At 39.9% G+C, this 144179-nt stretch overlaps 2 protein-coding genes across 2 annotated transcripts; one reads left to right on the forward strand and one right to left on the reverse strand.

Moving 5' to 3' along the window:
* The first annotated feature begins 52267 nt into the window (after positions 1-52267).
* On the forward strand, positions 52268-79075 carry ghdc (GH3 domain containing). The gene is made up of 11 exons (XM_051666961.1): positions 52268-52542; positions 52979-53242; positions 63249-63445; positions 69419-69613; positions 69861-69980; positions 71282-71579; positions 75205-75394; positions 75921-75992; positions 76105-76238; positions 78201-78289; positions 78380-79075. The coding sequence occupies exons 1-11, from the start codon at positions 52464-52466 to the stop codon at positions 78599-78601; spliced, it is 1860 nt and encodes a 619-aa protein (XP_051522921.1). The 5' UTR covers positions 52268-52463; the 3' UTR covers positions 78602-79075.
* Positions 79076-95978: 16903 nt separating this feature from the next.
* sult1st6 (sulfotransferase family 1, cytosolic sulfotransferase 6) lies at positions 95979-109029 on the reverse strand. The gene is made up of 7 exons (XM_051666985.1): positions 108384-109029; positions 105765-105893; positions 100937-101034; positions 100629-100755; positions 100054-100148; positions 99454-99634; positions 95979-96540 (listed from the first exon to the last, which is right to left on the reverse strand). Exons 1-7 carry the CDS (start codon positions 108565-108567, stop codon positions 96428-96430), a joined length of 927 nt encoding a protein of 308 aa, XP_051522945.1. The 5' UTR covers positions 108568-109029; the 3' UTR covers positions 95979-96427.
* Between the last annotated feature and the right edge of the window lie 35150 nt (positions 109030-144179).

Below are 144179 nucleotides of genomic sequence, written 5' to 3' on the forward strand. Positions count from 1 at the left end.
CTCAGACTGGGCGGGCACACCCGAAGGTGGCAGCCCAGTCGAGTCCTCGGCATCCAACATCGCCAGCGCGCTCTCCGATGCAGCGATCGAGGACTCATCCTGCTCACAAGCCCCGAAGGAGACGTTAAGCTGGCCGTGAGGTGAGCTGGTCTCACCTCGGAAATTGACGGGGGCAAATGAGCGTGCTGGGGAACGGGAGGTCCGCGGGGATTCACCTGGCGAGGCCGCGCCCATTGGAGTCCTCATATCACCTCCAGCACCAGCCAGGCCGGCCTCATACCTGTAGGTAAAAGGCCCAGTGTGGGGGTGGCTGGAGTGGCTTTCCCTCCGAGGAAGGAAAGCTGCAACCGCAATGTTGCCATGGTCATGTTCTCACAATGAGAACATGAACCATCCACAAACACCGTCAGAGGCAGAGAGATAACGACTGCATCCAGGAATTACACAAAGATGGAACGGCATTTTTAAAAAGACATGTCTTTAAAAAGACATTCACGTCAATGTGCTGCTCTAATAGAGGAAAATATACTCTTTGCAGAGATATATACTCTCTTAGTAGTGCAGTCGAAGCACCCAGGGGCATAGTCTACACTAAGCGTGCAGAAGGAGAGAAAGCTGCTGGAATGCGCCGTATATCCAAGAGCATACGCTTCTATCTGAGGTGAATGGACCGGCAGTGGAATTCAGCTCGCTGACACACAACTGCTCAGCTCCGAAGAAAAAATCTGAACGAGTGGTTGCAAGCCAGCTCCTTTTATACCCGTATGTCCAGGGGAGTGGCATGCAAATTCCACTCGCCAATTCTCATTAGCCTTTTCTCAAAGATTAGAGGTGTTTGGGGCCCCTAAGGGCGACCCCTATTGTCACTACATCGACACAACGTCGAGTGAGTGACAGAAGGGGAACAGTTATATCTTACCTAAGCTTAAACATCCCAAGTGTTTTACTAAAACGTATTTTTTTTGGCATGTCTAATGTCTGCGAAATGAACGCCTGTGAATGGGGGGGCCTTGCTTGCGATAAGTCTGTGAAACAGACTGGCCACGAAATGGGTGGCATTGCTTCGATGTGTCTGTGAAACAGACTGCCCATGAGATGGGTGCAATGCTTGCTATGCATCTGTGAAACAGACTGCATGTGAAATGGGTTTCATGTTTGATGCGTCCGTGAAACGGACTGCCCATGAAATAGTTAGCATTGCTTGCGATGCGTCTGTGAAACAGATTGCCCATTGTATGACTGCAATGCTTGAAGTGTCTGTGTGAACATGAAATGGACGGCAATGCTTGCAATGTGATAGTGAATGACTGCCTGGAAGTGCAGTGTTAATGGGATAATTATGTGTGATGGGTTATGTTTGAGACAGAGATGTGCTTAAGATGTGAACTCGCTAGAATGGTATGGATGAACGAACGATAGCGAGACAAGCTATTATGTGATGTGAATGAATATATGAGTAGCATAATTATGAAGAATGGTATGATAATAACCACCACCAGCTATTTGTAGAGAAAAAACTTGTTATTACGGCTGAGTGTGAGATGAGCTTGACTGATGAATTTGGAATTAGGAAGAATATATTTCATGAAAGATGAAGACCATTTGCCAAGCGTCTTAGTAGTTTCAGACAGACCTTGATGTGCGGCTGCTGTGGCTGCACCAATCCTGATGAAATGAGCCGAGTAATCTCTTGGAGACAGTTCGGGAGGACGGAAGAGAGGTGGGCTCCAAACCAGTTACTGGTCATAGGCTCACCAAGCAGTGTGATAAATAAAGGGGAGCTGGCTGAGGCACGTGATCACATTTTTAGGTATTTGATCATGGAATTGCAAGGACAAAAAGGGGTGTGGATTTTTTATATGATTATAGAGTGACCCCGACCCGTAAAGTCAAACAGTGGAGACAAGCACGGGGAGTAAAGGAGTGCAGTGAGATTTCTTTCCTCATCAGCACTTTATCTGAGACTAATAGAGGAAGGACCGAAGGATTTAATCCAGCAGAAGGACCGCTAAATGGGGGCACAGGACGGGATGCTGGTTGGCATTGAGGCAGAGATGACGAAACTCTTGCAAACGAAAATGAGAGAGAGCATAAGCAGTGCAATTAGAAAATCTGGTTAATTGTTCCACTATCAAAATGAAGTTACAAGTGATGCCTTGCTATGTCAGTCTTCTCAGTAGGGTCATTATCAAACTGATGGATAAACTATGACCATGAGAGGAGGGGAAATCGATTAGCAGGGGCCATGCAGGGGGTAAATAGGTATGGTTTTAAAGGCATCCGTTATGTTGGCTTTAGCTAGGAGAACCCCGTTACCAGCCACCTTAATGAGATGGATTTATTGAAGCGTAATGCAGGGAGAATGGCTCGAGGGGGGATCATTTTGTTAATGCTGGCAAAAGGCCCTGAACAAGGCGTGGACATATAAAAAAATCAGCTTTTTCTTGCAGGAGTATTTACGAGTAGCGACGCAAATTGATTTGATCCTGAAAGGATAAAGAGAAGGAAAAGCGACTGGGCTGATTAGGTAACATTTGCTTTATTCTTTACTCATAAGTTCTAAAACTACAGATGGTTTGACAACAGCAGACTGCAAATTTCTATAGATACGAGTGCTAGGACGGCCCTGTTTGTCCAAATGTCTTACTGTGTCTCCAAATGGGGCTGTGCTGGGGACAGATGCCCCAAACACGGTCTTTGGGCACATCTCAGAAGAATGTCCGTGAGAGCTGCAAATAGAGATTGGCCGATAATTGGATTTTCCGATTTTTTTCCGATATTCAAGTGTTTTTCTTTTATCGGATATAGTTTTTGTAATATCGGATCCACCGATAACTGCTGCCATCTAGCGGGAGTTTCTGAAATTGCATGCAAGATGGCCATTGCAGCAGTGTGTGAGAGGAAACAATGCTGGGGGTTGTCCACAGGTAAAGTAACTTGCTTTTGCAATGTATTGCTTGAATTAATATGCTTGATGTGCAGTTTAAGCGCTAAGAAAAGGAGACAAATTCACATAAAGACAAATCCTAAAAGACATAACATTACTTCACATTAATCAACTCGAAGAGCCTTGGATGAGTGCATGTTAGAAATATGACGGTTTAATTTCAGGTAGATGCTTATGTTCCAATGGAATGACTGGCCATATGCCACACTGGGGGATGGAGTGGTCTGTTTACCAGCTCTGTAGAAGAGGGTCTCCTCATCCCTGGGTCGCCCATCTCAGGGGTGCTTCAAAGCCTTCCTAGGGTTCTTGGTGGCCGGCCGTGAGATGGGTGGCGTCTGCTTCCTGTGGTGGGCTCCACGCCGGGGCCGGACCGCGGGGGCGGGTTGCGGCAGAGCCGGTGCTGTTGCTGCAGGAGGACGCCCTTGGCGACGAGCAGATGGGGTGCGGGGTCTTGAGCCGCGCCGGGGCAGGATGTGTTGAATGGCCTCTCTCATGTCGACCAGGTTGAGCCAAAGGTGGCGTTCCTGGACCACCAAGGTGGACATCGCCTGCCCGAGAGACCGCGCCGTAACCTTCGTCGCCTGGAGAGCGAGGTCGGTCGCCTAGCGCAGTTCCTGCATCAATTCCGGGTCAGAACTACCCTCGTGCAACTCTTTTAGCGCCTTGGCTTGGTGTACCTGCAGGAGAGACATGGCGTGCAGGGCGGAGGCGGCTTGTCCAGCTGCACCATAGGCCATAGCCATCAGAGATGACGTAAACCTACAGGCCCTGGACGGGAGCTTCGGGGGCCCGCGCCAGGTGGTGGCGCTCTGTGGGCACAAGTGCACCATGAGCGACTTATCCACCTGGGGGATCAGCGAATACCCCCCACGGCCGCACCACCATCGAGGGTAGTGAGAGCGGGGGAGCTGAAAGATCAGGACCGGGTAGTAAAAGGTGCCCCCATGATCTTGTCAGCTCCTCATGCACTTCCGGGAAGAAAGGAACCAAGGCGGGGCGTGGCCGTGAGCTGTGCTCTGGGCCCAGGAACCAATCATCGAGTCGTGAGGGTTCAGGGGAGAGTGGAGGGTTCCATCATCTCCGCGTCGGCCTGAGACTGGGTGACCACGCCCAAAGGGGGGAGCCCAGCCGAAGCCTCCGCGTCAGAGTGGATGAGCCCGCTCTCCGTTGCAGCAGATGAGGTGAATGTACTCGGCGGGTGAATTCAGCTCAATGAATAGAACTGCTCGGCTCCGAAGAGAAAATCTGAATGAGTGGTTGCATACCAGCTCCTTTTATACCCGTATGTCCGGGGGAGTGGCATGCAAATTCCACTCGCCAATTCCCATTGGCCTTTTTTCAAAAAGCAGAGGTGTTTGGGGTTCCCAAGAGTGACCCCTAGTGTCACTACATCGACACAACGCTGAGTGAGTGACAGATAGGGAACCTTTAATGCTTACAGTAAATATTTGAGTTTCCCAGCAAACAGTTTTGTTTAAATTTATTGGTTGGTGTGACCCAATATTTTAAGTTATTTTTACCAATACATTTAAGTTATTTCTACCATAAAAGTCTTGTTTACCCCATTATAAAATTTAAGCTTGTATAGATTAATAATTTTAAGTTCTTGAAACTTAAATTACCTAGGTACTGCTCATTTACTTCAAATTAGTTATACATTAAAATGAGTGGAAGAAATAACAGACAACTGGTGAATGTTAAAGGATTTCTTTATTTTTTGACAAATGCAACTTATTAAAACATCTCTTAAAACATTTTCAGCTGTTCAACAATTTACAACTTTAATAGAAACATGTCTATGATTTGTGCTAATATTGTTTTGTTGTATGTTAGTAAGTTTGAAATAGTGTGCAAATCTACTGTGCAGTGGTGTGTGTGTTGTGTAATGGTGTATGCTGTGTTCTGCCGTTAAACAGGCATTTGTCTAAAAAATGACTGAAAATAAACATTAATGAACAACAGTAAACATTCTGTCACAAATAACAACAGTAAGCATCAACGTGCTTTTTAATCTTTGTGGCATTGTATGCTTGTGTGCGTGTGCGTTTTAGTGTGTGTAGAGTTGAGTATGTTGTTTATATAATCTTTGTGGCGTTGTATGCTTGTGTGTGTTTGAGTGTGGTGCAGAGTTGAGTATGTTGTTTATATAATTTTTGTGGCGTCGTATGCTTGTGTGTGTGTGCGTGTTTTAGTGCGGTGTACAGTTGAGTATGTTGTTTATATAATCTTTGTGGCGTTGTATGCTTGTGTGTGTTTGAGTGTGGTGCAGAGTTGAGTATGTTGTTTATATAATTTTTGTGGCGTCGTATGCTTGTGTGTGTGTGCGTGTTTTAGTGCGGTGTACAGTTGAGTATGTTGTTTATATAATCTTTGTGGCGTTGTATGCTTGTGTGTGTTTGAGTGTGGTGCAGAGTTGAGTATGTTGTTTATATAATTTTTGTGCCGTTGTATGCTTGTGTTCGTGTGCCTGTGCTTTGAGTGTGGTGCAGAGTTGAGTATGTTGTTTATATAATCTTTGTGGCTTTGTATGCTTGTGTGCGTGTGCATTTGAGTGCGGTGTAGAGTCGAGTATGTTGTTTATATAATCTTTGTGGCGTTGTATGCTTGTGTGCGTGTGCATTTGAGTGCGGTGTAGAGTCGAGTATGTTGTTTATATAATCTTTGTGGCTTTGTATGCTTGTGTGCGTGTGCATTTGAGTGCGGTGTAGAGTCGAGTATGTTGTTTATATAATCTTTGTGACGTTGTATGCTTGTGTGCGTGTGTGTTTTAGTGTGGTGTAGTGTTGAGTATGTTGTTTATATAATCTTTGTGGCTTTGTATGCTTGTGTGCGTGTGCATTTGAGTGCGGTGTAGAGTCGAGTATGTTGTTTATATAATCTTTGTGGCGTTGTATGCTTGTGTGCGTGTGCATTTGAGTGCGGTGTAAAGTTGAGTATGTTGTTTATATAATATTTGTGGTGTTGTATTCTTTTGTTGACTTTTGCATGTGTGAGTTGTGCAGTGCTCTATGGCATTTAAAATGCATTTGCAATGTCAACAAGACAACATGGCTTCATAAATTTAACTCAACATCTTGTTCTTTAAAGTTAGTATCTTTGGAGATAGTTTCGCACTGTCTAGCTCAAGCAGCATTTTCTGAAAAATTCAGATGTTTACCTCAGTGGCTTGGGGTAACTTAGGTTTACAGAATAAATCAGGCCAAGTAGGACAACACATGCATTTGCAAAGCTGGACATCATGCCAGAACTTGAACACCTTCCAAGACTATTCCTGCCTCTAAAGGACTGCCATCTGGAGACCCCCCTCTGGTGGCAATCTTCAGTGTGTGCTCTGCAAGGTCATCTTGGTCTATTTCCCCATTAGTGTCCTGAAACAAAACAATTGGATGTTTAATGTATAGTCCTACTTGATCACCATCATGTAGTAACAATTCACAAAACATTGAACATAAATAAATAAATAAAATGTATATTGTGATTTTTGTTGTTTGTTCATAAAGGGTCACTTCTGCATTCACACACAAAACAAATTGTGAGGTAAAATTTATGAAGACACAAAACAAATTTGAAAACACAACGGCAAAACCACAAACAAAATATATCAGGCTCAACTAATTTTAAAACACAACAACAAATGTACAAAAACAAAAGAAAAAGTCGGAAAGTAGAATAGCAATTCAGCCAAAAAGGAAAGGCTAGGTATCATAGCTTCTTAGATGAATGGCTCTGTGGACAAGTGAAGATATTTTAATAAAGTTGTCAGCCGTTTGTGTCCATACAATGAAGGTGAATGTTGACAAACACTTTGACACTCCAGAAAGCACTTAAAGGCATCATCAACATAATCCATGTTACTTGTGTGGTTTAATCCAAGTCTTCTTAGGTTATTTGATTCTTCTGTGTGCAATAAATAACAAAAATTAAGTTGTTATTTGCACACTGTCAAAAGAAATCGAATCACTTCAGAAGACTTGGATTAAACCACATGAATCACACAGATTACGTTGATGATGCCTTTATATACTTGCATCAAAGTGCTGGTCACCATTCACCCTCATTGTATGGACACAAACAGCTGACAACTTTCTTCAAATATCTTCATTTGAAGTTCTGAAAATGAACAAAAGTCATATGGGTTTGGAACAACAAGGGATTTACATGTTTTGGGTGGACTATACCTTTAAGTAACGATGGCTTTGGGGACGGAGGGCAAAACTAACATGACTCGTAAAATGGATTCTATAATCTATTTAGGCTTACGATGCTTTGGGGAAACGCCGGCCTGGCTAGATCACTCAAGAGTCTTGATTCACACTCTATTCAATATATGCTCACACAGGTCTGCTACATCATCTTGAAAAATCACTGTAAAAGTTCTTACCTTGACTCTATCAGAGTCAGATGTCCCAAGATTTTCTTTAATTTTCATTCAAGAAATGCCTTTGATAAAATACAAATGAGAGAAAGAGATTAAAGTTGCATGAAATCAAAACTGATCCTATTTATTTTCTTATTGCATGTTATTGTGATTGATCAATTCATCCATATATGTGATAAACTGAAATATATATATTATTTAGGGTGACCATACATCCTCTTTTTCCTGGACATGTCCTCTTTTTCTGACCTTAAAAAAGCGTCCGGCCGGGATTTCTAAATTTGCGAAAATGTCCGGGATTCGGCTTTAGTTGCATTATGATGTGCATCTGGTCTAATACTTTATTGTGCATGCACGCATATTTGCATTGCTTTAACCCCTCTTTGTAAGTCCCGCCTTCTCGCACAACAATTGGTCGATTATAAGAGGCTTGCAGCAACTATTGGCCAAATTCCTGCCTGTAAATCTCTCCGCGATCGTGTGAAGCGCTTGACAGTAGCAACAAATGACAGCTGAGTGGAAACAATGCCCAAACGAAAGTGCAAATTTACAGAAGATTTGCACAAAAAATTCCCATGCTTTCGTCCAGGTCGAGATCCGTGGGAAGCAGAATGTATGACATGTAAAGCTGGCACTTATGTGTCAGTTGCTAATAAAGGTGCAAGTGCTTTAGAAGCACACATTAGCTCTCATTAGGGTCAGCAAAATGTGAAAGTTCATCAGGTAAATTAACGGACTACTTTTTGTGACCAGGTAAAATTGTTATCACATTGCTTCATTTTCCATGGCCATTCAAAATAATCGTAATAGTAAATGAAGGTACACTCATGGCATCAAATATTTTATTTTAGTACATGGACATTCAAAAGAATGTTTATATGGGTGGGTATCCCCACCACGTTTTGAAACAGATCGCAGCAGAGATGCATATATATTTGTTCAGTGTGTTCATGAGGGGCAATGTTTGTAATCAGAGAAAAAAGCGATGGCAGCTCTGCTCTCTCGAGCACACTTAACTCCGTCAATGCGGCGTGTTGTGTCATGTATTGGAGCTTACACACCCGCGGAGTCAGACATTAAAATATAACTACTGTGGACCCCCATCCTGTTTTCTCACCGACAAAAAAAGTTGCCAATCACCATTATTTAACATTCATCTTATGAAAGCAATGTTACAAAATAAATTTTCTTCTCACAAAAGTTGGAGACCTCGGCCTGCATGCACATGTTTAACAGTGTACATTCGAAATGTAGTAAATTGCCAACTAAACTTATTTAAAAGAACAGGAACGCTCTACTTATTTCACATAACATATATATATATAATTACCTTCACCATGGATCAACAGAAGAGGTCTGGCCGTCGAAAATGGCCGCATTTCAAAGTCAATCAAGTTCTGCATTTGTGCATCACGTGGTAATCTGCTTGGATCCTAAAAAAATTTGTTAAATTGACTAAACTCCAGATTAATGTTGACTTTACTCAAAATCACTTGTGTTTCATCATTAATAAAAGTAAACCGTAAACTCAATACATTTTGTAACAATTGTAGCTTTAAATTAGAGGTGCAATATGTAACAATTTTCATGTAATAATCTCCTTTTTTTTTGCCAATGTGTAAACGGCTTGTAATGCAACTTAAAAATTGAGCCCTTCCCAGACTTCCTAGGTTGCCTATTAAAGCCTGTAGACTGATTTTCATGCGAAGGGAGCAGGTCACTTCTGCCAGGAAAATCCAAAGGATGTGATGTTTATGCACGCTCCCGAGAGCCTTGCCTCAGACAGTAATAGCTTCTCTTCCGCTATTCAACAGCAACAACAAACTGCAACGATAGATAACATTATCTTAGAGATGGAATCCAGCAAACGTCTGGCTCCCAGCACAACACTGACTCCTAAAAAAAAAAAAAAAAACATTTATCTACTGAATCCAGTCTGGTTAAGCGGGAACGTGATCGTGGTCAAGCAAAAACTAGAGTGAACATCAGCAGGGCATTTGATTCCTGGAGGGACCTTCGTTCAGTTTTGGGGATCAAAACCGACCCTGAATTTGCATTCTTCTTATTGGACAGGTAAGCTTACATAACTGCAAAGCATGTGAAATATAGTGCCATAAGGACTGATCTGTGTAATTTTAGCTAACTTGATCTTGCCTGCTAACGCTGAAGAATTGCAGGCTACCTTGCTTCGTAACTTTCAAATAATTTCAACGATCTTCTCTTTATAGTAAAAGTCAGGTATACAGGATAAATTTAAGCAAATATGCTGGTTTCTTGATCGTTGAACAACATATGACATAAAAAACGTACAATAGTGCAACATAACTGCAGTACAGCAGTAAAGTGTCTGGTATAGTTCGGTAGTGTGTAGCTGTATGTGTACAGTTGTGCTCAAAAGTTTGCATACCCTTGGAGAATTGGTAATATATGTACCATTTTTAAGGAAAACATGAGTGAGCAGGCAAAACACATTTCTTTTATTTCTTATGGGATTCATATTCAGCTGTAGGTTATAACAGAATGGCTCAATCATAAATCAAAACATGGCAACAAAGAAAAAAATGAAATGACCCCAGTTCTGCATACCTTAGTCCTTAATACTGTGTATTGCCCCCTTTAGCATCAATGACAGCATGCAGTCTTTTGTAATAGTTGTCTATGAGGTCCCAAATTCTTGCAGGTGGTATAGCTGCCCATTCGTCTTGGCAAAATGCCTCCAGGTCATGCAAAGTCTTTGGTCGTCTTGCATGAACCGCACGTTTGAGATCTCCCCAGAGTGGCTCGATGATATTAAGGTCAGGAGACTGTGATGGCCACTCCAGATCCTTCAACTTTTTCTGCTGTAACCACTGGAGGGTCAACTTGGCCTTGTGCTTAGGGTCATTGTCATGCTGGAAAGTCCAAGAGCATCCCATGCGCAGCTTTCGTGCAGAAGAATGCAAATTGTCTGCCAATATTTTCTGATAACACACTGCATTCATCTTGCCATCAATTTTCACAAGATTCCTTGTGCCTGTAGAGCTCACACACCCCCAAAACATCAGTGAGCCACCACCATGCTTCACAGTGGGAATGGTATTCTTTTCATTATAGGCCTTGTTGACCCCTCTCCAAACATATGGTTGTGACCATAAAGCTCTATTTTGGTCTCGTCACTCCAAATAACAGTGTGCCAGAAGCTGTGAGGCATGTCAAGGTGTTGTCGGGCATATTGTAACCGGGCTTTTATGTGGCATTGGTGCACAGCTCATTTTTGATCAAGTATCATGCTCCTTGAAACAACCACACTGTCTTTTTCCAGAGCAGCCTGTATTTCTCCTGAGGTTACCTGTGGGTTTTTCTTTGTATCCTGAACAATTCTTCTGAAATCTTTCTTGGTCTAATTTAATTAAATTTATTTATCACACATTATACATATATACAGTGAAATCCTTTTTTTTTCACATATCCCAGCTAAGCTGGGGTCAGAGTGCAGGGTCAGCCATAATACAGCACCCCTGGAGCAGATTGGGTCAAGGGCCTTGCTCAAGGGTCCAACAGTGGCATCTTGGCAGTACTGGGGCTTGAACCCCTGACCTTCTGATCAGTAACCCAGAGCCTTAACTGCTGAGCCACCACTGCCGCAATCCACCACTGCATTGAACAGTACTGACTGGCATTTTCAAGGCTTTGGATATCATTTTATATCCTTTTCCACCTTTATAAAGTTCCATTACCTTGTTACGCAGATCTTTTGACAGTTCTTTTCTGCTCCCCATGGCTCAGTATCTAGCCTGCTCATTGCATCCACGTGAGAGCTAACAAACTCATTGACTATTTATACACAGACACTAATTGCAATTTAAAAAGCCACAGGTGTGGGAAATTAACCTTTAATTGCCATTTAAACCAGTGTGTGTCACCTTGTGTGTCTGTAACAAGGCCAAACATTCAAGGGTATGTAAACTTTTGATCAGGGCCATTTGGGTGATTTCTGTTATCATTATGATTTAAAAAGGAGCTAAACAACTATGTGATAATAAATGGCTTCATATGATCCTTAAATAAAAGACAAATATATATTTTCAACATATTTTCAAAATCAATGCCAAAATTTCACAATTTCTGCCAGGGTATGCAAACTTTTGAGCACAACTATATATCAGTATGCTATGTTAGCTGATAAGTAGTTTTAGTTTAGTCTCAAAGTTTGTAGTAATACAATCATAACTGTGTAATTTTAATCATGCTACCTCATCTGTCAGCATGATGCCGGTGAATCATGTTCAGCTTCTTTGTACATTACGTCATTGTTTTGGATGCTTGCTTGCTCGCGTCCCTATGGAGTGTGTGCACAAGCATGAGCACGAACAACAGGTAGCTGGCTGCAGTTCACTTAACAGCCACAGGTGTTATTAATAACAAGGGTTTCTGAATCTTACATACTGCACCTTTAAGTAATGTGCAAAACTTAATTTGATAAGTAAAATCTTTTTGTTTTAATGAGCCATATTTGCTGAGGACAGGAATCATTTTTTACACTGTGTTGGTTAATGGAGAAAAATAACCTTGGGGGAACCAGGTGTCACGGATCATTCTGACCTTACTGCCACAAACATTCAACCTTCCCACTCTCCCGAAAACTGATCACCCGCACCTGCCTCTAATCCCCATGTCAATCAGCTCCTCTACATAAATCCCCACTCTCCCTTCATTCATCGTCTGGTATCAACACAGTATAAAGACTCACTTACAGTACCTACGACTTACCTGACTCTTCTAAATGCCATTCCAGTGAACTCCCTCTTTGATTCCTCTCCATCGCTACTCCGAAGATCACTCCAAGTCTCCACTCCAAGTCTCCTTCCCTTTTTGTGTTTCATCACCCCAAGTAATACTTCAACCTGCATATACAATAACCTTCATAAAGTTACAATTATTTGCTCCTGAACCGATCAGTTCATTCACCACTCACCTGATATTTATTGTCTGTGTTTGTGTTTACTCCAATAAATACCTGCCTTTGGGTTCACTGCCATCTTCGAGTCTGGGTTACTGTAACAGGATACCAGACCACCAGAAACCATAAACCCAGCAGGTCCGGACCCCATCCAGGAGCTGGTTGACACACTCCGTTGAGCACTAACCACATCAACTAACCCCACTGCTCCACCGATCTCGACCAGCACTTCCACAATTTCTTTACCGGTCTATTCTGCCAGTCCCCTAGTCAATCCAGCACCATACTCCGGATCGTCAGAGAACTGCGGCAACTTTTAGCTCCAATGTTCGCTCGCCCCAGAGATGCAGCCGCATCTATATCCCACAGAGCGGGCAAAAATTGCTTACATCATCAACTTGCTCACTGGACGAGCACTGCAGTGGGCCCAACCACTTTGGGAGCAAAACAGTCCCATTACTCAAACACTTGAGAGCTTCACTCTACACTTCAGAGATGTTTTCGGATGCCCTGCGGGTGATACTTCCGCCAGTGAACTCTATAATCTTTGTCAAGATAAAAGCTCCATCCACGATTACGCTCTCAAATTCTGCATCCTGGCAGCCTTCAGCGGATGGAATGAGGCCGCTCTACTCACCACTTACCTTTGACGACACCATGGTGCTCGAGCGCTTCATTCAACTTTCCATCCGAGTCACCAACCGAATTAAGCCCTGCCTCGATGAGTTGCCTGCCTTGCAGTCCCTGCCTGTTCCTCCACGGTAACCCTCAGTCCAGTCTCCAGAACCAGGCAGTGAGCCCATGCAGATGGATGTTTTTCAGCTATCCTCGGCAGCGTGCCAACGTTGGTTGACCCAGCGGTTGTGCCTGTACTGTGGTGGTAAGGGACACATCATCCGGTGTGTCCCATTCGTCCCCCACACCCTCTGGTGAGTCATGTTACCTACTCAAAAGTTAGTTCCTCTCCTTTGTCTACCAGTGTCTACAACTTTTACCTTACAGTACCCGCACTCCTCGACTCTGGGTCAGCTGGCAACTTCATCTCAGACGTGCTCTGCCACCAGCTCCAGCTCTATTGATGGCTATGTAAGCCCAACCTAAGAATACACTCCATAATTGGCAAGCCCCTCAACAGGGGTGTTATCCATCACTGTGTGGGTGCCGTGAAACTGCAAGTCGGGTGTTTACACCTCGAAGTCATCACCCTCCTGGTTTTGGAGAACTCCACTGCTGACATCGTGTTGGGACGTCCATGGCTCGAACAACATTCCACATCACTTCCTGGTCTACCAGTGGCATTCTGAGGTGGGACCCCAGTGCTTTCCTTCCTGTTTCCCCAATCGTCCCATTCCAAGGCCTTCGGTTATCATCAAGAAATCTCCTCTGCTCTGTCTCAACATCACCACCATCGAGAGCCCTGTTAGCTCCACCTCTGTGAAAATCCTATCCTGTTACTCCCACTTTCAGGATGTCTTCTGCCCTCTCCGCACCTCACAACTTCCACCTCATCGACCATTGGACTGTGCAATAGACCTTCTCCCCAGTGAGCCAGTGCCCCATGGCAAGATATATCCTCTCTCCATCAAAGAACATAAGGCCATGGAGGAGTATATCGAGGAGGCTCTCAACCAGGGCTACATCTGTTCTTCCACATCCCCTGCTGCTTCGGGCTTTTTCTTCATGCCGAAGAAGGACGGAGGTCTCTGGCCCTGTATTGATTACCGTTCCCTCAACAAAATCACCGTCAATTTCTGATATCCACTTCCCCTCATCCCAGCTGCCTTGGAACTGTTGAGAGGAGCTATCATCTTCACCAAGCTGGACCTTCGCAGCATGCACAACCTCATTCGAATTCGAAATCAATAATTCTGTTGCACCAAACTTTAAACCTTGTTTAAAAATAATCAGGGTTGCATTTTATCCATTGATTAAATACTGATTTAAATTTCACAGAATTTTACTCTGAATTAATTTTAATCCTGTTGCTCCAATATGTTAAATTCTCTGATTTAAAACTCAGTTAGAGATTTGCAGCTGAGGTGATTTAAATAAAAAACAGACCTACAATTAAACATGAATGAATAGGTAAACCTCAACCTCAGTATATTTATCCTGAGGTTAAGAAAGGGGAAAAAATAGAATTATTATATTATATTATATATATTCCATAGTTTAGGAGCCAAATAGGAAAAGGATCTCCCTCCTTTTGTGGATTTTGATATTCTATAGTAGGTATTAGTAACAGGCCAGAAGTTTGCGATCGTAGTGAATGTGTTGGAATATAGCATGATAGAAGGTCACTTAAGTACTGTGGAGCTAGACCATTCAAAGCTTTGTAAGTAATTAACAGAATTTTAAAATAAATACAACATTATACAGTTAGCCAATGTAGTGGTAATAAAATGGGGCTGATATGATCATATTTCTTGGTTCTAGTCAGCACACTAGCTGCTCCATTTTAAACCAATTATTGAACCTGCAGGACATCCTCCCAGTAATGCATTAAAATAATCTAGTCTTGAGGTCATGAATGCATTAATTCATTTTTCAGCATCAGAAAATGTGCCGTAACTTACCAATATTTCTGAGGTGGAAATATTTTGACATTTCTAGCCATCCAAACTTTGATACCATTGATACACTCTGCGAACTTAGAGATTTGTGAAAATGCATCGGGATTCCAAAAAATATAAAGTTGGGTATTGTCGGCATAACAATGAAGACGAATTCCATGGTTCCTGATAATGTCTCTCAGGGGAAGCATATATAAGGAGAGAAGCAAAGGCCCTAAAACTGATCCCTGTGGCACTCCATACTTTAGTTTGATATGACAATTCCTTGTCTACACAAAGTAGTAGCGGTCAGATATATAGGACCTAAACCAAGCTAATGGCTGTCCACAAATATTAATTCTCAAGCCTATCCAAGATAATGTTTTGATCTATGGTGTCAAAGGCAGCACTAAGATGTAACAGCACTAGAAAAGAAATAAAGTCTCGATCAGATGACAAGAGCAAAACATTTGTAACTCTGATAAGTGTAGTCTCTGTACTATGATGGGGCTTAAATCCTGACTGAAATTCTTCATATATACCATTTCTCTGTAAAAATGAACATAGTTGTGAGGACACTAACTTTTCTAGTATTTTTGACATAATTGGGAGATTTAAGATCGGTCTATAAGTAGCCAAATCTTCAGGACCAGGCTGTGGTTTCTTGATAAGCAGTTTGATAACTGCCAGCTTAAAGTTTATTGGGATGTTCCCTAAGGTTAATGAGAAGTTAATAATATTAAGAAGAGGTTCTGAGATTACAGGAAATATCTCTCTTAGGAGCTAAGTCGGTATTGGATCTAACATACATGTTGTTTATTTTGATGTTTTGGTAAGCTTTATTAGCTGTTCCTGACCTATGACAGCAAAGAACTGAAGTTGCTCGTGGAGAATAATATCAGACATTGTCTTCTTTGGTGCTATGGCAGCTGGTTGCTGGTTGTCCTAATCAATTTTGCCACAGTACTGAATAAACACCTAGGATAGTTGTGGTTATGTTCTATGAGTTTGCTAAAATATGCAGACCTGGCAGCTTTTAGAGCCTGTCTGTAGCTAGAGACACAATATTTCCATACACCGCGAAACAACTCTAATTTTGTACTCTCCCACTTGTGCTACATTTTCTGAGCTGCTCTCTTGAGAATATGAGTGTGATCATTGTACCATGGTGAGGGGCTTTTCTCTTTAACTTTATTTAATCGAAGGGGGCCAACACTATCTAGAGTGCTAAAGAAGACTGTATCTATATTTTCTATTACTACATTAAGTTCTTCTGAACTTTTTGGCTTACTGAGTATTTGAGAAAAATCTGGAAGATTATTAGTGAAGCTATCTTTAATGGTCGAAAGAACAGTTCTACCTGATCGATAACATGGCATAGATTGAGTGACCTTAGCTAAACGCAGGTAATGATCTGAGATGTAATCGCTCTGCAGCAGAATTGCTATATTATTGTCACAGTGTGTCTCCATTATGTTCTCAAGGACTCTTATCTTGATATAGTTTTTTGTCTTATGTCATCAGTTTCCCCCGAACTACATTTCCCATGTTGCACTGCCCTCATCAGCCATCTGTTCCCCATCTTCCTCACCAGTTCTCCATTCCCTCATCAGCACCTCTTTGTATAAATACCCTCTAGTTTTGTTCCCTCTTTGTCAGTTCTTGTTCGTTGTTACGTGTTCACGTTTATTTGTATCACTATCATCATCTTCATTAAAAGCCTGCGATTAGATCCATCGCCTCCCATCTCATCTCAGCTACAAAACGTGACAGAAAAACTGACCACATATGGATCTAGTGGCTGTCAGGATTATCCTCCTTACACAAGGGGACCATCCAATAGGATCATGTCCGCGAGTTTCTAGAACTGGCTAACTTGGTGCACTATGATGACCACTCTCTGGTGGCTTTCTTCAGGGGTGGTCTTCATAGTGCACTAAGGGCACGGATGCCTCCTGCGGTTCCTCACTGGCCATTGTGTGACTACGTGGAGGTGGCTCTGAAACTTTGTGGCTCCCATTTCACTGTGGGTAAGGAGGATGAGGACAGTGAATCACCTCCCACTGTAAACACCCCTCAGCCTTCCACGGCTCCTTCCTCCAAGCCTTCCACAGCTCCTCCTCTAAGCCTTCCACGGCCCCTTCCTCCAAGACTTCCACGGCTCTTTCCTCCAAGCCTTCCAAGGCCAACGAGCCAATGCCCATGCCTGCCATGGTTAACGAGCCAGCACCCATGCCTGCCATGGTTAACGAGCCAGCGCCCATACCTGTAGCCTCGACCTTCCCAGAGCCGATGCCTATAGCCTCGACTATCCCAGAGCCGATGCCTGAAGCCTCATCCGTCCCAGAGCCAGCTTTCGCTGAGCTAATAGACATGGAGTTGATTTCTGCCTGTGTGCCCACCCTGTGTACCCTTCCTCCTCCACTGGTTCTGTCCAGCATCATAGACTCGCTGGTTCCGTCCAGCATCCTAGCCCTTCCTCCTCTGCTGGTTCTGTCCAGCATCATAGTCTCACTGGTTCCATCCAGCACCCTAGCCCTTCCTCCTCCTCTGGTTCCGTCCAGCACCCTAGCCCTTCCTCCACAGCTGGTTCCATCCAGCACGATGGCCCCTTCTCCTCCGTTGCCTCCACACAGGACATTAGCTCCTTCTCCTCCTTGTGATCAGCCGGTTCCCCCAAAGTCACCAGCTCGACCATCGCCCCGGTGACTTCCCAGACAAGGGGATCTGTCGACCCTCTGACTCCGCCTTGGCTCTCCGAGCCCTGGACTCTGCCTTGGCCCTCTGATCCCTCATCATCACCTCAGATCTACGTCCACTTCATCTCCACTGTGGTCCTCCAGCCTATCGGCGTCACCGGGGTCCCTCGTCCCCCCAGCTCCACCTTGGTCCATCGGTCACCTGACTCTGCCTTGGCTCTCCGATCCTCCGGCTACACCTCGGCTCTACGAGCCTTCGGCTCCACCAGAGACCTCCATCCCTACAGCTCCACCTTGGTCCTCAGTCCCACCGGATCTGCCTCAGTCTTCCGATCCCCCAGCTCTGCCTCAGTCCTCCGAGCCTCTGGCTCCACCCTGGTTCTTCGAGCCTTCAGCTGCTCTCCGGGCACTAATTTCTCCAGTTCCGCCCCTCGAGCCTCTCATGGCTCCACCTTCCATGGATCCGCCTGCCTTCTTTGAGCCTCCCTCGGCTCCACCTGCCTTCGTCGAGCCTCTCTCGGCTCCGCCTGCCTTCATCGAGCCTTCCACGGCTCCGTCCTCTGAGTCTACCATGGCTCCACCCTCTAAGTTTCCACCTCCTACGGCCAGGCCTCCTGACCCTGTCCCTACTCTCTGGCCACCTCCCAGGCCTCCCAAACCTATCCCTGATCTGTGGCCACCTCCCAGGCCTCCTGGTCATCCACATACTCCCCGCTGGCCACCGGATCATCCGCCAATTCCTCCTGGATCCCATAATCATCTCCTGGATCATTCCTCATCATTTGTGTCTTCCTGTCCTCCTCTTCCATTTGTGGGCACCAGGAGTCGCCCTATGGGGGTGGGGGGGGGTGTTCTGTCACACTGTGTCAACATTATGTTCTCAAGGACTCTTATTTTGATATCGTTTTTTGTCTTATGTCATCAGTTTCCTCTGAACTACATTTCTCATGATGCATTACCCTCATCAGCCATCTGTTCCCCATCTTCCTCACCTGTTCTCCATTCCCCCATCAGCACCTGTTTGTATAAATACCCTCTAGTTTTGTTCCCTCCTTGTCAGTCCTTGTTCGTTGTTACATGTGTTCACGTTTATTTGTATCACTATCATCATCTTCATTAAAAGCCTGCAATTAGATCCATCACCTCCCATCTCATCTCAGCTACAGAATGTGACAATTATCAACTCCATATGACAGAATTAAATCTAGCGTATGATTTTGGTGATGAGTTGGTCCTGTCACATTTTATCTGACCCCAACAGAGTTGAGAATATCTATAATTGCTAATCCCAGTGTATAAATTTCGTTATCTATGTGAATGTTGAAGTTACTGACAATTAAAACTCTATCCACAGTAACTACTAGATCTGACAGAAAATCAGAAAATTCTCAAGACAACAGAGACTTTTTATTTATATCTGACAATGTCACATTAAGTATTATCACTTCAAAAGAATTAAACATATTTCCTGACCTCTGAGTAACACCAAGAAGATTAGTGTAAATTGTAGCAACACCTCCTTGACCTTTCAAATGAGGCTTATGTTTATTACAATAACCTTGGGGAGTAGTCTCATTTTAACTAATATATTCATCCTGTTTAAGCCATGTTTCAGTCAAACAGAGCAAATCTAAACTTTGATCTGTAATAATTTCATTTACAATTAGTACATTGGATGAGAGCAATCTAATGTTTAGTAGCCCTACCTTTATTTGATGTTTATGTTCATTTCTTTTTTTTATTTTTTTTTTTATTTTTTTTTTTATATATATATATATATATATATTTAAGTTTGACATCAATTAATTTTTTTCTAAATGACTTAATGAGGGTTTTGTGTTTGGTAGTTCGGGGAACAGACACAATCTCTATATGATATTTTGGTGTTATAGTCTCTATTTGTTGTAGTTTATGTGACCTCGACTTGATCATTATAAAAAGTAATGCTATATTATCCAAACATGGACCAAAGCACAGTTGAATATGCAGCCTGAGTCTGAATAAAATTGAAAATCTGTGGCTGGTAAATAAAATTGAGGCACTCTAAAGAAATAAACTAGATACAGCAAAAGTCCAGTTAATTATCTCCAATAAAATAAGGCATCTCTGGCTCTGGATTATAGAGGGGAAGCATGTAAAAAAGATGCTCGCAGAGAGCGGCAGCAGCGCGGTGCTCTTAACTGATGCTCTTATTCCAGATCAACACAATCGACCCTTTAAATATACAGTATAAATATACATGCTGCTTCGCCAGAAATACTTAGCGTATTCATGATGCATAATGCCGTAGGTCATGTATAACCAGGGTTGGGGAGTAACGGAATATACAGTATGTAACGGAATTATGTATTTAAGATACGAAATATTAGAACTCTATTCCACTAAAGTTACAATTTAAATCATTGGTAATCAGAATACAGTTACAATAAAGATGTATTTTCATAACTGAAGAGATTAATTTGCATTTTATAGTCATTTGTTTAATTTAATTGAAATCTGCTTAGTTGGAAAACATCCATAAAATGTATGTGATCCGGGGGCCTGGATAGCTCAGTGAGTAAAGACGCTGACTATCACCCCTGGAGTCGCGAGTTCGAATATAGGGCGTGCTGAGTGACTCCATCCAGGACTCCTAAGCAACCAAATTGGCCCAGTTGCTAGGGAGGGTAGAGTCATATGGGTTAACCTCCTTGTGGTTGCTATAATATGGTTCTCACTCTCGGTGGGGCGTGTAGTGAGTTGTGCATGGATGCCGCGGAGAACAGCATAAAGCCTCCACATGCACTATGTCTCCGCGGTAACACGCTAAACAAGCCACGTGATAAGAAGCGCGGATTGACTGTCTCAGATGCGGAGGCAACTAAGACTCATCCTCTGCCACCCGGATTGAGGCGAGTCACTACGCCACCAAGAGGACATAGAGCGCATTGGGAACTGGGCATTCCAAATTGGGGAGAAAAGGGGAGAAAAAAAATATATTGATGTTATCCAAAGAGTGTTTAAACTGCAGTGAAACACTATTTTATGATGTGATACTTCCATACGAACAGAAAGAGGGTGCTTTCACACTTTTATGAATGAAAAGGTGGATATATACAATCAGAAGATGATGCTGTGTACACTGTGTGGCTTTGAAGTAAGCTTGAAGCAGCAGAAACAGTTAACTTTGTGTAAACTGACATGTGAACTCTTAGATTTATGCTAAGTTAAAACGCTATTTCTAGCCTTTTTACATGCACCTGTTATCAGGCATGATTATATTTTTCTATCAAGAGAGTCCACATTAGATGATTAATTTTTTTCTTTCTCTTGTAAAATATATAAAATAAGGGCAAAGATGTACTGCAAAAATATTTCTTTTGTATTGTTTTCCTGTAAAACTATCTAAAAATCATTAAAACAAGATACATTTACTTTACCTTGTTTTATAAGCAACACTGCATAAGATGTTTAGGTTTTTTCAGATAATTAATTTTTATTATAAGTGTATTTTTCTTACCTTACTAGCATTTTTTTTTTTTTTTTTACTTGTTATTATCTCGTTTATAGTCAAAACAAGTGAGAAATCTGCCATTGCTGAATAAGTAATCCAAAGTATTTAGATTACGTTACGTAACATTTTACAGCATGTATTTTGTAATCTGTAGTGGAAGACATTTTAAAAGTAACCCTTCCAACTCTGTGTATAACATGTACAATATCTTAATGTATAACAGGGCTCTTAAATTATTTTTTTTTTATCAAAAATTAAAACTTGACAAGGGCCAAACATTTTCTGCATTTTTCTTAGCTAGCACTTTCATGCAAGTAACATGTTGACATGAAAAACAAAACTAAACACCATTAAAGACGGTGTGTTTCTGCAATTAAAATAGTTATTAATTGTTTAACTAACATTAAAATCTGGCTGAAGAACAAGCATGACTCATAACCTTAAATAACAAATACTGTAGGCTGATCAGCTTGGAAAAAAAAAAAAAAGAAGAAGAAAAAAAAGAATGGTCCTTTTTATGTATCAGGGCTATGGTTAAACAATGAAATTAAGAGGAACATTTAAATCTGCTAAAGCCCATATCTTTGACAGTGTCGACCCACATAAGAAAAACAATAGCCATCGGAGAACAAACTAATTCGCTGATTTTCAGAATTGTGAACGCTGACACACATCTGCATTTCATGATTTTTATTAAGTATTAATAAGTACTTTTATTAAGCATTTATAACATTTATAAAGTTTAAATTGGCTCACTATTTGGCAAGTATCGCATTAAAGTCACCATTTTTATTCATGTTGTTTTAACTGCTTATACATGATTTATAATGCATTTGTAAATTAGTTATTAGTCATTAATGAGCCCCTTTATGAACCCTTTATAAAGGGAAACGTTAATGTGAAGTGTTACCAGATGTTCTTCAATAGATTTAACATTAGTTTCAGTAGGTTTGTCAAGAAAATGTGCATGGGATGATAGTAACAGAACTACAATAGTTACTGATCATTTACCTATTTTTTGTACATGAACTTCACTGAGATAGCAGAGAAAATGGTTCCTAGATGGAGATTTAATACAGCAAAACTGGGTGGGATTTATGGAATTAAACGATATGAGGTTGCAAGTCTTGGATGTGTTTAATAATATACAGGATATAGAAAAACTGAATAATAAAATATATGAAACATTGTATAGACCTGCAGAGGAAATGACTGGAAAAAGGAAAGAGCCAAAAAGGAAGAAAGCAGTACAAACTAGCAATTAAGCATTCAAGAAGATTAAGAGATGGAGGTTTTGTAATTATATAGGTAGAGATGTAGAGATTAGTGAAGTGTGGGGTATGATCAGGAAGATGGAAGGAATTAAGAAAAGCTATAGCTTACCATTTTTAAATAATGAAAAAAGAGTGGCTGTCACAAATCCAGAAAAAGCAGACATAGTAACTTAAGTTTTTGTCAGAGTGCACAGTAAATATAATATATATAAATAATACTCACAAAAAAATACAGAAATTATGGTGAAAAGAAGTCCTTCTGGTGACACCCTTGATGCAGAATTCTTAGTGTATGAATTGAAGAGAACTCTTGGGAGAGTCAAACAACATCTTCAGGAATGGATGACATAAGTTATTCTATAATTAAACATGTATCAGATAAATCATTGAGGATCATCTGATGTTTATTTAATAAGGTATGGGATGCAGGTAGACTTGCTTCTTCATGGAAACATTGAGTCATTGTGCCCAATGAATAACCGGGTAAGGATAAGTTCAATACTGCTAACTACAGGTCAATTGCATTTTAAGTCTATGGGTATCAGAGGGAGAATGTATAATTGGATTATGGATTTTTTATTTGGACGTACAGTGCAGGTTAGAGTGGGAACATCTTAGGGCGTACTCACACTAGGCCCCGTTGCCTTGTACCATGTCCAAACATGATTGTCCCCTCCTCACCTCTCCCCCGCTGTCCTTTTTGTTTTGAAGAAAACAGGAAGAAAAGCACTCTCGCAGGGCACAATGGAGTCCATCATTGTAACGTTACTTACTTAAGTTTGTGGCTTATTTTGAGTTGTTTGGGGTGCGGTGACACACGGCACTCTCGTATGCCTAATTGTCGACAGCATCGTACCACTGCAATTTATCCTTTTCGTCCGACAAGCTGCCAGATTTACGAAGTGCATTCCGTACCTTCAGATACTGAACCTGCAGATTTTTCAGCTTGTCACTGTCATGTTTATTCTGTTGGTTCATATTTTTCATGGATTTTATTTTGAAAATTCTAGTTCCTGTTTCATGTCATGTGGTCCCCTGGTTATGAGATTTCATGTTTCCCTCCATGTTCATGTGTCTTGTTTTCATTGGTTTATTGTTTTGTTATCTTGTTTAGAGTTCTTAGTGTTCATTGGTTATCTTTGTCATGTGTTCTCCCTTGTCCAAGTATTTATCCCTCATGTTTGCCATTGTCCATTGTCAGGTATTGTGTGTTTATGTAACGATGTAGGATAGTTCATGATTTAACGATGAGGTAAATGAAGAGATGACGATGACATGATGAACCCAATTGCAGTTTTATTTTTCAAACATGGAATCCAGTAACCCTAACTATAAACATGAACTAAACATAAACATGAACTAGACTTGACTTAAACATAACATGACATATCTTGATTTAAACATAACATAACATGACATGACTTGACTTGACCTGACTTGACTTCAAATGATACAACAAAGTTACATTTACAATACCTGACACTAGACAATGGCAAACATGAGGGCTTAAATACAAGGACATGGGTAACAGGTAAACAAGACACCCAATCACAAGACTAAACTATAAACAAAATAACAAGACTAAATTAACTTAAACCAATGAAAAGACAAGACTAATAACAAAGTAATCAAACAAAAACAAGACACATGAACAGGGGAAACACATGAAAAGATCACATGAGGGAACAGGAAATGACGTGACAGAAACAGGAACTAAACTTGAAAATAAGGCATGAAAACAAGAACAAAACACATAAACATGACACATGTCATGTCAAGTCAAGTTTATGTCAAGTCAAGTTTAAGTCAAGTCAAGTTCATGTTTATGTTTTATTCACGTTTGTAGTTAGGGTTTTTTGGATCTCACTTTTGTTAATAAATTGCACTTGGGTTCTTCACTCCATCGTCTTCATCGTCTGCCTGTTGCCAGCATCGTTACAGAATACCTGACCGACCAAAATGAACCCAGCAATCCAACTACTATGCCTACGTCAGGGGAATCGTACCCTGGAGGATTATTTGGAGAACTTCTGCGCTCTGGCCTGCCAGGTGGACTTTAATGAGGTCGCCCTCAAAGACATTTTCCGTTTTGGACTGAATGAGCCAATCTCTTCTCTGATGCCAGGCGGTCAGAGTCTGCTCCACGCCATGTCATAACCACATCTGAGCTATTGGACCTGGAGATGGTTCCCGCCCTTGTACCCACCCTATGGACGCTTCCTCATGATCAGACAAGGGGAACTTCCGATCCTCCGACTTCGCCTAGACCCTCCAAGCCCTGGACTCCGCTTTGGTCCTCCAATCCCTTAGTTTCACCTTGGCTCTATGTCCCTTTGGCTCCACCGTGGTCCTTCGGCCAATCAGCTTCTCCGGGGTCCATCATCCCTCCAGCTCCGCCTTGGTCAGTCAGTCAGCTGGCTCCGCCTGAGCTCTCCCATCTCACAGCTTTGCCTCGTCAATCCGAGCCTGCGGCTTCACCGGGACCTCCTTCCCTACGGCTCCGCCTTGGTCCTCGGTCCCACCGGCTCCACCTCTGTCCTCCAATCCCCCAGCTCCACCTCGGTCCTCCGAGCCTTCGGCACTACCTCGGTCCTCCAAACCTCCGGCTCCACCATGGTTCTTCGAGCCGTCGGCTACTCTCTGGGCACCAAGTTCCCTGGTGTTGCCCCTCAAGTCTCTCATGGCCCCACCTTCCACGACTCCACCCCTCGAGCCTCTCAGGGCCCCACTTTCCATTGGCTCTTCCCTGGTCCCATGCTCCACGCCCTGTCTCGCCAGGCCACGCCCAATGCCATGTCTTGCCAGGCCACGTCTCAAGGACCCCACTACCCCCCCAGCTCCCTATTTAACTTTGTGATTATATTTTGGGGCATCGGGAACCGCCCCTAGAGGGGGGGATATGTCATGTTTATTCTGCTGGTTCATGTTTTTTATGTCTTTCATTTTGAAATGTCATGTGGTCATGTTTCCCTCCATGTTCATATGTCTTGTTTTCATTGGTTTATTGTCTTGTTATCTTGTTTAGAGTTCTTAGTGTTCATTGGTTATCTTTGTGATGTGTTCTCCCATGTCCAAGTATTTAACCTTCATGTTTGCCATTGTCCATTGTCAGGTATTGTGTGTTTTTGTAACGTTGTAGGATAGATTATGTTATGTCAAGTTTATGTCGTCAAGTTCATGTTTATGTTTTATTTACTTTGTATTTAGGGTTTTTTGGATCTCACTTTTGTTAATAAATTGCACTTGGGTTCTTCACTCCATCGTCTTCATCGTCTGCCTGTTGCCAGTATCGTTACAGTCACGTCATTGCTCAGTGGTTCTTTGGTATCCACGAGCACGAAGACAGTCATGAATTTAACCAAATATCTCGTAGTTCTTGTGTGTTCTTGTGTGTTGTATCCAGTTGTTCCTGTATACTCTCGTCTGCCCAAATTTCCAGTAAACACTGCACCTATGCCGTAGACCAAAGTGATCCCTTTGCCCAGTCGCATCATTGATGTCATGTTTCGAGTTCCGTGCTCGGTCATGGTTAGCGATCACACTAGATGCATACCGTGCCTGAGCAAACTGAACCGTGCCCGAGCCCACCTCTTCAAGCAGGCCAAGGCACAGTTCAACGTACTGTGCCCATGCCACCCAGCTCACAACTTTTCTGAAGAGTATGCTTATTGACTCTAGGAGTCTTATTTTCCCAGATAAAAGAGGTTATAGATTGATTGACTGAGCGGAAACATTACTTGGACAAAACAACTGGTAAAGACTGAACAAATATAGGAATCTGGGAAGTATTGTCATTTACACAGACTGAATTCTTCCAGCTAAAGTTAGGGGAAGACTGCGCCATCTCTCAACATCAGACTTCATTTCATTAAGCTATAGTATGTAGTTAGCTTTGATCAAAAGAAGTGAATGTTCGTGTCATATGTAATCCAAGGTATGTGAAACCCTGACGATAATAGTGAAAAGGTTATAGTTCTTGTTGGGTCTGTAAGGCCAGATTATTTATGGGAAAGAATTCACTTTTTTGTAGATTTAATTCATATCCCGAAAATGCTCCAAACTGACCTAAGTGATACAATTACAGGACAGCTAGTTAAGGGATCACTAATATAAAGCAAAAGATTGTCAGCGTATAGAGATATGTGGTACAAAGTACAAAGTAATCAAGATAATATAATAAAACAGCCATTAGGGTCACCGATCATATTAGATGGTGCAAATTGTATTCTTTTGTTGACTAATATTGCCACACCAGATCTGCTATTAAATTTAGAATGAAAAATTGATTGACCGATATTTTACGAACTGTATTATAATCCTCCAGTCTTAAGAGTGTTTCTTGCAAAAACAATATATCTGGTTTAAATGGTTTAAGATGGGATAAAACTTTAGCTCTTTTTACAGGGCTGTTCAGCCCCCTAACATTCCATGATAAAAACCTCACAGGATGACCACCAACGTCAATACTAACATCAGCTATGTTTAAAGGCATGTAGGGCTCATCCGAAACCATGTGGCTAGGATACAACAAGATAATGGAGAAAATGAATGCTACTTTAATCTTCACCCCAGTGCAAAATATAGAAATCTTTGGCTTCCTCTGGTGTGTCGAAGCAGTGGGTTTTGCCATCGTATGTAATGCGGAGCCTTGCTGGATACAAGAAATTAAATCTGACCCCTTTCTTATAAAACTGGGATTTCATGTTTTTGAATGCTGATCGCTTCTTCCCAAGTTCTGCGCTGAAATTGTCATGGAAAAACACCCGGTTTCTGTGGAAATACAGCTCCTGCTTCTGCCTGCTGAATCTGAAGATGCAATGTTTTGTCAGGGTTCAGCCACTTCAGTTAGTTATGTTTTTATCCTCCTTGTGGCTGAGTTCTGACATTCATGTTTAGTGTCTTGTCTAGTCTGTGTCTTGTGTGAGAATGCATGGCTTGCTGTATTGGCATTGTCATTCTCGTGTCGGGTGTTATTGGAGTGGGTGCATTGCTCTTTTTGTTATCTTGGCGGCATGCACTCGCGTCAGTGGTTTGTGTCTTCGTGTTGTGCTGAGGTTCGGTCACTTTGGTCTCTCGCACAGGTGTCTTGTCTCATTTGTTGCCTGTTGCGTGCATTGCGTGGCGGTTGCTTCGTGATGCGCACTCGGGTTTTGTCTAGTGTGAGAGTGCATGGCATCGCTTTGTTGGTGTTGCCATGCATTCACTTGTCTGTCATTTGGCATGAGTGCATGTTGCCTTGTAGTTTCTGGCAATATGCGCTCATGTCATTCGTATGTTTATGTCTGTGAGAGCACGTGGATTTGTTTTGTTTCCGTGTTGTCACGTGTCTCTCAGTCTTGCGTCATGCCCCGCCTTATGTCTCTCTCTTTCTTTTGTTTTGCAGGTGCCGAAGTGATCTCAGCCCCATTCTGTCCGTTTTCCTGAGCCTGTCCAGTTCCCTATGGCTGTCGACGAGTCCGTCCAGTTCCCTGAGGTCATTGTCGAGCCTGTCCTGTTCCCTGTGACCATTCCTGACTGCTCCCCAGCGGCCATTATCCTGCCTGCCCTGCCTATTGTGTTAGCCCTGTTTTCCATACTCCTTGCCTTATTGAAACCTCCTCCTTGGCCACCTGACCTCGCTCCATGCCTGGAGCGCTTCCATGGCCACCTGATACCGCTCCATGCTGGGAGTCACCCCCACCCCCTTTTTCCCCGGTTTTATTTTGAAGTTGCATTTTGGTTGCCATGTCATGGCAAAAAAAGGCATAAATATATTAAAATGTCTGGCAGAAGTTGAGTGGGGTGCTAATCGACTGTCCTTAAAATGAATATACTGTGCATTAATTTGGTCTTCTCTAGATTATGGGAGCATGGTGTATGGGTCTGCAGCACCTTTTACTATTCAAAAGATTGAAGCAGTGCAGACAAATGCTTTAGGAGTATGCTGTGGAGCTTGCAGAATTCCATCCCTGCATCTTCTTCAATCCCTAACCCCATTAGATCTCTGTAGACTTAAATTAGCAATAGCATATTGGATCATCCTGAAGGACACTCTGAAATACACCCAGTGCAGAAAGTGTTGGAGGAGTGTTGGAAGCATGGAGATGACAACATTAGAAGCTTTGGGTGGACTGATTCCAGGGATGCTCTGATAATAGGCATTACTGACATTACAGTTAGTCATACTGTTGTTTTACCAAATACTACTCCTAAGCACCCTTAAACGAACATTACAGCACCCTCAATTGCAGAGCAGGGCAAACTACTGCCCCGTGGGTCTATTTAACATGAACGTTTTTTATTAGAGCTTTAATTTTTTCATTTTATCTGGCTTTGGGACCTATCATGCATATCCACAAGCTTTTAATATGCTCAGGGTTGTCAGATAATAGACGCAACACACCCCAATCAGAGATTTACACTTGCACAAATTGAAAATATTTCGCCTTATGTCATACTTAATTTATGCAATCTGGCAACCCTGCATGAGAGTGCAGTTGCTTTCTCTCTCCAAAAAAAAAAAAAAAAAAAAATAGCGCTCAGTAGTGCAATATTATAAAAGTGTGATGCAGTCACTTCGTGTCCATTCATGAGGCTGCTTGTGTTGTTTAGTGCCAAGTCTGCGAGCAAACCTTTTCAGTGATGAACTTTAGTAAAATCCAAATAGATCTTCACATCATTCACACACGGAGGGGACACGCGAGCAAAACCAAGTGAGAGAGGAATATGTTTGTTCTTTGTGTTATTGTCAGGTGTATTTTGTTGATTCATGTCTTTTATTTTGAAAAGTTTAGTTCCTGTTCCCTAGTCATGTGATGTCTTGTTTTCCCTCCATGTTCATGTGTCATGTTTTCATTGGTTTATTGTTTAATTGTCTTGTTATCAGTTCTGTTTGTTCATTGGTTTATGTTCCCCCATGTCCATGTATTTAAGCCTCATGTTTTCCATTGTGTTTGGTCAAGTATTGAATGTGAATGTGAGTGTAGATGTTTACGTCAGGCCATGTTTATGGCAAGCCAAGTTTATATCAAGTCAGGTTTATGTCAAGTTCATGTTTGTGTTTATGTTTAGTTCACGTGTATAGTTAGGGCATTCACTTTTGTAAATAAACTGCACTTGGGTTCTTCATCTTCACGTCATCATCGTCTTTGTTCATTGCCAGCAGCCAACATCGTTACTGTTATTTGTGAAATGCTGAAGTCCCTCACACCTGTTTGCAAATGTTACTCTGGCAGTAATCATTTATCAGAGTCAAGCAGCCTGTTTTATTCAGTTGTGTGCTGAATGGGATGCCAGACAAACCATTGACGAGACCCACATCGTGACCCATGAGCATGTAAACCTGTTGATAATGTTTTCAGAATAAAACAACTTTATCCACTTTGCGGCAAACATGAAAATACGATTTTAAAATCTATAATTTCAGAATATTTTATTTTACTATTAAACCAGACTCCTGATGTAGAGTATTACATTGAATTCTAAATTATCACTGCATTGAAGTATGGTAAAATAAACAATTCATAATTTTATTCAGCCTTTATTCAGTTTTACTAACACGATAGAAAAGTAGCAGCAAAACTTCAAGCAATCACAGAATGGTCCCATCAGTCTGTATACACTTCAGAAAATTGTGCATCATTCATTGAGTGCATGAGTGCACTAGTAATATGGGCTTAAGATACAACTATGAAGAACTTCTCTCTTCCTGGATCTACTTAATGGCTGATGTGGCCCCTGCATCAAAACAATTGCACACCTCTGCTCAATTGAATATGTAAGACTAATACTGTAAATTGGCAAGCAGATTTCCTTGAATCCCAGCAAACACACAAAAATTCCTGCATTTTGTGAACACACAATATGCTGCATAAGTGTATGTCCTAATCTGCAGGCGCACCATTTTGCTGTTATTTTCAGTGATAGATCATGTAAAAAAATAAAAAATATGAAGCAATAAATGTTTTGTACATGAAAAACTGTTCTTTACATTGTTTTAGTAGCATTTAAACATGATTTAATCTATTATATTAAATTATATTATATTATTCCTGTATTCAAACTCGCGACTCCAGGGGTGGTAGTCATTGTCAATACTCGCTGAGCTATCCAGGCCCCTTTACCCTTTGTTTTATTAACTACTTGTGCAACTGTAGGCACATCCACTGTAGGCACATCCACCGCATCTCACCTTGACACTTTGTCTACCTCATCCTCAAATTTGACTGATGCTGAAGAGCCCCCAAGTTCTTCCTCTTCCCCCTGTGAATCTCTCTCTGTTGCTGATGAGTCTATCAACCCACCACTTCTGGATCCTGCAGACTGGCCTGCCCTGTCTTATAAAGTGAGGGCTGAATTAGGACCAGTAATCAGTCTGATTGGAACCCCCCCCCCTCCCCCCAGTGAATGGATCCTGACATGAGGAGGTTGTCTGCGTCGGGGTCTACTTCAACCTCTGGGAGCGGAACAATTAGGAAAATTGTGGTGGATTTCAGCGATGAGACCCAGATCTAGAATGTCCTCAGAATTAGTCTAGGAATGCTCCTCAGGGCTGTAGCCCTCCCAGTCCACCAAGTATTGAAGCACCTGACCCCGGCGTCGAGAGTCCAGGAGCTTGTGTACCCAAAAGGCCTCCTCTCCATCAATGAGGAAAGGAAGGGGTCTCTGGGGGTCTTGAGGGCCCTTCTCTCTTGGAGGCACTGCGGGTTTAAGCAGGGAAACATGAAAGGTGGGGGAAACACGGTAATTAGCAGGGAGCTGAAGTTTGAATGATACTGGATTGATTTGATGAAGAATTTTGAAAGGGCCTACATACCTGGGACTTAGTTTCTTGCACGGGAGTCACAGACGAAGATCTTGGGTAGATAGCAAAACCCATTGTCCAGTGGCATAGTTAGGGCCAGGGCACAGATGGAGATTGGCCTGTTCACTTTGTCGGCGAATGGCATGCTGTAAGTGGATGTGAGCTTGATCCCAGATAGCCTCGCTGCGCTGCATCCATTCGTCGACTGGAGGTACAATGGATGGATCCCCAGACCAAGGAAAGAGGGGGGTTGAAAACCTAGGATGCACTTGAAAGGTGTGGTTCCGGTAGCTGGTTTGAACAGAGAGTTCTGAGCATATTCTGCCCAGGGCAGGAAACGGTTCCAGTCGTGCTGGTTGACCTGACAGTAGGCCTGGAGGAATTTACCAAGGTCCTGATTAAGACGTTTGGCTTGACCGTTGGATTGAGGATGCTAACCAGAGGTTAGAATCACATTAACGTTGAGCAGTTTGAAGAATGCTGAGCAGACTCGGGAGGTGAATTGGGGACCCCGGTCGGAGACAATGTCTTTGGGTAGGCCATAAAAGTGGAAGACGTACTGAAACAGGTTCTCAGAACATTCCATAGATGAAGGGAGCTTGGGCAGAGGGATGAATCTACAGGCCTTAGAGAAGTGGTCCACCACGATTAAGATGGTAGTAAAACCTTGAGAGTTGGGTAGATCTGTGACGAAATCTACGGCGATATGGGACCAAGGATGTCGAGGAGCAGGTAGAGGCTGAAGGAGACCAGACAGGAGCTGTCGAATAGATTTAGAGGTGGTACACACATTGCAGTTTTTTTACAAAGTCAGCAACCTCGGTCGCTAGGTTCTCCCACCAAAACCTGTTTTGCACTAACCTGAAAGTAGCTTGAGCGCCTGGATGTCCCGAGCAGGCTGAGTCATGAACCCACTGTAGAACTCTGTTGCGTAAGGAGCTGGGAACAAAGACAACAAAGACTCTGGAGGGAGTGGGTTCTTGGTTCTGAGCTTGGGTGATGTCAGCCATTATGTCCCATTGTATGGGAGTGACAATGAGAGTAGTTGGGATAATGGAAGTCACAGGGTTGTTGCCAGTAGAGGACCCATGAATGTGGGACAGAGCGTCGGCTTTGGTGTTCTTGGAGCCAGGTCGAAAGGTGATGGTGAAATCGAACCTGGAGAAGAAGAGAGAACATCGAGCTTGATGAGGATTTAAGCGTTTGGCAGACTGAATGTACTCCAGGTTGCGATGATCTGTGATCACCAGAAAAGGATGACGAGCTCCTTCTAGCCAGTTTCTCCACTCATCGAAAGCCACCTTCATGGCTAAAAGTTCACGGTTGCCGACATCGTAATTTCTCTCAGCAGCTGATAACTTGCGCGAGTAGAAGGCACAGGGATGGAGTTTGGCGGGAGATCCTTGTTGTTGGGAGAGTACCGCACCAACTCCTGAGTCCAAGGCATCAGCTTCCAGCACAAAGGGTCGAGTGGGGTCAGGATGATGGAGAATGGGGGCAATGGTGAAGCGACGTTTGAGGTCGTCGAAGGCTTTATGGGTAGGAGATGTCCAGTTTAGTTTCTGGGCATTACCATGGAGCAGTGAGGTGAGTGGTGCAGCCACTCAGATGAACCATCTGTAGAAATGATCAAAACCAAGGAAGCGCTGTAGTTCCTTGACAGACACCGGTAGTGGCCACTGCAGTACGGCTTGTACTTTGGAAGAGTCCATGGTGACCCCCTTGGGGGAGATGAAATACCCCAGGAAAGAGATGGTTGACTGGTGAATCTCACATTTCTCCATCTTGGCATATAGTTGATGTTGAATGAGGCTATTGAGTACCACTCTGACATGCTGAACGTGCTCATCAAGGGAAGAAGAGTATATCAGAATGTCATCGATGTAGACTATCAACCATTAGCCAAGAAGATCATGAAAATGTAATTAACAAAGGCTTGGAAGACAGACGGACTATTGGAAAGTCAGAAAGGCATTACCTGGTATTCGTAGTGGCCAGTTTGTGTAGAAAAGGCTGTCTTCCATTCATCCCCCTCCCAGATGCAGATTAAATTGTAGGCATTACGAAGATCCAGCTTGGTGTAGATCTTGGCGCTTCGTAACTGCTCTAATGCTGCTGGTACCAGAGGGATGGGATAGCGATACTTGATAGTAACTGAGTTCAGGCCTCGGTAGTCAATGCATGGACGAAGACCCCCATCCTTCTTTCCTAAGAAGAAGCAGCAGAAGCAGGAGAGGTGGAAGGTCGAATGAATCCCTTCTCAAGGGATTCTGAAATGTACTCCTCCATGGCTTAAATCTCAGGTTCAGGTAAGGGGTATTTCCGTCCACATGGAGGAGAAGCACCTGGCAGAAGGTTAATGGCACAGTCACAGGAACGTGAGGAGGAAGCTGCGTAGCCTTTAATTTGCTGAATGCCTCCTGGAGATCCAAATAACAATGGGGTAGGATTGAAATCTCCTTCTCAGTGAGGATCGTCGTGGTGCATATAGAAGGGAGAGAGATGGGTTCAGGAAGGTTGAGGCAAGATTGGAAACAGGAAGTACTCCAACGAGTGACTTGTCCATCTCTCCAGGAGATCTCAGGGTTGTGAAGTCTCAGCCATGGCAGGCCAAGAACAATCGGGTTCTTAGGAGAGTGAGTGACTAGGAACTGAATCTTCTCATGATGAAAGAGTCCTACTTGAAGACGAATAGGTTGGGTGATCTGTTGAATTTTGCCAGAGCCCAAGGGTTGTCCGTCTAGTGCTGCGACATGAAAAGGAGGGACACAAGGAACAAAAGACTGTTTTAGATTCTTGGCGAGTGCCAGGTCAATAAAGTTTCCTGCAGCCCCAGAATCTAAAATGGCAGACAAATGATGTTAATTATTGAGAACATGCAAAGTCACAGAAAGTTCAAACTGATCAATACGAATTAAGTTTGAAAATTCTAAACTCACCGCCAAAGGGAGACGAGTTGGGCAGGCAGCCAGTAAATGTCCCAACTGTCCGCAGTAGATACATAGTCTCTCTCGGAGACGGCATCGTCGTTCCTCGGCGGAGAGAGAGGAATGACCCACTTGCATGGGCTCATGATGACTGGTTGCAGCAAGGTCAAAGTGAGGTAACTGTAGAGAACTGACTGGATGACGGGCTTTGATCAGGTTACCCAGGCGAATGGCGAGTTTGATGAATTCATTAAGAGATCTCCCCTCATCACGACATACTAGTTCCATTTCAAAGTGTCCTCCACCCATACAGTTTGTGCTGCTATCATGCGAAAGGATAAGGCGAATTCAGCAGCAGACTTCTTACCCTGTTTTAAACTCAATAGGAGTTCCCCCAGGTCCTTCCCACCCTCAGAGTGCTCAAAAACCTCCCATAAACGAGCTAGAAAAAGAGACAGGGAACCCTTTAAAATGTCTTCACAACTCCAAACTGCCGTAGCCCAGTCTAGTGCTTTTCCTGACAGCAGTGATACAATGAAAGAAAACATGAGCTTCATCATTGGGATACATTAGAGGTAGTTGAGACAGAAAAAGCTCACATTGTAACAGAAATCCTTGACACTTACTGGGTGAACCGTCAAACTTCTCTGGAAGCGATAGTTAAGGATTAACAATGGCTGTAGAGTGCGTCCTGCTGCAAGGAAAGGAAACCCCCTTCAGAGATACTTGTGGGTTTGGCTGCACGGATTTAAAGAGTTCTTCCGTGATTGGGTTGAGCTTGCACAGCTGCTGATGGTGACTGGTAAACATAGCTGCTTGCGCCGAAACAAGCTTGTGTAACTGTTGGAAAACTGCTGGATCTAAGTGTGGCGAAGTCTTCTGTAGCGAGGATGCCGAGGCAGGAGTGTTAAGATCCATATGCAGTTTTAATAACAGTATAAATAGTAAAACAAAGTAGCAAAATAAGGGAAAACAAAAAGGCAGGCAATGGTAAACAAAAAGGTAGGCAGGGGTTCGGTACACAGGCAGACAGTCCAGAAAGGCAAACCAAGTAAATCCGAGAGGCTGAGGGGTAAACAAGAGGCAGGCAATAGTTCAGTACACAGGTGAACAGTCCAGAAAGGCAAACTAAGTAAATCCGATAAAATCGGGGTAATCCAATAAACAGGCAATACATCCACTAAACTCACAAGCAGGCTGGGAAATATGAGGAACAGGTAGCAGTCAAAACACAGGGTAAACAGTACAGAGAAATAACTCTCAGAAATGTTGACAAGGCAAACAAGACTTTGCACTGAATGCGAGAAAACAGGGAACTTAACCACAGTTGTGAGAGTAATCAGTCTGAATGGAGGATTATGGGAAATGTAGTTAGTGAGATGTTAGTACTCCAGGGATGGCGACCTCTGGCGGCGTACAGGAGAGGTAGCAGGCGCCGCAGGTGTAACAAATATACTGTTAAGTAATCTGGATTATGGGAGTATAATATATGGGTTTACATCAGCATCTATAATCAAGAAGATAGAAACAGTGCAGGCTCAAGCCCTAAGAATATGCTGTGGTTTTTTAAAAATGTCCCCAATTTCAGCAATGCAGTTGGAAATGGGGGGAAGCACCTTTATATTTTCGTAGGCATGAATTGGAAATGACATATTGGATTAATCTGAATGGACATAATGAGAATAATCCAGTAAAGAATGTGTTGGAGGAGTATTGAGAACATGGAAATAAAAATATTAAAAGCTTTGTATGGACTGCAAACAGAGATGCTCAAATAATGGGTATTACAGAGTATATAGTCAGCCCTTCTGTGGTATTACCAAATGTTCCTCAGTGGCTATACCATTGATCTTCAATTGCAAAACAAAATTAAGAAGTGGAAATTTGGAGTTATAAATTATATAAAGTGATTCCAAATATTCTGCTGTTATTTATTTATTTATTTATTTTATATGTTATATGGAATCATTAAAATTGTTAATAACAAAAAAGTGGAAATTTGTCCCCAAGGAATTTATTGTCCAGCAATACCTAGATCAGGCGTGCATTCCTCAATGCTACATATATTTACTGATGGATCTAAAGATCCCTCTTCTGGTCGCACAGCTGCTGCAATGCATATTCCCAAACTTCAAAACAGTTTAAGAAGAGGACAACTGATCATATATGTGTTCTCGACAGAATTAATTGCCATACTGTTAGCCCTTCAGTGGGTAGAAGATAAAGCAAACAAGTGTAGTAATATGTACTGAATAAAAGAATCCCTGATGCAACAGACATTCAACCCAGAAAGGGTTCAGACAAAGATTCTTTTATTTACGAATTTGGGCAATACGACGTAGTTGGAAAAATGCTGTTTTAGAGAGTTTGTTAATATAGGCATCTAGGGTCAATGAAGGGTCAAGAATGATACCTAAGTTTTTGACTGTGGCAGATGGGAAAATTAGAGTACAATCAATGTCACAGCTAGGGTTTTTTTAGTGTTGTTGGTCCAATAATTATAATTCAGTTTTACTCAAGTTTGAGAAGTCGGTCAGCCCTTCAGTTCATTGAAACAAGAGCCCCCTGCCCTCCCTTCAAGAACTGTACACTTCCAGAGTGAGGAAAAGGCATGGAAAAATCACTTTGGACCCCACTCACCCAGCCCACTACCTCTTTGAACTGTTACCTTCTGGCTGGCGCTACAGAGCACCGAGCACCAGAACCGTCAGGCACAAGAACAGTTTTTTCCCTCAGGCTATCCATCTCATGAACAGTTAAAGCTGCCCCATTGAAGAAGGACTTCACTGTCCATGTGAAGTGAAGGTCAGAGTGGGTGTGGGGTGTGAGACTGGGCTTTTCAAATCTACAGTAAAACACATTCAATTCGTCAGCCAGTTGTTGATTCCCTACAGTGTTGGAGGACGGTGTCTTGAAGTTAGTAATGTCTTTCAGGTCTCTCCACGCTGATGCAAACTCCCGCGGCGAGTAGAAAGGCTTACAGTTGATAGAGCGCTTCCAAATTAGGACAGCACATCTTCTTTAACGTTGTTACATCTGTACACCAACATTCATTTATGTAAAACCATGTTCCACCACCTCTCGTTTTCCCCATTATCTCCGCAATGCGATCCGCTCTGAACAGCTATAAGCTCGGCAGATGTAACGTGCTGTCCAGAATGGCTTCACTCAACCAGGTTTCTGTGAAGCACAAGGCAGCAGAGTTTGAAAAGTCCTTGTTTGTATGGGTGAGGAGATGTAGTTTAATCGTTTTGTTAGGAAGAGAGTAGAGATTAGCTAGATGAATACTCGGCAGTGCGAAAGCCGCACTGATGGAGTTTGACCAGCACACTGGCTCGCTTCTCTCACTTGCATCTTATAGCATGCTTGAACAACACAGTTGCGCCTCTGACTAAGATGTCCAGCAAAACGTCAGGGAAACGATTGTCTGGTATGTGCTGCCAAATGTTCAGCAGTTCGTCCCTGGTAAAACTGTTTGGAAAAAAATTACTAAACACAGGACAAACAAATAAAAACAAAAGAATTGGAGAGCTCCACACCAAGGCTGCCATCCGTGGCGCCATCTTGAGAATAATGTTATGTAATGTTATAATACTGTTTTATTGTAGTAAACGCCACACTTAGTTCACTCCAAAAGGATTGTTTAGTGCAGGGGTGTCAAACTCATTTTGGGTCGCAGGCGGGGCAGACAGGGACTAATAAGTGGCCCTGGACTTTCTGGCCCAGAGTGGCCCACCAAACCCGGCCCACAACACACCACACCACAACACACTGGCTCATTGATTGAATTTTCTGGCTCAATTTCAAATTTTTGTGTTGAAAAAAAAAGAAAAGATATTTCTATTGACTGCTAGTCATGACAACGGGTCCCACCAGTGCAAAAATTGTCATAACTTTAAAACATATAAAACCACTGTAAATGTGATGAGTGAATTTTTTAGAGAAAGCACTAAAAATAAACACATTATAGTTCAGACATATAGCATGTCCGAAAACTTTTTTTCTCAACATACAGATGTTAGGTTAAAATGTACATGAAAGTACAAGGGAAAGTGTGTATTTTAGGTGCTGTGACAAGTCAGCATTTCTTCAAAGTTTTTAAACATCTTAATCACCTTTCAACTTTTTTTTAGAAGTGCAAATAAACTATTGTCTCATTTAATATGAGGTTGTGTAAACAACAAGTATAATAATAATATATATGTATATATAGCTATACAAGATCATAAAATGTGGTTTAAAATAGTTAGATGAAGAAAGTGTCACACAGCTGACAATGCTTAAATTTTCATGTCATTTACCCACATAACTATGTGTAAATGTTTATTTAAAAACAAAAAACAAAAATCAATGCAAACAAAGTTGGCCAGAATATATACATAAATAAAACAAAAAAAATATATGCAAAAAAATAAACATACCTCTTAAAGCCTAGAACTTTGCAGATATTTTGCAGATTAATTGCTCATATTTTCAGTCTTTGTGCATATGTTGCATCTTTATATCTGCAGTGTTTTAATTCTTCCTCAGATTATTCTTGAGAAAAAGTGAAAAGCCCTACGCTTTGACAAGTGCTGTTTCTGCTGTCCTTTGAACAAAGTAAGCCTCAAAGACTCAAATAGCCACAAAGTAATGTTTTTCATAACAGGCATGAGCATCATTCAGCAAGCCATGCTTCAGCTCCCAGAAATGCTTTGGGGTATGAATAAATTATGCAAATGACTATGTACTGCTCATAGCTTTACTGTTTGCTGATTTTATTTATGCTACTGTTATTGTATTTGTTGTAACTTGCAGTTATGTCATTTAGTGATTATTCCGAGCTCATCTAATATGTTGTTTTTGGTTGTCACTATTATTGTGATTTATATGTCAAATAATGAGGTCCACATGAGGTACGGAAGTGATGTGCTCATTCGGATATGCACTCCGATGTGTAAGTAACTTCAAAATAAAAGCCATTGAATTGGCTTGTCTTGCGGAGTTAATAAAATGTTTGCTTTGTTATGAGGTCCGCGCGGGAATATTGTAGCCCAGGGTGGCCGCCTATAATCACCTGTAGGACGGCCCGGTACTTGCACAGCCACGGGCTGGCCCAAATTGTCAAGCAGCCCACCAGGAAAACACCCGGTGCTCCCTATGGCCAGTCTGCCCCTGGTCACGGGCCTGATTGGACCAAGCGACATTGCTTGGGGGCCGAACTAAAATATATTCTTTAACTTTGTTTAGATAACTTTTAAAATTATAGTCAACAATTTCATATATTAACATATTTTATCAACTTTGTACACTAAACATTTCTACATGACAGAGCGACTAATCACATTCATACAGCCCCTCAGAGTAATTCAGTAAGTTCATTCAATTAAGGATTCGTCAAACCGTTTCAAAACGAGAATTCATGAGCTGGTGAATCACCATTTTAAAAGTACAGGTGCATAAGAGTAATTTAGTCATGAATCGGACTAAAACGGTATTTGTTGTAGAGTACAGCCAGCGAACACAACACAATAGAAAGGTGCGCTGTTCTGGTGTTATTTCACAGTGCATGCTTTGTCACTACATTCAGTTCAGACTGCAATCTCATAACTTGGTTAAAATAGAATTTCTTTAGTGACACTGGTATTTCAGCGGTGGAGCAAAGGAAAATTGAAGCAGGAAAATAGAAATATGCTGTTTTCATAGCTAACTGTAACAGACTCAGGCTGAGTGGGATCCATGTGCGGTTTATTAGAACACATGTTCAAAGTACAAACGGGCGTGGGTAGGATAACCAGAGCAACCAACAATATCAGAGACAGGGCAGAAAACGTAGTCAAACAGTTAGAGGATCGGGGCAGGCAGCAAAACAGCAATAGTCCAGGCAAAACACAGTGATAGGCAGGCAGCAGAGAATCGTAAAGGGTAATCCAAAGCAGAGTCAAACACGGGCAGATCAACACAGTAAATAATAACACTCAGAAATGTAGCCGGGGCAAACAAGACTTCGCAATGAACGAACACACACACCGGGCTTAAATAGTCTGAGTGATATGAGGCAGGTGTGGAGTAATCGGTTCAGGCATGTGGGCACTTGGGAAATATTGTTCGAACGTTAATATTCAGGTGAGTGAGACCTCTGGTGGTCGATTGAGGAATTTTCACCGGCATTCGTGACAGAGACCCCACCCCCCATGAGCAGCTCCTGACGCGAGAGCACATCCGACGTCGGGGTCTTCCTCGAGGTCGAGGGGCCGGTTTCTCCGGGTGAGTCCCATGGAATTCTGCAATGAGATTGGGGTCGAGGATATCATCCGCCTTGACCCAGGACCTCTCCTCCGGACCGTACCCCTCCCAATCTACCAGATATTGGATCTGGCTTTCCCCATCGTCTGGAATCTAGCAGATCTTGCACTAGGAATGCCTCCTCGACATCCACGATCATGGGTGAGGGGCCTGCGTCACCGCTTTCCTCCTCCACCCTCGGACCACCAGCAGGTTTTAGCAGAGAGACATGAAAAGTGGGAGAAATATGATAATTAGTAGGTAATTGGAGGCGATACGACACAGGATTGATTTGTCTTAGAATTTTGAACGGACCAACATACCTGGGACTGAGCTTCTTGCAATGTAGACAGAGATGAAGTTTCCGGGTTGAAAGCCACACCCACTGTCCTAGAACGTAGTTGGGACTAGGACGACGATGGCAGTCAGCTTATTTTTTTCCCCGTTTATGGCACGCTGTAGATGGACATGAGCTTTATCCCAAACAGCCTCACTACATTGAAACCAGTCATTACCAGCAGAAACATCAGACGGTTCATCAGACCATGGAAATAAAGGGGGTTGGAACCCTAGAACACACTGAAAGGGCGTCAATTTTGTGGAGGGTTTGAGGATTGAGTTCTGCGCGTATTCTGCCCAGGGAAGAAAGCAGCTCCAGTCGGCTCGATTCGGTTGACAGTACATGTGAAGGAATTTGGCGAGTTCTTGATTCAGATGTTCGGTCTGGCCATTAGACTGGGGGTGATAACCTGAAGTGAGACTTATTGACATTAAGTAGTTGAAAGAAAGCTGTCCAAACCCTTGATGTAAACTGAGGGCCCCAGTCAGGTATGATGTCTTCAGGAAGACCATAGAAGCAGAACACATAATGGAAAAGCTGTTCTGTGGTTTCAAAGGCTGATGGAAGCTTAGACAGGGGTATTAGTAGACATGCCTTAGAAAAACGATCAATGACAATGTGTTAATATGGTGGTGTTACCTTGGAAGATGTGTAGATCGGTGACAAAATCAATGGCGATGTGGGACCAAGGTCGTTGTGGAATGGGTAGAGGTTGTAGCAACCCTGCCGGTAATTTTCTGTTTTTTTTTTTTTTTTTGCTGTGTCGCAGGTGTGACAAGCATTTACGAATGTCCTGGTGTCTGCCTGTAACGTCTCCCACCAGAACTGATTTCTTAACAATCGTACTGTGGTAGTAATGCCTGGATGGCCAGAGCTTGTGGAGGAGTGCACCCAGCGGATTACCTTTTCTCGTAGACTAGGTGGCACAAACGTTCGGTTGGGTGGACATTCTGGAGGAGCCGGGTTCTGTGCATGTGCCTGGGATATTTCGGACATGATGTCCCACTGGACCGGAGCTAGGATCAGAGAGGATGAGATGATGGGTTCTGGAGAGGAATTCTGAGAAGTGGAGTCAAATTGGCGCGATAGTGAGTCGGCTTTGATGTTCTTTGATCCTGGATGATAAGTGATTGAAAAGTTAAAACGAGTGAAAAATAGTGCCCATCTGGCTTGTCTGGGGTTTAATTTTTTGGCTGAGCGCAAGTATTTGAGGTTACGATGATCGGTTAATACCAGAAATGGATGTCTGGCCCCCTCCAGCCAGTGTCGCCATTCTTCGAATGCTGCTTTCATGGCTAACGGTTTACGATTGCCCACATCATAATTCTGTTCAGCAGAGTAGAGTTTACGTGAGTAGTACGCACAAGGGAAAAGCTTAGGAGGATTACCTTGGCATTGAGAGAGGATAGCGCCAATACCAGTGTTTGATGAGTCTACTTCAACCACGAAAGGTACATTGGGATCAGGGTGATGCAGAATAGGAGCAGAAGTGAAGTGACTTTTCAATTCATTAAAGGCTTGGATGGCGTCCGAAGACCAGCGAAGCTTGGTATTGCCTCCCTTTGTCACGGCGGTGAGTGGAGCGGCGACAGTGCTGAAGTTTAGAATGAATCTTCTGTAAAAATGTGCAAATCTTAAGAATCATTGTAGTTCCTTTACAGTAGTGGGTTGAGGCCAGTTTAGAACCGCTCGTTATGAAATAATTGAGGAAGGAAATTGAAGTTTGATGGAATTCACATTTCTCAGCTTTGGCATACAATTGGTGTTCCACGAGATGCTTCAGAACTGCCCGGAACTGCTTGATGTGTTCCTCCAGGGTGTCTGAGTAAATCAGGATGTCATCTATATATACACACACACACACACAATTAAGCCCTGGTTAAGCTGGCAACGTGGACTCTGGGACGGTCGAGGCTGGCAACGCTGACTCTGGGACGGTCGAGGCTGGCAACTCGTTGGCCGTGGCAGGCGTGGGCGCTGGCTCGTTGGCCGTGGCAGGCGTGGGTGCAGACAATTTTTGAGGTAGGGTTTTCATGGACTTACGCACTGACATTAGTGGCAGATCATTCAACTTGGAGACGGGGCCGTGGAAGGCTTCGACAAGGGAGCCGAAGACTCAGGATTTGGCCCGGGGTTCCCGCCATAATCTACTGTATAAAGGAAACGGCAAAGTTCCAGAGCCTTCTCCACATATTCGCAGAGCATCCAGTGAGGATCAGCCAGAGGCATCAGTTCTCTCAGTGCACTATTCAGACTGGCTTGGAAGAAAACCACCAGAGAGCGGTCTGGATAGTGCACTGCATTTGCCAGCTCTAAAAACTCACAGACGTGATCCTCAACTGGACGGTCCCCTTGTTGAAGGAGCAGAATTCTTACAGCCACTAGATCCATTTTTTGGTCAGTCTTTCTGTAACACGGCAGGCTAGGATGGAATATCTAATTGCATCCTTTAATAGAAACAAAAGCTGAACTCAGAAACCGAAAACAGTACAGAACATGATAATACATGTGAAGACTGACAAAGGAAACAAGGAAAACAAGGGCTTAAATACACAGGGACAAACAAGGGAATGAGGAACACCTGTGGAAACAATCAGGGGAAAACCAATTATAAAATGAAACTACAAAAGGACTACAAATAACAAGAAACAGAAACATGGGAACTAAGCAAGAATTTCAACATAAAAGTCAATACAAAAAACAGGGAATATGTGACACTTATTTAGCAGTGTAAATCTAGCAACAATTATTATATTATAATTGTTTTATATATTAAGAGTAAATTTATAACATTTTGCTTTGTGTTATATTACCCTGGAATTAGTTTTAAAAAATGAATAACCAGAGCTGCGAGGGGGTTTCAATTGCAGCTGCTGAGAGAGTGAGTAAATTTGGCGTGTAAACCACATAAAACACGTGTGTCAGTGAAGCGTCCATGCAGACGTCACACGTCATTAACGTGTTGCAGTGGAGTGATTTGTGTTCAGTTTTGCTAACACATATTGCAACACGGCTCAGTGAAGCATGTCAGCTTCTGCCCTAATTACTTACCTTCACTCACTCGCCTTAATGAATGTGACATCTGTATCGGCCATTTGTTTGAGCACTTAACTATTGTTCTTGTTATCCCCTATATGTTATGTGTTTTTCTTGGCCAACTTGTTCAATGAACTTATAAATATATTTAAAAAACTAAGAATTTATTGCATCACACTCTTTTGTTTATCTACTGCATGGCAAGATTAAATTGGTATATTGTCAGTATAAAGCATTACTAGAATGAAAAAAGAGATGCTTAAAAGTACATTTATGCATTTGGCAGACGCTTTTATCCAAAGCGACTTACAGTGCCCTTATTACAGGGACAATCCCCCTGGAGCAACCTGGAGTTAAGTGCCTTACTCAAGGACACATTGGTGGTGGCTGTGGGGATTGAACCAACAATCTTTTGCTTACTAGTTCAGTGCTTTAGTCCACTACGCCACCACCATTTAAAAACTCTATAATGCATAACTAGAATGAGAAAAGAGATGCTTAAATTTAAAACTCTACCAAATATAACATAATAAATAAATGTATAATATCAAAATATAAATCTGATCAAAGATATAAAATAAATAAAATTATTATCATTTATATGAAATCTACTTATTAATTTGCTTCACATAATATATTATTATAATAAAAAGATACTTAAATTGACAGTCATTTGGTTTGATGCATATTTACATGCATTTTATCCAAAGCAACTTACAAATGAGGAAAACAATATAAGGGTCTGTTTGTATCAAAACAGGTAAGGCTGCTGCTTTACAAACTCCCCAAAATAAGGTCTGTAAAATGTTTCTGGCAGATTCTAGCATGTTCATATTTTGATCAGCCCCCTGAAGTATTTCAAAGACAAGATAAATATACAAAACGGTTCCCTTCAAGTCCAAAGCTTCACCGTCTCATCAGGGTGTAAATGTCCTACATAATTGGCCTCTGACATTGGAAAAAATTAAAAATAAATAAATAAATTGAAAAGGGTGTAAATGGGTCTTTAATTACTCCTATAAAAAGACCAAGAATAATAATAAATGTTTTCATCTTAAAACATAAGCCTTGATTGACTTTCTTGAACTTCTGTTTTATCCCTGTCATGATCTAATGTTATATTAACATTTTAGCCCCCAATAGCACCTGTTAAGAAATGAAAGTAATAAATATTTTAGTGGGCTGAAAAAAATATGAAAATTTACATGAACTATTTTACAGACTTGAGGTGTAGGTTCGTAATAACACATTAACTAAGTTTGTACAATATCTGAGTCCATTCAGCAACACATTAATTCAGTCTGATTTTACAAGAACTAGAGTTATTAGAGTTATCAATATGTATTAATGTGATATATCTATTTTAACCATTTAATACACAGCTTATGAAACAATCTAACAGTGAAGTACACACTTATAGCTCTTTCATATTTCTCAATAATGTGTCATTTGTTTTAAGAGTTTGTATTTTAATTTGTAACTCCATGTTTTATTAAACATGTTTAATAATTTTTATATATATATTACTACATTAATATATATTACATTATATATATATTACTACAAACAACATTTTAACACTTCTGTTATGTCCCTTTATGTCTATGGCGACATTTTAACACTGAACATTTAACAACATTCAGTACTTTTAATAAGGGCATTTTTGCAAACAATACAGTGTTTAACAGTTTCACTCCTGTGCTTGGTGACATTTTGCCAGTAGTCCACAAGGTGGCGGAATTGCATTACTTTCTGTTCTAGGAGCAGTGCAATAGAGTGAGACAGTCTGGTTCCGGAAGTGAAAATCCCATTTATTTATCTCGTAGACGAATTGATTTTCTATGATAATTTATAAAACTTTAAAGACAGACCTACCGTGAGCTACGAGGTTGTTCATCGATGGTATATGCTTCCGCTGAATCTATCCATCTGCGTTATCTTCATTGTTTAAAAATCGAGTTTGATAATAGAATACATGGTAAACAACTACATTACCTATGGTACATCAGATGTTTTGAATCATCCAACCTGCTGTAGATTCCTTAAAAACAACAGACCTTTTTCACACTCCGGGTTTTGGAACGCGGACGTAAACATTTGCAGGGTAAACTTCGACAGCGGTGAATGGGAGACCACAGCAAATATTATTTTCACTTATCCATTTGCTCAAAGACCAAAAGAAAAAATCCACTATTACATTTGAATGACTTTCCAGAAGTAGAGAGCAGTGGATTAAGACAGTCAGATGGGAGAAGATGCCAAATTTACTGTCACTCTCTCAGCAGCTGCAATCAAAACCCCCTCGCAGCGGTGGTAATTCGTTTTTTAAAAAAGCATAATGTTATAAACTTACACTCAATATTTAAAAAAAAAAAGATCATATAAAAAAGTTGTTAAAAAGGTCTATAGAGGAGGTGCAGAAAATCCGTTCATTTAGACGAGTGAGTGAAGCGGCAGACACTGACGTCACGTTCATTCAGATGAGCGAGTGAAGCGATGTGAAGGCACACGCAGATGTCACGTTAAAGAGACGCAGACGTCATGTTCAGTGAGACGAGTGCGTGATGCAAAGTCATAATTTTGACCTCAAAGGGACGCCATATGAGGCGGCCACATTTGTAACACTCTGAGTTGCTTTTTCCGAGCTGTGCACGATGGGAAACGAATTGCTGACAACACAGCTTAATGCTCATTGGCTTAAACAACCGTGATATTTCGTTATCTTCTAAAATGTTTGATTTCATATGCTCAGTAGGCTTAGTTCCAAATAGTGACATTAATGTATATCCACATCAGAAAATCAGAAAAACAAGTAGCCAAAATTAACCATTGTTGCCCAGTGTCAACGAGTTTACTTCACTGTCATTTCAACATTTGGTGAAATGGTTTGTCATGTTGGTATGCGAGTTTATTGTGTCTAATAGTGTAATTAACTGTACCAGACTGCAGACTACTAGACTATAACTATTTGTTCAAACTGCAAAAAGAGGTTTTGATTAATTTTTTACTCGGATGACATTTCAAAGCTCTGAAGGGCTTGTGGTGAACGGTCTACACATGAGCAGCGGGTAAGTAAAAGTGAGGATGTGTCGATATTTATCTCTGAATATATTCATAGATATAGATTGCTGTTCATTCAATTACTGACTGATTTTATGATATCGCATTATATTTGGGTGCAGCATTTCAACGAGAAAATGATTTCATACAATGTCATAATCGGACAAGACCATCAGGTTGTAAACTGAGGCACAAATTAACATGGACACACTGCTGGATTACATGCACCGTTTCACACCAAACATTCACTCATGTGAATACAGAGATGGCCCCTCAAAGTGGAGCTTCCTAGTAGCTCAAATAAATAGTGTGCTACAGTGTCACGCTGATCATATTATTGATGGCCGAGTTTTTTTTTTTTTTTAAATCATGCATACTTCTTCCGTTTGATCTAATAATACCACTTATTTTAATCTGTACAATGATGCCAGCATCATGTAGTCATTTTCCATTTAATGGAGAGCAAAATATTGAATCAACAAATCTGCGGCCGGTCATTCACATCTGGTGTAAAACGGAAGAAGGTCACCAGTTAACATGAAAACCAGTTGAACCATAACACATGTTGCCTCACGGAAGACTGGGCAGTGCGAAAATAGGCATTCAAAAAGCGATCTTCGGAAAAATGTTACATTCAGAAACGCGCATGCGCAGAACTCCGACTTCTCTAACCAAGTTTCAACATGGAACAAACGTTAAGATTTCAACCAAATGGGTCAGTGGTACATGTTGATTAATTAACCTCATTCCGACATAATAACGTTCTGATGTACTGACCAAATAGTGAATGTTGATTCAACATTGAAAATTGATCGACGACTGATCCCGACCCTTACAACTAAAAATAGACGTTGAATCAATGTCTCCTTGCTATCTGGGTCAGCTCTGTAGTTCCATACAATGCAAGTGAATGGGTGCCAAAATCTGGACGCTCCTAAAAGCGCATAAAGTCAGCATAAAAGTAATCTATATGACTCCAATGGTTTAATCCAAATCTTCAAAAGTGATATGATAGGTGTGGGTGAGAAACAGATCAATATTTAAATCCATTTTTGCTAGAAATTCTTCTGCCTGCCCAATAGGTGGTGTATGCATGAAGAATGTGAATCACCAAAAACACAAGAAGAAGAATGTGAAAGTTAAAGTGGAAATTGAGTGAGCAGGGAGGAGAATTTATAGTAAAAATTGACTTAAATATTTATCTGTTTCTCACCCACACTTACTATATCTCTTCTGAAGGCAAAGATTTAACCACTTTTACGCTGACCTATGTGATTTTTGGAGCTTAAAAATTTTGGAACCCATTCACTTGCATTGTATGGAACTACAGAGCTGACCCAGATAGCAAGGAGACATTGATTCAACGTCTATTTTTAGTTGTAAGGGTTGCATTGGACCATAAGAGCTGAGAAATTCTTCTAAAAATCTTAATTTGTGTTCGGCAAAAGAAATAAAGTCATACACATCTGGGATGGCATAAAGGTGAGTAAATGATGAGAGAATTTTCATTTTTGGGTGAACTATCCCTTTAATCCCTATTCTCAGTAGCTTTAATGCAAATCGGAAGTTAAGAGACAAAGAACGGAAGTGTGGAGCGCTGAAAAAGGGCAGGGCTAAATATGGTGAATATGTAGGACAGAAACGCAAAACTGAACGTGTTTTATAATTGAACAAAAAACTTCTGGATTGTCGTCTTTGGTTTACTAAAGTTATTTTGACAATAGGAAATTGTTATAGGACTTGCATAACAGCTAATACTGAGGGCCTGTTTAATGCTAGCAGTTTAAATTCGTACTTATTGAAGGTGTTGGCAACATTTCTAAATGTCTTTTGTATAAATTGTTAATTTTTGTGCCCATCATTTTGTTGACAGATCTGAGCTACTCGCTATTAAACAAACAAATTAATTGTTATATTGTGTATGTGTATGGGTTATTTAAGCAGATCTTGGTTCAGTAAACATCATCATGCACGACAGCAATAATGTTTGGTGAATAATGTGATTACCCATGTTGTAGTGTACTTTTTCAATCTCAGTTGTAGTGTAATCATGTAAGAGTAGATGAAACGACAGAAACAGTAAAGATTCAGACTGTATGTTCACATATTTCACTGTGTTGACAAATATTATATGTGGATGCCACTTATTTTTGTAGGTTTTAATACAACTCAAATGCGAGGTCACGTGATGCCATGTGAGGAGCGGACGTGTAAATGACGAGCTCTGCGCACTTTGCTAGTTTTGAATTATTTTTGTGTTATAATCCGTTGAGATTCGATACATCGTGCTACATATTTGTTCTTTGAAGTCAACATGGCAAAGAATTCAAAATCCTTGGGCTCTGGAGATATTAAAAGACACTTATGTGCTCAAGCTGAAACCTCTGATGGGCCCGCAGACCAGGGACTCGGTTTGGATGGTGCGGCAGGAGAAATCCAGCTTCAACTGTCAAACATGTCTGTGAAGCTGACGAAGGATGTTGCAGACTTGGAGGATCTCACTGTAATACGTCGATTGATTACAACGATGGAAACAAAATTCTCTGAGTTGGTGACAAGATTGTTGGACATCGAGAGACGGGTCGATTATCTGGAGTCTTCGGAGAGGGAATTGGCTGCTAATCCGTTGGCGACCAAGGGAACAGGTTGTTGAAAAATTGGAAGACCTTGAGAACTGCAGCCATCGAAATAACATCTGAATTGTTAGAATTCCTGAGCGTGAAGAAGGCAGAGATATGGTGAAATTCCTAGATGAGCTCTTCCCAAGTCTGCTCGACATAACAGGCCATAAACTGGAAATCGAGTGAGCTCACAGAGTCTTGGTTTGGTGATCCGCTGAGGGAGACAGACCCCAATCAATTCTGGCCAAATTTCTGACATCATCCGATAAAGATCTTGTGTTGCGTGAGGCGTGGAGTAAAGGAAGAATCACAAAATTTTCTTGATCCCGGACATTGTGAATTCGACAAGAGAGAAACGTGATTGATTCAAAGAATGCAAGAAACTCTTTCATCAATGGAAGATCGCTTTTGCACAGATGTTTCCAGCCAAACTGAGAATAGAAACTAAGGATAGCCGCAAAGTATTTACATGTCCCGAGCAAGCACTGTCCTTCATAGAAACATTGACGTGAGTAAGCCTTTTGGTGTTTCTCATGTGGCCCCAGAGTGGATTAACTCGCTGTACTTACTCTTGGCTGTCTGAGGAAGCTGGGTGCTATTTTTGTTTCTTTTTGTGCTGGTTCCGCCTAGCGGCTGGAATTTGTTTTGTGGAATAACACTCCTTCAAGACACTTTTGCATTGACGGAAGATTGCTTTTACACTGAAGTTCCCGGACAGATTGAGAATGGATACTAAGGATGGCCGCAAAATATCTATATGTCCACAACAAGCGATGTCTTTTATAAAGTGGACGGACTGAGGAAGTCATGGTGTGTTTTTTTATGTGGCCTCCGAGTGAACTTGACTCGCTCAGTACAATCTCGTCCATCCGAGGAACAGGGATGCCTGTTTTGTTTCTTTTTGTTATGGTTCCGCCTAGCGGCTGGAGTTTGTTTTGTGGAATAACACTCCTTCGGGACAGTTGTGGATAAATCTGCTCGTTCTTTGTGCTTATGCCTCCTATTGGCTGGAGTTTGTTTTGTGGAGTATTTTTGCCGGACATTGGGAGGATTAAGTAATCTGCTGCACTCATGAACAGCTGGCTCACTGAACACTTGTTTGACTGTCTGAGGAAACTGAACTGCTTTATATATATATATATATATATATATATATATATTTTATTTTTATTTATTTATTTATTTTTTTGCTGCTTCCACTAGCGACTGGAATTTGTTTTGTGGAGGAACACACCTTCGAGACAGTTCTGTGAATGAATCTACATGTTCTTTGTGTTTATTCTGCCTATTGGCTGGAGTTTGGTTTACCTCTTTTCTGGAGTGGTGCTTGGAGATGGGAAGGGTGGCGGCCTTTGAAGAAGGGGCATTTAGAAGAATGGGGAGGTACAACATGTTCGTGGAGAAATGGGGCAGGTATATGTCATTTATGGATATGTGATTATTATTATTATATTTTTTATTTGTTTATTTATCTTTTTATTTTATTTATTCATTTATTTTTATTTTTTGTGCGTGTGTGTGTCTATATCATTTGAGACCACTGTGATGTTGTTGGGGTCAGGGTGGGATTGGGGACTGGGAGTGGTAATAGTGGGGGTTAAGATTTAGTCTGAGTATATATGTTTTGTTTTACGGTGTTCATTTATGTGGATCAATAAAAAATTGTTAATCTGAATACAACCCAAATGCCCAAATACATTTGACAGTAATAGAAGACCAACAACAGAATAAAATAATTTACTATACTGCCACACAAAGCCAAATGATACACAAACACTGAATTATTTATACTGCATTAAAATTAAATTAAAATATAATCCAGAATTTTAGTTTTTCCTGAATCTGAGCAATAGTGACAAAATAATGCTTTTTGCCTTTTGGGGGCAGTATAATTAAGCGTAAGTACATAAATCTGAAATTGCCAGTTAAGTCTAAATCAAAAAAAAAAAAACTTAACACTGGACTTCAAGCAACATGAGCTATGAGCTTCTCCACCCTTCCTCCAGACTCTAGGACCTTGGTTTCCAAATGAAATACAAAACTTGCTCTCATCTGAAAAGAGGACTTTGGACCACTGGGCAACAGTCCAGTTCTTCTTCTCCTTAGCCCAGGTAAGACGCCTCTGACGTTGTCTGTGGTTCAGGAGTGGCTTAACAAGAGGAATACGACAACTGTAGCCAAATTCCTTGACATGTCTGTGCGTGGTGGCTCTTGATGCCTTGACCCCAGCCTCAGTCCATTCCTCGTGAAGTTCACCCAAATTCTTGAATCGATTTTGCTTGACAATCATAAGGCTGCGGTTCTCTTGGTTGGTTGTGCATCTTTTTCTTCCACACTTTTTCCTTCCACTCAACTTTCTGTTAACATGCTTGGATACAGCACTCTGTGAACAGCCAGCTTCTTTGGCAATGAATGTTTGTGGCTTACCCTCCTAGTGAAGGGTGTCAATGATTGTCTTCTGGACAACTGTCAGATCAGCAGTCTTCCCCATGATTGTGTATCCTAGTGAACCAAACTGAGAGACCATTTTGAAGGCTCAGGAAACCTTTGCAGGTGTTTTGAGTTGATTAGCTGATTGGCATGTCACCATATTCTAATTTTTTGAGATAGTGAATTGATGGGTTTTTGTTAAATGTGAGCCAAAATCATCACAATTAAAAGAACCAAAGACTTAAACTACTTCAGTCTGTGTGCATTGAATTTATTTAATACACGAGTTTCACAATTTGAGTCGAATTACTGAAATAAATGAACTTTTCCACGACATTCTAATTTATTGAGATGCACCTGTATATACATATGATTAAACAAATATGTTCTAACTCTGCTAAAATGCGTCTGTTTAATATTTTCATTCGTTATTCTTGGAGTTCAGCGATTGGCTGCTGTCTCAGTTTGGACGCTAATGATTGGCTGCTACCAGCAGCTGGTTCCTCCTTAAGCTTCCGATAGATAGTGACAGGCACTTCCTGCTGCCAGCTGCCGTTTTTAGCTGAAAGAGAAAGCGTTTGTTTTCTTCTGCATGCTTTCACTCTCTGTGGAATAAAGATATAAAACACCTGAAAAGAATTATGTATTAAACAAGTATGCCCTTGAAACAATATGCAAAAATAACCTGAATATAACTGGATGTTTCTTTCAACTGTTCGTGATGACGCAGAAACATCAGCTTTTGTGGATAATTTTACCATGTTTTATTGCGTTATTGGCCGTGACTACTATTGCATGTGGTGAGTTTGTTCAGTAGCATATTTTTAACCATTTCAGTTGTTTTAACACGTATATAAAACATCATTATGTGGAGCCTTTGCCACTAACTTATCTTGCAGTACCATAGTGCATGACTGTCTGTACCATGGTATGTCATATCATGATATTACCATCTGATACAGATGGGACCGTCACAAAACTTTTTTTGTAAGATGCTGTCAATACAAAATGAATTTATGCTGTCTCTAAAACTTAGAATAAAGTGTCATTAAAACATCTATAATTTTTTTATTTGTACTATATATGGTATATTTATATATGTTTTGTGTATTTCATATTTATTTTGTATATTTCTTAAGATTCAATTTAATACATGTATAAAGCCTAATATGCTGCCCGTGGGTGTGTTATTGGCGCCCCCTCTCGTTCAATCGCTGTTGTGTGTTTGTGTAACAGCTCCAGTGTGCTCAATCGCGCTGCTGGTTCTCTGCAGTATGGCTCTTCTATGGAGGTTGAAGATCGAGAATCGGTCTATATGGAGTATTGTGAGTCAGTATGCGGCTGTGAGAGTTGTGTGCTGGCTTGGAAAGCGGCAGAGAGACCGACTGGAGTCTGACACACGAGACATTCACCGCGTTCAAGAGGAAACTCTGCTCATGCGCCTGCGCAAACATGCGGACACGGTTTACGGAAAGCAGTTCGACTTCAGCTCAATTAAAGGTCATTCATTTGAGTTTTCACGTAGATTGGGCTTTATATGCAGGGTTCGTATAGAGTTTTGAAAGTTAGTAAAATGCGTGATTTTAACAGTTGTGTTTCAAGGTGCTTACATTTTGTAAAAATTTGATTTTAGAAGGCTTGATGTTATAAAAGAACTTATTTTTATTTCAATTGCAATGATTTTATTTGAAATTGAAGGCTAATGTACTATATAAATGACATCCACAGAAACATTAAAATATTATAAAGTGTATTATATTCTGAAATTTCATAAAAGGGTGCGGTTCTAGGGTCAGTGGATATTCGGGGCTATTCATACCCAGCCCGTTTTTTAGTGCGAACGCGCTTTTAAATAGGAACAATGCATTCCTATGGAGCTATTCACAGTGGTCTGACAAATTGTCCACCGACAGTCCAATTGTTTTTTTCTTCTTCGGACTGTGATGAAACTTGTCTGACCAATGAGATAAGAGCTGCTGCTGCACAATCCAGTGCATTGGTGGCACTAGTCAACTGGTAAACACCGGCATTGGACCTGCATCAGATACACACCTCCGAAACAATTAAAAGTTATACTTAGCCTAGTATTTATACAATATTGGCTTGTATTATAAATTAGGTCTGGATATCGCTTAGCACCTCACAATACAATACGTCTTGCAATAGACATGTCAAGATTCAATATATTGCAGTACATCACAATATCATAATTTGAAATCGATTACAAATCAATTCCAGTGTCAATTCCAATTCATTTGGGTATACTCTTTATTAGGAACACCTGTACACCTACTTATTCATGTGATTTTCTAATCAGCCACTCATGTGGCAGCAGTGCAATGTATAAAATTATGTAGATATGGTTCATGAGCTTCAGTATATGTTCACATCAACCATCAGAATGGGGAAAAAAATATGATCTCAATGTTTTCGACCATGGCAGTGTTGTTGGTGCCAGATGGACTGAATTGAGAATTTCTGTAACTGCTGATCTTCTGAGATTTTCATGCACAACAGTCTGTATTCCTGAAAGGGATAGTTCACCCAAAAATGAAAATTATGACTGTTTCTTCTGCAGAACACAAATGAAGATTTTTTGAAGAATATTTCAGCTCTGTAGGTCCATATAATGCAAGTGGATGGGTGCCAACATTTTGACACTTGAAAAAGCACATAAAGGCAGCATAAATGTAATCCATAAAACTCCAGTGGTTAAATCAGTGTCTTCAGAAGTGATATGATAGGTGTGGGTGAGAAACAGATCAATATTTAAGTCCATTTTTGCTAGAAATTCTTCTCGCTGCCCATTATGGGGCGCATGCATGAAGAAGAATGTGAAAGTTAAAATGGAGATCGACTGAGCAGGGAGGAGAATTTATAGTAAAAATGTATTAAAGTATTGATGTGACACACCTAACATATCACTTCTGAAGATATGGATTTAATTACTGGAGTGATGATTACTTTTATGCTGACATTAGACTTAATTTTCACACCAGTGCGGTGTTCATGTTCAAACCGACTATCACCGGTATTACCGCTGGTTGGACGCTAAGTGGTACTATGGGGTAATTTTTGATAAGCAATAGACTACACAATAACACAGCTTGATTTCAAACTTTGAACTTATTTATTTTAACTAAAAATTCAAATGAAACTGAAAAAAATGAAGTGCAATTAAAATGTGTGTTGTCCAATTTTTGAAAGATGGCTTTTCAACAGTTTTGAAGGGCAGCATCTCTTTGGAAACTAACCTAATTCAGCCGTGCATTCTCTCCATCATGGGCTACTGGTCGGGTATTTCATCCAGGCAAATACATCACTTAATGTGGGTTGTTGCAGGTTTAATGTTTGTGTTTTATTACATTTCATCCCAGGACCCAGTTTAGCTGCTTCAGAAGGGTAATGACTTTGAATGTGTGTGAATACATTTGTTTTGTTCCCTCTTAGGGCTGGGCGATATGCAAGAAATATGTTAACGATATTTTTATAAAAAAAAAAAAAAAAAAATAAAAAATTAGTTTTTAAAAAAAATGAAAAACAAACCAAAGACATATCTAAATTCAAATTGCATTTCAAAATAATCAAAAAAGCAATAAAAAAAAAAAAAGTGGTAAAAAAAAACAAAAAACATATATAACCACCTTTCCATTTACCGTCAGCAAAGTACCCTCTATGACAACAGGTGGAAAATTACTTACACAAATGAAGACATAAACACAATTCTAAATGTAAAAATAATAATTATAATGATGGTAATAATCACTGAAATATAAATCATGGTTCGAGGTGAATGTGTTTTTGTATTATTTTATGATTTAATCACAGATGTATAGGATATATATAAAGTGGCCCTGCAGAGTTGTGTTCACAGTGAACTGCTCTGTGGAAATAAAGCGAACTGAACTCAAAGCACCTCCTGAGCTAAGATGTCTGAGATCATTTGCAGCACTCACAGACGATAATATTCTTGGCAAAAAAATGTCAAAAGACTGAAACAAAGAAAGAGTGAGAACCTTTTACATGCGCGTGTTCCACGAGACTGCACGCCTCCGAACAAACAGTATGTGACATGCGCATAGATGGATTTTCTGTCACATGTTCTTAAAAATATAATAAAGTGTGTTTCTTCAAGCGCGTGTCTGTGTGTCTAACAGCATTTCTTGTCATTCCAAATCCGAGACGTCTTACAGTTACCTACCATGCACATTATATTCGCTACCTGCAATTAAACGTCTTCTGTCAGTGCACGTACTTTGCTGCCTGTGTAATTTGATAAGTTGGTAAAGAACATCTGGATTTCAATGCGTTATTTAGGTTCATTTATCATGGGTTGCAAACTCTTCATTAGGCAGATATTCTTTATTTAAGGATATTCTATTCATTAGGATATTGTATTGATATTAGAAGTTCCATTCATAATGTTTACCCTTTTTACCCATATAAAATTTCACACCGGTGTTGTCCCTTGTACCACGTAAAACCGGTAACACCGTACACTGTGGCAACCCTAGCTGACGTGATTTTTGGAGCTTCAAAATTTTGGCACCCTTTCACTTGCATTGTATGGATCTACGGAGCTGAGATTTTCTTCTAAAAATCTTCATTTGTGTTCAGTAGATGAAAGAAAGTCACACACCGGGATGGTATAAGGGTGAATAAATGATGAGGGAATTTTCATATTTAAGTGCAATATTTCTTTAAAATGCATTAAAACATGGAAAGAACCTAATGAAACAAATGAGTAAAATAAATGCCTTAACAATATTTTACTGCAAGTGTAGACACAAATTGTAGAACCTCACATCTATTTTTAATACAAAGATAACATAACACAAAGCATTCCTGTAACTGTGCTCTTTTTCTCACCACGCACAAGAAACCCTGAATTCAATACAAGTATGCAATAATTAAAGAATAGACCATGAGCCTGTTTTATTTTATGTAATTTTTAATGTTATGCATCATGTTCTGTACTTGTTTTACTCTATTTACATTATTCCATGTTTATTTATATCACTGTACCTTGTGTTACATTATCCAGGCTTATCCAGGCATAAAAAAGGGTTTGGGAGTCAGTTTGGAATATTCTTGTTGCAAAATACACGTGCAAATATAAAGATGACGTACGTTATGCAACAGCGCTCTTTACTCATCCCACTGGTATAAAAAACACAGATTCTATATACCTTAAAATGCATAAAAACATAAGAACATAAAACAGTTACACCCAAATTAGTTACATAAATGCCTTAACAGCATTATGAATTAGGTCAGAGTTGGGGCCTGGGTAGCTCAGCGAGTATTGGCGCTGACTACCACCCCTGGAGTCACGAGTTCGAATCCAGTGTGTGCTGAGTGACTGCAGCCAGATCTCCTAAGCAACCAAATTGGCTCGGTTGCTAGGGAGAGTAGAGTCACATGGGGTAACCTCCTCGTGGTTGTGATTAGTGGTTCTCGCTTTCAGCGGGGCACGTGGTAAGTTGTGCGTGGATCGCGGAGAACAGCATGAGCCTCCACATGCTATGAGTCTCCACGGTGTCATGCACAACCAGCTTTGTGATAAGATGCATGGATTGATGGTCTCAGAAGTGGAGGCAACTGAGACTTGTCCTCTGCCACCCAGATTGACGTGAGTAACCGCGCCACCACAAGGACCTACTGAGTAGTGGGAATTGGGCATTCCAAATTGGGAGAAAATATAAATAAAAAAGAATAAGGTCAGAGCAGGAAAATGAAATAAATATGTTTGTAGAACAGTGCCACCTACTGTACAGGGGTTCATTTTATTTGTGATGATTTTGGTTTGACCTTTCATCTGCAGTTAGTCACACAAATTTTTCATGCATTTGGTGTGAATAGGCCTTTAGCCCAGACCACTGTAGATACATATGGGACCATCCTTTGATGAAATGTAATACATATTAGTTTGTATTATAAAAAATATGGTAACTTCAGTAACTATAGTTATATTTGTAGTAAAAACATAGTAACCATAAAATCTACCATGGTTTTACCAGAGTGTGATTTGCTGGGGAATTTCCCTGCCTCTGCTTTTGGTCAGACTGAATGCCTTTCCCATATCCGAGAATAGATGGTGGGGTATTTAAAAAAAATTACGTATTCTTCCGGGTGGAATGAATCAGGGGGTTTATGCATATGTCACAGTAATAATTCGACAACAGTGGCTTGAATGACAAAATCAGTCCAGTTCCATAGTTTGTCACTGTGATTGTGAAAGGTTGACAGCCAAGGACACACAAGGATGTATCTAATATGTCTAAATGTCAAGGAAAATTTGATTCTCCATTTCATGACCCCAATCATATTTCAGAGTTCAAACTGAAACAAAGAAGCAAAGAAAAGCAAGACAAGCAGTCATAACATTACTACGTGTAACATATAAACATATAAAACAGCCAGCTGCAAACCAACATCACAAGTTGACCCAGGCCCAATATTTTAGCATAATATTAGGTTTAATGTTTATACAGTAAGTGGTAATCAGTGTGTTTTTTTATTTGCTATTACCATCCTCGATATTAGGCGCATTGTCGCTGCCACCTCTGTTTCACCAGACCAATACGATTTTAATTTTATCTTGTATTAGTTGAACTCCATGTGAAAAGCGTTTGTAAACGTCTCGTTCTGCATTTTTATTATAGTTTAGACTTGACGTGCTTTGTGGTAATTAAATTGCACCTTACAGAGGCTGCAAAGTACTTGATTTATCCCTTCTGTGCTTGTTTTGTACAACAAATGGACAAAGACGGACAAATCTCAAAGGTTGCGCTCTCCTCTGGCCAGTGTATATGCTGTTTTATGGTTTATTAACAGTAAATGCATTAATCGCGATTAAGAAAAATTCAACTTTTCAAATTAATCACATGCATTAAAGCAGCCTCAGCTTTATGTTCTTCACTGACAGTAGTGGAACCCGACGTGGTCTTCTGCTGTTGTAGCCCATCCGCCTCAAGGTTTGACATTTTGTGCATTCTGAGATGCTATTCTGCTCACTACAATTGTACAAAGGGGTTATCTGAGTTACTGTAGCCTTTCTGTCAGCTTGAACCAGTCTGGCCATTTTCTGCTGAGCTCTCTCATCAACAAGGCGTTTCCATCTGCAGAACTGCTGCTCACTGGATGTTTTTTGTTGTTGGCACCATTCTGAGTAAACTCTAGAGACTGTTGTGTGTGAAAATCCCAGGAGATCAGCAGTTACAGAAATACTCAAACCAGCCCATCTGGCACCAACAATCATGCCACGGTCCAAATCATTGAGATCACATTTTTCCCCATTCTGATGGTTCATTAACTGAAGCTCCTGACCCGTACCTGCGTGACTTTATGCATTGCACTGCTGCCACACGATTGGCTGATTTAATAATCGCATAAATAAGTACGTGTACAGATGTACCTAATAAAGTGGTTGGTGAGTGTAAAAGGCCTATTTATTAAGATATTATTCGATAGATTATTTGATTGATTAGACAGTTTAATTGATTGATTATATCTGAGATTGAGTTTCTTTGCATTTCTTTACATACTGTACCTGTATGCAGTGCGTGATGCTGAGAACCTCGAGAAAAAAGTACTGTTTGCATTAAGTGTTCGTAAGGTGTTTCTCACACTTTAAAGACAAATTTATTGTGTGACGAGTCTTTCCACCTGAACAAAATAATTATGTTGTAGAATATCACACAAACTGACATGGCTTGCACTTCATTAATTATATTAGCTTTTTAATTTAAACTAATATAAAAGCTTTTACATTTTAAATAAATATGAATTTTGTGAGCCCGTGTTCTTATTGATAACCTATATAATTTAATTGCTCATTATATTTAGTTATTTTTTTTTCAGAAGTCACATCAAACTTCCGCGAGCAGCAGCAGCGTTTTTTGTTATGTACATTTTAAAAGTCTTCATATACACAGAAAAACACATTTTGTCATGAAGTAAATATAGCAGAAGAGATTAAGTACTTTCTACATTGAATAAATTAAAGAATGAACTTGAAAATATTAAGTAAATCTTACATTTTTACTAAATTCAAACATGTAAAAATGAATGCTCTAGCTTATACACTGCCTGACCCAAAAAAAGTCGCCATTTGAATTTAAATAAGCTGATATTTAAGAGTCTATGATTGGATCATTATTGCAGTGATTAGTATGTTTCAGCTGGCAACAATTCTTTTATCCCTAACTGATGCAGTGTGTAGCTTCTCATTTCTCTAACAACCATGTCTGAAGACATATCCCGTGGTCATGGAAAAGATGTTACTGTGTTTCAGAAGGGGCAAATTATTGGCCTTCATAAAGCGAAGGAGATTGCTGAAATCACTGGAATTGGGTTAAGAACTGTCCAACGCATTATTAAAACCTGGAAGGATAGTGGTGAACTGTCAGCTTCGCGGAAGAAATGTGGTCGGAAAACATTCTCGAGTGATTGTCATTGGAGATCAATAAAACTCTTCAGTAAAAATTGACAGTAGAACTCATGGCTATGTTTAATAATACATTTTTTTTAAAATTGTATTTATTTATCACATGTTATACATTTGCACATATACAGTGAAATTTGTTTTTTTCACATATCCCAGCTAAGCTGGGGTCAGAGTGCAGGGTCAGCTGTGATATGGCACCCCTGGAGCAGATAGGGTCAAGGGCCTTGCTCAAGGGTCCAACAGTGGCATCTTGGCAGTGCTGGGGCTTGAACCCCCAACCTTCTGATCAGTAACCCAGAGCCTTAACCGCTGAGCCACCACTGCCCCATATTATTAGTGAAAGTAATAGCATTTCCACACACACAGTGCAACGAGAATTTACAGGATTGGGACTAAACAGCTGTGTGGCTACAAGAAAGACACTTTTTAGTGAGGCTAATCGGAAAAAACATTTTCAATTTGCTAGAGAGCGTAAAGATTGGACTGTAGAGCAATGGAAAAAGGTCATGTGGTCTGATGAGTCCAGATTTACCCTATTCCAAAGCGCTGGTTGTGTCAGGGTAAGAAGGGAAGTGCATAAAACGTTGCACCCATCATGCATAGTGCCCAGTGTACAAGCCTCTGGAGGCAGTGTTATGATCTGGGGTTGCTTCAATTGGTCAGGTCTAGGCTCAGCAATGTTATGCGGCAATAAAATGAAGTCAGCTGACTACCTGAATGTACTGAATGACCAGGTTATCCCATCAATGGATTTTTTTCTTCCATGACGGCAAAGGCATATTCCAGGACAACAATGCCAAGATTCATCAGGCTCAAATTGTGAAAGAGTGGTTCAGGGAGCATGAGGAATCATTTTCATACATGAATTGGCCACCACAGAGTCCTGACCTTAACCCCATTGAAAGTCTTTGGAATGGGCTGGAGAAGACTTTAAGGAGTTGTTCAACTCTCCCGTCATCAATACAAGATCTCGGCCAAAAACGAATGCAACTCTAGATGGAAATAAATGTTGTGACGTTGCATAAGGTTTTCGAAACAATGCCACGGCGAATGCGCGCTGTAATCAAAGCTAAACGTGGTCCAAATAAATATTATAGTATGCAACTTTTTTTTTGGCCAGGCAGTGCAAGTACATATTATTTATGATTGTTTATTTTTACACTGCATCATCATGTACCAATCCTAAAGTAGAAAACCTTGTCATATTTATTTTCTAATTTGAGGAAATTTCACAGGTAAATAAAATAAGCTAATTTTACTAAACTTTTCTAAGCTGGTGTTCCCAGTATTCACCAGGCTTAAATAATTAATGATCTTTCATGGTTTCAGTGTTTGCAAGTTGATTTACAGTTTTTATTTTTTATTTTGTTGTTACATTAAGGAACTTGTTGCTTTGTGAAATCTGAAGTTCATGTTTTTACTCAAAATTACCCGTTCATGAAACGGAAAAAAATCTGTTCGTGTCTTGTGCACCAAGTATTCAGGTCTTCCTGTATCTTGTTTCTATTGCCATTAAAGCAAGGTGATGTTGTCTAATACAGTTTTTCCCAATCCTATCCTGGAGTACCGGTAACACTACATATTTTCGATGTCTCCTTTATTTGACACATTCAATTCAGATCAAGGAGCTTTCTTCTAATGAGCTAATCAGTACAATCCGGTGTGTTGGGAAAAGGAGACATCCAAAATGTGTAGTGGTAGTGGTACTCCAGGAACAGATTGAGAAACACTGGTCTAATAGATTACATAGCATGCATTAAGCTACCCTGTGGAAGGTTTTTGTGTGTCATCTGATACATGACTAAGTACGTTAATTAAGCATTGAAATGCTAGTACACTTTTAAAAGCATGGCTTAATTCATTGCTACATTGCTTAAGTAAAATTTACAAAAAAAGAGTGAAATTTGCTTGAAACAGAGTATTGCAAAGTAAACTTTACTTGAGAATTACTAATTAAGCCCACCATAAATTGTGTGTAGCCTTTACTTGAAAATGTGGTGTTAAATTTACCAGCAACTTCTCACACTCCAAATTTATTTCAGTGTATTCATAATGATCCCTTGATCTTCAGCAGAGAAGTAAATCACGCTGAATTTCTCGCAAGATGTAAAACGCACTGACTGTCTCCAAGCTTCACGCATCGGCTGTTCATGGCAAACGTCACTCATTCATGTGCATGCGCTTCAGCGTTAAGCAAGGTCAAACTCTGAGTTGACAGAAGAGGTTTATAGCAAGTGAGATCTTGAGATTGCTGAACCCAATATAAACCGGTTTGGCTTTATCTGGATTTGTCAACCTGAAACTTACTCTGAAACTCTGGATTTGTTCAGCTAGCTTTTTGAAACAGGCCTCTGAGCATCAGACTGTTTAAAACTTTTTTAAAAAGGACTGGAAGGACTACAGACTGATAGGACTATAGACTAATTTAAGTATTTGTTACAATACTCAACCGCTGCAACAACATGTAAATAGAAACCTTCGACACAACTGGAACAGACTTAAATGGAATGATGTAATTGTCTGTTTTCACGATTAGTTAATCGTGGAAGCCCTGTGTTGTTTTTTAAGGGTTTCGTTTGTTGCTTTTATTACAGTGCGCATGGGGTGTATTCATTTTGTCTGTGCAGGAACATTAGGTCTGTATACTGTAGAACTTGTAGACTGATTAAAAGTTGGAAACTCTTGCTCAATTCTAAAGCCAAATTATCTCACTTCACTGTTTTCAAGTGTTGACTTCTTGTAAAAACAACCAACATGGCAGCAGCTTCAACAAAAAATATTACATTGTATTAAAAATACAGGATACCTAAAAAATATCTACCAAGGTTGTGAACAGTTTCAAGTAGAATCTAAAAAATGTTATGGTAATTCCAACATGATGTGAATTCAGCATTAGAACTATTAGTATTAGTGGTTTCAAAAATGTCCAGGGAAAAACCTGCGGTAATATTAATTTTACCACTATAGGCTTCTTCGAAATGAAAATAACCAACAAGCCCCTCTCATTAAGGTGATGTGTTATGAAATGTAAGAAATACATTTGTGTTGTTATTTCAGACACAGAAATGTTTCGTCAGCGTCATCCGCTCACAGATTATGATCATTATGGAGAGTTTGTCAAGCGTGTGGCGAGAGGAGAGCAGAAGGTTTTAATATCAGATAAACCTGTAATTCTGGCGATGACATCAGGAACATCTGGATCCAGCCGAATGCTCCTCAGCACCAGAGAGACCAACACTGAGTTCTTCCTGCAGGTCACAACACTCATCATATTAAAGATAAAGATTATACAGTAAATCTATACAATTTTCTTAACAACAACAACAACAAAAAATAAAAGATAAGAAATGTAAAACACTAACAACTAAAGTGAATAGTTTTGCATGCTAGAGGTGAATTGTGGCATCACAACATTGTCATGCACAGGATAAAAAGATGGATAAATATTCTTTTGAAATCTGGTATAGAAAAAAGTATAACGTTTGAATGAGAAGAAATGGGGACCTCTGGGATGCTGGTGAGATAGCCTCCGGTTAGAGATTATAGCTCAGAGTTATTTTATTTATTTATTTTATATATTTTTCAAGAAAGCTTCTCTACTAATTTTTATGCACAAATGCACACAGCTCTGCTGTCGTTACATGCACAAAGTAATTCACTTCAATAGGGCTGTCACAATACAAAAATTTCAGTAGTTTTTACCAAATACCAGTACAATTCCCAGATTGTTATACCAATTTTGATACCACAGCAAAAAATAGGTAATATGCTATTGAACACTTTTTTTTCAATTGAACACTAAATATTGTCTATTTAAAAAGTTAAATATCAATGTAAATAATACAGTTGTGGCCAAAAATATTGGCACACTTGGTAAATATGAGCAAAGAAGGCTGTGAAAAATATGTCTTAATTGTTTAACCTTTTGATCTTTCATTCAGTATATTAACACAAATCTGTCCTCTAATGGATATCAAACAATTGCAAACACAACATAAGTTTTATCCAAAAAATTATATTTTTGTCAAATGTATGTGTGGCACAGTTATTGGTACCCTTTTATTCAATACTTTGTGCAACATCCCTTTGCCAAGATAACAGCTCTGAGTCTTCTCCTATAATGTCTAATGAGGTTGGAGAACACATGGCAAGTGATCTGAGACCATTCCTCCATACAGAATCTCTCCAGATCCTTCAAATTCAGAGGGCCACGCTGGTGGGCTCTCCTCTTCAGTTCACCCCACAGTTTTCTATGGGGTTCAGGTCAGGGGACTGGGATGGCCATGGTAGAACCTTGATTTTGTGGTCAGTGAACCATTTTTGTGTTGATTTTGATGTTTGTTTTGAATCATTGTCCTGCTGGAAGATCCAACCAAGGCACTTTTTAAGCTTCCTGGCAGAGGCAGTCAGGTTTTGATTTTTTTTTTTTATCTGTTGGTATTTGATAGAGTCCATGATGCCATGTATCTGAACAAGATGTCCAGGACCTCTGGCATAAAAACAGCCCTAAAACATTAAAGATCCACCACCATATTTAACCGTGTGCGCCAAACCCATCTATGGTGCTGCCAAAAATGGTCTTAACTGACCATAGATCCCGGTCCCATTTGAAGTTACAGTATTGTCTGGCAAACTGAAGATGCTTGAGTTAGTTCTTGGATGAGAGCAGAGGCTTTTTTCAACAAACCCTCCCAAACAACTTGTGGTGATCTAGTGTGATTGATTGTAGTTTTGGAGATTTTCTGATCCCAAGAACCAACTCATTTCTGCAGTTCTCCAGCTGTGATCCTTGGAGAATTTTTGGCCACTCAAACCATCATTCTCACCATGCATGGAGACAATATAAACACACGTCCCCATCCAGGCCAATTCTTAACATCTCTAGTTGATTGGAACTTCTAATTATTGCCCTGATGGTGGAAATGGGTATTTTCAATGCTTTAGCTATTTTCTTATAGCCACTTCTCATTTTGTGAAGCTCAACAACCTTTTGCCGCACATCATAACTTACCCATTGTGACAGATGACTAAGCGAAATTTGGCCTGTGTGTTACCTCATACTTATACCCCTGTGAAACAGGAAGTCATGGCTGAACAATTTAATGTTCCTTTCACCCAGGTGTCTTAAAAATGTAAAATATGAATGGGTATATACTTCAGATATATTTTACTCATAAGAATATCTAAGGGTGCCAATAATTGTGGCAAACGTGTTTTGGAGAAAACAAAAAATGCATTTATTTATGAGATCCCCCCCCCCCCCCCCCCTTCAATTAGTTTATTTCAATTAAAGGTTAGATTTTTGTGAGTATTTTGAATGAAAGATCAAAAGGATAAACAATAAATACATTTCTCACAGCCACCTTTTGCTCATATTTACCAAGGTTGGCAATATTTTTTGGCCACAACTGTAAATTAAAACAATTGAAAGTTTTCCTCAAGTGTTTCTTAAAGGATTAGATCATTGTTTACTCAGCCCAGTGCTGTTATAACCCTATATGACTTTCTTTCTTTTTCTTAACACAAAGGGAGAAATTGTGAAAAACATTTGTGCTCAGTGATGTCATACAATGGCAGTTTATGGTGACCACCTCTTCAAGCCTCAAAAGAACAAAAATGTATAATTTAGAAGTCTAATAAATTATTCCATGAGATTGTTATGAAAGCATACGATAAGGTTTGGTGATAAAACAAACTGAAATCTAATGTATTATTTAGTGAAAATGTTCACTGACCGTTGGTCTCCTGTACGCGTTCATGATTCTGCACGAGAGCAACAGTAGTTAAGCAGCATGCACGAGATGGGGCGTTCAAGCGAAAACTTGTTTTGTTTTGCTTCAACAGGACCACCAGCATTATTAACAACAGAAAACATAACATAGCTGCACACAAACCAAAGAACAGAACTTGCAAACACGTGCGAGTAAGGTGGAGTTTCTGGGGCCCCCCTCGGGTAAGATAGTGCCCCCCTAGGGATTTGGTGCCCTAGGGAGCGGCGGTACTGGTAGCTACCTTCAGCCTCTTCCATCACACTTTTTAGTTGAGGATTCCGGTTCAAACAAATAAGGCTGGGAATTAAAATGCATCTATTCTTCCACTACAAACTCTTCAAACATGTTTGTAGGTTCTGTTCTCTGGTTTGTGTGCAGCTATGTTATGTTTTCTGTTGTTAATATCACTGGTGATCCTATTGAAGCAAAACAAAATGGGTTTTCGCTTGAACACCCCATCTCTGCATGCTGCATAACTACTGTTGCTCTAATGCAAAGAGCTCTAAAGCTCGCGTGCAGACTCATGAATGCACACAGGAGATCAACAGTCGGTCAAGAGTTTCACTTATAATACATTAGATTTCGATACATTTGTGTTCTTTTGAAGCTTGAAGAGGTGGTCAGCATAAACTGCCATTTTGTGACATCACTGAGAACAATTTTTTTTCTTTGAGTTAAGAAAAAGAAAGAAAGTCATATAAGGTTATAACAACACAGGGGTGAGAAAACAATGACTGAATTTTCATTTTTGGGTGAACTATCCATTTACTTAATTAAACATTTCTTCAAGTAAGTAATGTTTACTTTTTTTTTTTTAAGTAGGACCCTTTGAAATAAATGTAATTTAATTTTTAATTTTTATTTTTCAGTTTTCTTTTTTCTGAATGCCATGTTTTAAGTTTAACTCAATTTTATTATCAAAATGGTGTCCAAAAGGAATATATAAAACTAATCAAATGAAAGTAGCATAAATGAAAACATTAATGAAAACTTTGATTCAGTTCAACAGCACTCTTGCCTGTGAGATATTGCTTGAAAATAATAATAATAACAATAATAATAATTATTATTACTACAGTGAATATACATTGTACCATACAGTAATTTCTGTCCATCATAACATTATTGTTCTAACAAACTCTAGAATATTCTCAAACTCCTCACATGCCCACAAAATTTAATTTCATCACACTCGTGTTAAAAACATTCAGTCATTGAACTGGAAAATTAGTGCATAGCAAAGAGGGTCGCAAATATCAGAAATATCCACAGATAGAGAGTCGCTAACGTTAATGAATGAATAGAATACAACAGGCATATTGTTTTACTGGCAGACAAGCTGTTTATTTATATACAGCATAGTTACATGTGTGATAAACAGATGTGGCTTATTTTTCGCATTATTTTTGTTATTTTGTTAAAAACCCACTGTGTTACAGTGGTCCCCTTTAAGAACTATTCACACCAAGCCCGTTTTTTTGGTGCGAATGTTCGTTCTGAACAAGCTTTTGAAAAGAAACAATGGATTCCTATGGCACTATTCTTACCAGGTCCAACAAATTGTCCGCAGACAATCCGAAGGGTTTTTTTACGAGAGCAGTCTGATTTAAAATTAAAGAAATAAAATTCAGTCACACTTTATATTAGGTGGCCTTAACTACCATGTACTAACATTAAATACATACAAGACTATGTATTTACTGTGTAACTACATGTTGCTCTGCAAAATTCCCAAATTCCCATATTTGCTGCTACTGAGAGTGAGGTACTGGTAGGTTTAGGAGTAAGGTTAGGGTTAGGATTAGGGGTTAAGGTTAAGAGTTGGGTTAGGGTAGGGGTGAAGTTAACAATGTAACTACAAATGTAATTAAATGCAAGTACTTTAAATGTAATTACAATGCAACAACATGTATGTACAAATGGTTAAGTACATAGTAGTTAAGGCCACCTAATAATAAAGTGGGTCCAAAAATTCCCCTTCAGACTGTGATGAAATTTGACTGACCAATGAGAGAATTGTTATTTTATTTTATAATTTTTTTTTCTCAGAGTTGCTGCTGCAGCATAATTATGTAAATCATGTAAAGGTTTTGAGTTGTCAAAACCTTTATCATTGATGTAATTGGATTTTTTCGATTTGTGGGAGAGGTACTTGTCGTTGGTTAAGGAACTACTTTTAGCATTAAAACGCTTCATAAAATACTCATAGATGAGTCCTAAAACTAGGAGTGACAATCCCCTAATTTTTAAGTGTTGCTCTTAAATTTCCATGTTATGAGCTACTTTTAGCCTTAAGATTTTTGTGAATACAGGCCCTGGGCTTTGGTTCCAAAGTTTATGGGTTCGACCCCCACCTAGACCAGAATTACAATTGAATTTCTATTGTCCTGGAGATCTTTGTGTTGTGCTTACTGAATAGTTGCATGGCTTATCCCTGATTATTTCTGCTTGAATGTATTCTTATTGTTCTTCTTCCTTTTTCTCCCCAATGGGAGTTTAAGGCAGTACTATGAAGCATGCATAGTTAAATGATAATATTTGGCACAGTGATAGTTGTTGTTATGAATAGCCCCCAGATCAGGTTTGAGGTGTCTAAGCCAAACTCCACAGCACCACCACCAGTTCAGAAATTCACCTTACTATTGCAAATAACTTTTGAACTAAAAATAGTCTAAAAAAAACATTTTTGCTTTCTCTGATAACTCTCCTGTGGTGATTGTAATTTTTCTTATTACAATGGCCATCATGTTGGATTTTTTTCTTTGCCTCCTACAAAAATGGCTTCAGACGAAGCCACACAGAAACTTCTGAACAGAACCTTGATTTTCTTTTTTGTTAGAAAGTGATATCAATACAAAGTTGATCATGGTGAGCACTGTGCTGAATCTCAGCTTGGTAAGTAACTTTGGCCACTGTCAATCGTGTGGCAGTGTTGTCAAGTGGATTGTGGGATTGAATGGAAATCCAAAGACTATTGATTCGAGCCCTGCTTGGGACAACTCAAAAGTCATTGTGGATTTGCAATGTACATCATATTCACTCTGTTTATTTATTTCTTTATTTTTGTTGAATGCTTAGTGTAGGACACTTTTTGCCATTTTTGGGCTTAGCCCCACTTGTTGCTGCTTGCAGCTATATTTTTATATGAGTTTCCTAAATTATGCAGATTTACTAGCTTTCAGGGCCTGCCTGTAGTTAGCGACACTATCCTGACATGCACTGCAGCTAAATTTGTATTCTACCACTTGTGCTCTAATTTCATTTTCTAGTTGATATCTCTCAAGCTTTTTATGTAGCAGAAGTCATTGACTGTGTCCACCAACAGAGAAAAGTTTTGAGTGAGTTTAAATTGTCATCGTTGTTGTTTTTTTCAAGAGAGAAAAATGCACTTTCAGGAGGTGGCAGTGGTCATGTGATCTATTATTTCTCTGTCTGTATTTTTTTTTTTTTTTGCAGGGTGTGACAGTTTGTCTAGATGTTATGAGACGAACGTTCCCAGTGACTGACAGTCTGCAGAAAACACTGAAGCTCTTTTACTCTCCCACATTTCGTCAGAGTGAGGCAGGAATTCCTATTGGCCCCAACTCCTCAACGCCTGCCTCTTCCAAACACATGCTGCATATGTACAGCACACCAGCACCTGTCTACCAGGTACACTTACTATAGCTCATCTAGAGAAGGGTTCTAGCAATGTGGAAGTCATGGGTTTGATTCCCAGGGAACACACACAGTTTATTATGTTATAAAAAAAAATATTGCTGGAATGTACTGGAAGTCGCTTTGGAGAATAGTATCTGGTTAATGTGATAATCAAAAATATGAATTTAATTTGTTGAATGAAACATGTTTAACCTTGCATTGCATTTAATATGAATCATTGACATGTGATTGTTGGTAGGTACTGAATGAAAGAGATGCTCTGTATCTGCATCTCCTGTTTGGACTGAAGGACCGTAATCTTGGCATGCTGGAGTCCAACTTCTGCTCTACTGTTTTCTACGCCTTCCGAGCCCTCCAGGTACAGTGGGGTCCAAATGTTAGAGATCATATTGAAAATTGTAAAAAAAAAAACATGGCAGTAGCATGGTACTTTTTTGGTTGTGTATGGAGCCTTTTACAGAGGATATATTTTTGCGTTAAACGACAAAAGCTTCTATGACAAGGGGTGCATCTCAGTCATCCCCCTAGTTTAATTTCCTTGATATTTAGACATATATGAGGTAACTGTACTATAAAAACATACTGTAAATTTCAGAACTCAGAACTTCCTACCCAGTCTAGAAAGAGTATTTCTATTTGCCACCCTGCAGAAATGTCTCGTTTTGAAATCGGTCTGTCTTGACATAACGAAACATTGCTCATTTGTATTTACACATCCCACAACATGCGCCATCGCACCCGTGGCCCCACCCACTGGCATGCAGTTCAAGTCAAGAGAGCAGGCCTTGAGGGGCTAACTATTCCTAACATACAGTTGTGCTCAAAAGTTTGCATACCCTGGCAGAAATTGTGAAATTTTGACATTGATTTTGAAAATATGACTGATCATGCAAAAAAACTGTCTTTTATTTAAGGATAGTGATCATATGAAGCCATTTATTATCACATAGTTGTTTGGCTCCTTTTTAAATCATAATGATAACAGAAATCACCCAAATGGCCGTGATCAAAAGTTTACATACCCTTGAATGTTTGGCCTTGTTACAGACACACAAGGTGACACACACAGGTTTAAATGGCAATTAAAGGTTAATCTCCCACACCTGTGGCTTTTTAAATTGCAGTTAGTGTCTGTGTATAAATAGTCAATGAGTTTGTTAGCTCTCACGTGGATGCACTGAGCAGGCTAGATACTGAGCCATGGGGAGCAGAAAAGAACTGTCAAAAGACCTGCGTAACAAGGTAATGGAACTTTATAAAGATGGAAAAGGATATAAAAAGATATCCAAAGCAAACAAAATTATGCCTCACAAAGCTGTATATTGAAAATGACATTTCTTTTTGATGGCTGTGACTGTGTCACGTCATGCTGTATTGTGATTGTCAGTGTGTGGACTAGGGTTTGCACGTAATTTGTATTAGTCGACTAGTCATGCCTGTTAGTCGAGTCAAATTCGACTAGTCGTGACGTCATTCTCATTGACAGTGTCAACTACGTTAGTTGTAGTCAACTAAATTAGTTAATACTTTTAACCTAAAAAAGTGACATGAGGTACTGAATAAAGCAACAAAATGCAACACAACGGCAAAAGACACTAGAGCGCATCCTGTGTGAACGGCCCCACAGACTGCATCAGCTTTGTTTTCATGTGCATTTAGGAGCGTTGGAAGGATCTGGTTGTGGACGTGGAGTTGGGAAGAATCAGTTCCAGTCTGAACCTGACGACTAAGATTCGTTCAGCTCTGGAGAAGCTGATGAAACCAGATCCAGAGAGAGCAGCAGAACTCAAGGCTCAATTTAAGGAGGGCTTTGAGGGGATCGCGCTCAGACTGTGGCCACGCTTACACCTGGTTCTTACCGTGGACTCAGGCTCAAACCAGATTTACGGAGAGATGTTACGGCAGCACTACTGTAAAGAGGTCCCATTCTACTCACCCTTCTATGCTGCAACTGAGGGTGTGTTTATTTGTGTATGTATGTGTGTGCATTTCTGAAGTGGATAATGACAATTTAAATTGAACCATTTAGAAGATTATTTTATCCAAAGTGACTTAAATGAGGAAAAACACAAGTAATCATAAAGGAGTAGGACTGTAACTAAGGATTATTTTGATATTAGATTAATCTTAAATTATTTCTTTGATTAATCAGATTAAGAAGCTAAATTTTATTTCCTGTATTTTATGAAAATGTATTTATTATGGGGGCCTGAGTAGCTCAGTGAGTAAAGACGCTGACTACCACCCCTGGAGTTCACGAGTTCGAATCCCAGGGCATGCTGAGTGACTCCAGACAGGTCTCCTAAGCAACCAAATTGGCCTGGTTGCTAGGGAGGGTAGAGTTACATGGGGTAACCTCCTCGTGGTCGCTATAATGTGGTTCGATCTCGGTGGGGCGTGTGGTGAGTTGTGCGTGGATTCCGCGGTGGATGGTGTGAAGCCTCCACACACGCTATGTCTCTGCGGTAACGCGCTCAACAAGCCACGTGATAAGATGCGTGGGTTGACGGTCTCAGACACGGAGGCAACTGAGATTTGTCCTCTGCCACCCGTATTGAGGCAAGTCACTACGCCACCACGAGGACTTAGAGTACATTGGGAATTGGGCATTCCAAATTGGGGAGAAAAGAAAAAGTAAAAAAAAGAAAATAAATTTATTAAAAAAACATAAATTATTAAGGAACTAACCATATATTTATCATTATATACAGTCGTTTAATATTGTAAAATCATCTGTAAATGTCCATTTTCGCTTGCACGGTGCAGATTCAATGCATTGGTTCTCTTGCACTGACAACATGCGATTACACGATGAGGGGAAACCATATAAAATGCTTTAAAATCTGCAGACTTTGACTTCTGAGACATCAGTTTGATATCCATTAAAGCTGCACAATTTATTATAATGAAACAAACCGCATAGCACAGTTTAATATAAATTATTGTGCTCCCTTTCTCTGTTGTCTGTTCTCGGTTTGATTGACATGGATGCATGTGCGCTTGCTTGCTCAGTGAAATTTGTCGATTATTGTCATTATCGATTTTATCGATTAGTTGTTGCAGCACTATTAAGGGGCCAATGGCATAAGAAGTACCACAGTACTGCTATACTGAATCTGGAGCAAAAGTGTAAATGTGGTAAAAATTTGAGTATGAGAAAAGATCATTTTCTTCCTTCAATAGGAAGTGTCAGTATTTATGGTTATGGAGTGCTTGTGTAAGAGGTGATGTCAGATTTAGATCGGGGCGAGGTTGAAAGGTTGTTACACCACAGTGGTTCAGAGAGAGTGAAGGTTATAGTGTGAGTCTTTGTACCTGGTTGTGATGATACCAGCAGGCGCCGCTCGCTCACTGATTGCAGAGAATGGGAGATAACATAGACCTCTGGGAAAGTGTTGAAGTAGAAGGGTGCTGATTCAGTGGCAGTCCTGAGCGCCAGCATCAGAGCCTTGAATTTGATGCAGGGAGCTACAGATAGCCAGTGGAATGAGACCAAGAAGGTTGTGACGTAAGCCCCCTCTTGGTTAAGTAAAGACCATGTTCTAGATCAATGTTTTTTCAGTCCTTTTATGAAGTACCACTAACACTTACACATTTTGGATGTCTCCCTTATTTGACACTCAATTCAAAGGCAAAATTCTGTTTTTATACAAACTTTGTTTTTCAAAATCCCCAAACTGAAACCAAAATTTCTAACACTAACTTCACGAATCCATGCATACATCCATCCATTCATCCACCCATAACATTTTAAAACTACTTAAAACATTCAGACATGGCTTTGTCAATCCAACATCTAGTTTTTATGATATTATAAAGTGGGAAGTTTAGATGCTCATCAAACACTACCCCCAGGTACTTCGCTGGCCTGATTGATGTTAGTGTTGTCAAGCTCAGCCATACAGTGATGTTGTGGTTGACTGTCTTCACAAGGTTGGCCTAAAGGTGGAGTCGTCAGTCTGGAATGACAGGTAGATCTGCATATCATCTGCATAGCAGGCCATTGATAGTAAAAGCTCTGTGCCTTAATGAATGGGTCCAGTGATGTTTTGTATATTGGGAAGAGGAGGGATCCTAGCACTGAACCCTGAGGCACACCTGTGGTTAGCTGATGTCACTTCAGCACTAGGTGTGTTTGACTTCAACTGTGCCAACTTCAACTTTGGCGAGTGTAGTCGGGGATGGAGTTGAAAAGACACCTGTCAAGCCGGACACTTTGTGCTTCCTGTCGTGTGCTGAACCTACTTCAGTCACGGCAGTTCACGCAATGTTTGCTTTTTTTATTGCAGATGAATTGGATGTGATAGAAATTCAGATAGACAGATAGGTTGTGTGCTGCTTAATACAGTGCCTGTTTTTACAAGAAAAAAGTTTGATAGAATAAACAAGAAATGCACGTCGTTGTCGTCGAAACATCTGGCCAATTATGAATGTGTCGTCATTAGGGGTGTAACGGTACATGTATTCGTCACGGTTCGGTGTAATGCAACGCTGTTTGCTAACCGCCACAACTGGAAAAAGAGCAGAAGAAGAAGAGACCATCTATGCACCAAATCAAAACAAGAATGGCTTCTCCTAAGTTTTATTTTTCATTATTCTATTTATTTTGTACTTTTATAACACAAGATGCTTTTCAGTTTTGTAGCTGATTGTGACCAAATACCTTTTGTTTTTTATCAACCCTACAAAAAAATATGGCCGATGCAAGAGTGCATTCTGTTTACTGCTTAGTGCTTATTACACTAAAGGAGGCTGTAATGTACCAACTACCTCAGGGGGGACTAAATGCCGCTAGGTGGAACAAACTGTAATTTGCACTACTGTCTGTTCAAAATAAATGAAAAGAAACCTAGCATTTGGGATTTGTTGCTTTTTCCTTTTGTAATGAACTCGTATGGAACCGTGACCCCAAAACCGAGGTACGTACCAAACCGTGACTTCTGTGTACCGTTACACCCCTAGTCCTCATCAGAGCTTGTGCAGCTGCTTTGGGGCAAGTGTAGCTTGCTGATATCACCTCTCTCACAACACTTTGATGGTATACATGAGGATGAAATTCAGATTAAATTTCTAACCGGCACGCATTGTATCAAGCCAGGTGTCAATTTGTCTGCACAGCACTGCATGAAGTTGAACACACCTAATGCTTCCCTCCAGGAAACCTTGAAGGATTTGCCTGTGAGGTAAGACTCCAGTGAAGCAAAGAGCAGTTCCTGTGATGCCCAGGTCTGAGACGGTGGACAGGAGGATCTGGTGATTCACCATGTAGAAGGCAGCAGACAGGTCTATAAGGTTAAGGGCGGATAATTTGTTGTTAGCCCTTGCCTGCTGCAAGGGGAGTAAAAAGCTGCAGTGTTTCTTCATTTGTGGTGGTCTCAAACATGCAGGTGCAGGTTGTGAGGAAACTGGTTTACTATCAATGGGTGTGGTCCTCAATGGTGAGTGATTATGTGAAATGTTCTGGTTGTAAGAGAACTGTTTACTTTGGGAAATCTTTATCAGTGTGATCAAATTTTAAGAATGGCTCTACAGCACTCACCCTTTTCATTTCCCATCTGAACAAGTGCATGTGTATGTTGTAGGTTTGATCGGTGTAAATCTGTGGCCTCTGCAGGAGAGTAGACAGTATCTACTGTGTCCTCGCTCTATGTTCTGTGAGTTTATCCCGGAGGAGGATCTGGATTCAGAACAGCCCAACACTCTCCTGATGGAGCAGCTTCAGGAAGGACACCGCTATGAGCTGCTGGTCACCACTGCCTCTGGATTTTTCAGGTCATCACATGTTCCTGCTGACTCCACATTTACTGCATTTTCTTTAAAGCTTCAGATTGTAATTTCTGCACCAATAACGGCACCAAACAGAATCCCCCCCCAAAAAAAATTCATACAGGTTTCCCAAAAACTCCTCCCTTCCCTTAAACAGGTAGTCCCGCCTCAGACTCAAGCCATTGGTTGAATCAAAACTTGACACGTTAGGCAGCTCAAACAGTATTCAAAAAGTGTTTTAACATAAAAAAATACATACAGAAGCTTCAAATTCCATGTTTTTACTACTCTTCTATCTTCATCTGTCCATGATGAGCAAAGTTGTATCTTAAATTTCAAAGACTAGGTCACATATTTTGTTAAATACTCTCATTTAGAACAGCAGCAAAAGTGATATGAAACGGGAAATTAAATTGTCATATAACAGCTTGACCATAATGAATGAAAAGATTGTCAACTTAATTTTTTCATCTTTGGAGCTAGCAGTCAACTAATCTAAGTGCCATTGAGGTGTTCTTCTGTGTTTTTCCAGGTATCGCATTGGAGACGTTGTAAAAGTAGTTGGGTTTCATAACCAGTGTCCAAAAGTGGAGTTTCAGTATAGGTACGGCAAGGTTTTAGTTGGGTTATGACCTTATTACATTTAATCAACCAAATCCATAAAAAAACAAAAGATTTCATTGCTGTGTTTATGTTAACATGATATTTGTGTTCAGACGTGGTCAGATGTTGAGTGTGCGAGGTGAGAAGGTCTCTGAATCAATGTTTCTGCGGGCTCTTCAGAGGGCAGTGACGCAGTGGCCCGGGGCCCAGCTCATTGACTACAGCTGTGTTGAGAGTGGCATTCTGGGTAAAGATTTATTTTCTTCATCACAAGATCTGTAATCTAAAGAATATTCTGGGGTAAATACAATATCTCAATTGATAGCATCTGTGACATGTTGTCGATTAACACAGGAAAAAAAAAACTTGTCTCTCAGTTTGTAAAAACAAAAAGTATGTATAGTAATGCTGGTAATGGAAGGCAATGGAGCAAGGCATTGCACTGGACTAAAAATACACAGAAATTAAAAAATATAGCCACAAGACTTAAACATTAAACATGTTGACATGAGACTAGTGACTTCTGCCATGACCTTGTAAATCCGGTAAACTTAGTAACATTGGCACAATACACGGAAAGTTACCAGAAAGGTACGTGACTGACTGTCTATAAAGCACTATTTACATGTAGCAAACTCCACCCACAGAATTACATCAGTAACAAATAACCAGAAGTTTATCAACTTACATCAGTAGTAGGGCTAGCCAGGTATTTATACAGATTTCCATATTTAATTCTGATTCGCAAGCTCTCAGTTTGTTTAGATTCTGATTCATATGGGTTAATTTTTAAGTAATATTGGTATATTTCAGCTATAATGTCCATTTTGCTTGCATTTGAAAGAAATTCTCTCTAAAGTGTGTAATTTCTGTGACACTAGCGCAACTAAATGGAATTGCAAAAATAAATATTGTTTTAAAAAAAAAAATCTTGAAATTGCATATAGAATATTGCATATACACCCACTGAGCACTTTATTAGGAAGATATGTACACCTACTTATTCATGCAATTATCTAATCAGCCAATCGTGTGGCAGCAGTGCAGTGCATAAAATCATGCAGATACGGGTCAGGAGCTTTAGTTAATGTTCACATCAACCATCAGAATGGTGAAAAAATGTGATCTCAGTTATTTAGACCGTGGCATGATTGTTGGTGTCAGATGGGCTGGTTTGAGTATTTCTGTAACTGCTGATCTCCTGGGATTTTCATGCACAACAGTCTCTAGAATTTACTCCGAATGGTGCCAAAAACAAAAAACATCCAGTGAGCAGCAGTTCTGCAGATGGAAACGCCTTGTTGATGAGAGAGGTCAACAGAAAATGACCAGACTGGTTCAAGCTGACAGAAAGGCTACGGTAACTCAGATAACCCCTCTGTACAATTGTAGTGAGCAGAATTGCATCTCAGAATCACAACATGTTGAACCTTGAGGCGGATGGGCTACAACGGCAGAAGACCACGTCGGGTTCCACTTCTGTCAGCCAAGAACAGAAAGCTGAGGTTGCAGTGGGCACAGGCTCACCAAAACTGGACAGTTAAATACTGGAAAAACATTTCTGCTGATGTGCATTACTGGGGTAAAATTGCTTGTCGATTAGCGCCACCTAGTGTTGTCACAATACCAAAATTTCAGTAGTCGGTACTGATACCAATGAAATTTCACGGTTCTCGATACCAATTTCGATACCACAGCAAAAATATGCTAATGTGGTAACATGCTTTTGAACACACTCCTTTAGCCTATTTAAAGTTACATTTCAATGTAAGTAATAATTTAAAAGAAATGAATGTTTTCTTCAAATGTTTCTCAGTTAAGTATGCATTGTGTTTTTAAGTAGGACCCTACTAAAATGTTTTTTTATTTTTTTCCCCAAATCCTTTTTTTTCCTTTTTAACATTTTCTAGAATTCCATGTTTTAAAGTTTAATCATCCAAATGTTGTCTAATCAAAATTCTTAAAACTTTTAACAAGTAAAACAGAACAGTTATTTTTCAACACACCAATGCATTTTAACTATATTATTCAGTACAATAGTACTCTTGTTTGTGATATATTGTTTAATAATAATTCTTATTATCATTGTTACTTATTATTATTATTATTATTAATATTAATACAATGAATACTACATTTTACGAGACAGTTGTAATATATTTGTTTCAATTTCTGAACTGTTTTAATGTATTGTTTGTGTTTGCTGTAGGCGATGCATCTGGAGTCGCTCAACCACATTATCATGTGTTTGTTGAATTAAAAGGTGTGAGGAACCTTTCAGAGGAACAAAGATACAAGGTCACTATATTACAGCTCATTTGAGAACTTTTTAAATTACTTCACTCTTACTCTTAATAATATTTGTGATTTTTATTTCAAACCCATCAGTTAGATCACTGTCTGCAGGATGACTCGCCAATCTACAGATCGTTCCGGGTAAAGGGCAGCATCGGACCAATGAGAGTTCAGCTTGTCAGTGATGGAACATTCAAAGAACTGAAAGATCATATGATGGCCTTCTCAAAAACATCATCGAACACGTTCAAAATGCAACGCGTGATCCGCAAGAAAGAGTTTGCAGACTTCCTACTGCGGAAGACTGTTTCATGAACATTTCAACTTGTAATTAACGCTTCGGCAGAACTTGGGAGAAAAACAGGCTCGGAAATTATTTAAAATGTACACTATTTTCATCTTTACAGTGCTGGTCAATGACAATGGACTTTATGTAGTTTGATAAGCCTCTAAAAACTGTCTATTTGGCCTTGTAATTGGAGGCTTTTCTCAAATTAGAGTTGGTTCAGTGGAAATGTTACATTTTAAAATGTTGACCAACGTGCATTATTGCTGCATTCGCATCATGTTCACCTCTTTATTGTACTTGTACATGAACTAGAAATTAATTATTTCTGAGTCTGAGGAGTAGAATTGCAGAGTTGTTATCTTGTAATTACGGTAATTCCATTATTAAGTGAATCCATCACTCCTTGATATAAAGTGATGTATTTCCAATACAAAAACATTTTGAATCTTACTGTATTTTTCTCTTTACATGAGTATATCTAAATAAACATTTGTAAACAACTCTTGCCTAATTTGGACAAATGTGCTGTGTTATGCAGTGGTTATGCATGTTATAGTGTAGTATTGATAATTTTTTGATTCTACACAGATGGGGAAGGAGATATAATGAATGTATCTGCTGCAGGTGTAATTTACTAGATACAAGTGCTAGCTATTCATAATTCACAAATTCACAAATACGTAAACAGTAGTGTCTAAAGTATTGTCTAAAAATGTAGCTTGTGACACTGAAATAAGCACCCCAACAAACAAAAAAACAAAACAAAAACAAAAAACATCCAGTGAGCGGCAGTTCTGTGGATGGAAATGCCTTGTTGATGAGAGAGATCAACAGAGAATGACCAGACTGGTTCAAACTGACAAAGTCTACAGTAACTCAGATAACCGCTCTGTACAATTGTGGTGCTCCAGCGCGGAACAAAATGGCGTACTGTGTGTCGATCACTCAGGGGAGGATCTATGATAATAGGGTGGAGTCCGTCACCAGTCGTGGGCGTGGCCTGCTCTAAAGTTACGTCACTTTAGAGCGGATACCAAAACCAGTCATTTTGAGACACTGTTTTTGATTAATAGAAATATAAGAAAGAGGAGTGAGTGGACTTTTAACATTGTAACTGACTTTAAGATTATTTTTATTAATATACTGTATATGGGTTTTGTTCAAAGGGTGTAAATCTTATATATTTCAGCCATAGTTTATACTTGGTTTATATTTGGAAAATCAAAAACCCGCCACTAAGCAGTTTTCTTGGAATAAAATTTTTTTTGGTTGGCTTCTTCAAGTCACCGTGAACTGCCTTGACAAGCTCAGTTTTCTTTGGTGTGTTGACATATTTCCTACTGAAACAGGAAGTTGGAGTGGGACATGTCAAACGGCTCATCCTTTTTTTTTTAAAAAAAAAGAAAAAGCTTAGCCTTCAGTTTACATACCAGCAATGTCACACACATACACCTCTTCCACCGAAATGGTGGTGATCTCGTGCCACAGCCCGTGTTCAGCCAGGGAAACCTAAATCTCACTAAATTTGATATACAACTTCATGTTGAGACAGGACCATCTGCCATTTACAACTCAAGTTATTAGGTGATGAAATTGTATTGGTTGCTGGTTGATTTGTCAAATCGATATTTTAAGAATATGTTAGTACTTGAACTAAAGAAATTGCATATTTAATTTTAACTTTGTCGATCAAACAAATGCATAGTTATGACAGTTATTTAGTTGTAGCGCCCCCATTGGCAGAAGTGTACGAAACTTTGTGTGCAACCTCAAAATGTCCTCTGGACTATGTATACCAAGTTTGTTTACGTTTAATCGTCATCAAATTTATATAAATCATTTAATACATATGGTTTTTGCAAATAATATTTTTTAAGATGGACAAAGAAAATAAAGAGTCTGGAGTCATTGTGCAAGTCCAATGCAGATGAATGAGAAACAAGCGAGTAAAATATCTCAGTATATCAAATCTTTGAATCACAATACACTAAACATAATGAATAAAGAACACTTACTCGTGCTGTACATCCCAAAGAAACCTGTAGAAAAATGCTTGCATTCAAAATATGAATAAGCTCCTGCCACTTTCTTTGCATCCAACTTCCACGTTCCTTTCATAAGTGATCATCCCTGTTCCCTGTGCCCTATTACCTTCGAAGACAATTACCCTTCACTGTAAAAGCTATGGATGTTTGAAAGGTGATAACGGTCATTCAGAACTTACTTTTAAAGTCATTCTTATTGGAAATTCTGCTTGGAACGACCCTATAGCATGGATTGTGCTCTCATCAAAGTGCCCTGTGAAGGCATCATTTATGCCGGTTAGCATTGTGAATGATGTAATCAAATTAAAAACAATGGAAATATTTAAAACTATTGATTTAAAGATTTTAATTGCAGAATAATTAGATATATTCAAATATATAAGTAGTTAAGAGTGTAGGGAGACCAACTCGATTGTATCATTTGCAGTGCATCATGGACAGTCTCTTCAGAGTTGTTTGGTGTGCTTTGGTGGCAACGATTCTCTGATTGGTGGATCTTCTCTTCAGGATCATGGGTAGTATTCCTTCACCAGGAATTCCACTATTAAACAAGACTTTTTTTAATTACGTTGAAATGAAGTCACATGATGCAGTTACGATAGACAGACATGCTTTGCGGAGCTCTCAGCCATATTCGGTAAATGTATCCGTTGGACACTGATTCACTAAAACTTTTAGGCAAAAATCACATATGCATACCAGGTTGAAGATGAAGCACAGTAATGCAAGTGTATCTCCACCTTCAGTTAATGAAGAATCGGTCTAAATCCCAAAATGGTGGCAGGGGACAATTACACCTGATCTCAGCGAGAGGAGTGTGGCCTGTATACTCAATGAGATACAGTGCATCCAGAAAGTATTCACAGCACTTCACTTTTTCCACATTTTGTTATGTTACAGCCTTATTCCAAAATTGATTAAATTCATTATTTTCCTCAAAATTCTACAAACAATACCCCATAATGACAAAGTGAAAGAAGTTTGTTTGAAATCTTTGCAAATTTATTAAAAATAAAAAATGAAAAACAATCACATGTACATAAGTATTCACAGCCTTTGCTCAATACTTTGTTGAAGCACCTTTGGTACCAATTACAGCCTCAAGTCTTTTTGAGTATGATGCTACAAGCTTGGCACACCTATTTTTGGGCAGTTTCTCCCATTCTTCTTTGCAGGACCTCTCAAGCTCCATCAGGTTGGATGGGGAGCGTCAGTGCACAGCCATTTTCAGATCTCTCCAGAGATGTTCAGTCAGGTTCAAGTCTGGACTCTGGCTGGGCCACTCAAGGACATTCACAGAGTTGTCCTGTAGCCACTCCTTTGTTATCCTGGCTGTGTGCTTAGGGTCATTGTCCTGTTGGAAGATGAACCTTCGCCCCAGTCTGAGGTCCAGAGCGCTCTGGAGCAGGTTTTCATCAAGGATGTCTCTGTACATTGCTGCATTCATCTTTCCCTCGATCCTGACTAGTCTCCCAGTTCCTGCCGCTGAAAAACATCCCCACAGCATGATGCTGCCACCATCATGCTTCACTGTAGGGATGGTATTGGCCAGGTGATGAGCAGTGCCTGGTTTCCTCCAGGCATGACACTTGCCATTCAGGCAAAAGAGTTCAATCTTTGTTTCTCATGGTCTGAGAGTCCTTCAGGTGCCTTTTGGCAAACCCCAGGTGGGCTGTCATGTGCCTTTTACTGAGGAGTGGCTTCTGTCTGGCCACTCTACCATACAGGCCTGATTAGTGGAGTGCTGCAGAGATGGTTGTTCTTCTGGAAGGTTCTCCTCTCTCCACAGAGAAATGCTGGAGCTCTGTCAGAGTGACCATCGGGTTCTTGGTCACCTCCCTGACTAAAGCCCTTCTCCCCCGATCGCTCAGTTTGGCCAGGCGGCCAGCTCTAAGAAGAGTCCTGGTGGTTCCAAACTTCTTCCATTTACAGATGATGGAGGCCACTGTGCTCATTGGGACCTTCAATGCTGCAGAAATTTTTCTGTACCCTTCCCCAGATCTATGCCTCGATACAATCATGTCTCGGAGTCTACAGACAATTCCTTGGACTTTATGTCTTGGTTTGTGCTCTGACATGCACTGTTAACTGTGGGACCTTATATAGACAGGTGTGTGCCTTTCCAAATCATGTCCAATCAACTGAATTTACCACAGGTGGACTCCAATCAAGTTGTAGAAACATCTCAAGGATGATCAGTGAAAACAGGATGCACCTGAGCTCAATTTTGAGTGTCATGGCAAAGGTTGTGAATACTTATGTACATGTGATTTTTTTCGTTTTTTATTTTTAATACATTTGCATAGATTTCAAACAAACTTCTTTCACATTGTCATTATGGGGTATTGTTTGTAGAATTTTGAGGAAAATAATGAATTTAATCCATTTTGGAATAAGGCATTATAACAAAATGTGGAAAAAGTGAAGCGCTATGAATACTTTCCGGATGCACTGTACAGTACGAGAGGGAAACGACAAACTTGCTACCCAATGTAACTGTATGCTTACCAAGATAAAAAGTACAATTTCTGACATAAACAAATCAATGGATGGTTTGGTGAAGAGAGATACCGAGACAAAGACTTGCATCAGCACGGCCGAAGACATGCTAACAGGTCTGGAAAACATTATCTCTCGGCTAAGCAAACAGAACAAGCACTTGCTCGAAAAAACGGATCAGCTGTATGTGATGTACAAATCGCCAACTTACCGGAGTGCTGTGAGTGCACTGACCCAGTGCATTTCTTCACAGAGTGGATACCATCCATTCTGGGTCCCGAAAATTTCCCAGAACAGATCACCATAGAATGAGCCAACAGAAAACAGAGACCAGTGCTTATTAAACGTCTGAAATATCAGGTGTGTGAACTTATACTACGCACTGCAGCCTCTATGTTTAAGGAGAGTCCCATACAGCATCTTGAGGAGCGAGTTTTATTTACATACTTAAGCAACCTGGCTGTGTACTATTTACAGTGTTTATGTTTGTGATGAGCGTAACATAACTGGTCTATGCTGGACAGTTATTCTTAGTTTAAAAGTTGGTAAGCTCCAATCTTAAAGCGAAATTTTAAGATAGAACACACCACGGAGCTCCAAAAAATGGGATCTGCATTGCTAATGTTCCAGAACGATGCTTTCGAGGAAGGAAAATACAATGGTTTGTAATTTTTTTCTCTTGGTTGTTCTTTGAGGATGGGAGTGTACCTTTTTTTTCCCCCAACTTAATTAGTACTTTTGTTTACATTTTATATGTAGTTTACTACCAGTTATTTTTTATTTATTTTTTTGGAAATGTTACCACTCACCAAGTCAAGCCAAGGCCAATAAGCCATAGTACAATTGGCAGGACGTGGCTACTATTGCAAACGATCATATCCCATATTGATTACATAAAGTAATGACTAAAATAGTTAAATATATATCTTACTGTATAATGTGAATAGGCTTAATGGACCAGTTAAATGAAAGTGGGTGCTAGGCTTTTTTGAAGAAATTGCACATAAACATTGCATTTATACAGGAAAGTCACCTTACTAAAACTGAACATCAAAAAATCAAAAGGGAGTAGTTTGGTCAAGACTTTGCCTCGTCATTTAGTTCTTAAGCTAGATGGGTAGCAATACTTATAAATAAGAACCTGCCGTTTTTAAATGACAAAAACTCTACATGATGTAAATGGCCGATATGTACTAATACGGGGAACATGTACTCTGAAACATGGACATTTCTAAATATATACAGTATGAATCACATTGAGATTTTCTATGAGAATAACTATGACTCTTCTAATAGTTTTATATTGTGGGACACATTGAAAACCTATACTGTACAAGGGTGCATGTGATATCCTACACTAAAAGTTTAAAAGAAAAACACAGCTGAAATAAATTAACTGGAAAAAGAAATTCTACAACTAGAAAAAGAATCAGTGCCTAGGATCTAAAGAAACATATCACACATTAGTGAACAAAAAACTTGAATATAATAATTTGAACATACAAAGTAAAAAAAAAGTATTCTTAGGACAAAAAGCACATAAGGTCTTGGCTTGTCAGCTTAAGAAAGAGTAGAATTCAATTACTGCAAACTTTATAGAAGAGAAAATGTATAATCCCAAAGACATTAATTATTCTTTCAAAAAATATTTTGCTAACCTATACACATCAGAATCAGCTAATGGTCCTATCGCAAGAAATAGATTTCTGTCCACTATTGAATTACCAAATTTAGCCAAAGATGATAGAGAAGAATTTGAGCACTCCTTTACGAGGAAAGATATAGAAGCAGCAATATCCTCTTTGCAACATAACAAGTTGCCAGAGGAGGATGGTTTTCAATTGGAGTTTTTAAGACGTTCAGGGATCTGCTTATTCCTCACTTAATGGATGTTTTGAACTTAGCAAGTAAGACGCAAAAATTACCTGATTCTTTTTCTATGGCCCTGGTAACAGTTATACATAAAAGACCCAGGCAAGTGTTCCTCTTACAAACCAATTAGTCTTATCAATGTGGACTTTAAATTAATTTCAAAAGCATTATCCAACAGGCTATGCACTATACTGCCTATATCTCGCATTCTGAAAATGAATCAAGCACTGCTGTATCCCTCGATGCGGAAAAGGCCTTCAATAAGCTAGAGTGGCTTTATCTGTTTCAAGTATTGGAGAAATTTGGTTTTGGGCCATCCTTTATCGGATGGGTAAAACTATATCATAAACCACAGGCGAGTATTATAACCAATGGCATACTGTCTAGTGCATTTCCATTAAATAGAAGCAGTAGACAGGGATGGCCACTATCCCCTGGGCTTTTTGCTTTGGCAATAAAGCCTCTAGCAGAAGCTGTGAGACAAGATCCTGAAATAAGAGGATTTCAGGTTGGACAGTCGATACATAAAATCTGTCTATTTGCTGACAACATTATCCTGTTTTTAAATTACAGAGTCTGCTAGATATCTATAGCACAATCTCGGGATACAAGGTGAATTATTAAAAAAGCAAAATATTACCACTGAGTATGAAGAAATAGTATGAGTAAAGACTTTTAGTGGTCATCACAGGGATTCCTGTATTTGGGGATTATGGTGGATAAAGATTTGAAAAACTTGTTTAAACTTAATTATTTGCTTCTAATGGAAAAAACGAACAGTGACCTAAGCAGATGGACAGATCTCCCATTATGTCTGCTTGTTAGAATTAACTGTATCAAAATGAATGTGCTTCCCAGCATTCTGTACTTATTTCAGTGTTTGCCAATTTTGTTAACAAATGCATTTTTTAAAAACCCTAAATAAAAATATTAGTGAATTTATCTGGAAACATAAAGTATGAAGAATTAGCCTCACAAAGTTCACATGGGACTACAAGCTTGGTGGCCTTCGTTTGACAAACTTCAAACTATACTACTGGGCGGCCCAAATGAGATATGTCTCTTGTTTGTTTAACACCACCCCCTCATGGTTACAGATTGAAGCCCATCCATTTGGAGATAACCCAGCCAGAGATATGATTTACAAATTGAACCCTAAAAATGTTACTAAAACAATAACAAACCTGCTTACAATACACCTAATTAAAACATGGTCAGTGGCTCATAAAATCCTAGATATTAAAAATGCCCTCTCACTCAAAACACCTCTCTGGAAAGATAAGTCTTTACAAATATAATTAGACAATAAAATCTTCAAAGTTTGGCATGAACAAAGAATTAAGTATCTTGAGGATTTGTACAAAGATGGAATATTTATGTCATTTGAACAGCTTGAAGAGAATTATGGTTTATCTAACAAACAATTTTTCTGTTACTTGCAAATGAGGTCCTTCTTGAAAAACATTCTGGGTGACCAGCTGCCTTTGCCTAAGTTAACAGTTATAGAAGTGGCCCTGTATGACAGCTATATCCCATTTATAAGTAAAATGTATTCCATGTTAATAGGACATTGCCCTCCAAAAAATGTCCAGCGATCAAAAGAAATGTGACCTGAATATCACCATGGACAACACTCCCTGGGCTGATCTATGTGAAGACGGTTTCTTAGCTACACTTAACTCCAGGCTGAAATTGGTTTTGTTTTTTCTTTATTTTTGAAAATGTTAAAATCAAAATAAAATATAAAGAAAAAATTAAGTTGAAATAACGTGGACTGATGGCTTCAAAAGAGGCATATACCAATGATTAACAACCTTGGAGCTCACAGTAGGTCTGTCTTTAAAGGTTTTGAGTAATAGTTAAAAATTAACTCACCTATGGAAAAAATAAATGGGACTTTTCCTTCTGGAACCAGATTGTTGCCCTCTTATGTGCACACTCTCCTATGTGTCCTTACTCTCCAGTAACATTGGGAGGTCCATGAACTGTTTTTCTTTTCTTTTCTTTTTTTTTCTTTTTTTTTTTTTTTTGTTGAACCATCCTAATTAAACAATTCATAAAAATTACTAAAAATTTGAATGAGAGAGGACATAGGAGAGTGTGCTCGGTAAACTTGTGCACCTGTGCCTCAGTGCGCCATTCAGTGTTCTCTGCGTGCGCACAACGGCGGCTGTTCACAGTACCATGCATGGTATCGTGGCATTCTAGTGAGAATAAGTACATGAATACCAACATTCCTAGAGTAAACTTATCACCATCATCCCAGCTATAGTCCAGACTAAACTACACCAGCTCTCTGTTCCCATGTCTATCTGTCAGTGGATTACCAGCTTTCTAACGGACAGGCAGCAGCTTGTGAGACAGGGTAAATTCACTTCCAACACCTGTACAATCAGCACTGGTGCCCCCCAGGGATGTGTGCTCTCCCCACTACTCTTCTCCCTCTACACCAATGACTGCATTGCCAAGGACCCCTCTGTCAAGCTCCTGAAGTTTGCAGATGACACCACTGTCATCGGCCTCATCTGAGATGACGATGAGTCTGCATAAACAAGGGAGGTTAAACAGCTGGCTGTCTGGTGCAGTCAAAACAACCTTGAGCTGAACACGCTCAAAACGGTGGAGATCATTGTGGACTTTAGGAGAAACACCCCAACACTGTCCCCCCTCACCATTCTAAACAGCACTGTGGCAGCAGTGGAGTCATTCAGGTTCCTGGGCACTACCATCTCACAAGACCTGAAGTTGGAGACCCACATTGACTCCATTGTGAAAAAGGCCCAGCAGAGGTTGTACTTCCTTTGCCAGTTGAGGAGGTTCAACCTGCCACAGGCGCTGCTGATACAGTTCTACTCAGCAGTCATTGAGTCTGTCCTCTGCACTTCAATAATTGTCTGGTTTGGTTCAGCTACGAAATCAGATATCAGAAGACTACAAAGGACAATTCGGAGTGCTGAGAGGATTATTGGTAGCCCCCTGCCCTCCCTTCAAGAACTATACACTTCCAGAGTGAGGAAAAAGGCTGGAAAAATCACTCTGGACCCCACTCACCCTGCCCACTACCTTTTTGAACTGTTGCCTTCTGGTCGACGCTTCAGAGCTCTGAGCACCAGAACCCTCAGGCTATCCATCTCATGAACAGTTAAAACTGCCCTATTGAGCAATAATTATGTTCAATTCACAGTCTAGTCTTTTTATATTTATCCAACACATCTAACCTCTTCTGCCATTACATTCCCTTGCACTGTATATAACAGATTTGTATTTAGATTTGCACTACGTATGTGTATGTCACACAAGATAAAAATTAATAAATAGTACTGTCATCATTTGAAAATGCATTAAATGATTAAACATTTCTTTGCTTTACATCGACCTTTTATTATACAAACTGCATTGTCATTAGATTTTTAAATTTTTTGAGCCAAATCGCAAAATTATCCTATGGTGTGACTGTCTCAAGCAAGGTTCAATAAATTCTAACTTTTATAAATTAAAAAGAAAAGCATACAAATATTGATAAAAACAACTGGCATAATTTTACAAGTGTCTATTTTAGTAAATGGCAATTCGTTTTTTTTCATCCATATATTTCTAAAAGCATAGGAAGTTGATACATTTTGTCACTGAAAACCATGTCATCTGGTGTGACACCATATCCTCATTTTAAATCGGGCAATTCCACGGACGACTTTATTTAGTTTCTATAACCCCATTCAAGGTCATGTTTCTGAAGCCCCCTGTTAAGGCCAGGACATGTGCACATGGTAAGTTTTTGTCTCTAAATTGTTCAAATATTTAACTTGTTTCAAAGCGCTAAAAGTGTTTACGTTTTGTTGTCCTTTGGTGTGACACCCCTAAATTATATATATATATATATATATATATATATATATATATATATATATATATATATATATATATATATACAAAAAATTATGTTAAACTGCATAATTATGGAAAATTTTGCAAATGTGTTTTGCTAACTGCTAATGACATGTTAGCTAAGAATAGCAAGGTCATTAACTCACACAAAAGGCTGAAACATCCTTTGGTGTGACAGAAAATGTCCTCTGGTGTGACAGCACCTCATCTGTCACACCAGAGGACAAACATGTCACACAAGAGGACAAGGTCTATTAAAGAAGCATTTTAAATAATTAAATAAAATGTAACTAACAATTCTTTTTTTTTTTTTTTTTGACCATTTTCAGTGTTTTAATTGCAATAATTAAACTACTTTCTGCTGTTTTTGCAGAACATTTGTACTGTTATAGTGATGATATAATGTATGATGATACTGCTATTCAGTGTCATGAAAATAAATAGTTTTAAAAGTTAATTAACAGAGGTTCGGGAGTAGCATGCCAATTTTAATCTGACAAATCACAGCTCGCGAGCAGGAGTATATAAGCCGCAGCTTACCTGCTTCCTGTGACAGATTTTCTTGGCATCCCGCCTCCTCCCCATCTCCACCTATTTTCAAATATTCACTATTTATCTAAGCGTACGTTTACATGACAACGATGTACTAAAAACTGAAAAGTTTTTCCTTTGCGTTTTTGAAAAGTTTCGCGTACAGACGACAACGTTGTCAAAATGATCCCCATTCACACGGATCCACGAAAACGACTAAAAGCGCCGTATTCTGCATGCCAGGCCAGTAGTTGGCGATGTCACTTTGTAAAGAAACACGTGCGCCTGCGCACATAAGCATTCTTCCACAGAGCGGTGAATACAAACAATGAAGATGGCGATCGCTGGTCGTAGTAAATTATGCAGTAAATCTACAATTTGCTGGAGAAGCGTCAATAAACTCAAAATCTTGAGCAGCACAAACACAGTCCTGTAGTCCGCCACTGTAGTTTTGAATGTCTCGCGCATTGCTTTGAAGTACTCACGCACATGCCTATAGACTGAACACGTAATACGCGTGCGCATGTCGTCATCGTTTTCACAAATTCGCGTTTTTGTATGTTTACACGGAGACGGTAATGGCATCGTTTTCAAAAACGTGCACTTTGAAACCCGTTTTCAAAAGTTTGCGTTTTCAGGCCCCAAAACGCCGTTGTCGTGTAAACGAACAGCCAAAACACATAAAAAGTTTTACGTTTTAGTTGAAAACGTTGTTGTGTAAATGGCCCCCAAGTAAGTAAAGTCCGGGGGGATTGGTGTAATCAGGACTCAAGTTGAGACTCGAGCTCCGAGCCCTCCAATATCGGACAGCAGGCCAAATATGCTTTACTCTATTGAAGATTACATTTACATGCAAACTACTGAAGTATAAAATGTGGTCCTTCATTTTTGGATTCTTTCATTTTTGGACAGAAAGAATTGAGGGTGAAAAATGATTGGGAGAGAGAGAACACGAAAGTATAGAGAGAAAATTAACAGGGATCCACACAGAAGGGAGGAGATCCTAAGAGAACGATGAAGAAAGTAAATAGTTTAAATGTTGCTCTGAAAAATGCAACAATTATATTTAAAAATTTCAATAATCTTTCATTCAGTTAAATAAAAATGCTTGAATGTAATACATTTAATCCAACAACTACCATTTCTGTCCTTTAGTGTGACATAATGTCCTATGGTGTGACACACATGAAAGAACCAACCAAAAATTTATTTTTTAACTCAAAATATGTTTAAAAAAACTGTTGAATATTGCATTAGGGTAGATATAATCATCATCTTTTAATATCTGAAGTATATTAACTTACTTTTTTTTTCTTCATTTTTGTTATGTCACACCATAGGACGCATTTACAGTGCAGTTCAGTGAAAATGTTCAAAAAACAGCAAAAGAACTGACCAAGTTAGTGACCCCTTATATTTTCTTAAATATCAGACTTTACACTGCATAAATGGATGTATTTTATTTTATTTATTTTTTAAATTGTGCTTTACAAAAAAATCTTTTTTTTACTGCATATTTGTCAACTACCCATGTGTATGTATGTATGTATGTATGTATGTGTATGTATGTGTGTGTGTGTATGTATATATGTGTATATGTATGTACTGTATGTATGTTTGTATGTATGTATGTGTATGCATGTGTTTATGTATGTACTGTATGTATGTGTGTATGTATGTGTGTATGTGTATGTATGTACTGTATGTATGTGTTTATGTATGTATGTGTATATATATATATATACACACTATATTGCCAAAAGTATTCGCTCATCTGCCTTTAGATGCATATGAACTTAAGTGACATCCCATTCTTAATCCATAGGGTTTAATATGACGTCGGCCCACCCTTTGCAGCTATAACAGCTTCAACTCTTCTGGGAAGGCTTTCCACAAGGTTTAGGAGTGTGTTTATGGGAATTTTTGACCATTCTTCCAGAAGCGCATTTGTGAGGTCAGACACTGATGTTGGACGAGAAGGCCTGGCTCGCAGTCTTCGCTCTAATTCATCCCAAAGGTGCTCTATCGGGTTGAGGTCAGGACTCTGTGCAGGCCAGTCAAGTTCTTCCATACCAAACTCGCTCATCCATGTCTTTATGGACCTTGCTTTGTGCACTGGTGCTCAGTCATGTTGGAACAGGAAGGGGCCATCCCCAAACTGTTCCCACAAAGTTGGGAGCATGGAATTGTCCAAAATCTCTTGGTATGCTGAAGCATTCAGAGTTCCTTTCACTGGAACTAAGGGGCCAAGCCCAGCTCCTGAAAAACAACCCCACACCATAATCCCCCCTCCACCAAACTTCACAGTTGGCACAATGCAGTCAGACAAGTAACGTTCTCCTGGCAACCGCCAAACCCAGACTCGTCCATCAGATTGCCAGATGGAGAAGCGTGATTCGTCACTCCAGAGAACGCGTCTCCACTGCTCTAGAGTCCAGTGGCGGCGTGCTTTACACCACTGCATCCGACGCTTTGCATTGCACTTGGTGATGTATGGCTTGGATGCAGCTGCTCGGCCATGGAAACCCATTCCATGAAGCTCTCTACGCACTGTTCTTGAGCTAATCTGAAGGCCACATGAACTTTGGAGGTCTGTAGCGATTGACTCTGCAGAAAGTTGGCGACCTCTGCGCACTATGCGCCTCAGCATCCGCTGACCCCGCTCTGTCATTTTACGTGGCCTACCACTTCGTGGCTGAGTTGCTGTCATTCCCAATCGCTTCCACTTTGTTATAATACCACTGACAGTTGACTGTGGAATATTTAGTAGCGAGGAAATTTCACGACTGGACTTGTTGCACAGGTGGAATCCTATCACAGTACCACGCTGGAATTCACTGAGCTCCTGAGAGCGGCCCATTCTTTCACAAATGTTTGTAGAAGCAGTCTGCATGCCTAGGTGCTTCATTTTATACACCTGTGGCCATGGAAGTGATTGGAACACCTGAATTCAATTATTTGGATGGGTGAGCGAATACTTTTGGCAATATAGTGTATATATTGTCTTATTGTGTATTCTATATATACTTTATTTTCTATTCAATTTTTAATTTTTTTATTCAATTTTTAATTATTTTTTATTATTATCTATGTCTTGTTGCTGTTTTGTATTGTTGTGCACTGGAAGCTCCTGTCACCAAGAAAATTCCTTGTATGTGTAAGCATACTTGGCAATAAAGCTCATTCTGATTCTGATTCTATGATTCGTGTCATTTCATTAATGGAAATCTGGAGTACCCATTTAAGCCGGTCACTTCGACGCTTTGTCAATAGCTGACACTTTGGGATCTCCTTGCAGGAGTGCCGATCTCTGAAAACCTAAACATGACGACAATTTCAATTGGCAAGTAGCGCTCTGCCCCTTTGCGTGCGTCATCACGGTCATATAAACCAGAAAACAGCGCAACATCGCCAGAATTTTCCTCTTCAGGGTTGAGACAAACATCTCTCGTGCTCTTGAACCAAAATCAACGCTTTGTCATTTGGATCGGCACCCTTACCACTAGTGGATTATCTTTGTTCTCCCTGTGTGCTCTGATGTACAGCGTATTCTTTGAACACTTCTGTGTTACATTGTATACATTGTGTGTTTCTTTCAATAAAAACAAACTAAAAGAGCCTCTTGCTTAACAACTTCTTTTTAAAGATGGCAATTCGCAAATGTTTTCCACCATGGAAGTGATATATCCCTCTGTCAGATGGGCATGAGCTCTGTCTTTTATGTATAGGCCAAGCTCATGATGAAGAACCTCGGTGAGATTGATTGTGTTCACTGTGAATGAATGAAACTCAAGATGCTTTATTCTCGGCTCAGTTTCATTCTGCTTCTGAGACTGAGTTGATGGGATTCTAGTTCAGGTGGTCGAGAGACTGCAGCTTGATGCAGACTGTAACCTTTGTTCCATGAAAGGAGCAAACGAGCTTTGCCGCACTAATGATTTCTCGCTGTTAGGGGGCCGAGAGATGCACTCTCCTCACATCAGTCAAAAAGTTCTGCTTGTTGCGCCCGAGTGTTCTCAACTGGATGAACGGTTCTTATCGTGCATGCTGTTCCCGAGCTGAATGGCCAGTTGGTCAAGGCATGGCATGTGCCGTACTCCACGAGAACGCATGTCTCAGGTGCAGTGGCCTTCATGTCTCTGGATTGCGCCATGCTTAGAGGCTACACGCAGCTTCCACCAGTCAAAGAGGCATGTTTATCAAGAGCCCATTTATGCCTCTCCTCTTTTGCACTGGTGTGGAAATCTAAGCCTGTGCATCCATCCAAGGCATGAAAGCTCACATCCACTTTATGTCACGGGGATGGGGCAGCGGAGGTAGGACCCCAATGCAGAGTCAAAAACAAAGGCCAACATAAAAACTCCCACGAGATGGAAAACAACAAAAACTGGGCCGTAAGGGAAAACAGGAATCCAGGCTGGAGTAGAGGGAAAACGGGGAATCAGGACCGACCTGACCAGGCTATGGGAACAGGGATTCAGGATCGACTGGAACACAGAAACACGAGAGAGAGTTCGGCGACACACGCACCCGATACCGAAGACCGAAGTGACTGAACCTCAGCACAACATGAAGACTGCTTGCAACCCGGGCACACAGCGTAAATGCGCATAGTGCGCTGACGCAAGAGACAGACATATGTTATTGATGCAAGTGTATGCAGCCAGATGACACAAGCGCAATGCACCCACATCAGTAACAGACAGACAAGGAGTATGGATGTCTGGGTCCTGACACAGACCGGAACTGAACTAGACAGGAAGTCAGGACCCAGACACCATACTTTAGACATGAACACAACAGACAGAAGAGTACGCGGCAGGGAATAAAACAGAGACCGCACGTTCACACAAAGACAGACATGGGCAGATAATGCCACGGTCCCATCAGACCAAAACCCAGACTGACAAAGTGACAGGAACCATGACACTTTAATGGGTAAGGCCAATGCTTCAGCAGGCTGGGCTGGTGCGGCTTTGTACACCATGGCGGTGTTGCAGGCTCACCAAGGAAAACTGCTTAAGGCCTATGATGAAAGCGGCCTAGAGCCTTGAGCCCTTTCAAGAGCTGCGTCGCGCCATGGATTTGGTGCCCAGGCTACCAAGATCACTGCTCAGGCTATTGGCAGATCTATGGGAAGCCTGGTGTCTGCTGAATGCCATATCTGGCCTAATTTGTCAGGTCTAGGCATCAAGGACAAAGCCTTTCTGCTTGACACTCTGATGGCTGGGGACCTGTAAACCAGGGACATATGCCCACAGATCAGTCCACTCCAGCTCCAAAGAAGGCCTGGAACACTTCTCCGTGTCCCAGCAATGACTCTCTCACTCTATCTGCCGTTCCATGCATCATGGTGATGTTCACAGTTTGTTTGTTGTTTCTGTTGGCTCTGTGCTAAATGTTGTTATGTTCCAATATAGAATGCAGTTGCTCGAGGCACAAACATACAAAAAAGGGGAGAATATTCAGCTTTAACTAACTCGGTTGCACTGAGCAACCGTCCTCTGAGGGTGGGTGGCTTGCAGACCCCAGTGTTGCAGACCCTCTGACCTGCTACCTGGACCACTAGTTACCCTTCCAACTGTGGGTGAAGTAGGGTTTCATTACCCAGGATTGCTAGTGTAATTGCCTGGACAAACTGTTTTTGACCATGGTGTTCACTCTCTTCTGCCCTGTTTTGTGAAGAGTTTTATTTCATTGGTCTACTACCCTGTCGACTAGTGCCATTGTATCACAAAAAAAGTCTATGACCGTTTTTAGTACTGGTATACTTTAAGTATATTACTATATTTTTCAATATATTTGTCCTATTTTTCCTATTTTTCAGTATGAAAGGGAGGTCATTCCAATGCTCTATACTACCCTTTTGGCTAGTGGGCATTGTCATGTGCATTTAAAATCAGTAGCATGGCATTATGGTATACTGCTCCTATAGCGACAGATACAGACACAACTTTGAAGGGAACATCATCTCGTTATGACTGTAACCTTGGTTCCATGAAAGGAGCAAACGAGCATTGCCGCACTACTGATTTCTCGCTGTTAAGGGACTGAGAGATGCACTCTCCTCACGTCAGTCGAAAAATTCTGACGATGTGGCGTTGTACTTCAGTTTATATGCCCACAGTAACACACATATAGGGGTGAAGCGCCAAACGCCATCTGCCAATTGAAATTGACGTGACGTCAGAGACTGGCACTCCTGAGAGGAGCTCCCATAGTGTCAGCTACTGACGCAGCATCTTGTTCCCTCCTTTCAGGGAACCAAGGTTACAGTCATAACCGAGATGTTTTCCATACTTCTTTTGAGTTTGAGCAGTAGCAGATGAAGCTTTGGTGAATGCGAAGAGATTTGGTTGTAAATGACAGCAACACCCAGTGTTTACAGTGTGAATTTCATTAAAAAAAATTAATAGCCGCAGTTTGGACACCCCTGAACATTTTGTCATAGATCAAGTTTTAACTATCTTACTCCCAGTCTTTCATTATTAAAGCTTTTAATTTTCAGTTTAATGCAAAAAAAAAAAAAAAAAAAAAGGCCAACTTTAACTTCAAATAGCCAACAATCCAACCAGGCAATTAATTATTTTTATTTATTTTTTTTACCTTTAATCAGACATTTTTGGTAGTTTTTTAATTTACTGAACACAATTAATTCATTATTGTAAAAATATATCAGTTGATAAAATTTGGTACAGAATAACATTTTTAGGGGACTGTGCAATGTTAGTCTCAGTGATTTGGCCTCTTTGGTGTTTAAAGAGAGTTTGTGTTTTGGTTTGCTTTGAAAGGTAAATCTGAATTTGTTCAGGAAGTTCATTAAAAAAAGTATACCACACATACTTTAGTACATTCTTGTAAATTCTGCCATACATGTCAATGATATCAGGTGAATAACATATGATCACACTTATTGACATCTGACTAGCTAAATATTCATGTAATTTTTTTTTTACATAAACATTAAAGGTTTCATAAGGATAAAAGGATGGATAAAAGTTATCAAATAGATAAAAGGTCTCAAATGGTAAAGCGGAAAGGAATATCCACATCTTTCATTTGGTTAGTGTAGTCTTCATCAAACATCTGGGACTGAGCTGGAGTGAAATGATTGACCCAATCACCAACCTCTCCTGTGTAAACAAAAACACTTATCATTTATTCTGAACATACAGTATGATCTGCATCATTTATTTCCATAAACAGAAATTTTTAGACTCTTATGAGCAATTATATGGGTACATCACTTTGTATTCAAGCATAATGTCAGAGTAATTCTTTTGTCATCACCGTTGAAAAGACCAGTATTGCTGGTCTATGCTGGTGTCCACAGCAGTTTTCTTAAAGGGTTAGTTCATCCAAAAATGAAAATCCTCTAATGATTTACTGACCATCAAATAGCCAGCAGTCTAATGGCACCTGTTTACATGCATTATATGGTCAAATAGAGCTGAAATGTGCTTATAAAAATCTTCTCTTTGGTTCTGTTGAAGAAGGAAAGTCATACACATCTGGGATGGGTTAAAAGTAAATCATGAGAGGATTTTCATTTTTGGGTGAACTAACCCTTTAACCCTTTCGCATATATGATCAAATTGGTGTGATTACATTAGGCTGAGCTCAGAGGTGTACGATCAAACGAGTGCGGTCTGCATTCATGTTGCTGTTTACCAGCAGAGGGGGACTGAAGTGGTTGTCATAATGAAACAGCTGCATGAATAGTCTTTTCAGTTCCACATTATCTTATTTTTTTATGTTACAAACATTCAAATAATCACAAAAACAAAATCACAAAAAAAAAAGTTTAAAGCTGTTACCATTCAAGCTGGCTAATTTGATGCGCCGATGTTTTCTGCTGTCAAACAAATAATGTATAGTTACTCCAAATGAGCCTTCTCCCATTCCATCCATCAATTCTCACCACTTCCGGCACAAGCAGTGGAAGGGCAAGGTTTTTAGAACCATCTATGTTTGATGCACTCAGAATCCCATGCTGCATTGCAATGTAAACAACATGGCAGCACACACACCGGCAATCGCGATCACATCTTATCTATCGTATTTAGTCATTTTAAAAGTATTAAAATCACATTATAAGTTTTATGACATACAGTCTGTCCTCCAGTGCACCTGTTGTGAAGTGTAAGGTGACTTTTTTTTTTAAATACAGTGCGCATTAAAGGGATAGTGCACCTAAAAATTACAATTCTCTCATCATTTACTCACCCTCATGCCATCCCAGATGTGTATGACTTTCTTTCTTCAGCAGAACACATTTGAAGAAAAATAGAAGAATATCTCAGCTCAGTAGGTCCTTAAAATGCAAGTGGATGGTGAGTCCAGTGGTTAAATAAATGTTTTCTAAAGCGAAACAATACTTTTTAACTATAAATCATCACTTCCAGTCAGCAGCAGTATGTGCATTCACGAGGGGGCAGAGTTCACGTGGTCTTTCATGTGACGTATTCACGTTGGCATGTTATGGATGTAATCTCACGTTTTTCTCTCGGTTGAGACATCCAGAATGAGCACACAAACACCCCACTGTGAGTAAACAAACAGATACAGATACAAACCAAAACCAACAAAGCTTTTGTACAGGGTTCCTCCTACTCAGCCGTAAACAGCGCTGCTCTTCCGGGTGTGTCGCACGTGTGTCTGCTCTCGCATGAATGTGCAAATGCGATTACATCACCCATATGTACTGCTGCTGACCGGAAGCGATGATTTATAGTTAAAAATTTAGTTATAAAATGTATCGTTTTTCACAGCAAAAGCAATCGTTTTGCTTTAGAAACATTAATTTAACCAGTGGAGTCATATGGATGATGTTCATGCCGACTGTCTGTTCTTTTTAGAGCTTCAAAGGTTTGATCACCATCCACTTGCATTTTAAGGACCTACTGAGCTAAGATATTTTTCTCTGTTTCTTCAAATGAGTTCGGATTAAGAAAGAAAGTCATACACATCTGGGATGGCATGAGGGTGAGTAAACGATGAGAAGAGAATTTTAATTTTTGGGTGAACTAACTCTTTAAAGAACTCACATTGGGGGATTATGCAGTACAGAAAAAAACACAGATGCGAAAGGGTGAACTAGGTTAACCAGCCAGACCTCCTTGGCCAACTACCATCACAAGAAAGGTAATGCCAGTCGACCAACTTTACCAGTTAAATATTTCTGGTCCACCACCTAAACCAGCACTTAGAACCACACAGAACCAGCAAAAGCCAGGCTGGGCCAGTATGGACATTCAGAGTCTTTTCAAGCTGATCTTTTTAGCAGGGATATTGTCAACTTGGTCTAATAGAATCATGTTACTATACCTACATAGTTGCAAAATTATTTTTACATGGCTTGTTGTACGCACCGTGGCTGTTTCCTAGTGAGATAAACACTAGAGGCACTACAACAAATTTCACTTCCACACAAATCACGAGAAAAACTGCACATTATCAGTTCATAAAAACATACTTTTCGCCCTGTTTATGACACAGTGCTATCTTATGACGTCTATAATCATTAACTATAGCACATTTACATTTTACATTTTAACATTTGCATTACATAACCAACTATGTTTAAATGCAATGAAATGGGACAGTAGCTTTAGTAGAGTTTTGCACTAAGAGTGACCCGAAAGTGTCATGGAAGTACCATAAAATGATGTGGTAGCTTTAGCAATTCCAGTTTTCATGTAACATTTGCTTTAATGACACTATCGGTTAGGTTTAGTATTAAGGTTGGGTATGGCAGGGGGGTCGGTTTAGTTGATTTAAAACTCGATAGAGCATTATCTTTAAAAACCTCATCTGTTTGGGGGAACATTTAAATCGCTTTTAGTGCCACACAGTGGACATTTTACCTCTGAGCTGCCACGAAACATGTAATGAACCATGTAATGTCAAAATGCAAACATTTTGCCAGTCACATAGTTTTCATGAGATCAGGCTGCATATTCAAGAGTGTTCCTTTTGTTACTAAACATTTAAATTTGACTTGAATAATTAACAATGAACTTCAGCTATGTAATATAAATATGAACCTTTTCTCATGAAGGCAGAAATGGACTGATCAAACACAGGCTTTGGGATATAGGTGTAGTTGGCCATTGGATTGTCCTTCATGACTTTGAATGATGTCAGCTGCACAATCCTATCTATGATTTCATCAGGAAGTGACAGGTCCAGATAGCGCATGATTCTCTCGATTTCCCAACGAGGATCCTTAGTGAAAGGAAAAAAATGACACAAACATTCAATTCTCTGAGAAATTAAAGATGCTGTAAGTGTTTTGCTAATCTCCACCATTTTTCTAACTTCAGCTACATGCTCACTCTTTAAAACCGCAGTCCCATAAGGCAAACCCGATGTCAGAAAAAACAAAACGTGCAAAATTATTGACAACAAGTGAGTGTTTCTAATTGGCTAGAAAGGCGCTGTCTCCTCCTCAGATGCATAGCAAACCTTTTTCAGTGATACCTGTCAGGTAGTAGAGACATTTTATGTATGCTATTTAAAAAAAAAAAAATGCTTTAAGCACCTTAACGCCATTTAAAAGAGGATAACAAATGAAAGAGAAATACAATTTACACATATTATTGGAGAATAGCTTGACATGAAAAGATATGTTGCGCTAAAACTACCTCTTTCATGTCCTCATAGTGGATGTAGAGGATATTCCTTTGCTTTCGTTCCCTCCAGTAACCTTTGACATGGTCATACCAAGATCCCCAGCCCACTGTGAAGACATTAGAAGACAGAGATAAAGTAACTCAAGACTCTAGATTAAACACTTCATTCTATGTAAGCACAGCGTAGTTCTAGCGGGAAGACTAGCAGCTGTATATCATCGCACCATTAGCTAGGTAACTCTTAGCCAATCACATGTAAGCCATTGATTTCCCGTCCTGCAGGGGGGTAGGCTCCTCGCCCCTGCCTCCAATCTCCGGCAGGATATGACGGTTCCGAGTACAACTTCTTCGGACCGTCAGACAGGGCTTACGCCAAAGAGAGACATTACATTTTCTGTTTTATATTCACCAAATAAATGTCATCTTGAATTTCACTCAAGTCTGCAAGTCTTCCTGATAGAAATACCAGTCAAAAAACCCCTCTTTTTCTCCATTTGTTAAGAAAAAGTAGTATATATAGAACTAAAACTAGTCAAACCTGAAAAGCTGATTAAAATAAGTTGACTAAATATGTATTTTCATCTCACATTGTCCCTTCATGAACTTGTGAATGTATCCATCCCAAGGTCCAGGCTCTGGCTGGGTGAAGTTCATTCGATCAAAGTGGAAGTAGCTCACAATGTTATCCTTAGCGTTTCGGGCCATATAGATGACCTGGAAAACATGGATGCCACAGTATGCTGTAGACAGATGATATGAGGTTCCAAAGGCAGTTTATGGGGTTTTAACAGCACATGGCTGAGTGCCTGCCTGTTTTTTTATGAACAATACCCTATAGAGACATACTCGTGAAATGACTCTAAATTAAAACTGGTAATCCTAATTGACCTCTTACCTTGCATTTATTTTCCCAGAATCCTTTAGGCACTAGTTGGATTGGCAGGTGAGTTTTAATGACTCTTGGTGGTTTCATCTGTTTCAGCAAGTCAAGCCCTAAACGTGGCATATAGGTAAATACACGCAAGACATGAATTATCTGTACACACAGGTTTGGGAGGGTTACTTTTAAAATGTATTACACTACAGATTACAGAAGACATGATGTAAAATGTAATTTGTAACATATTCCAATTATTCTAATGTAATCTAAATACTCTGAATTATTTCTTCAGGGCGTGCATTTTTTTATTGACTAAGTGAAAAATATTGCCAGTACAGTAAGACAAAATACACCTACATTAAAAATACATTCTCTGAAAAAAGCCTAAATATCTTATTCTCAAGTAAACTTATTTTTATATATTTTACTGGAAAACAATAAAAAAAAATTCTTTAAGAATAAGATTTCTGCAGAACATCTTGGCCTTCAGCCCGAGACAGCTGGGATAGGCTCCAGCACTACCCCTACGTAGGGCAAGCGGCTACAGAAGATGGATAGATCTTTGCCTTAATATAAAAGGTCTTACTGGACAAAAATGATCTGAAGTGGATTGATTTTCTTGATAGAATTCATTATAAAATGTAATCGCGCCTGATAACAAGTCATCTAAGCGCTAGAAATAAAGTTTCAGCTTGGCATAAAGCTAAATGTTCACATGACAATTTACACAAGAGCTGTGTCCCAAACGACACACTATACACTCTGCACTTACTAAATATACTATGCACTCTGCCAAGTATTGTATGAATTTTCAAAGTGTAGTATTGTCCCAAATGGATCACTTAACAGATTGTTAATACATGGAAACATTCGCTATTTAACAGCTGATGGATGTGACGTTTCAAGCGCACGTGTTGCCGCAAGCTTTAGCAAACCTTAGTTGAACACTTGTATCTTAAACAACATACATATTCACACAGCTTGGGGTAAATGGTAAATCATTCAACTCACATTTGTAAGGTGCTGTATCCAGTGAAGTTTCTCTAGCTGCTACATTCTTCATTATTTACAACTGTTTTGTTAAACCAGCAGCGCAGCCAGGTAACCCCGTCCCCTCCGCTATATACGGCAAGCCATGTGCACTGAGTGCATGAAGTGTCCAACATTCCACACTCTGTTTTGACGGTTGAAAAAGTGCATCATCCGGGTACTTAAAGTAAATTTTTTTTGCTGCATTTTCAGTGTAAACATACTACTCGCACTGCTTACACTACAAAATGGTGTAGAATAGTGCAGAAGTGTGCGGTTTGGGACGCACCTAATGTTAACTATATCTGCTGCTCCAAACTTAATTCAAAACCCCACAGAGTGTACACAATGACATCTTTTTCTAATCGTACGTGGGTTCTGTTCATAGAATGTGGCAGAAAATGTAATATTTGAAGTTTTCTATATGATGCTAAAGGCTACATTGTTTAGCATTCCTTATATAAACATCCTTTATTCTTGTAAAAATACGCAAACTGAATAAAAACCATTGACATACCAGATATCGTTGTAATGATGTAGTTTTTGGATTCATGTTTAATCTTTCAAAGCGTTTCTAACTGTTTTCAGTTAAGCTGAAGAAAAATGCTGTTCCTCTATTAAGCTCCCAAGTTTCCTCAATGACGTAATATCCACCTTTTCACTCAGCAGTGCAAAAGCAACCTCTGTCTGCTCATATGAATGTAACACATCATAAAAGAAAGTGATTTACCGCTGTTTAAACGCTCTTTAGATTGCACTCTTTATATGGATAAATGTTTTCCAACTGAATAGACCAAATATTAAAGCAGTCATGACATGAGGAATACATTTTTCCATGATTTTTTGACATATAAGAGTTCATAACACTATAAAGACATATTGTAAGTTTCATAACTCAAAACATTCTCCCCAATGGAAAATAAGCATTTATTGAAGCAAAGCTGCAAAAATGGCTCATTCTTTATTTCCACAACTTTGTGACTTCACATAGGGGCTCTATAATGCATGACCGTCTCCAAAGAAAGTCATGAATGCCTACTTTTACATCATCGCACCCTTGGCTCGCCCACTGATGCTTAGAGAAAAGCTACAGAGATAGCAGGACAGATAGGACTACTGTTCCTGAACACCAAAGGGGATTTACACAGGACACCTTCTTGTGCCCATCTGGACAATTTTTCATTACTCTATATAAATATGCACTAGAAAACCATTGTTATGCACAGTGTTGGGTGTAATCCAAATACTAAGTAATTAGTTACTGTAATATAATTACTTTTTAGCCAAAAAAGTAGTGCAATGTATTACATTTTAAATACTTGTAATTAGATTACAGTTACTGACTTTCAGTGAATTAATTTTAAGTACATTATAAGGTTATTCTTATTTCTAATATATTATTTATATAGAAAAAATTAATTATGGCCCTGTAATGAGGAGAAATGTGAGGTGCTGAGTTTATGACTTGTGTGTAACAATGATCAAGGAAGAAATACAGACAGTATTTTGAATACGTTGCAGATAAGTGTTTTAGAAAATAACTTCTAAGTAAAGTAATTAGTAATGTGATTACTTTTTTCTATTAAGTAATTAGTAAAGTAATCTGATTACAATTTTTAGAGAAATTATTATTATTATATAGAGAAATATATAGTTATAACTCTTAAAAGAAGACCCCATTCTGTTTTATTCTGCTGCGTTCTTGCACCCATCTGTGCTATTTTTAATTGCTGGTCTATGAAAACATGCACTAGATGGACGTCTTTCACCGTTTTGATGCGCTTCCGGTGATATGCGCTGCATCTTTTAGAAGTTTAACTTGTTCCACTTTAAAACCCTGGTCTATTCCACTCCTCCTGCTGGCTGTGAAAACTGCTTCCCATCCTCTGTGTAAACAGATATGGAAGACGTGAGATGTCGAGGCTGCGAAGACCAGTGTCTCTGTTTTGGCCTCTGTTGGCCACTAGGAAAGAGCAGCTGAAGTTCAACAGTTCCTGGTCGTGTCAGTGCAGGATAATGTGTTTGTGGCACATCACTGCGGATTATGTGTGTTCGGCTCATTTTAGCATGTATTATATGTGTATTTTGGCTCACATCAGTGTGGATTGCTTGTGAACCAGTCACTACAGGATTTTTGCAAAGGAACTTTTATTGAACCCTAACCCATTTGCAGCAGTTTGATGATAGTGGTGAGTGACTTTTAATTCTATGTAGATCTCTGCTTGACTGTTCAAGTAGTTTTAATATGATTGCATGGTAAATTTATCTGAATTGACATGGACTATTTTTGTTACCATGATGTATGACATCAAGTTACCGCGAGACCGATTAGTGAGCAGCTTCTGAACGGCTGCACAAGATCTGAATGATGAAACAGCTTATTTGTGATTGGCCAGACTCACAACCTGACAACTGTGACGTGCTTCATGGGATGAGTTTGCAATGGCATACTACACGTACTGCTCTTACTACTTCTACTATGTCAATCTATGGCAGAAATTGTAAGAGTAATATCGTAGTATACCATTACCAAAATGTTTATTCTGACAGCACCTGTTCCTTAAACTCTCACAAATATGTGTTCTTGTTACAGTACATCATTTTTATATTATGTTATATTATGTTTATAATAGTTATATAGCAATTCAAGTCGAACACATTTTTAGGGTGCTTTCGCACTTGGTTGATTGCTTGGTCCAAACCCAAGTTTGTTTCCTCCCCCTCCCACTGGCCCCGCTGGTCTCTTTTCACGTCATATTATTTGTGTCCGAAACACGGTCCGATTGCATCATCAATGCAAGTACAAGCGGCAGCTGTTCCCCTTTGTAACTAGGTAACAACTCCAGAAGACATCAGATTCACAGTGTTATTGAATTATTTGTTTCTTTGGATTTACCACCAAAACTTTACTTGCACATAATGACACTTACATTTGTCTGCCACAGATGCATTGAATGTGCAATGATGTGAAGAATGTTTGTCTGCCACGAGTCCATGGATGCATTGCAAAAAATATGAAGAATGTGAGCTGTTCAATGAAGGCGATCTATTTGGAAGGACAAGCAGGTATGAGAACTGCATTATATCATAATAATTGCAATTGGAAGCTTGCAAAGGTGCGAAATTATTATTAAATTATAATTATTATAAGTTATCCGTAACAGTTGATTTCCAAGATTTAGGACGATTGTGTTAATATCAGCAGCGAACCGTACCAGAGCTCATGAACCGTACCCCAGACCACCTTTTCAAGCAAACTCGGGTGCGGTTCATGGGTGCCCACCCCAGTTCGGAAAGCAATGTTCACATCATCCAAATTAACCAAACTTTGACATCAAATGAACCTGGGTGCCCACCAAAAGTGCTAGTGTGAAAGCACTCTTAAAGGAACAGAGGCGAAAACTGAGTGTTTCAGTCAAAGGTCCAGAGACAGGGTAGAAAACGATCACATATCAATAAATTGTGTCACTTTTTGTGCAAAATAAATAAATTTAATAACATGTAAAATAATAACATTGTAAATATAAAAAAGGGTATGTCCCTTTAAATAAAACGACAATAAAATGCAAAGTAATCTCTTCAGTAATCAAAATTATTTTAGAATGCAACTGTATACTGATTAAAAACTATTTCAATTGTAACTGTAATAGAATACAGTTACTAATATTTAGTATTTTAAATACGTAATGCTGTTATTATTACATTACTCCACAACCCTGTATACACAGATGTATTGGCACATCCTACATACAAAAAAATAAAAATAAATACATAAAAAAATGTATTATGTGTGAAAATGTATTTGTGGCTGTACCTGATGGTATGGGTGGAGGAGAGCAGATTTCCAGGAATGGAATACGGACGGCTGTTGGTGCTCTCTGGCACACTTCAGCATCTCCATTGTGCAGCAGAAGATCCACTATCTCTTGAGTCCAGGTTGTACCTCAACACAGAAACAAGCATTAGAAATAATTAATATATAAATATGGTTTAAATGTCAAGAATCGACATCTGACATTTAAGAAATGCAAAGGGATGTACATAACGGAGACCCTGTAGTACAAATAAACCTGGTACGAGCAATAGATTTGACTGACTTCCCACCAGCATACTGCAGGACAATACTAATCTTGAAAGACCCTAAAAAGGGAAAAGGACCATCAAACTACCCTATAACCTGCCTATACCCTATTCTTGTACCATCAAATTTTCATAATTGCTGAAGCTTTCAATGCAGTATACGGTAATATCACAGTATTGTATTACGTTACAAAACTCAGGCTCACAGATAAACAAACTTATAGTTTTTCTTAATGACAATTTTAATTGCTTTTTAAAAACTATATTTGCATTTTAAATTAAAAGATCCCAAAGAATGTACTTTGAAAAGAACCTTTAACTATTTAAAACTAATTGAACAGTTAAATAAATACACAAATAAGAAATAAAATAAATAAACATTAAAAAAAAAAAAATATTTGAAAATAAATATAAAATCAAGTGATCACTATGTCTTAACATATTGGCACACTTCCAACCTTACCCTTTTAGAAGGGAGATAAAGGGTCGAAAACATTCCTCGCTCATGTCACTTACATCAGCAAGGGTCATAAGCGAGGGATATCAGTCTTATAATTAGACTTATACCATCTATTATGTTCCTTTATACATTTATAAAGCTCCTGGTTATTTTATAAGGTTTGTATTTCTTTGCTCACGAAGAACACATTAGTAAGGGTCTGACTATCATTCTTACAGTTTGACTCTTGTATTATGTTGCAATAAAAAGTTACTGTCACAGGCGTGTATTTCTATTTTATTTACCTGCCAAAGCAAATAATAAGTAGCATTTGGTGATATTACCGAATATCGACACATTTCTACTCTCCACAATATGGAAACTGTAAGGAATAAGTCTCCAAGGTAAATGGACACATGGGCAACAGCATAAAAAATATCTCAGAAGAGTATTGGGAGCTGCACTAGGGAATCAAACAGCTTTTGGTCAATAAAGCAGTAGCCCAAGACTCATAGCCCCAACAGACTAGCCAGAGCACAGCCTGGATTGATCGTAAGAAAGCCTATGAATAAATGCTACATATACTGTATGGATCCTGGGTCATCTATGGATCCCCTGAGAGATAACCAGGATGTTATTTTCCTTATGATGTTTATGGGATTAAGAGAAAAGGGTTGGTGGACTGACCATTGGGAGAACCGGGACTTTTCCCAATGGGCTGGCCACAAAACGGGGCTGAATGGGCTGTGATAAGCTGAAATGGGCTGCTGCGTTATGCAGAACGGGCCACAAAACGGCACCGCGATATGCCGAAGGGGGCAGCGATATGCAGAAAAGGACAGCGATAACATGGGCCAGACTCAAAAACCCACACTGTATGATAGCACTGAGGTACTAATCATAGCAGCACAAGAACAGCCACTGAACTCAAGGCCAACAGAAGCAGGTGTGTTAAAGGGACATACCAGGCAGGACCCTAGGTGCAGGTTGTACACGAAAGCCCCAGAGACAATCTAAAAAATAGTGGCTCTCTGCAAAATGTAGACAGCAGCAACATATACAGAGTGGCATAACCAAGTTGCCGAGATAGTGTTCAGGAACATCTGTACTGAGTACAGATTGGAGCTTCCCAGTTACAGATGGTAGATACCACAAAAGGTGGTGGGCAGCTACACAACTCTATAACTCTTTAATCAATAAAGCTCAGAATCCGCTGATTTCAATGGGAAAGATGCATTGCAATGGTGTATAAGTGTAACACAAGTGTTTGTGAAAGTTACACATGGTAATGTGACTTAAAAGTTGAGAATATTTTAACTTTTGCTGCTACACACTCTGACGTAAGCATCCGTTGTCCAATGAGAATTTCAGACAAGAAGTTGTACTTTCAGAAATGGCATTAGAACCTTAGAACCAGCCATGAGAGGGAATATGATAAGATAGAAAAACACTAGGTACTGTAAGTGGAACTAGAGAAGATGTGGAAAGTGAAAGCCAAAGTTGTCCCGGCGGTGGGGGGCGCCCTCGGGATGTCAGATTCCAAGAACAATATCAGAGCTTTCAATCCAGAAAAACACAACACAAAGGATGACTTAAACTTCAGTCTGTTCTCACACAAAGCTATCATATACTGTTGAACTAAAATACATGTAATATCATGCCGAAGTTAAATTGATGGCTTTCACTATGCATTTTAGGTTATTTTTAAATTTAGCGGCCACTGGTTACAATTTGCTTTCATTGTGTGAAAAAAGGAGTTTGGACATTCTGCATAAGATCTCCCTTCATTGTTCTTACTGTTGAAATGGTGTCAAGAATTAACACACAGAAAACATTTCAACAGCTCTTGTTGTCTAAAACATGACAAAAGCACTTGACTTTATGATTATTTATTATTTTTATCTTTATTTTTACCTGCTTTAGGGTAGGTAGCGATGAGCATGTCTGATGGGTCGGGACAAAATTCTGAAATTGATTTCCAGTTGGCGGCAATGATGCTCATGAGTGGCACACCCTCAACATCTACAAGAGGAAAGCGATGAAGAGCATCACCTGCCCTCTTAATGGCTTCTTCATAGCTCAGTGGTACCTCTTCCATCCCCACACAAAAGTGCTTTGGAAAATCCTCTGATCCTTTTGCCGTCTTGATTCCTGGTTCCTGCTTCGACTCTCCAATGCTGGTTCTGCAAACACCTTATTTTACCTGGTTCTCACAATCTTTCTCTTTGCCTTGATGGAGATAGAGTATTTGTACCTCTCTTATTCCTCTCTTCCCAGGCTCTGCTTTGTTGTTTTGAATCGCTACCTATTTTTGTCTCAACTGAGCTTCAGCCTAGTAGCCTTCTATAGGTTCAGTTTAACCCGTTCACTTATTTGATCTATCCTTAAAATGAACTATTGTTTTCTTCATCTCAGAAATGTTCCATAAGGTTTTGCTCTGTTACTCACTCTTTGATTTTTAGTACTCCACAGTTTTCTGTTTTTTTTTTGTGTGTGTGTGTGTGTCCTTTCTCACTCTCACTTCTTTTTCCTTACTGATCCTACTGAATATTTCCCTGGTCTGGGCGTCACTGTTATGAGATCCTGAAGTGCGGGGCACTTATGTAACTCGTGGACAATCAGGCTAAATTCCAAACTTCCAGCAGTGTTATTTTAACTCCTATTCTAAGTTCAAGGGAGCATGTGACATTTATCACTACACACTGAAAAAAATGGAGAGACCAAATTTCCACTTAAAACACTGAGAATGATGACCACATTGGTTCAGCATGATCCTTTATTCATCATGGATGATTTGTGTGACAGTTTAGGAAAATGCTAAATTTCAGTCAACCAGAAGCAAATTTAAACCATTGACATTCTATAAAAATTGGTGAGTACAGAAAAACATTTGTCCAGGAAATGTCCTTAGATATTCCTTAAATGTGCCTATCATTTAACTTTATACATAAGGATTAAGTATTCATGTTTTAAAATGTTATGGATTCAAATATTTGCTGCAGTATTTCAAGCATACTTTCTATGTTGCCTCATGTACTGCTCTAATATTGAAAATAATGTTGCTTCTGTGAGACACACAAGGCAAATAAGGTTTGTGTTCTACATAGCAGAACACGAAATATTACACATACCGTTTCAACATCCTGTTTAAAATTAACCCATATGTAAACATTCTCTACAAATCAGAAGTGTTTACTTATAGATATTCCCTTGTCTGGCTCAGAGGCAGATTTTGCCCTCAGGGAATGTCACAAAAAGTTTCAAGTTCCTCTGCAGTTTAGCCCCACAGGAAACCTGCAAGACTGACTGCCAAACACACACTAGTACAAAATTTCAGGTTTGACAGAACTACATCCATACAAGCTTAGGAATTTGACAACATGTTTTCTTAAAAATGCACTCATTCTTTAGACTTATTTAATGCTAATTTTGTGCTTATTATGCAAACATTTTTCATTCTAAATTTATATATATATATATATATATATATATAATACAAAAGTTTTGAAACACTCATTCTTTATTAGAATTTTTTTTTTTTTTTTTTTTTACATTTAGAATAATAGTAATCAAAACTATGGAATAACATAAATGGAACTATGGGAATTATGTTGTGACTAAACAAAATCCAAAATAAATCAAAACTGTGTTATATTTTAGCATCTTCATAGTAGTCACCCTTTGCCTAGAATTTGCAGACATGTACTCTTGACATTTTCTCAACCAACTTCTTGAGGTATCACCCTGGGATGATTTTTAAACAGTATTGAAGGAGTTCCCATCTATGTTGGGCACTTATTGGCTGCTTTTCTTTATTATTTGGTCCAAGTCATCAATTTAAAAACTTTTTTGTTTTAATTACATTTTAGTTTTATAATGAAATAAATTAATATGGTGGCACAATTATATTTTTGTCTACAAAACAAATTTCAAACATTTAAGTATACGCCTTCAGATCAAAAGATTTTTAAGATCATGAGAAACATTTCAGTCAAGTGTTTCAAAACTTTTGACCGGTAGTATATATTGCATATGAATGTATCAAAATTTGATAAAGGGGACAATGCAAACATTTGAGAAAAAATGAAGACTACTAAATGAACTCAACAAACATCAACTTCATAGCTGATCCACCTTTCCCCTGTTTTAAATCAACTCGATCAAATTCCTCTTGTAAACTGTAGACGCAGGCAGATCTTGTCATTACGATAATATGACTAAGTTTAATGTAGCAAAACAAGGTGAATGAGACAGCTAAATTCAGTGAAACTATAAAACCATAAAAGTGTGTTAATCTGCAGTCACATTCCCATTGTAAGACTGAATATAAACACATGTTAACAGTTAACATTACTAGAACATTTGCTGCAGTATAACATTAAATACAGATATATAAGTATATACACATATTCACTTTCTAGTCCAGTTTTTCCACAATAACTGAGACACATTTCCTGAAATGAGGCACCATTTCCTGAGAAGTATTATAAAAACAAACCAAAACCATACATTGACACAAGTCACACTTTGCTTTCAGATAGCATACAAAAGCCATTAAATGCTAAGAAATACAGAAAAACTTAATCTTACACACTTGAGATTTATTTAAAAGAATATGACGCAATTAACCTTTTTACATTTTGAATTTTGCAACAAACCTTTCCTAAATATGATAGGATGTGCTCCCCTTGCTGAGACATATTCCTGTTGAGTTTGATTTCTCTCAAGGTTTTTTTTCCCACTAACTAAACATCTCATGGAGCATTTTCCTTGCCACAGTCACCCTTTGGCTTGCTTGTTGGGGGCTTAAAGTCATTAAAGATATTAAGGCAATGATTTTCTATAAAGCTGCTCACTAGGGGCATTAAGACAATAAGGCATGGCCTTCTGTAAAGCTGCTTTAAAACAATGTGTATTGTGCAAAGCACTGTACAAATAAAAACTGCTTAAAGCTACACTATGTAAGATTTTTTTTGTTAGAAATGAAAAAATTTCATTAATGAGCAAGTACACCAACAATCAGTCTTCCAAATAATGATTTATATTTTAGAGCTGTCAGGACGGATTTGGTGGGAAATTGCATAATTCCGTCATTCGTCTGTGCATGTTTACGTCATGTCTGTAAATAAAGAAAATAAGGTCCAGCTACTACAGCACATGTATATGTGCGATGATAAGTGTGGTAGTAGTTTGAAGCTGAAAGCTTTTAGCCACAACAAATGAGCAACATTGACCATGGATCATTCAAAAAGGGAACCCTCTGGAGAATCACCCATTTTCAAAATAAAGAAACCCAAACCGAGAAGAGTCTGCAAGCAAAAAGGGAAAGCGACAGAGCCCGTAATAAAACACAAAACAACATCGGATTGGCTTTTCAGAGGTGGCAACAACTCCGCAATCTTGAAGGATTTAAAACCGACCCAGAGATGTAGTTTTTCTTGCTGGACAGGTAAGATATTTTATTGGACCGATAGTTAGCCATGTAGCTCTCTTAGCACGGTAGTTCTTTAGATAGCGTTAGCTGCTCTAATTGGGATTTATTTATTTCTTGTAATGGGGCATTTTGGATTGTGATACTGCAATGCTTTCATTTTCATTTTCGAGGAAGGAAGGACAATGGAAAAACTTTAACTTTTACACTGGTAACAATACCAATCTCTAAACCTTGGTCTATTTGCCTGCTAGCTAAGTTATAATAGTTTCCACTGTTTGATTTGATCTGATATGACTAGCAATCATTATGTCTAATGTCATCATTGCCTAACTTTTGTTGCGCTATTTATTTTAAAACAACTGTTTTTAATAAGTCAAAACAACAGCGGAAAATATGCTACTTACCTGCTCATAAGATATTTTTCAGATATCCGTCTTCTTCTTCCTTTCATTATTTATTTATTTATTTTATTTCAGTGACATTAGCTCTGAAAAGATGATCACCTATAACCATGGTTACCATGTTCACTCCTCAAACCATCAGATTCATCCACGCAGGAGAGCAGAGTTAAAGTTCAAGTCACTTACAACTCACAACTTGGAGCTCAATGCTGTGAAGACAGTGGAGATGGTCGTAGATTTCAGAAAGAACCCAGGCCCACCCACCACCATCATGCTGTGTGACTCTCCAGTTGACACTGTGGAGTCCTTCCGCTTCCTGGGAACAATCATCTCCCAGGACCTCAAGTGGAAGCTGAACATCAGCTCTCTAATTAAAAAAGCACAGCAAAGGATGTACGTCCTGCGGCAGCTGAAGAAGTTCAACCTGCTGAAGACAATGATGGTGCACTTCTACACCTCCATCATTGAGTCCATCCTCACCTCCTCCATCACCATCAGGTATGCTGCTGCCACTGCCAAGGACAAAAGCAGACTGCAGCGTGTCATTCATTCTGATGAGAAGGTGATTGGCTGCAATCTGCCATCTCTCCAGGACCTGTATGCCTCCAGGACCCTGAGGCAGGCAGAAAAGATTGTGGCCAACCCCTCCCACCCAGGACACAGTCTCTTTGAGACACTCCCCTCCGGCAGGAGGCTACGGTCCATCAGGACCAAAACCTCACACCACAGGAACAGTTTCTTCCCGTCTTCAGCTGGCCTTATAAACAAGGCCTAGGACCCCCCTGACACTGTCTCTTATCCCACCTCCATAGACACTACACGTTACTTTAACATAGTTTCCACATAGTTTAACATAGTTGCGTCAACTTGAACATTTATCTGGTCTATTGCACTTTTTATTATACTCAAACTGTGAACTTTTCTGTGAACTGTGAACAACTGTGAACTGTTGTTCTATGGTTCATATTCTGCACATATTTTGCACATCCCTGCACAGCTGCACATATTTTGCACAACTGACAAGCTCCTTTATTAAAACCAGTCAGTTTACTTTTTCTCTATATACTGCATCTTAAATATAGTTTATTATTTATGTTTATTGTTATTGTATGCATCAAAAACCAAGGCAAATTCCTTGTATGTGAAAACTTACTTGGCAATAAAGTCAGTTCTGATTCTGATTAATTACCAAAACAACGTTCCCTATCTGTCACTCACTCGAAGTTGTGTCGATGTAGTGACACTAGGGGTCACCCTTGGGAGCCCTAAACACCTCTGATCTTTCAGAGGTGCCCAGTATGCTCCTTTGCCCCGCTGGGATGAGACTGCCAGCTCGTCTCAGGGTGAGTTCACGATCTCGTTTCGGCGCTCACGAAGTGGATGAGCTCTCGATTGCAGCATCGGAGAGTGGGCTGAAGCAGAGGACTTGACTGGGCTCCCACCTTTGAGTGCGGTCACCCAGTCGCAGGCTGACGTGCAGCTGGCAGCCATGCTTGCCCGGGCAGCTGCGTGCGTCGGGCTGGAGTGGAACCCTCCACCCCCCCGAACCCTCGCAGCTTGACAATTGGTTCCTGGGCCCCGGTCCCTTTCTTCCCGGAGGTGCACGAGGAGCTCACGTGGTCACGGCGGGCACCATTCACTGCCCGGACCTGGTCTCTGAGCTCCTCTGCTCTCACTACGCTCGATGGTGGGGCTGCCAGGGGGTACTCAACAATTCCCCAGGTGGATAAGGTGGTTGCGGTGCACCTGTGCCCGCAAAACACCACCTCCGAGCGACAAAGGTCACGGCACAGACACTCGGGCAGGCGATGCCCACCCTGGTGGTCCAGGAGCGCCACCTATGGCTCAACTTGGTCGAGATGTGGGAAGCTGACAAGGTACAGTTCCTTGACGTCCCCGTCTCCCAGGTCAGCCTGTTCGGCGACACGTCGAGGACTTTGCCCAGCAGTTCTCGGTGATGAAACAGCAGACAGAGGCTGTTCAGCACATCCTGCCTCAGTGCGGTTCAAGACCCCACACCCCATCTGCTTGTTGCCAAGGGCGTCCTCCTGCCGCAACAACACCGGCTCCGCCGCAGCCCGCCTGGTGTGGATCCACCCGCAGGAAGCAGACACCACCCGCCTCATTTCCTGGGTCACATATCCAGTGCTCACGGCCGTCATTATCATGACCACTGGCCACCGTTCCTTTATGGCAGGTATGGCACTCCAGGAGCGGCCCCCCGCGCAGCTGTGGCACAAACACGCCCACGCCAGGCTGGTTCTGACGTACTGCGGAGATGATTTTCCTCCTCCCCCCTCCCTATTCATATCCGGAGCCAGGTAAGTGCTTTGATGTTCCCAGACTCAGCATGGGTTTGGGGCTCGAGCCCCCTCAACATGGCGCCTCAGACTCTGCCCCGCTGCGAGGCCCCACCCGCCGGTATGTCTGACGCGATTGTCCCCTTGGTCCCCCTCGCCCGGAGTTTGGATGTGTGGCTTGCGCTCTCCAACCCGTCGCTATGGCTGACCCTTCGCCAAGACAAATTCCTTGTATGTGTAAGCATACTCGGCAATAAAGATCATTCTGATTCTGATTAGAGCAAGCTCTCCCCGGTTCAGATCTCTTTTCTCGGCATGGATTTAGACTCAGTCTCGATGATGGTGCGCCTCACGAGCGAGCGCACGCAGTCGGTGCTGAACTGTCTGAGAGCATTCAGATGGAAAACGGCGGTCCCACTGAAACTGTTTCAGAGGCTTCTGGGGCATATGGCATCCTCAGCGGCAGTCACGCTGCTCGGGTTGATACATATGAGACCACTTCAGCACTGGCTTCAGACTCGAGTCCGAGATGGGCATGGCGCCACGGAGCACACCGCATGCTCGTCACGCCGGTCTGCTGCTGTCTGTTCAGCCCTTGGACCGACCTAGCATTTGTATGGGCAGGGGTTCCCCTAGAGCAGGTCTCCAAGCACGTTGTGGTTACGACATATGCCACCAAGCATGGCTGGGGCACCGTGTGCAATGGGCGTGCAGTCGCCGGTCCTTGGACTGGCCCGTGACTGTGTTGGCACATCAACTGCCTCGAGTTGCTTGCCCTGCAGATGCTTCAGCCATTGATCCAGGGCAAGCACGTGTTGGGCCGGACGGACAACACAGCGATGGTAGCATACATCAACCTCCAAGGTGGCGTGCACACTCGTCAAATGTCGCAACTCGCCTGCTGTCTGCTCTGGAGTCAGCAGTGGCTCAAGTCGTTGTGAGCCACTCACCTCCTGGGCAACCTCAACAGCACAGTGGATGTGCTGTTGTGGCAGGTCACGCTCAGGGGAGAGTGTAGACTCCACCACCAGGTAGTTCAGCTGATTTGGAGTCGATTCGGTCAAGCGCAGGTAGACCTGTTCGGAATCCTCCCACTGCCCACTCTGGTATTCTCTGACCGATGTTCCCCTCGGCACAGATGCGCTGGCACACAGCTGGTGCTTGGGGCTGCGCAAGTATGCATTCCCCCCAGTGAGCCTACTTGTACAGACATTGTGCAAGGTCAGGGAGGACAAGGAGCAGGTTGTCCTAGCAGCACTCTACTGGCCCACCCAGACTTGGTTCTTGGACCTCACGCTCCTCGCGACAGCCCCTCCCTGGCGAATTCCCCTGAGGAAGAACCTTCTTTCTCAGGGACGGGGCACCATTTGGCACCTGCAACCAGCCCTCTGGATGTCTGGCCCTTGGAGGGACGCGGAAGACCTAAGTGCGTACCACCTGCAGTGGTAGACACAATCACTCAGGCCAGGGTTTCCTCTATGAGACACCTGTATGCCTTGAAGTGGCGTCTATTCTAGTCAGATCAGTGCTTCCTTCATGCAGGAGAGGCTGGAGGGGCGGCTGTCCCCCTCCACCTTGAAGGTGTATGTAGTCGCTATATCGGCACATCACAATGCAGTAGACGGTAAGTATTTGGGGAAGCACGACTTGATAATCAGGCTCCTGAGAGGTGCTAGGAGATTGAATCCCCCCAGATTGCACCTCATCTTCTTGTGGGACCTCTCTGTGGTCCTTTGGGGCCTACGGGGAGCTCCATTTGAGCCCCTGGAGTCAGCTGAGCTAAAGGCACTCTCTTTGAAGACTGCCCTCCTGACTGCGCTCACTTCCATCAAGAGGGTAGGGGAACTGCAGGTGTTCTCTGTCAGCGAAAAGTGCTTGAAGTTTGGTCCGGGCTTCTCTTATGTGATACTGAGACCCCGACCAGGCTATGTGCCCAAGGTTCCCACGACCCCTTTAAGGGATCAGGTGGTGAACCTGCAAGCACTGCCCCAGGAGGAGGCAGACCCAGCCTTGGCGTTGCTGTGTCCGATGCATGCTTTATGCATCTATTCGGCTTTAGAAGCTCCGAGCAGCTCTTTGTCTGCTTTGGCGGACAGCGGAAAGGGAGCGCTGCCTCCGAACAGAGGATCGCCCACTGGGTCATTAATGCCATCGTGATGGCAAATCACACCCAGGACATGCCGCCCCCCCTTTGGGCTACGAGCCCACTCTACTAGGAGTGTGGCGGCCTCCTGGGCCCTGACCAATGGCGCCTCTTTAGCAGACATCTGCAGAGCAGCGGGCTGGGCAACACCCAAGACCTTTGCAAGGTTTTACAATCTCCCGGTTGAGCCGGTCTCGTCCCGTGTGTTGTCAGGTATGAGCAGGAAAGTTCCAGGACAGCTGGCCGTGTGTACCGCTTGCACATAGCGCCTTTCCCCTCCCTGAGGTGAAGACGTGCGCTTTGACCCCCAGTCATGTTCATAAAGTTGTGGACCCTGGATGACCTTCCTTCTTAGCCCTGTGGCAGGCGGGTTTGCAGAGAAACTCGCTGCCGGCCCAGTATGTGTGCTAACTGGGCCCTGTACTGGGGTGGGTGCTCCACATGCGCTGGTTCCCTGTTGGTAACCACATATGATGTATCTTCCGCAAAATGTTTTTCCTGTTGGTAAACTGCGTCTTCCTTGGGCTGAGGTTCCTCTGCCCCTGGTCACCGTATCTGTAGAGTTCCTCCCCCTCGGGTAGGACCTACCACGGGACTTCTCCACATGACATACTTCCAACAAAACTTGGTAGACCATGTGACGTATTTCTACTCAAATACCCCTCCGGTTGGGGTGTGGTCTCCACGTTGTCTTCCCCTTGGGAATGACACCCCCCCGACGCGGACACTTATGGCCCCCAGTCGGTAAACGATTTCCACTCTTTACTGGGGAGAAAAAAGAGGAGAAGAGGCCTCGGCTGAGCTAGCCTGTCCCCATTTTTTTGGGCAGTCGACTTGTCCCCGAGTTGCAGGGGACCGTTCGACGTTCGTAGGAGCGTTGGGGAGGTTACATTACGGCCTGGTGCGCTGGCTACAAGGCACACAGCAGTCTGCCCATCTCGCACCGCCAGTCCACGTAACACAGTTCAGCTTATTGTGGCGTTTTGTATAGGGACCCCTAGTGTCACTACATCAACACAATGTCGTGTGAGTGACAGATAGGAAACATCCTGGTTACTTTCGTAACCTCCGTTCCCTGATGGAGGGAACGAGACATTGTGTTCCTCTTGCCACAACACTGAACTACCTGCTGAAATGGCCGGGACCTTGTCTCGGCTCCTCAGCACAAAACCTGAATGAATGGTTGCGAGCCAGCTCCTTTTATACCCGTATGTCCGGATTAAAACCTCTACACACATGTAATACCACACAATTTATCAGATCATGTGCACTGCTAATACTCTTGAAAAGTCCCTCTACTAATGCAAAGTATTAAAGAGATTATAATATATCTTATATTATAAAATTACCTAATACCATATGCATACTATACTGTTATCATACAATTATATATATTTTTTCTTGCATACAACAATAAATAATGGTAAGTAATTTAGTAGAATACTGAATAAATAAACTACATGAACAGATGATGTTATATTTAAAGCATTATAACCGTACATCCGGCTATAGCCAAAGGAAATTATTAATGTAATTTTACAAATGCAGATTTAAAGCATGCAATGAAATTAAGTTGTCACAAAATATTCATGACTTGCATTATCTTATTTTAATTAACTAAACTGATTAAGCTGCAACAATGCATGAATTCTAGGGTATTCAATTGTTTGCAATTTTTTGCTCATAGAAAGAGTTTTGTGTAAATTAATGTTATTTAACCTAAGGCGACCCCCGATTCACATGTGTGGACATTGCATTTTGTTTTTGCTATACGCAATGCATAATTTAAATTAATTTAAACCAACTGAATACTGTTCACAAGACTCTAGACTGTCATTTAAGGGTTAAACTGCTGGTGCACCAAGTCACGTGAGACAGCAACATGACGTTGATTTCCATGAAGCGCTTCTACGCTTGCAGCGCCAACATGCTTAGAAGTGCCTCAGTTTAGAAAAGTTGTCTCTAGTTTTGTTTAATTTGATGCTATAAAAATTCATTCATTTTTCGCACATCAGGGAGCTGATAAACATGATGTCCACGTGTGTGGATTTTGGAACATTATTTCCTCAAAAGTTGAAAAAACATATTAGTTATCTTGAATAACTTTCAACTTTAAAGTTGTTCAGCCATTCTGCTTCCACGAGACTGAGCCGTTGAATTAGCCACGCCCCTCTTTCTAAAACCTTGAACTCCAAAGATATCAAATGAGCTTTATTGAGACTGACATCATGCAGAAACGGTTGTTTAAAACAACAGTAGCAAAATACCGCCCTAAACAGACAACTGCATAAAAATGGCAGGGGTGTAAAAAGTACTTGAAAATTATACTAAGTGAAAGTATGGATACTGAGTGAAAATTTTACTCAATTAAAAGTCCAAGTATCTAGCCAGAAACATACTTGAGTGAAAGTAAAAAAAAATACCACATTAAATTGTACTTAAGTATTAAAAAAGTAAAAGTAACATAGCAAGAATGAAAACAGATTTGATGGCGGATATTTTTTTAAATATCTCTGGTGAGTGGGAGACAAAGGAGACATTTCATCTTGTATGAATCCTTACTAACTCCACTAAAGGAAAATAATTAACTAAGCTAGGGCTTAGGGCTGGGTATTGACACAGATTTCCCGATTAGATTCCGATTCACAAGCTCATATGGGATTCATATGGGTATATTTCAGTTATAATGTCCCTTTTTCTTACATATTAAAAAAATTCTCTCTCAGCTAATGCTGTGAATTATACAGGGGATCTTCTAACTAAGTACATTATGAAAATATATATTTTTACTAATTATATTTTATTAGTTTTTCATCATTTGTCACATTTTAGCTTTTAAAACTGATACAATGTATTTAATCAGTAAATATGATACTATTTTGCATATATATTATTATATTACATGTTTATTGTTTAATCGCATAATTAGTCGTTTTCACAGGTATTTACATTGAGTTGTTGAACACATGCTAAAAACTGGTACTGTCTCTTTAAGGAAACCTGTATTTCTGTAAAGAGCATCTGTAAATGAGTGAAAGTTAACAAGAGACACAAACGGCATTATCTGTGCTATGCGTGATTTGAATTAAATGTTTATTTTTGTATTTGTTTTTGATCAACAACTGACTGCAAAGAACAGGAGTATTAAAAGAGACATTATTTATTGACAAATGGGTTGCGTGGATCTCGTCTTTGGACACGCATTACACGGAACAACTTTTACGCTCAACACGCAGTGAAAGGATCTCACTGCTGAATACTCCACCACTATACTACACAATTCATTCACTGGTGAGAGAAATCTAAACATTTATCACCCAGTGTTGAAATTTGGTTGCAAATGCAAGTGATTTCCTCTCATTGTGGTGGAGGATTGCACATAGAGTAAAAGATCGATCCATGGCTTTCGAGAATCGTTATCGAATCGGAAAATAAAAAAAGAGATTTATTTTGCCCAGGCCTAGTAGGGCTATGGGTGCTCTTACTCTGGTGACTGAGCTTTGACCAAGCTCGCAGCTGATTCATGTTTATCCATCTTCTTCCGCCAGTGATTGTTATTTGTCTCAGGCACAGGTCAAGGTGCTATGCGTTGTGGTGAGACGTGATGTCGCTTCTCAATGATCAATGACCATGTTGTGGCCAATTACATTGTATGTTAAAACGGAACTAATTGGCAGACTAAATAACATTTAACTTAATACTAACAAACCAATCGAATTGCACTGATGCCCAGTTTAAGATAAGATGGAAGAAAATGATCTGCAAAAATGTAACGAGTACTTTTCAAGTCTAATTAAAATTGTAAGGAGTTTCTTTGAAAATGTAATTAAGTAAAAGTACTCAGTATATGAGTATAAAGTATTCAGTTTAAATTGCACTCAAGTACAAATCCCCCAAAATAATTCTTAAGTATAGTAATGAAGTATAATTACTCAAATACTTTACACCCCTGAAAAATGGCAGTAAGCCTCAATAATTTGCCTTACTACAAAACTATGAGAACAAGCAAAATGACTGACTGGTGAAAACATCAATGTCCACGGCCCACGGACACATTTTTTAGTCTACAGCTGTCGCAGAGACCAGTGAGATATCTCACAACACTTATTTCATCAATATCTTTCAGGGAGTAGGAGCAAATAATTTTGCATTTCTTTCCATGAAAAAAAACATCTGTATATCATTTTGTTTCATACATTCATACATTAGTAAATAAATTCCAAAAGTTTTAACATTGAGAATAAATGGGTTCATCCAAAAGCTGGAAATGTTGCTTTCAGAGGCTTTATATGGATTTAGGATGAAAATAAGGTGCTGTTCTGAGACCAGTGCAGACAGACAGCACACTGGAGGTTAAGTCACTCACTAAATAGAGAGCATGGGAGCATCCTATAGCTCTCTATGCAGTTAAGTGCATTCAATCCAAACTTCCAATCAAAAGTTCAGTTTCAGGCTGCAGATGATGTTTGACCATTCAACATGTTCGGCGGACATTGGACAATGGTAATATATAATGTATCATTTTATTTGAACATGGTTGGCAGTGATCAGATGATGTTGGCCATTACTTTGAATCAGAATGAATAATGCAAATTGATGATGTAATATCTGCAACGTCTCAAAAACATGAATAACCAACACTCCTGGAAACATAAACAATTTGATGAAAAAAAATCTGACTTTCTATAGCTTGGTATTATTTAAAATTTTACAACTTAGTCCAGCTGTCCTCTTATGTGGACTTCAATTTTTAGGAAAATTATTCGCTCTTTTGTGCTTGTTTATTAGGTGCTACTAGTTACAAATCAAAAAGGGAAATGGAAAATGCACACAGCAGTCATGCACGGGTCTCAGGTGGTTAAGGCTTAAGACAAACATGAATTATAAAACAACACAAATATTTTGATTAACCCATGTAAATGAGAGAGATAGATTTTGTAATTGTACCTTTAACTTTACTTTTGCTAAACAATGGTGGCGAGTCAGCAAAATGTAATTTAATTATAAAATGTTCTAAATCAACTGCTGAACTCTACAAATATTCATCATAAGATAATGTCACTGCAGTTTCATGTTCCAGTATTAAACAAGATACTCTGCAGACCAGTATGAATTCATAAAGTTTTATTGTCTTGTTGAAAAGCAAAAGCAAAAAACGAAAATCTCAGATTACAAAGAAAACTTTCAGCGAACATTGAGCTTCATGTGAGTTCTGCAGTTATGAAAAATTCTGAATGAAAAATAAAACGGATATAAGTAAACATGACATTTAGAGCATATTTATGTTAAAATTTTTAAATAGTTTTACATTGTTTTTATATATCAAGACACAAAACACAACTCAGAAAAGTATTTTTTAAGGAGAAAAACAGCTGAAATGCGAAAACTGTGGTTGTTTGCTATTTTGCCTTTTCCCCTTTCTTTTTACACACCCAGTTGTCATGCGATCTCTTTCCTGGCATGTCGTCCTCTGTCCAGCAAAAACAATTTGTTCCCAGAACTCGCTGCTATTAGACCCATCCACTTTCCTGAAGGATACACTAAAGAATTGAAGACAGCAGATGACAAACCGAACAAACAGAATTCAGTCTGCAAAACAAGGAAACAGAAAGAGTGTGAAAGGCAGAGACTCTTGCTACTCAAACTATTTCATTAATATTGCTTTTTAATGTAATACACCACATAATAAAAGTTCACTCACAGTGAAAGTCTTTCTGTGAATGACCCTCAGAATGTTAGGTTGACTCCCGGCCGCAACTATGTGCTCCTGTGCAAACCAGTGTCACGTGTAGATCTGTTCACAGACAAATGCAAGAGAACTAGGGAGTGTACAACTATGGAACTCCTTGGAATGAATTAGATGAACCATTAAAGGAATTTTCCAGGTTCAGTACTGTATCCGTGGCATGTTGTCAATTAAGCTACCTAATTCTAACTAATCCTTCAACAAAAATCATTTTTACAGTAATGCATTTACAATGGAAGTCTGTAGGTGTGTCTCAACTTGCTCCCTAGTTCATTAGTTAGGGCACTGGCCAGGGAGCTGACCATTTCGAGAGCTGTCCCATTCGTAAAATCGTTCCACTGAAATGAAACGTTGGCTCTCTCAAAAAAGAAACCAGTGAGTATTGGTGCTCCCTATGTTCCCTTGCCAGAAATGTCCTCAAATGTCCGGAAATGAAGTCAAAACCTTATTTAAAAGAAATACGTGCGCTTGATTTAAGCTTCCATTTCCAGTGTGACAATCAATCTTTTTTTTTTACACAAAATTTTAAAAAGGCCATATAAATGTTTTATTCCATATTTTATTCTAAATAATTCATTTTATTTCCAAGATGATACCTGGGTGACACTTACATGCAACATGATGTGGTCATATGGCAATAATGTAGCATACTACTCTTTGAAATGTGTATTGTGGTGTTGGGCCTCATGTATTCAGATAGAAGACAAAGGCAGGCCTAACACAGTCATAAAAACCTAACTCAAACCCCCACATTCCAAGTTGTAAATCTTACTGATAAAAATCACGCCAAAATCAAACAAAGGGAGTCCAAACAAGACTACAAATCCCATGAAGCCTTGCTCACTAAAGGATCGAACTCTCAACTCCTATTGGATGAGGCACACAACAGAACGTCCCTCAAACCATGACATCATCAGGAGTAGAAATACCTCTGAAATGCTCCGAGATTGGCTTCCAGCGACTTTGTTTGCAGCGTGTGGACGCAGCGCTTCGCTGCTCTCCGGTGCAACCTCGTGGCACAAGGAAGTAACGTCCGACTTGAAACTGTGGCCATACAATCTCCATCTCGCTGGACGAGTTGAGATTACTCTGCGTTCAACCGAACACTCTAACGGATCCGAAGGAGACCGCCGAGCAATTCGCATCTTCATCCGTTTGCCTACAGAAGTGAAGAGATTAAAGATTTCTCTTCCATCTTCAATCAAGTCGACATTTCTGAGTTCTCCGCCAGCCCGCCGAGAATCAGCAGCCGTACCGCCCGCCGACAGAGCGAGGAAACGGCCTCCCGTCATCACCCGAGCCTCAAGGAACCGGGTCAGAGATAAAGGACGGAGGAAAACACATTCTGCCTGTGTCCTCATGCGATTCAAGTAAGAGGTTTACGTCTGGGCAGAGATAGAATATTATAGTGTGTTATTCTTGTGTTTCAAGGTTTTTGCTTGTACAGTTTACAGACCGCCATATCCGCTCATTATTAATACTCAGGGTATTAATTATCACAAATTTGATTTGCTGTATTGTAGTCCAACCACATTGGACTGTTGTGCAATTTTGCTATCGCGGGTGAGACAGCAACTGAGTTCATCCATTACAGAGTAAAATAACGCGGGACTGTTTACGAGCCGTCCACCGCGTCTCTGAGCGATGAACTAACGGCTGTTTTCTCTCCCACAATTGCGAAATCAGCTTTAGGGCTGTCACTTAATCATCTCTCTCTCTCTCTCTCTCGTACTAAACACACACCCACACACACACACACACACCTTATGTGTTATAGAATTATTTTTATTTCCATATCTAATCATATCACTGTTTAGTTTGTAGTTGTAAGTCGGAAGTTTATTGACTGCATTGTATTAATTATTAATTGATATTACTGCATAAATAAACTTTGTTTATATTACAAAGAGAAGTGTTTTGGTTTGTTTTGCATATGCCTGTGTCATGCTGATGTAGGGCTTTACTAGTTGTTTAGATCAGTGTTACTATCAGAAATAATTAATAATTATTTCTGTAGTTATTCATTAATATTTGAATTAATCAATTGAATCAAACCTCATATGGGGCTCCAGTAAATGTAGTGTGCTACGTTTAGGAGCAAGTTTGGTTATTAGCAATAATTAATAATTATCAAAGATAATTATTAATTATTAAAATCAACAGAACATTGATGAGAATCAATGTTAGCTTTTTTAATCCTTTAAATCAACAATTATCAAAGATAATCCTTAATTGATAACATCGATGAAACATTAATTAAAATTAACACTAGCTTATTGATCATTCAAATTCAACAACCATCAAAGATAATTATCAATTATCAAAAATCAATAGAATATTAATAAGGATTAACATTGACGGGGCACCACCCTGGAATTAGGGACTAATAACCAAATAGTAAAACAGTCTCAATATTAGATTGTTTTCTTAGGAAAATCGACATCTGAAGAATATCGATTTCCGAAAAAAAAAACAATGAATGAAGGTTTGAATCCAAGCACTGACATCCCGTCAGCATGACACAGGGGTATGCAAAACAATCCAAAACACTTCTCTTTGTAATATAAACAAAGTTTATTTATGCAGTAATATCAATTAATAATTAATACAATGCAGTCAATAAACTTCCGACTTACAACTACAAACTAAACTACAAACTAAACAGTGATATGATTAAATATGGAAATAAAATAATCCTATAACACATAAGGTGTGTGTGTGTGTGTGTGTGTGTGTGTGTGTGTGTGTGTGTGTGTGTGTGTGTGTGTGCGTGTGTGTGTGGTTAGTACGAGAGAGAGAGAGAGAGGAATTAAGTGACAGCCCTAAAGCCGATTTCGCGATAGTGGGAGAGAAAACAGCTGTCAGTTTATCACTCAGAGACGCGGTGGACGGCTCGTAAAAGTCCTGCATTATTTGACTCTTTAATGGATGAACTCAGTTGCTGTCGCACCCGCGATGGCGAAATTGCACAACAGTCCAATGTGGTTGGACTACAATACAGCAAATCAAATTTGTGATAATTAATACCCTGAGTATTAATAATGAGCAGACATGGTGGTCTGTAAACTGTACAAGCAAAAACCTTGAAACACAAGAATAACATGCTATAATATTCTATCTCTGCCAGACGTAAACCTCTTACTTGAATCGGATGAGGACACAGGTAGAATGTGTTTTCCTCCGTCCTTTAACTCTGACCCGGTTCCTTAAGGCTCGGGTGATGACGGGAGGCCGTTTCCTCGCACTGTCGGCGGGCGGTACGGCTGCTGATTCTCGGCGGGCTGGCGGAGAACTCAGAAATGTCGACTTGATTGAAGATGGAAGAGAAATCTTTAATCTCTTCACTTCTGTAGGCAAACGGATGAAGATGCGAATTGCTCGGCGGTCTCCTTCGGATCCGTTAGAGTGTTCGGTTGAACACAGAGTAATCTCAACTCGTCCAGCGAGATGGAGATTGTATGGCCACAGTTTCAAGTCGGACGTTACTTAATTGTGCCACGAGGTTGCACCAGAGAGCAGCGAAGAGCTGCATCCACACGCTGCAAACAAAGTCGCTGGAAGCGAATTCTGGAAGCATTTCGGAGGTATTTCAACTCCTGATGATGTCATGTTTGAGGGACGTTCTGTTGTGTGCCTCATCCAATAGGAGTTGAGAGTTCGATCCTTTAGTGAGCAAGGCTTCATGGATTTGTAGTCTGTTTTGGACTCCCTTTGTTTGATTTTGGCGCGATTTTTATCAGTAAGGTTTACGACTTGGAAGGTGGGGGCTTGAGTTAGGTTTTTGCGACTGTATTAGGCCTGCCTTTGTCTTTTATCTGAATACATGAGGCCCAACACTGATGGGATGTCAGTGCTCGGATTCAAACCTTCATTCATTGTTTTTTTTTCCCGAAAATCGATATTCTTCGGATGTCGATTTTCCTAAGAAAACAATCTAATATTGAGACTGTTTTACTATTTGGTTATTAGTCCCTGATTCCAAGGTGGTGCCCCATCAATGTTAATCCTTATTAATATTCTATTGATTTTTGATAATTGATAATTATCTTTGATGGTTGTTGAATTTGAATGATTAATAAGCTAGTGTTAATTTTAATTAATATTTTATCGGTTAACAATGGACGATTATATTTGATAATTGTTGATTTTAAAGGATTAAAAAAAAAAAGCTAACATTGATTCTCATCAATGTTCTATTGATTTTAATAATTATCTTTGATAATTATTAATTATTGCTAATAACCAAACTTGCTCCTAAACGTAGCACACTACATTTACTGGAGCCCCATATGAGGTTTTAATGAGTTAGATTCAATTGATTAATTTAAATATTAATTATTAACTACAGAAATAATTATTAATTATTTCTGATAGTAACACTGATCTAAACAATCAGAAAAGCCCTACAGTGGAATAATGCAGACTTCCTCACTCAGTTTTTTTAGAATAGAATGGAAGTATACAGCTTATCCTGCACAATATTCAGTAGTGCTAGCCAACATACCCTTCAAAAGTGCAGAATATTTTGTGGAATACTGTATCCCACAATGCACTTGAAAAACAAATACTGATTAAAACGTTTGCATAATGCATCCTGTTTCCATACTATTTGTGACAGAACAGTAGGCAGTAGAAATTATATACTACAGAGTATGCAGTAAGCAGTACGCTAGTATTCCATTCCACCAGATGATCATGCCTCGCAAGCCTCTTGATATAGGCAATGACACTTTACATGTATGTTCCCTTTGTTAAGGGTTTATAAAGGGGTTCATTAATGACCAATAAGTCAGTTACAAATTTATTAAAAAACATCATATGCATTTATAACAACATGTTTAAAAAGGGTGATTTTCATGCAATACCTGCAAAACAGTGAGTCATTTTAGCTCACATGTTATAAATGCTTAATAACATTTATTCAACAATAGTAACCCATGAAAATGTACCACAATGTAATAAGGACAGATGTGAATCATTAATTAAGTAGTTGCGATCATTACAAACCCGAATATAAAAGTTCAGTACAGTTTAATGCTCATCAGGCTTTAGTTTTTGTGATTAACATTTTTATTGATTCCATAGAAGACACAAAAACAAAACATATATATATATACATATATATATATATATATATATATATATATATATATATATATATATGGAATCAACATTTAACATTTAATACCCACCACTACCCCTCCCCTCCCAATCCCCAACACCCCCCTTCACACAGAAATAAATAAATAAATAAATAAATAAACTAAAAAAATATATAAATTATAAAGAAATAAAACAATATATAAATATATATAATCACACACATCCACAGCTAAACCTCACTCTCTGCTACCTCTTCAAGAACACCAACCACTTGCCTCACTTCCCAACAAACAAATCCAAATTACCCAATCTACTAAATATCATCTCCTCATATGCTGCCACTCTCCCCATCTCCACGCTCCACTCCTGAAATGGGGTGCTCCCGCTGACTTCCATCCCCTCAAAACAATCTGTCTGGCAAACATCACACTTGTCAGGACCCAGTTCTTTATGTTTTTGTTCCACATATCGATGACCTCCCCATCGCCTAGGGCAAAACGAAATGCCCAACACTTCACACACAACACACTGTACCTTCATCCAAAACCCCTGGATCTCAACACACCACCAAAAAACATGGGCCATATCTCCATCCTCCGATTGGCATCGCCAGCAGGTGGGTGTGTCTTTAAGACCGAGCCTATATAATCTAGAGGGTGTCCAACAGAATCGATGTATAATCTTGAATTGCATAAGGCGCACACTTGCATCTCTAGATGCAGACTTGATGTTTTTTTAAATCCTAGCCCACACTCCCTCCTCCAATACCAAGTTTAAATCTTTCTCCCATAATCTTTTGATAGAAGTTAAAGGTCCATCCCCCAGACTCAGAATTAGCAGGGAGTAATACACTGATGCCTTATGACCTTTTCCAAATGCAGTAATAACCAGAGTATCTGCCACTTTAGGGGGGTGTATGCTACTCCCAAAAATAGTACAGAGCAGGTGGTGCAGCTGTAAATACTTATAGAACTGAGATCTAGGAATCCCAAAAAGTTGAACCAAATTTTCAAAAGATCTCAACACTCCGCTCTCATATAGGTCACCGAGTGTAGTAACCCCCCCTCACAATCCACTCTGACCAGCAGAAAGGGGGACTTATCATTTTTTCAGCTTCCTGCAGGAAAATATGCATTTCTTGAAGAAAAAACGTTTAAGAAAAGAAATAACCTTCCTTCTTTTTATGGGGTGCCCCAACCCATTCACATTCCATGTGGAGAGAGATAACCCACTCATATTAACATTTGACATTTTGACATATAAGAATAAACAGATTGTGTGTCAAAATTAAAATTATAAAGACCACATTCCACATTAATGCAACAATCAACCCCCGAACTTCCCCCAGAACAAAACAAACAGAAAAAATAAAAACATGCACATTAACTCCGCGCACGACAGCGCCAACTGGCGTCAATCCCTCTAAACTCAAAAAGTCCGCGTACGCCTACGAGAGCCCCCGTGACAAATTTGCGGTCGGATTGCCGGTGTTTCTATACAAAAATTTGTACGACGGAATTATACAACAGTCTATAAAACAGACTCCAGCCAGTAAGCAAAATAAACATACACACAAAAAAAAACATGTAGATTCATCCACTTAACTGTCTCGAAAGTGTGTGCCTCCACAAAACAAACTCCAGCCACTATCGGAACCAGCACACACACACACACACACACACAAAGAAAACGGCCGTTCAGTTCTTCGGGTAGTCAGACTCACTCCAATGTCCTGCAAGAAATATTCCACAAATTCTCTGATTGGTGGATCTTTTCTCTTAAGGATCATGGGTAGTGTGGTTCTTCTTAGGAATTCCACTAAATGAAGTTGAAATTGAAAATAAATTCATATATGAAAAAAAAAATAGATTTTTACTTATGGAACCCGACTGTTGCGCTTTATAAGGCAAGAGACTTCAAAATAAGAGCACAACATGAACAAAACCCAAAAGTTAATGTCCCAAAATATCCTTACAAAATAGCTTCAATGAATATGCATCTACAGAAGTTTGAATGTTATTATGAGTAAACATTAACCCTGCTCTCTCCATGAAGGTCATGAGACACTTCACATAGTCTCTGCCCAGAGCTGTAGTCCCACACCTGAAGAAACAAAATATACAATCACAAACATCTGTGGGTTGGTGATAAACTAAAATACTTTGTGAATCTTGCAGAATTCTTCTCTTGCTCCTACTTCCAGTGTGTTATATTTCCTCCAAGATCCTGTGAGAACCTGGGGCCGAACTCACAAAACATTCTTAAGAAGAAATTTCTTCTTAACTACCATTTTCTTCTTAATTTCTAACTTAAGAAAAAAGCTACAAATATTTTGTAGTCCCAAAAAAAACTTCTTAAGAAAGTTCTTATCTTTTTTCTTAAGATTGTTCTTAAGAAAAAACTTATTCAAAATTCTCGAAAAAAAATTTGTAAAAAGCTTAAAGCTAGGATAACCTCACAGTTGTCTTAAATCCTAAAAGGTAAGATGTTTAATGAATTAAAAAATGGGTTTTTCATGTTGAGTCTCAAGTCGCAATGGGCTATTTACGTAGAAATGTTATTTTAGACCAAAAAACTTTTTGACTGTTTTGTGTTTAATTATATTTTTATTTTCAGCTTGTAAACCATGTAAATGTTATCACCAAATTCAAACAATAAATGTTGTTTTGAAGCTTCATAATGTGGTGATGGATGCGCTGCATATAGCGCACTCTCTCCGTGATCTCCAGAGTTAGAAACATAATAATTATAACATTAGAAAGCGGAGACTCTTAGTAGTACCTCTAAAGTAATTGGAATCAAAAAATAACTATTGACCATGCGGAAACAGTTGAAAAGAAAAGTTTTCAGTGAGGGGAAAAAAGGGTTCTGGCTTTACTGGCATAGGGATACAGTGAGCGTCAGGTTGCTTCCATCCTTAAAAGGGCAGATCATAAGAACCAGGTCAAGCAGCATACATTAGGGAAAACAAAGGTACAGACCGGCAGAGGCGAAAACGACTCTACACTGATCAGGATGACCGCCAATTCATTTGAATGTCACTCAACAACCGTAGGATGACATCAAGTGACTTACAAAAAGAATGGCAAATGGCAGCTGAGGTGAAGTGCACAGCGAGGACGATTCGAAACAGGCTCCTAGGGGCAGGGCTAAAGTCGTGCAAAGCTAGAAAAAATCCCTTCATCAATGAGAAGCAAAGAAGAGCCAGGCTGAGGTTTGCAAAAGACCATAAGGATAGGACTGTAGAGGACTGGAGTAAGGTCATCTTCTCTGATGAGTCCAATTTTCAGCTTTGCCAACACCTGGTCGTCTAATGGTTAGATGGAGACCTGGAGAGGCCTACAAGCCACTGTGTCTCACACCCAGTGTGAAATTTGGTGGAGGATTGGTGATTATCTGGGGGTGCTTCAGCAAGGCTGGAATCGGACAGATTCGCCTTTGTGAAGGATGCATGAATCAAGCCACGTACAAGGTTATCCTGGAAGAAAACTTGCTTCCTTCTGCTCTGATAATGTTCCCCAACTCTGAGGATTGTTTTTTTCCAGCAGGACAGTGCTCCATGCCACACAGCCAGGTCAATCAAGGTCTGGATGGAGGAGCACCAGATCAAGACCCTGTCATGGCCAGCCCAATCACCAGACCTGAACCCCACTGAAAACCTCTGGAATGTGATCAAGAGGAAGATGGATGGTCACAAGCCATCAGACAAAGCCGAGCTGCTTGAATTTTTGCGCCAGGAGTGGCATAAAGTCACCCAACAGCAATGTGAAAGACTGGTGGAGAGCATGCCAAGACGCATGAAAGCTGTGATTGGAAATCAGGGTAATTTCACCAAATATTGATTTCTGTACTCTTCCTAAGTTAAAACATTAGTATTGTGTTGTTTAAAAATTAATATGAACTTGTTTTCTTTGCATTATTCGAGGTTTGAAAACACGGCATCTTTTTTTGCTATTTTGACCAGTTGTCATTTTCTGCAAATAAATGCTCTATATGACAATATTTTTATTTGGGAGAAGTAGTTTATAGAATAAAACTAAAATGTTCATTTTACTCAAACACACACCTATACATAGTAAATCCAGAGAAGCTGTATATACAGTATATATATATATATATATATATATATATATATATATATATATATATATATATATATATATATATATATATATATACACTGATGAGCCAAAACATTATGACCACTCACAAGTGAAGCAAATATTGTTAATCATCTCCTAACAAGGTCACATGTCAAGGCCTGGGTACATTAAATGGTAAGCGAACAATCAGTTCTTGTAGTCAGCGTGTTGAATGCAGGAGAAATGGGCAGGAGTAAAGACCTGAGCCACTTTGACAAGGGCCAAATTTTTATGGCCAGACGAGTGGGTCAGAGCATCTCTGAAACAGCAAGGCTTGTGGGGTGCTCCCGGTCAGCAGTGGTGAGTACCTACCGACAGTGGTCCGAGGACGGACAAACCACAAACGGTGACAGGACATTGGGCGCCCAATGCTCATCGATGTACGAGTGCAGCGAAGGCTATCCCATCTTCTGTGGTCTACTGTGGCACAAGTCACAGAAAATTTTACTGATGGTTACGGGAGGAATGTGTCACAACACACAGTGCATTGCACCCAGCTGCGTATGGGCTGCGTAGCCGCAGACAGGTCAGAGTGCCCATGATGACCACGTCCACCATCGAAAGCAGCTACAATGGGCATATGAGCATTAGAACTAGACCTTGGAGCACTGGAAGAAGGTTGTCTGGTCCAATGAGTCTTTTAGTTTTCTTTTACATCAAATGGACGGCCGTTTACATGTGCGCCATTTACCTGGGGATGATGGCACCAGGATGCACTGTCAGAAGATGACAAGCCGGTGGAGGGAGTGTGATGCTCTGGGCAATGTTCTGCTGGGAAACCCTGAGTCTGGCCATTCATGTTGACGTCAATTTGACACGTGCCACCTACCTAAACATCATTGCAGACCAGGTACACCCCTTCATGGCAATGGTATTCTTACAACTTACAGGACTTGAAGGATCTGCTGCTAATGTCTTGGTCCCAGATACCACAGAACACCTACAGGGGTCTTGTAGAGTCCGTGTCTCTGTGGGTCGGTGCTGTTTTGGTGGCACACGGAGAACCAACAGTACATTAGGCAGGTGGTCATAATGTTTTGGCTCATCAGTGTATATATTTGTATACATCTGAATATTTAGCAAAAAATTAAACAAAAAAAATAATATTGATTCTGTACTTATAATCAACAACTTAGAATAAATAATTTTATATTTTTCCATAGTTTTTAATTTTATTATTTAAATCGATGATTGTAGACCATGCCCTCATTAAAGATGTTAAGTACACTGTCTTGCACCTTTGTCTTTTTGTCTGATTTTCAAATACCTTTTTGTTATGTTGTGATGTACTGGATGCTGGATGGTTTGTTTTACAGATTAGAATTCTTTTATGAAGTAATTTATGAAATCTCTATGGAAGAAATGAATGGGAAAATACTGCCAGAACCAAGATGACTAAAAAGTGGCTGGGCACTGCTCTGTTGGTTATAAAATATGACCAGGAGATGTTTTCTGAGTTTCACTCAAATGAGTGCAGATATACCTGGCGCTGAAGCTTTGCAGTCTTTGCTGAGTGGTGAGGTCATACAGGTGGATGACAGAGTCTGAGCCACTGGTCAATGCTTGTTCTCCTGATGGAGAGACAGACAGAGAGAGTGTCTGTCTCTGCAATCCTGCTTCACTCGGTTCATTCGACTCCCACAGCTTCTGTCCTCCCCACACATACCAGCAGCACACATCACCACTCGTGTCTGACAGAGAGACATACACATGCTAATCTATAAACTTGACGACTGTAGCAGTCTGCTATCCGACCTGAGCCTGATGTAATGCAACCAATTGTTTCATGTATTTTTCAATTTCAATAAGCTTTCCCCCTCCACATAAACATAGACTAAAAAAGTGAAAGTATATGGAAAAGAGAACAGCTGCATCCTTCCAGTTTAGCTCAGTTTTATCTAAATATATCCCAGTCTAAATAAAATTGCCTATATTACTGAGACTTATTTTATGTCACCAGCCAAACACACAGGTGAACTAGGTGGTCGTCCTTGGGGCAATCCTCCCAAATCCAACGCCCCCCCCCACCCGGGCCCAAGGTGACCGCCTAGTTCGCCTATTCATAGAAACTGAATATCCTATATACAGTATGTGTATACATTACGTCTAAAGAGACTTATTAACCTAATATTAATAATGGCAGTTGAGCCTTTCACCTCAGTAATCGATGTTATACATTATTCTCTCTAGTACCATTCAACTGTATTAGGTGACTGATGAGTGTGCCTGTGCGTATGTGTGTGCTCAACACGGTGAAACACATTCTGGCTACAACCCCAAGGGGTGCTACAGCTAATTTATTTCTCAGGGCTGCAGTCTCTGGGTGGAAGTTGGGGTGAAGCTAAAGTCTTACGTCATTGCAGTAAGTTTCCGGCCAGCAGTTGAGGGCAGATATTTACACGGTTGAAGTTATGTGAAGGTTTGATGAAGTTGTTTATTTGCTTACTGCTTGAATATGCTTTCTGTTAAAGGTGCTGTAAGCGATTTTTTTTCATGGAAAAGTATGCAAAAAATGTTCCTACTCCCTTAAAGATGTTAATGAAATAAGTGTCCTGAGATATCTCACTGGTCTCAGTGACAGCTGTAGACTTTGTAAACAGCAAACAAAAATGTTTCTGCAGACCGCTGACATTGACGCTTTTCACCTGTCAGTCATTTTGCTCGTTCTCATAGTGTTGAATTTGAAGCGAATCATTCAACATCAAAAATGTAATCTAAAACTAAAGGGTCTTCCATAAACTCATATCAGCCATATCACTTGTCTCACCTCTTAAATTGAGGCTTTTTATTTGTACAAACTGTCTGGAGACTAGTGAATAAAACACTTGAATAATCATGTTAAAAGATATTAAATAAAAGGATTGATGACAAAGCATGTAATATCTCAGTAAAACATGTTTTATATTGCAATCGAATGAAATATTAACATGTCATAACACCGCCCTCACTCCCACCCTGAGACTGCTGGTGCTGCGGGGCGGCAGCTGGATATTTCTCCTGAATACTCCCCCTTCTGTGGTGGATCAAACAGATTGTCCCACCCCAAACTCACGCAATGGCTTGAGTAAATGATGATGTGTCAGGCTGAGCCACTCAAACACACAAAGCAATTTTTTTACACACTTTATCTTTAAAATAATGAATACTTACAGGTCGCCAATATTTGGCAGTGTGACTGGCCAGTGAGAGTAAAGCGTAGGGCAGTCACAGGCATAGAAAACAAAGAGCTGCTGTTGCCCTCCAATGTCTGGATCAGCTCTCCACTATCTGTGCTGTACACCTGATGAGTACATATAAGTACACAGAAACAGAAAGAAAGAAAGAAAGAAAGAAAGAAGGAAGGAAGAAAGAGAAAAAGAGTGAAAGGAAAGAAGGAAGAAAAAAGAAAGCAAAAAGGAAGAAATGAAGGAAGGAAGAGAGGATGCGAGGAAGCGAGAAAGAGAGTCAAGTCATTTATAGTCGAGTCGAGTAATATTAGCGTAGATGCTGTTAAATTTTTTGCAGAGTTTTAGATCATGATCACTGTTTCTGGTTCCGGCAGACCTAACTAAAGCAGCCTAATTGTGAGTTGATGGATAAATTAGGTGTATGCCTGGCTAAATAGATGAGTCTTTAGTCTAGACTTAAACTGAGAAAGTTTGTCTGCATCCCAAACAGGGACTATTCCATAGTTTAGAAGCCAAATAGGAAAAGAATCTACCTCCTTTTGTGTATTTTGACATTCTAGGAACTATTAAAAGGCCAGAATTTTGTGATCGTAATGAACGTGATGGAATATAGCGTGTCAGAATGCCACTTAATTACTGCGGAGCTAGACATCCAAAGCTTTGTACATAGTTAACAAAATGTTAAAATTAATACAAAATTTAACTGTGACAAGGAGGAGGGCGTGGCCAGGCCATGATGGTGCACGGCCAGTGCTGAATCAGCTGATCAGTGGGAGAGCGAGATAAAGGGGAGCTGGAGGCGCCAGTTCGAGAGAGAGTGAGATGCATGAATTCGTTTATTGGCATCAGCAATGTGTTGTAAATTAACAATATTTCTGAGGTGGAAAAATGCTGTTCTACAAACATTGGAAATTTGATTTTCAAAGGACATATTGGTATCAAATACAACACCTAAGTTCTTCGCTGTAGAAGACGATGTATCAGTACAAATTAAATATTAGCGGCTTATTTTTAGAGGTTTTTGGTCCAATAATTAGTAACTCTGTTTTGTCGTTATTGAGTAGAAGGTTTTTGTCTGATGGGACCATGACATCATTGCCCCATGTTCTATCTTGTTTCATGTCCTGTCTTTGTGTTGAGCGCACAGGTCCAGGTGTTACTGCTGTGCACACTTCGGTAATGTCCCCATGTTCTGTCTTGTTTCATGTCCTGTCTTTGTGTTGAATGCACAGGCCCAGGAGTTACTGCTGTGCGCACTTCGGTAATGTCATGGTCCTGTCACTCTGTCAGGTTGGGGTTTTGTCTGACGGGACCGTGACATCATCATCCCATGTCTTGTGTTTCGTGTGTGTTCTTTGTGTGAGCGCACGGGTCTGGTTGTGATTTACCGCCATGCACTCTTCAATCGGTCTTGTTTCATGTCCAGAGCATGGTGTCTGTATCCTGACTTCCTGTATGGTTTGGTTTCTGTCTGTGTCGGGATCCGGACACTCATGCTCTATGTTCTGTTTATTTTGGTGTAATTGTGTTGACGTTTCTCCCGTGTGTGTTTCAGGTGCCGCTGGCACACAGAATCAGCGTTTCCATGGGAACCCTGATTGTTTCCATGGGAATGCTGATCATGCCAATTTTCAGCTGGCAAGCAGCACCTGTCCCTTGTTTGTTCCTGCTTATTTTAAATCCCTTGTGTGTCTTGTTCTCATGTTCTTTGCTGGATTGTTGAATGTAGTTTGTTGTGAATGTAGTCTGTAGTGACTGTTGCGTGTTATCCTTATAGAAAGCTGTTTGGTGTGAAGTAACTTACCTCACTCTCTTTGCCTAGTTGGTCCTGTCTCGTGTATCTGTTTGGTTGCCCATCTCTGCCCTCATGTCAGGAGTGTGGTTGCCTTCCAGTTTGCAGCGTGTCAGCTTATCTTCAGCTGAGAATTCCTTGTCTCTGCCCACGTGTCGGGAGAGTGACTGCCTTCCAGTTTGCTGCGTGTCAGATTACCTTCAACGGAGGATTCCCCGTCTTTGCCCACTGTGTGGCCATGGCACGGTGCTGGGATCTTCATACTTCTCCAGCACAGTTGAAGTTGATATTTATTGAGAATAAATCTTTTGAACTCTTCCTCTGCTCTTGGGTCTCTTTGTCTCGCTCTTGCTCTCTGACACTATCCTTCCATGCACCGTGAAATACCTCTAATTTTGTATTCTTCCATTGTGCTCCATTTTCCGAGCTGCTCTCTTGAGAGCATGAGTGTGATCATTGTACCATGGTGCGGGATTTTTTCTTTCATTTTTTTTTAATTGAAGGTTGGCGATACTATCAAGAGTGCACAGCAAATTTGGAAGTGTTAAAAACAGTGCTAAGCTAATCTGGTGTTAATTTTGTAAGATTTTACACTACTATAGTTGTAAAGTGTTAACTGCATAGTGTTCCCTGTGGGTGTTAACATGAAATCAACTTCTGCGTATGTGCAAAGCATTTCAAATTTTTCCCAACCCTTCTTCATCAATTTGACTGGCTGGTGGTTGTACCTCCACCACATTTCAAGGTATAGAATTAACTTAATTATATCACTAAACACACATTTTATGTAGCCTATATTTGATATAATAACATAGAATGGTTAATGTGTGAATTCATGATAGGACATAATGTCGGATAATTTTTTGACCAGATTGTTAAATTAGGAGAATAAATATTTCTGTTTTCAAAAATTAAAAAAATATAGTGCACATTCAATTAACCTATTGATTTAAGTCTTTATAATTATATAATTATAGTCTTTATACGGTGGTGCATCTGGGGAGACCTCTGACAGAGCGTTTGACAGATAGGAAACTGTTTTTGGATGGTGTGGAAACCATCCCCATTGACAACAATACCTTGGTGGCAATCTGTGATGCAGTTTAAATTCTAGCGAAGAAATTTGTATTAGGCCTTGTGTAGAAGTTATTATAAATGTACCCATAATAAAGAGGAACAGTTTAGATATATTCTTGTTTAGATATATTCTTGTTTTTTTAATGCAGTAGTAATGAAGCTAATGATTTACAGAACTGACACCTGGTACAAATATAGATTAAACATCTTGAAAAGTGGATGTTGATGTATTTCCTGAGCTTGTTGCAGAAAAGGACATTTGTTTTACTATACATACACATGGTAAGTATACTGACACCTATTTTACCTTTATATTAAAAATGTAGTGTTGTTTAAATGAATGTGCAGGTGTTTGGTTGTGAGTGACAGATCTTTAGATATCCAGATTCCACTTCCACATCCTCACTGGATCAGCTGCCCCCCTGTTCTGACTGATGGAAAGTGTGTCAGCAAGTCTTTAATCTTCACAACTAATTTCTGCCCTTCAAAGAGACCCAGGGTTGAAAACTCTGTGTGCAAAAGAGGTTGGTAGGACACGGGATTTAATCCTGTTGTTTATATGTATGTAGTATGTTTAAATGTCAAATTCATTAGGTGCATATTCCTTTTATAATGTTACAGCTGATTTACCTAAGTTAATGGTGATAATAGCAATCTGTTCAGTTATTAAGTTGTTTGTAGCTTCATTGTGGATTTTTTTTCTTTATTGTTATTGCAGAACGATACCACTCAAATCAAGGAGAGATGCATACCCTTGAGATTATTATACTATTTCCAAACTTGGCTATGTAAGTATTTCTGCATAAATGTTGGTCAAGCAAAAATAATGTATAGTTAACAGGGCTCTCAAATATTAATCTCATGCATCAAGGAACTTTACAACAAATGGTCTCTTTAACAGGAGCGAAACTATGCACTAAGTGGAGTTCCTCTTTCAAAGAGAATTTGGTTAAGGAGGCAAACACTCTTAACTCCATCACCTTTCCTGCTGCAGCCACTAAAATCTGCTGAAAAAATTAAAACAACAATGATAACAAAGATCAAGGTACTGGTAATTTTGATTGGATCTCTACCCGATCGCCAGCTGAAGTTAGAAAAGGTAAGCTTATGATCAATTTCCCTCTTTGAATAATCTGTGTATGATACAAAAACTTGATTCACTGCCTGTCACAGGTAGGGGATTTTGTGGGTGGTATGAGGGGGGCCAGTCTGATTGTTCTTCATTAAAATGAAGGCCTTAAAGTCTTACAATGGAGCAATAAGTCTTAATTCATTATGTAATAATTTAAAGGTGCAATATGTATATAATATTTTTATTTTTTTGTGCCAATGTGTGAACGGCTTGTAACGCAACTTAAAAAAAATGAGCCCTTCCCGGACTTCCTAGGTTGTCTATTAAAGCCTGTAGACTGATTTTCATGTGAAGGGAGCGGGTCGCTTTTGCCGGCAAAATCCAAAGGATGCCTCAGTGCTTCCGCTATTTAACAGTGTCAACAGACAGTCTGCAACACTAGGTAACGTTAACTTAGAGATGGAATCTAGCAAACAGCTGGCTCCAAACACAACAACGACTCCTACACAAACTAAGAGTAAGCCAAAAAAAAAAAAATACATTTTTACTGAATCTCGTCTGGCTAAGCGGGAACGTGAGCGTGGTCGAGCGAAAACTAGAGTGAACATCGGCAGGACATTTGATTCCTGGAGGGACCTTCGTTCGGTTTTGGGGATCAAAACTGACCCTGAATTGGCGTTCTTCTTATTGGACAGGTAAGCTTACATAACTGCAAAGCATGTGAAATATAGTGCCATAAGGATTCATCTGTGTAATTTTAGCTAACTTGACCTTGCCTGCTAACGCTGACGAATTGCAAGCTACCTTGCTTCATAACTTTCAAATAATTTCAACGATCTTCTCTTTATACTAAAAGTCAGGTATGCTGATTCACAGTAACTGACATAATGTTAATCTGTAATTATTCAGCAAGGTAAACTACAATAACACATGAAATGAATGCTAGACAATGTTCAAGATAATGCAAAAAGACCCATTCATTAGTGTAACGTGACTTGGTTATACAGAAAATATATACATTCTATTATTATAAAACAATAGCACATCGATATATCAAAATGACAGTTGTGATGGATTCACATCAATACTGAATTGTGTCAACATATTTATAATGTACAGTCTATTTTATAAACAGCTACTGTCATCATCCAACAAATTTAGCTAACAGCTATTGATAAAGCTGGCTAGCTAGCTAATGCCGACATAGGCTATCGTATAAATGCAGTCAATGTATCATGCAAAGAAAAGTGATTACTTCAAACTACAGTCTTGCATAGTCAGACCTATATCCACACTTTGTTTTAGCCCTGTTCCAGCACTGGAGAGTCAAATGTAATACACAATCTCAAAGTTTGTAGTAAAATAATCATAACTGTGTCATTTTAATTATGCTACTTCATCTGTCAGCATGATGCCGGTGAATCACGTTCAGTCTCTTTGTTTTGGTTGATGCTCGCTCGCGTCCCTATGGAGTGTGTGCGCGCGATCACAAGCAACAGGCTGCAGTTCACTTAATGGCCACAGGTGTCATTAATATCAAGGGTTTCTGAATCTTGCATACCGCACCTTTAAATATTGTATGAGGGAATTTCTCATTACATTAAAGTAAACAAGATATTATAATGTTTAGTTCTGCAGAAGTATGGAGGATCAAGACAGGCAGCCCTGTGTACTGGCAACTGGAAGGACAAAAGCAGATGTGCTCAAGTACTACATTGTGGTCAACAAGAATCTCATACTGTCAAGCCATTACTTCACTTGAAGCATCTGATGAGGCTTTTAAAGCTCATTGTAATTTGTTCAAGAATATGACGTTTACATTCACCTTTATCTAGTTGACAATTTACAAAAATGAATTCCTGTTAAATCCAGCCAGTCATCACAAGTGTAAGAGTTAAAGGAATAGTTCCCCCCAAAATGAAAATTCTTTCATCATTTACTCACCCTCATGCCATCCCAGATGTGTATGACTTTCTTTCTTCTGCAGAACACAATTAAAGATTTTTAGAAGAATATTTCAGCTCTGTAGGTCCATACAATGCAAGTCAACATGATCCAAAACTTTGAAGCTCCAAAAAGCACATGAAGGCAACTTAAAATAAATCCATGAAACTCCAGTTGTTTAATCCATGTCTTCTGAAGTGATCTAATCGGTATTCGGTGAGAACAGACCAAAATATAACTCCTTTTTCACCAAAAATCTTGACATCAGTAGTCTCTAGGCACAATCATGATTTCAATCACACGTGCAGAATGCTAGATGATGCTAGAATGTGTAATCAAGCTTGAAATTATGATCATCAAGTGAAAAAGGAGTTACATTTTGGTCTATTCTCACCCAAAATAGATGATATTGCTTCTGAAGACATGGATTAAACCACTGGAGTTGGATTATTTTTAAGATGCATTTATGTGCTTTTTTGGAGCTTCAAAGTTCTGGTCACCATTCACTTGCATTGTATGAACCTACAGAGCTGAAATATTCTTCTAAAAATCTTAATTTGTGTTCTGCTGAAGAAAGAAAGTCATACACATTTGGGATGGCATGAGGGTGAGTAAATGATGCAAGTTTTTATTTATGGGTGAACTATTCCTTTAAGAGCAAAACTGTTAAACAGTAATTCAGTGTAACTACAAATCCATGATAATATGTTTTATTTGCAATGCATTCAGAAGGATACTTAATATATTATTGCTCATATACAGTACAGAGCAAGTACAAGTATATGGAGGATCTTATGGGCAGAAGAATTAACAATTGCTACGCTGAATGGCTTAAATCCAGGATGTAAACTGATATTTTCCTTCCAAGTTATTAAAACTAAGACACAGAGGCCCGCAGTCACACTTAAATTCCTCAGGGCAATAAATTTAAAGACTCTGCCAAAGATTGTGCCTTAAAGTCTGAACAAACCTTGTGTAAGAATGCACATCTGTTTAATCTTAACTAACATCTGAACAAAGGAAACTTTTCATGATAGCACATAACCTTCCTTCAGAACCTTCCTCTCTCATATTATAAATCAGGAAATACCACCACACATAATGTTTATCACATGACATCTCATGAACATTTCACACAAAGTCACAGTACTTTGCTGATTTAACACTCTAAAATGCACAGAATCTACCTTTTTGTACCAAAATGTACACAATACCTTGCCTTGCTAGATAATTCTGTAAATTATGTTGTTATGACCTGTAATCACTTTTCTAACTGACTGATGATTATAATCTTTAATCTTGTCTTATTCATGTCATATTACTAGAATGGTAACCATTCATGATAAGCACATTATGTTTACTATCGTTGAGATTCTTTCTGCATTTCAGGAAGGTTTATGTTATATCATTTTTGATATATTCAGTTGGATCTGAGATATAAAAGGTCATAATTAAAACATGTACTTTTTCGAGTGGGAATTTTAAGTGGCCTTTACACAAAGGATCATTAATCACCTTCAGAAGGAGGGACAGAGAGATGATCACATGGTATCTGATAAGACACTTCTGATTGGCTCAAGACACCTTTAGGGCGTGGCCAACCTCAACTCAACAAAACCTCCCCACCTTGGACGAACATTCTCTTCTTCTTGCTTGTTCCTTCTCCGCACTCTTGCCTCTTCCCCCTTCGCTTCGGCGTCCCTCTTCCCAAGTTCCGCACAGTGTAGTAAAACAAGTTTCAGTGCCCTGTGTAACCGTGTTTGGGATACAACACCATTGAGTGTTAATGTTAACACCCTTAAGTATTACATTTTCAACACCTGAAGTGTTTACATTTTACACTAAAAGAGTGTTCATATAAGTAACATTTTTGTCAGTGTTAACTGAACACTATCACACTCACAGTGTCCAATTTCCCAAGAATATTTTGCTGTGTGCTAGAGAAGACTGTATTTATATTTTCTGATATTACTTAAAGTTCTTCTAGTCTTTTTGGCTTACTGAGTATATGAGATAAATTTGGAAGATTATTAGTGAAGCTATCTTTAGTTGTCGAAAGAATAGGGAGGATGAAAGAAAGAAAGCAAGCAAGAAAGGAAGAAATAAATGAAGGAAGGAAGAGAGGAAGCGAGGAAGAAAGAAAGAAAGAAAGGAAGAGTGGATGCGAGGAAGCAAGCAAGCAAAAATGAAAGAAAGGAAGAGAGGAAGCAAATAAGAGAGAAAGGAAAAAAGAAAGCAAGAAAAGAAGGAATGAAAAAGACAGAAAGCAAGGAAGCAAGAAAGGAAGAAAGACAGACAGAAAGCAAGAAAGAAAGGAAGAAATGAAGGAAGGAAGAGAGGATGTGAGGAAGCAAGAAAAAGAGGAAGACAGACAGAAAGACAGAAATTAAGGAAGGAAAAGAGGAAGCGAGAAAGAAAGAAAGAAAGAAAGAAAGAAAGAAATGAATGAAGAGAGGATGCGAGGAAGCAAGAAAAAGAGGAAGACATTAAGGAAGGAAGAGAGGATGCGAGGAAGCGAGCAAAAGAGGAAGAAAAAGAAAGAATGACAGAAAGAAAGCAAGCAAGAAAGAAAGGAAGATATGAAGGAAGAGAGGAAGCAAGGAAGGAAGAAAGAAAGAACATTTACTTTAATTGTACAAAGAGAAAATTCTGCCAAACTTTTGTGTTCCAAAAAAAAAAATTTGAAAAAAATGTCATACAGGTTTTGAACGACGAGCAAGTGAATAAATGATTACAGAATTTTGAATGAAATATTCCTTTAATGGTATTAAATCAAACCTTGATGGATCATCACTGAGTCCAGCAGCCAACATGGATCCATCCTCACTGAACTGACCTCATAACCACAGTCTCTGCAATGAAAATCAGATTAGATCATCTCAGATGTTATTAAAGAGACCTTTACAGTGCAAAGGTGGCACAGAAGCTTCATCTGAGGTGGCATCTAGGTGTAATTACACAGACTGCTCAGAGCAGGTATAAATGCATTTACACAGCAATTACAAATTGCATAAATGATGTTATGTTATTAATGTTTTAGATATAAAATTATGAACATAGAAATATGAAATTAATACAAATATGAAGTTATTATTTAAAAGTTAACCTAAATTATGAAATTATGCTCAATCATGACAATAACCAAGTTTAAAGCTGCTCTGATGCTGCATTTAATTGACACAGAACCAAAGCAACATCACATCTACCTTTGATACTCGATGCTGAGGTGGTTCATAGCAGGCATCATTTAGTCTGGCTTTTATTCGGCATTGCATCTTTACACATCATTTTTAGTAGCCACAGAGCAGCCTTAACTCGGCTGTGTAAAGACACCGCTGACACTCACACTTTATGAACTCACAGGACTGTGTGTATACGAAGGTCTCCTT

Source organism: Myxocyprinus asiaticus, chromosome 32, assembly GCF_019703515.2.
Source record: "Myxocyprinus asiaticus isolate MX2 ecotype Aquarium Trade chromosome 32, UBuf_Myxa_2, whole genome shotgun sequence".
NCBI lineage: Eukaryota > Metazoa > Chordata > Actinopteri > Cypriniformes > Catostomidae > Myxocyprinus > Myxocyprinus asiaticus.

Bases quoted from the DNA above. Each gene is read 5' to 3' on its own strand.
- ghdc (XM_051666961.1), top strand. From the start codon at position 52,464: ATGACGCAGAAACATCAGCTTTTGTGGATAATTTTACCATGTTTTATT. The intron at 63,446-69,418 runs GTCACAACACTC...TTTTTTTTGCAG, and splicing joins ACACTGAGTTCTTCCTGCAG to GGTGTGACAGTTTGTCTAGA. The intron at 75,395-75,920 runs GTCATCACATGT...GTGTTTTTCCAG, and splicing joins ACTGCCTCTGGATTTTTCAG to GTATCGCATTGGAGACGTTG.
- sult1st6 (XM_051666985.1), bottom strand. From the start codon at position 108,567: ATGGAAGAGGTACCACTGAGCTATGAAGAAGCCATTAAGAGGGCAGGT. The intron at 101,035-105,764 runs GTACAGCCACAA...TGCCACGTTTAG, and splicing joins TCCTCCACCCATACCATCAG to GGCTTGACTTGCTGAAACAG. The intron at 99,635-100,053 runs GTAGTTTTAGCG...CCTTTCACTAAG, and splicing joins ACTATGAGGACATGAAAGAG to GATCCTCGTTGGGAAATCGA.